Source organism: Vidua macroura, chromosome 14 (genome assembly GCF_024509145.1).
Source record: "Vidua macroura isolate BioBank_ID:100142 chromosome 14, ASM2450914v1, whole genome shotgun sequence".
NCBI lineage: Eukaryota > Metazoa > Chordata > Aves > Passeriformes > Viduidae > Vidua > Vidua macroura.
This window is the reverse complement of record NC_071584.1, coordinates 2,137,350-2,261,506: the sequence shown is the minus strand read 5'-3', so window position 1 is coordinate 2,261,506 and position 124,157 is coordinate 2,137,350. Positions and strand designations below refer to the sequence as shown.

Sequence of the window (124,157 nt, the reverse complement as noted above, 5' to 3'; positions counted from 1 at the left end):
GGCTCCAGGTCAATTTTCTGGCTGCTGATGGAAGCAGGCTGGGACAGTGTTTGGGACTGGTGAGGTTCTTTGGAGAAGCAAATGGATGGCATGAGAGGAGGATCTTTTTTCTGTGTATCTAAAGAGTCAGGACGAGTGCTTTACACAAGACACCTGGAAGGGATCCAGCTGAACCCCACCTTGGTGTGATGGGAGCAGGAAGGTGAAGACTTTAAGTGCCTTCTAACATCCCTTGGGCTTCAGAAGCAGGACTGTGCCCTTGCATGTGCCCAGCAAGGCCTAGGGTTCAATGGCCTTGACCAAAGGAGACAGGGGACACCTTAATTCTCGAGGTATTTAGCCCATCTCCTGAAAATTGCTGTCTCCAGAACCACAGAATTCTTCTGGCTGATGCCTCTGTCCCGTGTGCATGAATCTGAGCCTCTCCACAGTATCTCAGGAAATGTTAAAGCTGAGTCTTGTGTCTCACAGCTGCTCCTCACTGTGGAGTGAACAGGGCTGGGTTTTGCTGCAGCTGTTCAGATGTTCTTCATCCTCCTCCTCTGCTCCTGGCTCGAGAGCTGGTTTCTCCTGGTGCCTGCAGTGAAAGGCTGGGAGCAGCAATGTGTAGACCCCTCTTTGCTTTGTTTTGTTTCCTCTGGAACAGTTCTAGTCACTGGTGACTGTAGGTCTGAGGCCAAGCTGACAAACCCACATTTTAACAGGGAGAGGGGAGATTTTCAGGGTTTTTAAGTAGGTGGGTGGAAAGTCTTTTTCCAGCAATGCCATTGCACAGCTGCTCTGACAGGATCCCAGCTGCAGGGCCTCATGTGAGTACTACACCTGCAGAGGAAAATGGAGTTTTGGGGTCACAGACCACTGTCCATCCCTCAGGACACTGCTTAGAGAAGGTAAAATACACCAACACCTATTTTTGACCAACAGATGAGCTTCTGAGGACATGAGAATCAAACCTAGTGGATTCAGCAATGGGGTTTCAGAGGCATTGGGGTTTCAGAGTTGTTGGAGTGTGGCACAACTCTGGACAGATCACTTCTCCTCGTGCCGTGGTGTCCCAGTGCACAGAGGGCTGGTCCCAATACTTCCCTCCACCTGTAGGGTGCTTTGAGGTAAGCTGCTACAAAGAGCTTGATTTTAAAATGTATTAATTGCTCAGCAACTCTGAACATGTTACAGAAGCAAACTGGCAAGTCTCTCACAGAACTCTGGCTCTCTCAAAACTCTGCTGAAAAAATGCTTCAGTATTTCAGTCATGGGGAAAGACAGACACCTCATTTTTAGTTCCCCATCGAAACCATGGGGGAACCAGCAACATCCCTGGGAGGAAGGAGATACCCTCATCCAGCAGCCCATTTCTCTCCTGTCTGAATACAGCCCTCACTGCCCCTCTTTTTTTTTATTAGATGTACATGCACATATCAAGGGCAATTCGTGCTAGTAATCAAAATATGGGCCTTGTGTTTACAAACAGTGAGTAAGTCTAATTATTTCAGTGGCTTACTACCAAGAAAACAGTGGGCCAGGTGTTGAAAACTTTCTGGTTTAGAAAGTGTTCGTGGCCAGATGTCAACATGGGAGAGAGCAGTGTCCTTGCTTAGTGCACCTGAACCACCCCTTGTGACTCTTGCTCTTTATCTCCCTGAACTCAGGACTCTGGAGCCACTTTGGAGGCTCCCTAGGTCTGACAGTTTATCACTCAAACTGAAGAAAAAGGAGGATGCCCAAAGGGAATTAACAAATCTTGGCAGTAATTAATCTGTCAGCTGAAAAAGAGAAAGTTGGCATCACTGGGGAAAGATGCCATGATGGAAAACACAGGGAATGAAGGGAAAAGCCTGTTCCTTAGAGGAGTGGTGGGGGATGTTTGTTAGGAGGTATGTACTGAGTCATGAAATGAGCTGGGACTTCAGAGAAAATCCAATGGCAGGGAGAGCACAAGGCACAGCACTCGACATGCCAGTGCCACTGATGTGTGGGAATAATGAAAGACAAAAGCCAGGACATTCTGGGGACAAACAAAGAAGGAGGCTGGGGCTAACTGAGGATGTGTGCCTTGGTTTGGACAGAAGAGCAGCAGCAGCTCCTGGCTGTTTGTTGAGAGTCATGTCCCTGCAGGTACCTAGGCCAGGGGGTGGTGTCTGTCTCTGTCCCCTTTGGCACAAATAAGTGACACAGCAGTGTCTGTCCCTCTCCCCTTGGCACAAATAAGTGACACAGCAGTGTCTGTCCCTCTCCCCTTGGCACAAATAAGTGACACAGCAGTGTCTGTCCCTCTCCCCTTGGCACAAATAAGTGACACAGCAGTGTCTGTCCCTCTCCCCTTGGCACAAATAAGTGACACAGCAGTGTCTGTCCCTCTCCCCTTGGCACAAATAAGTGACACAGCAGTGTCTGTCCCTCTCCCCTTGGCACAAATAAGTGACACAGCAGTGTCTGTCCCTCTCCCCTTGGCACAAATAAGGCCAAACCTGGCCGCAGGCAGGAGAACTTGGTGTGAAGCTCCTTCCCTGCTGCTGTTAAACTCTCCTGCCAGCATGTGCCATCCCTCAGAGGGAGAAGGAAGATCCAGCCCTGTGCTGAAGGCCAGCACCAAGCTGTGGGTTGGGTTTATTTACACTCCTCCCTGTGTCAGATCAGAATTAGCAATCACTGATCAGCACACCTTGGCCTGAGGAGGACAGACCTGGCACTCTGGGGAATGTAAGGGAAAAATGAGGGCACCTCAGAGCCTCCCATCCCCTCCCACAGAGCTCAGCAAACTCTGGAAAAGTGGCAAGCAGGGTGAAAGGCAGGACAGACTCCTCGGGGAGGCTTCCTGGGTTTGCTGTGTGGGCACAGAGGTGATGCTGATCTTGCCCAGGAAATGCCCAGCCCCTGTGTGAGAGCTGCTGCAGCCACCACAGCAGTGGGACTGAACAAGGGCACCTGTGTTTAGCCCTGGTTTTCTCATCAGATCTTTGTCCTAAATTCATTTGGGTTATAGTGCTTGTGAATTTAATCCTAAACCACTAAATAACTGACTTATCCAAACACTTTTTTGCTGTACAGCCTCAGATTTTTTTTTTTTTGATGCATAAAGATTGCATCCCTTTTATTTCCATAAGATCTCAGACACTCAATATAATGCAAATGGAACCCAATACACCTAATCTGCTGCTGCTTTAACCAGGCAGAAGCTCCTCTGTAATTAATTTATTAATCTATTTCGTCCAAGGTTGGTGTCCTATTTCAAACATTGATAACTGCTGATAATTCTTGTGTGGTTGATTACTTGAGTGCAGAATTGAGTTTCCTGGGTGACAGCTGCAGCCTTGCAGAGAAAACCTCACTGACCCCAGTTACAAAGTGATCTCTTGTATGGACCTCGAATAGCAAGTTATAGATGGGAGATACTGTGTATTGGTTAGAGTTACTGATAAAGCTGAAATAGTTTGCTGAAATACCTTAAAAGTTTCAGAATTGAAAATTAAACAAGGAACCTCAGAAAATCAGGGCCTCCTCCATATTTTTTGCTTCTAAAGAGTGTTGATTTCATCTCACTTCACTCTCACTCAGTCTACCAACAGACAATGCCCTGAGCCCAGCAGGTTTATGGAACTAGAAGTAGTATTTCTATTTCTACCAATATTTTTCTACTCTAGTCACACCTAGTACCAGGCAGAATAGAGATTTATGGTTGGCTTGGTTTTTAGAGAAAAGCATTGCCAAATGTCTCTGAAATAAAAAGGAAGGTCTGGTTCATTTTAGGTGACTCATCTAAACTCAAGGCTGCTTTTGAGTTTTATCCAAGCTGGTTCTTCCATCTCTCTTTGCAAGAGTTATGTGTAGGAAATGGAGCTAAACTGGAGTCACATTTGCACAGGGGGTTGTTGCAGAGCACAGGGACTCACCTGGCATGTGCAGTCAGGATGGAACCTGGTCAGGGAGAGCCAGAACCAAACCCTGTCTGAATCCCTGAGTTCTGGGAAAGCCATGCACAGGCTCAGACTTGGGAAATACCTGTAAGGGACCTAAGGGACCAAATGGATCCCAACCTTGGGTCCAGGCCCAGTTCTTAACAAATTTTATTTTCAGAGAATCCCTGAGAAACATTTTGTGGGGTCTATTTTTGCTGTTGTTTGGGTTTTTGGGGTTATGTTGGGGAGTATTTAGTCTTTTTTTTTTTTTTTTTTTTTTAATTACAGCATGGCTGCTTTTCTCTATCTGCTTCCAGCCACTTCAGAGCAGGTATGGATGGAGTTGTAATTCACTTTCCTTAGCAGGTGGCAGGTAAAATCCTATGATATTCTGTTTCCCTCTCATGCTGACCATACAGTCACAGGGGGGTTGCAGAATATACAGAAAACATTTTTTACCTTTCTTTCCCTCTCTTTAAGACAGAGGAGCTTTTTCCAGATTTAGTGTGATGTCTAATGATGCATCTGCCTAAAAAGAAGAATGTCTAGGGGATTAATTGCACTGCTAATTGGTGTTCTTAGATATGGTGAAGCAGGAGTATTGAATGTAAGAACAAGGAAGCCTGTGAGTTATAATTACATGCTGAATTCTGACACGTGAAATTGTTGTTAGTTTGCTTCTTATTTAAATGATGGGTGATCCAAGCAGCTTTAGCACCGTGGCAGTGCTAGTACAGCTGTGATTAACAATTAGAAGACACCCAGGGTCTTTTGGAAAGAGGAAACCTGTCTAGCCAAATCTCTTCTGTTCTCTGAAATGACACATTCCCCTCCGTAATTCTCTGGATTTTGTGACACTGTCTAGTCTGGAAGCACGGGAAAGGAGGATCAGCCTGCTGGCTTTGCTGTCACTAGCCTTTGTCTGCTTTCTCAGTTCCAAATCCTGTCCCAAGCTGATGTGAGCAGCTGCCACCCCTCAGCCTGAGCTCCTCACGCTGCTCTTGTCTGGAGAGCAGGAGCTGCCTTTGCTCAGGACCCTGTGGCTCCCAGAGCTGCAGAGCCAGCACCCAGCAGTGCTGAGGGAGGGAGATGTGCAGCTGAACTGGAACCTGATGGTGGATTACTGTCTTAGGTCATTCATTGAGTTGCTATGATTTCCTCATTAACGACAAAGCTGCAATATAATATAACAGAACTGAGAGGCCACGATGTATTTTCTCCTGTCGTTCAGAGGGTGGGGTTGGAGGGGCAGCTGGGTTTAAAGTTTAGCTGGTATACTTTAAACTCTGTGTACATAACCTTGGAGGACACAGGGGTGGGAAGGGGTCCGTGGTTATTTTGGTGGGATTGGTAAACTTCAGGATGTTTTTGTTTAAAGAGTAAGGTATTTAATTAATGACATTGTACAAAGAGCTATTAATTTAAATGGTGCTTTTGTTCTCCTACCCCAGACCTGTCTAACTTTTCTTTTTGGCAAGCCTGCAGCAATGCTGATCATGTTGACTTTTGTACCTTGGGGGAGTGTGTAGAAGGGGAGGGGAAATGCTTTTCTCTTCAGATAAATAATGTTGCCCATAGTTAACTTCCTGCTTGGATACATACCTTGAATTCCCCTTGTGCTGAATTTTTATGTGAAGGTCTCTTCAAAGGGACAGAACAAGCAGAGGTTATTCCAAAAGATCTCAACTGTATCATCTTGTAATATATTGCAGCTTTATGCCAATGATTCCTTGCTTACCTGTACACAGTCCATGCATGTTTTGAACTAATTTTGCATTCTCCATTTGTGGTGAGTTATTTAGCATTTTAACCACCTTTTGTGCCATTCAACTTGTACAGAAAACATTTTTATTGACGTTTTAAAGGGAAGGGGAAGAAAATAAAAAGACCCCTTCTGCTCTCTAGTTGTAGGTAGAACTCAGTTACTTAGCAAACAGATGTAGATGAGTGGTTGTAGTGTTAGAAACGTTGGCTTGCTCGTGAACAAGCTCTTGAGAGTAAATGCATGGTCCTGTACCTCTCTTTTCTTAATTAGCTCTTCCTTTCCTCCTGGAAAGATTCTCTCTCTCTCCCTCTCTCTTACTCTTTGTCTCTCTCTCTCTCGTGGTTGTAAAGTACAGATTTGGGCATAAATAAAATGATAAATGACCAGGTTTGAAAAGCAGTTCTCAACAGGTTCTCTCGGGGAACGTATTTCTCGCAGTGCCTTGCCTTGGCACGTTGATCAGATCCAACTTGCAGGATACAGCAGGTGGAGATCAGTCCCCAGTGCCTCTGCTCGAGCTGGGGAGCGAGTCCAGCCCTTGGAAGTTTGGCTCTGGTGGAGGGTGAGGTGCTGCTGGGCCACTGCAGCTGAGGCAAGAGGCACGAGCGGCGTCGGCCGTGGCCCCCACTCCTGGTGCTGGTGGTGATGTCCTGGGACTCATCCCACGGCCCCTGATTTGCGGAGTTTGCACACACTTTTGATTTTCCTGGATACACAGCGAGGGGGTGGGGATGGGATATGGGAATTATGTTGTTGGGGGGGTCTGTAGACAATTCCTTCTCCACGCTCCCAGGCTCTGAGTTGAGTACAAGGGGCTTCTTGTTTGTTAGCTGTGGTTCTGTTGGCAGTGGAAGACAGAAAACGGGCAAAGTCTTGGAAAAGATGGGGTCACTCACAAAGACGCATTTTGTAAGAAATGGACTTAAAGAAACCCCAAAAAGCCGTGCCACAAAATCACAAAGTGTACCTAGATCCACACCTCTATTCCCTATGGCTCTTCTCCCTTAACAGAATTTCCTTTTGTCAGATTTGACTAGGAAAAAATTCCATTTTTGTGAGGTGTTGTGAACTGTTTTTACTACTTGTAATAACCATCCCGGGTCTGAGTATTCTTGTAATGCAATGCCATGCAGCAGAGAACCTGTCCACTTTATAGCTTTGCTCTCAATATTTGTTACTCATTGTTTTCTCATCTAAATGTACATTTGCAAGATGTGTGTAATGTCATTTTCAAAAAATAAAATTTGGTTTCAATATTTAGGCCGATAAAAACCTTTCTGAGGCTTTTATTTGTCGGGTGTGTGTTGACTGTGACTTGTGAATTATAGAAGAGTCGTGCATTTTGATACCTCAGCTTTCCCAACTCTGCCCCACTTGTATAAATGCAGAAATAAAGAAAAAAAAAGAGGCTGGGGAGGAAATTTGATGTCCCTGAATTAATTAAGACACAAATCTGCCTGACTGAAGCAGCCCAACCTGTGCAGGATCCTTTTGCCTAAAGGAATGGGATCCTTGTGGGTCCCGCTCTGGGAGAAAAGGGGAAAATAAGGGCAGCTCTGTCCCTGTGTGAGCACTGCAGATAAAACTGTGGATTCAGAGCAGCAAATGTGGCCCCCATCTGAACTCTGCCCTGGCATCCAGGGCCTGGGCAAAGCCTGTGCAGTCCCACATCAGTTTGGGGAAGTTTGGTGAGACTTGAGAGCTGCACTGTGTTTGTCCTGCCTTCCCACAAAGGCCTGAAAAAACTCCCAAGTTTTCCCTTCCCAGCCTCTCTGTCAGAACCACAGTGAGGACAAAAGCTTTCTTCCCTGTGAGCCCTGAGAAATGACAATAAAGCTTAGGCTACCAACCCATCACCTCCCTTGGCAAAGCGCTGGCACCCACTTGTGCCTGGACAGGCCAGAGCAGCACAGACAGTGCAGTTCTGTTTGCAGGGAAAGGCCACATGGAAAAAATGCAGTTCCCATCATGAAACCAGGAGAAAACCACACTCAGGGCAGCCTTTATGGGCTGAAACTGAAGGAAATGTTACCAGAAAAGCAGAACGAGTGCTTTAGAAAACTCTCTGCTTGTGTCCCTGCACACTCGAGGAGCCAACAACAAAGCACCCTGGTGTCTCTTTCAGGGGCTGTGTGTTGGATCAGGTCAATAAAATCCTGCAGGAAGTGCTCCTGCCCATGCAGAATGTTCTGGAAATGGCAGATTTAAAACCTGCTGTGCGCATCTATCACAGCTATTCCGGGGACTCCGGAGAGAGTTAAAAGGAAATGTAAATGCTGGTAGTGTGGCACCCCCAGCCAGCACTGCAAGCCATTGGAAATGATGCTGCTGTCTTAGCAGGAATTCCTCTGGCACATATGGAATCACTCCAAATTTACTGTTGTGTCAGTGAGAGTAGAATTCAGCTTCCACAGCCCAGCCTTTCTGCTGCATCTAGACAGAAATGAACTTCAGGGATCCTGGAATATGCTGGCACATCTGAGCAGCAAAAGTGTTTGCTCCTGAAAAGTCTCAGTCCAAGTGTGCCAGCCCTGTGTGCTATCAGTTGCTTGGACTGAAGTAACTTCTGGCCTGGTTCAAAACCCCTCGGCTGCTGTCTTCTGCTTTTCCTGGTTTGTGAAGACAACAGGGGAGGATTTTAGATCCCTGGAAATTGTGCTCAGCATCTGTGTTCAGATTTTGGGCTTCTTGAGCCTGGGTTATCAAATCTGGAGTTTGACCCTGCTCTCTGCTGCTCCCTTTCACCATCTGCCATCAAATCTTGTGATTTAAAAAGCTTTTTTCAGCTTGTCACCCCGGGCTGGCTCTGTGCTGTGCTCCAGACAACACACCAGGCAATGCTGGTCCACGTTCTAAAGCAGAGGTGTCCCGAAGGATGGGAGTGACCAAAACCATGGGGAGATTCTCCAGGGAGCTGTGAAAACCCCTGAGTGGGATGAACACCCCAGTGGCACTGCTTTAATTGTATCAGTGCTTTGTCAGCCTCCTCGGGCTGACCTGCATCTTTAGCTGCCTTAAAAGCTTATTCAGAAGCTTTTACTATTCATATATTCTGAACATAAGAGACCTGACTAAGAGCTCCCTGGCCTGGTTTTGGCTGGGAGAGAGTTAATTTTCTTCCCAGGAGCACCAACTCCAGGTTTGGGGTCAGTGTGAGGATAATGTTGATAACACACTTGTTTTCAGTCATGGCTAAGCAGTGTCTGTGCTCAGACTTCTCAGCTTCTCATGCCCTGCCAGTGAGGAGATTTGGGGTGTGAGGAGCTGGGAGGGGTCACAGTCAGGACAGCTGACCCAAACTGACCCAAGGATATTGCAGACCATCTGGAGTCATGCTTATCAAATAAACTGAGGGAAAGCCATCCATGAGCTGGACAACTGCATTGTGCATCACTTGCTTTGTAATTCTCTTTTGTTATCATCATCATGATTAGTTTCTTCCTGTCTTTATCTTGACCCACGAGTTCTCTCACCCCTTCCGACCCTCTCCCCATCCCCTGGGAAGGCAGTGAGCGAGTGGCTGTGTGGGGCTGGGGTTAAACCAGGCCACCTGAGATCATCCCCTGTGTGACAGGGGGCAGGGGCTGAGCTGGGCAGCACTGCTGGGGTCCTGGAGGCAGCACAGCTCCCTCGCTCTCTGATGTGGCCTCGGTGTCTTTGGGGACAGGGCAGGGTCCCTGTGAGTGCCACAGCCCGTGGAAGAGAACACCGGAGGAAGCAGAAAGACCTTCCAGAGGCACTGGGGGCTGCTCCGGTCTCCAGGGTTGGTGGAACAGGAGAACTCAATTACTCTTCTTGGGGACAGGAGGGGGACAAAGATGCCACTCTGACATGGCCTCAGTTTTGCAGATAAATAAGGCACCAATGCCAACATAAGGTTGAATTAGCACAGGACAGAAGCCTGGCTGGCCAATGCAGCCAAATCTGTCATCAGCCTGTAAATGGTGTTTCTTCTGGTGCTGTCTAGAAAGGTGAGCAGCACCTAGAGCAAGGTGGAGCAATAAAACCTTCATTTTAAATTAACACATGACCAGCCTGGCCTCTGGAGAGTGACACATTTGTGCAAGCCGGAAAGAGAATCTTTGCAAAATGCCATTCTGTCACAAATTGTCCATGCTTTAATTAAGAATTCCTCATCAGGGAGGAAGATAATGATGAGGGGAGGAACACAGTTGATCTGTAATGAAATCAACTCTCAAATGAGGTCGCCCACCCATGCACTGCTTGTGCACATGCAGCAGGAGCAGGAGCCAAGTGCGGGGAGATGAGGCCAAGCTTTTGTAGCTCTGCAAATGAATGGGTCATGCTTTGGGTGGGGAGGGGACACGGGGGGGGTAATGCAGTTACGTGCTGGAGAACTTGAGGACAAGGGCAAATGTGTCCTCCCGTGCTCTCCTCTTAAAGGACAATTCCCTTATTCCTGTGTCTCGTGACAAAGTACCCTGGAACAGGCTCCAGGCACACACAGGCCAATGCAGCATCCCCACAAGGCTTACCCCATTAAAACAGAAACTAAATTACACCTTTCTGTCCCCTTGACACAGATTTAGTACATAAAACCAAGCCTACCCTTAATATCCTTACATCTTTAAATGACTCACCATATTCTGCTTTTCTGGTCAGAAAAGTAGAACGGTTGTGACTCCAAATGCCAGGCCCAGAACTAGGAAAAGAGTATTTAGAGCAGTAGGCCACAACTCAGGAGACTTTCAGCTCTTGATGTGGCCACAGGTTTCTGTGTCACCTGGGGAATCACCTGGGACCACACTAAAAACACAGCAAGTGCCCAAAGTGAGCTTAGAATTTCTTTGGTCTCCAGGTGCCAGCAGGATGGGGATAATCACACCTTCAAACTCCACGTGAAGAGATTCACCTGGGAAACTACAACAGCTGCTAAGAGTTACCAGTGCAGGAAATCACCAGCACTGTGAGAGCAGAGCTGGCATCTGAAACTGCAAGACAAACCTTCACTAAATTAAAAAATGGCACTGCATGATCAAGTGTCCAAAGTGAAACATCCTGGGCCCCAAAGCAGATGTGAACTGCAGTGAGCATGGCCTGGGCACTGCAAAAAAAAACCTAAAGCTTGGTGCAGTGGGTTCTGTCTGGGAGTGCAGAGCTGCTCCTATGCTGCGGGAGGCTTGGACAATGTTCCTGCAGCAGCAGCAGCATCCCACAGAGCAGGAGTGACAGGGCAAACGTGAGCCAAACCCCGTCCAACTCCTGCCAGCATTAAACAAAGCTCTGATTTCAGGCTGTGTGAGAGGGGCAGCGCTCCTGGAGGCCTTGGAATCGCTGATGGAGAAGGGGAATGTGCTAAGCCTGAGCACATTCTCATGACCCTGAGACAGGAATGGCTTTATCCAAATCCCACCGAGAAACAAGAGTGCTACAGGCAGTTTTAAATATTTAATGTTTACACAACACTCGGAATACAAATGGCAATTCAAAGAGAAGGGAACTCCTGTCTCTGTGAGCCCCTCAGGGAGTTTTCTCTTCATGTGTGTTTTTCAGCTTGATTGACGCCTGCCCACACAGACGGCAAATGGCAGCAGGGGATGTGTCCTGTGTGCCCCAAAAACACCCGTCCTGCTGCACTGCACAGGGCCCTCCCTGCCAGAGAAGTGGGGAAGAACTGGTGATTTCAGCTCCTTTAGTCCCTATGCCAGCCCAAGCTTTATTTCACTGCCAGCTCTGCCCATTCAGCTCGTTCCACCTTCTTCCCACTGCCGTCAAGTGAAGCTGCTCCAGGTTCTCGCAGCAGGATCTTTGCTATAACTCCAGCTCAGCCCCACAAGGAGTTCTACCACTACAGCTGCTCTCCCACCCCAAACCCACAGTTATTTCAGCTCCAGTTCCACAAGCTTCATTTCACTGCCAGCTCACTTTCCACTCCAGCTCTACATCTCCCCACTGCTGATAGGTGAAGCTGCTCCAGGTTCTCAGCAGGATCTTCATTTTGTCTCCAGCCCTTCAGTCCCTACCCTGTCCCTGTCCCACAGGGGTTTCACCCCCAGCCGTACCACATTTATGTCTTGCCAGCTGTGCTGCCTCAGCTCCAGCTCCTCAGTTTCCCTCTGCCCCCGGCTAAAGGCTGCTCCTGGTTCTCACTGCAGCCCAGGGCTGTTGACAAGGACACAAATCAGCCACTGCCATCACTTCGGTATCTCCATGAGCTGTCACACCCATCCCAAACGGGCACTGCTGATGAGACCTGACCCCTAACACGCACCTTCCACAATCCCACCCCAGCCGGCAATAGGGGCGAGGAACAGCCACTGAGCCCCGGGCTCCCCATCCCAAAACGTGCCCTTGGGCCGGTTCTGAGCTGCGGGAACCCCTCTGAGAATCCACCCCTGGCTGGCCTGGAAGCCCCTGGGCTCCATCCCTTCCTTCAGCTCCATCCCCTTCTCTGTGGGATTTATTTCAGCTCCACGTGGGTTTGGCTCTGCCTCCAGTCCCAGGGCTTTATGTTCTCTGTGGCCCCAATCCTACAGCCTTCATTTAATAAACACTACTTATCTAGTAAGAGAATAAAAAAATAGAATAAAAATAATGCAAAACATTAGTGGAACAAGAGAGCAACATAATAATGGAATCAAGCAACTTTATTGCCTATACTTTTAAGATTACTTCCAGCTCCACGGGGCCGCATCCCGCCCACCCCTCATTCGGGGACAACTCTGCTCCCACAGGCTCCGCACCAGCCTCCAGCGGCGCCGCTGCCCGACCCGCACGGGGCATGGCGGGCACTGACGGGGCCGGGCCGAGCACCAACACCGCCCTGGGACGCCGCCCGCTCGAGGGGGTGGGATGGGGTCCGGTCCCCGGCCCGAGGGGTAGTGAGGGGCTGTGAGGGGCCCTGACCCGGCCCCTCAGCGCTCCCCAGCTCCCGTACAGCACTGCCGCCCGCGCTTCCCGCGCACGCTATTTATAGCCCCGCCCCGGCCCCCCAGCCAATCCCAGCCCGCCCGTTCCCGCCCCGCTCGTCCCCGCGCTCCCCGCTGTGCCCTCAGGCCCCGCTCCCGCCGCCGCTCCGGGGTCGATCCCGCCCGCTCCCCGCCGTCCCCCCGGGCACACTCCCGGCCGGAACGTGACCGGAGAGCCCCCGCCGGCCCTTCCCGGGCCCCAACAGCACCTGCTGGGGTTGCGGTGCCGGGCCGCGGCTCCGCCGAGTCCCGAAGCGGCGGCCGTGTAGATTGCGCCTCACGACAGCCGGGCTGAGGGGCCGGGCCGGACTGCCCGGGCAGAGCTTGGCGGGACCGCGGCCGCGTTGAAAGGGCGGCTGGGATTGGAGGGGCTTGGAGTCCCCATGGCATCCCGACAGTCCCCATGGCATCCCGACAGTCCCAATCACATCCTGACAGTCCCAATCACATCCCGACACATCCATCACAGCCGGACAGTCCCCATGGCATCCCGACAGTCCCAATCACATCCCGACAGTCCCCGTCACAGCCCAACACATCTATCACAGCCCGACAGTCCCCATGGCATCCCGACAGTCCCAATCACATCCTGACAGTCCCTGTCACAGCCCGACAGTCCCCATGGCATCCCGACAGTCCCAATCAGATCCTGACAGTCCCTGTCACAGCCCGACAGTCCCCATGGCATCCTGACAGTCCCAATCACATCCCAACAGTCCCTATGGCACCCGACAATCCCTATCGCATACCAACAGGCCCTATCCCATCCCGACAGTCCCTATCCCATCCCAAATGCCACTATCACATCCCAACAGTCGCTCTGCCATCCCAACGGTGATTTCAGCTCCAGCCCCACAAGCTTTATTGCACTGCCAGTTCTGCCGTTTCAGCTCCAACTCCACATCTCCACTTCCCCCACCGCCAGGTGAAACTGCTTCTGGTGCTCACGGCAGGACCTTTTTGGTTGCAGCTCTCTGAGGTTTCATCTCCAGCTCTAGAACGCACATTCCAACCGCAGCCTCACAGTTTTACTCCAGTTCAGCCATTTGCTGCCAGCCCTAGAGTGATCTCAGCTCCATTCCTATCGCAGCCCTACAGTCGCTATCCCGGCACCGCAGTGACTCCACCCGCTCCTCGCCACCCCTTCCCTGCCCCGGGAACCCCTGGTGACCCTGCCCGGGCCCCAAGGCCCCTCGGGGAGCTCCCACTGGCCCACAGGGCGTGGGAGGGCCAGGCAACGTGGGTGTTGGGGTCGGGTTGGCAAGACCCCAACAGTGTGAAAGTCCTTTTTCCCTAGCCCGGCAGCCAAAGAAGAGGTCTTGAAGGCGTGAAGCTGAGTTTTCAAGGTTGTTTATTTCTTCTTATCTAAAAGATTTTCTCTGTGACCTGCCGAGGTCCACCTAGTACAGAAGCCATGGCAGTCTGCTGCGAGCCCCGGGCATCTCCCACATTATATACTCAAAATGACGTGTACCATGTTTACAGTTCCCGTACCAATACCTAAAATCTGTGTTGGACAGTGTGTCCCTATCCTAGACCAACAGAAAAGTGTCACCATCACACCGAGACATGGAGGACAAGAAGAAGGAGGAAAAGGCTAGGGCACGGCCAGATTCCTCCATCTTGTATCCCTGAATTACATTCTAAAAAAACCCCAAAATTCTACTTTTTCACCCTGTGTCAATTCCCTTATTACACTACTCGAACCCTTTTGGCTTGTAATTCCTCATACAAAGTTGGCAGCCTCTCCCATGGGCTAAAATCGAAGCCACAGGTGTTTTTAACCTGTTGCCAAGATCCCTGAGCCCCCTGCCAGGGTCTGGAGACATCCAGAGCAGCCAAAGGGATGCTCTGGACTCCGACACAAGGGAGGGGTGGCAAGGCAAGGCGAGGCGAGGCGAGGCAAGGCAATGAAGGGCTAGAAAAGGCAAGGGAAGGGCAAGGCAAGGGAGGGCTTGGCAAAGAAAGGTGAGAGGGGAAGGGAAGGGAAGGGAAGGGAAGGGAAGGGAAGGGAAGGGAAGGGAAGGGAAGGGAAGGGAAGGGAAGGGAAGGGAAGGGAAGGGAAGGGAAGGGAAGGGAAGGGAAGGGAAGGGAAGGGAAGGGAAGGGAAGGGAAGGGAAGGGAAGGGAAGGGAAGGGAAGGGAAGGGAAGGGAAGGGAAGGGAAGGGAAGGGAAGGGAAGGGAAGGGAGCAGTAGGCAAAGCAAGACAGAGGGTATGAAGGCAAGGGAAGAGTAGGCAGGGCAAGGCAAGGGAACTCAAAGCAAGGGAGGAATATGCAGGGCAAGGCAAGGGAGCTGTCACACCTTAGCTACTTCTCCCTTCCCTTGCCTTTCTAAACCTTCCCTAGTCTTGCCTTGCCTACCACTCCTTTGCCTTGCCTTATTTTTTCTACCCCATCCTTGCCTTTCCCACCTTTTCCTTGCCTTTCCCACCCATCCCTTGCCTTTCCCAGCTCTCCCTTGCCTTTCCCACCCTCGCATCCCTGGGCGATGCCGCCACCTCGCGGCCAGCGGGCCCGTCCCCCCTGCCCGGGCTCGCAGGAGGGAGGCAGGGTGGATTCAGTGTGTGTCCTGCAGGGAAATAAATCCTGGGGCCCTTCCCTCGCAGGGCTGTTCCCCTGCTCCTCCTTCCCCCGTGACCAGCCTGCCTGAAAAATAACTCCAAACGCCCACTTCAAATCCTGGCTTGTCTTTTTAGAAATTTTTCTTCTGATTGTAGTTAAGGTAGCTGGGGGATAAAGCCGGCTCTGAACACTTCAGCTGCTGTGACAGCTGTAGACAGGGGCAAAGCACAGCCCCTTCTGTGCCTTCTGTTTTAGGGATTGTCTTCCTTTAACTCAGGGCTGTGCAGAAGGTTCAGTGCTAGCAAGCCATCAGTCTGGGACTGATCCTTTACTCCAACCCCTCCTGTCATTTATGCTTTGGGAGAAAGTAGGAAGGAACCTGATATCAAAATTCCACAATACGAAGGATGAGTGATCCAGGTTCAAAATGGTGTTGTTGAGCAAAATCAGGCACAACTGGATACACAACTCTGAAAATTTTCAGTGAATCTTGCTTAGTTTTCAGATTTCTTGGGCTCTTCTTTGTTCAAACTGCTTAAATTAGAAAGAATAGAGTAAACATGTAGGATTTAAGTTGAATCTCTGCTGGAAACTATCTCATGGTTTATTAATAAATTGCCCCATGAAATTAAGTGAATAATAGGTGAACATATCTCTGGTGGGACACAAGAACCTGGCAGTGGAGTGTGCGTGCATGTGATGGGCAGGAATTCCTGAAGGTATGACCAGGCTCTGAGCTCAAGGTGCTGAACATACAGATGTGGGGTATAGAAGACCTTGTGAAGGCAAAAGTTCTGGTGGTTCCTTGTGCTGTGGTGTCTCTTTACACAACAGGCTGGCTCTGGGCTCTGCTTTGCTGCTGAGGCTGCAGGAGGAGTCAGCCTTGGAAGGCAGCATCTGGAGCAGGGGAGAGCGTGGTGGAGCACTGTTCAGGGGGTGCCTGCAGGCTGTGCAGGAGAGCAGTGAGGAAATTCGGGACACCGGGAGATGCAGCACAGTCATGGATGGAAACCAGTTCATCCAGAGGAGGGGACACATCCACCAAGGAAGCTAAAGGCTGCGGGGCTCATTCAAGGATTTCAGGTACGACGTTGTAAGGTTAAATGGTTCACAATAAGTGAAACCTCTTTTCCAGGTTGTTTTTTTTTTCCGTTACTTGTCATCCATGTAGCTCATCTTGCTGCCTGTCCAAAGGAATTTCTGTTTCTGACAAGATTTCCAGCAAGAGCTCCTCCTCAGCCCAGACAAATCCCATCCAATTCTTGGATTATGCCACTCACATGAAAAAGTTCTCATGCTTTGGTTCTGCACTGGATCAAAGCAAAGGCAGCTACTGTGAGAACACGTCTTATAAGCTGTGAATATTATTATCAGCTCACAGAGTGGAATTTTGTTGTGCTCTTGTGGGAGTTTTCATGTTCTTCCCTCAGCTGTGCAAATGAATCACAGTGTGCGTGTAATATACAGGCATCAGCTTTTTATTATGATTTAAACTCTGGGCTACTTACTCAATCAGGAATTGGAAACACATGGCTTTAGTATGTAAGGCTTTTTAACTCATGAAATAGTAAAACTGTAGTGGCAGCTTCCAGGACTTTCAGTCCAAATTTCAGCGTGCATTCAAAAGGAATTGGGGTAAAAGAGCAAATAGTCCTGTGGTGAACCTTGCAGTACAGAAATTTGTGATACTTTTTAATAGTCTTCAGAGCATTTTGTGAGTATAACTCACCCCCTGAGATCCAATCTCCTCTAGGATACTTGATCAGTAATAATGTTGAGGAGAAGGAATGAACCTATTTGTAAACTTAGACCAGTTATGCTAAAATGAGGATTAAATGGAGGAAGAAAACTGGGGAGAATATATAAAACTATAGTACAGATGAAATTTTGTAATGCATTTTGAAATGGCACTTGTTCAAAAATGGGACTACATTTACTAAAATACAAATAAAAGCCACATAGTGGCAAAATAAAGGTGTTATCATCCTTAAATCAGAAAAAAAAAAATTCAAGTCAAATTAAAATCAAAATTGTTCAGGATTTGCCCAAAGGAAATTAAAACTGAGCAAAGTATGGAGAGGGGCTTGTTTTTCCAAAACCACTTCTTGTCAAGAATTTGTGTCCTACTTTTTATTTTGTTACAGCACAGAGAAATGTATTATTTTCTGGGTTCTAAACTTTGTTACCCCCATAAAGTGATACCAATTCCTTTACTAGGACAGGGAGAAAAGGATGAGTGCTGTGCAGCCTAATAAGGAATGTAAGTTTGTTTTTTTTTGTTTCACGGTGCACATTAATCCTTAAAAAAAAAAAAATGCAAATAAACTCTGCAACTCTTGCCAAACAGCCTGGCCTTATCTCCTTCAAGAGTTCGTTCACGGTTGGCGCCACAGCCGCAGCTGATGGTTTGTGAGTCAGGAGCACACGAGGCTCTGCACTCTTGGTCAGCTCGGTGTCCCTGGGACATCCCTGGAAGAGTTCTCCCACCACACACCCCCCTGGAGATGTGACCGTGGTACAGCCCAGAGAACTGCTCCTTAAGAAGCCGAGGGATCCGTGTTTGCAGGAGCCACTCTGGAGTTCCATGTGCCCCAGCAGCGGCTGAGCCCAGCCAGGTGAGTGCCTGACTGGTGTTTCCTGATTAACACCTTTGTCACCAGGAAAGAAAACTCTGTGTGAACCCTAACGAGCCAAGGGAGAAAATGCTTTGGATTACTTGAATTGTTTAACATATAGTTGTTTCAGAAAGTCATAGCTCTGTGCTAACTCTGAGCCAAACTTTATTGCAGGATTTATTACCAAAGCATGGGTGCTTTCCTTTCTTCTCAGATAACCAGTTCCACTCTTCTCTCTACAGGCATCCTTTACAGTTATTCCAAAGAAAGGGTCCAGACTGAGAAAGTGTGATTTGATCTCTGCTCATATAATTCCATTTGCCATGCTGTCTCTGATCTTCCAAAATATTGTCAGTTCTCACTGTGGATTCTTTCACTGTGAAATTCAAGGGTTTTTTTGGTGTTTTTTTTTTTACTTTATTTCATTGTTCTTGGGAAGGAGAGGTTTTTGTACTGTATCTAAAATAACTGATAAGTGGGTATATAAAATAATGGAGTGGCCTGATAAGGAGTTACTGATTAATTTGCAATCCCTTTATTTAAACTAACTTTTATGAAAAGGCAGAATGGAGAGGAATTCTGGAATTCTGAAGAAAGCTGTTTCCTGTGGTTTCAGCACAAAGCCTTGGCTTGCATGAAAGTGACAATGCTGTTTGCATTTTCTTCAGAGTTTTTAATAGATCATTTGACTGGATTAATGTTAACCTCTCTGATGTTAACTGAAAATGTGTCTGATTTTGAGGCTATACTGGAAGCCACTGAAGGACAAGGTTTCTTGAAGCATGAGGACACCTGTGCACTTTGGAAAATCCTGAAAGGAGCCAATGGTTTTGTCTCTGCAATGATCTTAAAGAACTTCAGGATTTTGTTGAAGGCTTCACCTGGAAATCAGGTGGAGGCAAAAATCTGGTCTGCTGCTAATGCCATTGCTTTTTAAATCTTTGCCCTTGCCCGAGGGGAGAGAACAGTTAAAAGTGTTTCACAGGCAACTACTGGGGATAAACTCCCATGGGAAAGGCAAGGAGGGGAGAGAGGGAGTCCAGCCAGAGCTTATCCTCTCTGAGTGTGTTCTGCCAGGACTTTGAGTGGTTTTGCCTATGAAATCAGCATTGTAGTGCTGAACAATCACAGGTGTGTATTGATTTCACTCAGTTCTCAAGCTGAAAAGATCCCACACACCCCTGACCCTCAGCCAGCCCTACAAATGTGGGGTGTTTCTGCTCATGCCAGATGCAGCTGTTCCCCCTTGGGCACAGTCACCTGCAAGGGCAGCTTTTCTCAGCAGCTGTTTGCTTCTGTACTCCCATCCTGAAGGGTCAGAATGAGTTTGCACTTTATCTCTCCAGGAACTGGTGAGATAGAGAGATGGAGAGAGAACAAGCTGTGAAATTCAGTGACAGGTTCTTGGCAGAGCTCCTGCTCCACTCCTGGGCTGAGGAAATGTCAGGCTTGGTCCTGATCCAGCACCCTCTCTCTGCAGTGCAATTTGAATTCTGACTCCCAGCTGGAGTACCACAGAACCTCTCCTATCCCAGTGAGACCTGAAAGAAAAACCAGGTTAAGCACTGTGCTGTTGCAGTCCTAGTGTTGTAATTAATTTTATGGAAAAAAAAAAAACAAAACTTTGTTTTATAGCCTGTTGATTCTGCCAGGCCATGATGCTGTCTGTGAAAGCAAACAGCTTGTGGGCTCCTGATGTCCAGTTACTCTCCCCCACATTCCTGCCTAGAAGTGACAGGATATGGGCAGATACTCCCAGATGAAAATATGTGCTTTCCTTTCTCGATTTGAAGTGTGGCAAAAGTGCACAGTATAACAAGTTTGGCACAGTCCTGTTTCTGCAAGAAGGCAAATGCTGTGTCACCTTCCCGTAGCTCATTCTTCAGCTGAGCTAACAGAGAAACCTTCTTTAAATGCCTGTAAAAGTCCTGAGTTTTTTTATTATCCTGAGGCCATAAAACAGTCAAATTAACCTTATTTTGTTGGAAAATCCAAATACTGGATGAAAGAAGGGTTAATGCTACACACTCATGGCATCCCCAGAGCACACAATAACTTGGTGCTTCACCCAGTCAGGAAGAGCACTGCCATCCAAAACTACTGAGAACCCTGGATCACAGGCATTAATACTGGACAGGGTGCTATTAAATTATCCTGTGCAGCAAATTTGATCAGAATTTATCAGATTCTTACTAATGCAATTGCACATCCACACAGCATGGATTTAACACTGACTTTATACATTTTTATTGGCTTATGCAGAGGAAGAGAGGAGATCCAGTCCGGCATAAAGCCTCCCAGTTAATGTCTTGAGCTGTTTAAAGAATTGGAATGAGTAAATTTCTCCAGAAGAGATGCTTCTACTGCAGCAGTAGCAGTGGAACAGCCAAGATCATGAAACCACAGTGTTTATGAAGTGGAAGATTTTCAACTGCTTTAAGTTCCCCTGCACTTAATACAGATTTGCAAAGTCATTGTGTTGTAAGGACCTGTGATCACTCTGCACAGCAAGAAAGAGCAATAACCTTTTCCAGCTGGAGATCTGGAAGTTCCTTTAATTAGTTTTACAGAAAACCAGTTCAGAGTAATTTAAAGCTTTTGGCTATGGGCCTGCTGTTTTGGAGACACTCACTGGTTTGATTGTTCTGAAGCAAACTGTGGAGAGAGAGATGTTTGAGAAAATACAGAGCTATGTTTGCAAACAGTGAAATACTTGAGTCGCTGTTTTGCTCTCCTAGTCCAAACAGTGGCCTTGAGGTTTGGTGAGGAGTCGGTGTTGAAGGAGCAGAGTTTGGAGCTGGGAGGTTTTTGTGTGCTGTTAAGACAGGCACACAACTGCAGGTACAAAAGAGAAACCCGAGAACCAGGTGTGGCTGTTACTCCTGCTAAGGTGACAACTTGGTATCTGCAGATGGATAATAATCTTCAGACTGGGTTCATACAATAACAGAATGGTTTGGGTTGGAAAGCTCATCTCATTCCACCACCCTGGGCAGGGATATCTTCCAGGCTGCTCTAAGTCCAATCCAACCTGGCCTTGAACATTTCCTGTGATGGGGAGTCCACAGCTTCTCTGGGCAACCTGTGCCAGTTCTCAGGAAAGAATTTCTTCCTGGTATCCTAATCTAAACCTCCCCTCTTTCAATTTAAAACCACTTCCCCTTGTCCTATCACTCTCTGCCCATGTAAAAAGTTGCTCTCCCTCTTTTTTATAAACTCCCATTAGAAACTGAAAGGCTGCTCTAAGGTTTCCCTGGAGCCTTCTCTTCTCTAGACTGAGGCAGCCCAGCTCTCTCAGCCTGGGAGGCTACCCCAGAGCATGGAATATGGCTGTGTGCATCATTTCTGGCACCCCTCCATGGCCTTCCCAGAGAGGGGCTCCTGAACCAGCAGGAATGTGGGCCTGAACTCAGGATTCACTTCTGGAAGACACAGTTTCATTTTCAAAGCTGTGTCCAACTGCGGCCTTAAATCCTGCCTGAAATGCACTTTGCCCTTTTAGTCCTGGTGCTGTGCATGGAAATTCCTTGGAGTCCTACAGCTGGAACAGCAAAGTGGGGTGTGTGATAGAATTTATGTGTTACAACACATCAGGCCTCCTCCTTGCAGAGGAGTTTCATCTGGCACCGAGGACCCTCTGCAGCTGCTTGGCCTCTGGGGCTGAAAGTGCTGGGTTTGGTTAGGAAAGACCCAGCCCTGCTGTCCCTGCACCCCTCGGGCTGGGATGGGAGTGGGAGGGATGGCTGGGCTTAGCAGCTGCAATAACTGCTCTGCCTGAGTTTTTACCCTGCATGTCACTTGGTCACACAGAGTAACAAAGCTGGGATGAGAACAGGTGAATTCTGTTCAGGTTGGTGTATTTATTGCATGAATTCAAGGATAAGGAGGGTGTAGTTATCCCTCACACACCTGTCTGGACAGTCAGTGCTGTTTGTTGTGGATCTCCTGTGTAGCAGCTGAGGGGGAGAAAGGTTAAGACAGGGAAATGTGAGCTTAAAGAGACACTGTTGGGTAGTTTAACACTCAAAGCTTACCTTAACGCTCTGGTGAATACCTGGATTTCAAGTGAATGTCCCTTTAATTTATGGCTGCTCCTAAGGCCAGGAGCTGGTATTTGCCCAGTGCTGAATGTGATTTAGCTGTGCTCTGGCTGGCTCCGGCAGAGGAATCACCTCTGAGAGTAAACTGTAAGTAAAACTGAGATTGTTCTGTGGTCAGGCTGAAGAGGGGATTCTGCACCAGCTCCACTTCACTCTTCTGCTGAAACCCTTTTTCTAATCAGAATGGGAAACTCTGGAAAAACAGAGGGGCAGAGAAAAACTTAAAAGCTGAGAGGCCGAAAGCTCAGTGACGTGAGACCTCCTGTACTTCTGCTGATACCACGGGGGATTGGGTGACCTGTAGAGCTCTTCAGCATTTTCACCCCCTTCTTTTCTCCTCTGTCCCTCCCCTGGAGTGGTCCCTTCTCTCTGCAGAATGACAGAGTGTCTCTGAGCTGGGCTGCAGTATTTTTAGGACTGCATTTCTTAGTCCACTGTGCACAGCTGATTCTGTATCACATGGCAGAGCAGGGAGCCCTGGCAGAGCAGCTGCCAAGCCCTGCAGTGTTTCCTCAGCACTGCAAGGCTGGAGTGCCAGCTGAGCCAGGGTAAAGCTGTGAGTGTGGAGCAGGGGATGCTCTACTACCATGTGCCCCAGCTGGAGGAGGGAGGAAGGAGTGTGCTTCTTAGTTTGGGAGCTTCAGTCATCAACTGAGGGTCAAAACCTGGGAGCTGCTTCAAAAATAAACCTTGGAATGGGAGCCAGGTCTGCCTCAGGCCATGTCCTGGTAGGTGAACACTCCAGGAGATGTGGGCTCAGCTCTGCTCTTCCATCCTCAGCACTCAAACCACCAGGCTGTTGTATAGAAACTGCACTGACATTCTTGATGGAGGGCTTTCCAACGAGAAAGAGATATTTTTATTGAGTTTAAAATGGGCAGCTCTGGGTTCCTGTGAAAGTGGGTTCTTCCTGGTTCTCCAGGTGGTGGTGGGTGCCTCTTGGGAGGGGGTGAAACATTCAGGGGCCAGCATGAGCAGCCCCGGGAGCCTGAGCCCCTAAAACACACTACAGATGTCACAGGGAGTCTGGAGAGGGGCAGGGTAAGAGACTGGCAGGAGAGGCCTCCTCCTTGTTGGTGTTTCCCGTGTTGTGCAGCCCAGGGCGAGGCAGGCAGTGCTTTATCACCACCTTCTGTGATTGCCACAGAACATTCCAGGCTGGTGTGGAATGGAGTACTCATCCTGGAAGGACTCACGATCCTGTCTGGCAGATAGGTGGGGAGAAAGGGCAGGGGAATGAGGTCATGCAAACCCTGTCTCAATGAATTAGGCAGTGACAGAAACCTCATCACCCAGGGGCTATTTTAAAAACAAATAGACTCGGTTTAGAATGTTAGATAGCTCATGGGGGATTTTAATGATCAAGAATGCCACTTATCATGAAATAATCTATATCCCACCCAAATTAGTCAGACTATTTGGTTGTGATCCCTGAGGTACCTCTGTAAAATTGAGAAGTTGTTTGACACTTGAATTTGAAGAACTGGTTTCTGGGCGGAGCAAATCTATTTGCCGTGTCTTGGGAGGCCACCTGGCAAGTGAGAGGCCTTGAGACCTTTTTTTTTTTTTTTTTTGAGGGAGATAAGTAACCAGAAAGTAATAGAATCACAAAATGGCTTTGGTGAGGAGGGATTTAAAGCCCATCCTGTCCCCATGGGCTGGGACACCTTCCACTATCCCAGGTTGCTCCAGGCTCCATCCAACCTGACCTTGGACACTTCCAGGGATCCAGGGGCAGCCACAAACAGCTTTCACTCACAAGAACAAAGACCACGATAAATTTGACATTTCCAAGTGTTCCTCGTTACTATTCTGTATTTCTCTTGCTGTGCTCACTTGCACACCTGCAAAAGCTTGGTTTAGTTCCCTGCATATTTGTGGAATCTCATCCCATTTGTGCTGCAGATGGCTCAAGGAGCACCAGCTGAGCTCCCTGCAGCTGGACACAGCCAGTGGCTGCCAGGACCATGTGGTGCCATGCTCCAGAGCAGGATGTTGGTAAATTCAACCTGCATTTGTCTTTATTGCTGTAGGCAAGGAAGGGGAGATACATCTCTAATTCCAACCTGTGTCCAGAAGGAAGAGGGAAGGACCTGACACACAGGACCTTTCCAAACAGGGTAAGTTCAGATGCTCTCACCACTCCCTCTCTTGAAGCAGAGGTAGCGTCCCTCATGTCTTCCAAATTTCAAACTACCCTGAGTGATTTCTGTAATTGATGTCTCATTTGTAAAATATTTTAAAGCAATTTATTTGAGCTCTGTGGGTGTGACCATAAACCTGCCAAGTCTGATAATCAGGATTCTGGGAATTAAGGTCTGAGAACACATTGTTTGGGTTTTTTGCCATTGTTGTGCTTTTTAAAAATACTTTTAGTTCTCATCAATTATTTGCAAATATTTTCCTCTTCTGGGAATTCAGTTCCCTGAAATGTAACATAAAGTTCAAAGACAATAGTACAAGCCAAGGTATTGCCACTTAAATTAAGATGGAGATATGTGGAAATCTGGTTTTGGTTTTTTTAGGCATAAGATTTGGAGTAGATAATTTGAGCTCTAGTGGCCAGAAGAAGAATGTAGGACAGAAAGATGGCCCAGCCCTTCTCACATGGTACAGACTGAGAGCCAAGCCTCACTCTGCTACCTTTCCAATCAATTAGACAAAGCAAAATGTTGGGTTTGTGCCTGGCCTGGGCTCTTTCCTGATAAGACTTCTGTTCAGACAAAAGTATGATCCTTATCTATAAGATCTTCTTGGGTTTATACTTTCCTAGTCTTTAACATAATCTGATTTATAATCTGGGGTTTTTTATATTATTTTAAATAAATCAGTGACCTCATTTAGAGCAAGTTACATGCTCTTTTGTTAAAGGCCAGGGAGTGGTATCAGCTATGGACTTTCACGAGCCTTCATGGTTTGTCCAATATTGATCTTATGTAGACAGGAAGATGTCTTCATCAGTGCAGCTCTTCCGAGATCAGAGGTACCACGAGCTGAAGGGGCAGTGCCTCCAGCAGGGCCGGCTCTTTGAGGATCCCGAGTTTCCAGCCTCGGATGAATCCCTTTACTACGACTCAGCAGCAAAAGGGAAAGTGGAATGGAAGCGGCCAAAGGTAATGGATGGATGTGTTTTCAGTCCTGCTGTCTCCTCCAGCACAGACACTTCCACCAAGAGGTGTCTGAGCAAAGCTGTGTTCTGTTGTGAATTGCCACCCTCTCCCTCAGCTGTTTCAGTCTGGTTCTGGTGAAGGCTTAGCAGCAAGTTCTACCCAGAGAGAGTTTTCCTTTATTGGTTGATGCCAGCTCTGGTCTCTGCATGGCTGTGCTGAATTCACAGTAGATTTTGTCTTTGACTTGTGTAAAACCTTAATTACCCACCAGTGATTTTCTGTGCCAAATGATCAGCTATTATCTGTAATCAACCAAGAATGCTTGTGTCTATTTGCCACTTTTAGTGGCATCTTAACAGGAAAACAAATATGTCATTTGCTTTGAATTGTAACTAATGTAGCAGGCATTTCAAATCATTAATACCACCTACATTCGGGGTCTGTTAGTTGCTTTGCTCTGAGGTTTTATGCTTCACATGTATTTTTAAATCAGTTCACAGCCATAAGCGAACAATTCAGAAGAACACAAACCCATTCCCAGTCTGGCTTTCCATCAGTGTCATCTGTTCTCTTACAGTGACAAGTGTAATGGAGAGGACAGTGGAAGCCTCCAGCCAGATGCACGCAGTATTTTTGCCCTTAAGCATGATGAATCACTCCTTTACTTCACCCATGTCCACTTTTGAGATTAGAGTTAATCTTCTGGAAGCACAGACTTGGGTGTCTTTCCTTAGAAAACACAATGCCAATGTGATGTCCTTCATATGCAGCTGGTGCTGTTCTGTGACAGGGGACAACAGACGAGGCTGAGCAAGGCTGGGCTCTCTTTGCCAGGATGGCCTGAGGCTGCTTCTCCTTTCCTGGTGGTGCTCATTCCTCACAGCAGCTTCTCTACTGGAATTTTAGTGAGCAGTCCAAGGGTTGCTTTCCTGCTTCTCATTTCAGTTTTCCAAGTAAGACATGAGAGTGAAGAATGGGGAGAATAAATTTGGGAAAGAAAAACAAGACATTCCAAAGTCTGGGGGTTTATTTTTATTTCTGAGCACTCTCCTGTTTATTGGAGTCTTTCATCCCCTCCTAGAAGAGGAAATACTGCGCAACCATTCTCAGTGAGGTCAGGAAGAGTGTTTGTTCTTCATAAAAGATGTGAAGCAAGAGCTAAACTCTAGCCAAGGATGCCATTTTGGGCCATTCTTGTGGGTATGAGTTTGTTCAAGGTGGTGGTCAGTGGTTTGAAGTCTGATTGTAGGTCAGTGATCAGCTTTGCATTCAATTATTACCCATGAAACATGATGTTATTGTAGGAAACCTCACATATTAATTAATGTTTTGTTTATGAAAATTTTATTATCATTTATCATAAAACCATGCACAGATTGACCTGACACTCCTGAGATGTTGAACCATATCCCACCAGTCCCTGGCTTCTGCCAGCCAGAAGTTCAGAGGGTGAATTCTGGTGCTGATGTCAAAAACACAGAACCATGGAATCTTCTAGGTTGCAAAAGACTTCTAAGATCATTGAGTCCAACACTTACCTTGACACTACTGAGTCCATTACTAAGCTATGTCCTTAGCACCAGGTCTCTAAAAAACCACTTCCAACTGAAGTGACAACCCTTTTGGTACAGAAATTCCTCCTTGTATCTAATCTAAACCTCTCCTGGTACGTGAATCCTTTGCTGGTGTTTCAGAACATTGGGCTCTGTTGATACCCCAGTTCCTCTGAGAATAAACCTGTGAAATAACAACTGAGCTGAACATGACCGTTTTAAAGGTGCAGCATCTTCCAGAGCCCTTCAGTTCATGCAGGAAGCCTACCTGGGAAGATTCTCTGTGGGGAAAACCTGCTGGTCTGTTGGAAAAAGAGTAAGAAACATTCCCTCTGGTTAGTGGACGTTCTTTCTGCCCACTGATATTAGCATCACCCTGCCCTTTTCCTGTGATTTCTCTGGAGTGTCCCCCCTCTGCCAGGCTGAAGTGGGGCTGGGGGCAGCTGTGTCCTGCCAAGAGGGGACGTCCTTGGCCACCTGTCATGGTTAACACGGCCTCCTGCTCAGCATGGGCTGAAAATACCCAGGAGTTCCTGTCACTGCTGAATGGATGCTTTGTCTTATTTTTAACTAAACCTCGGGTTTGTGTGAACTTTTTCACTGACCCCACAGAAAGGATGGAATCTCAAGGACATCTTTGTCAGTGTTAAACAAACAGCAGTGATCTCCCAAGCAGGGCAGGCAGGCATGTGAGGAAAGAGTGGGTAAGCTTGCTTCAGAGATAAACTGTGTTCTTTAGTTATTCACAAAGGAAAATAGTCTGATCCTACAGAATGAGACTCTTATCATGTGCTTTCCTGGTTTCCCCGCCTGACCCCGTGTTTTTTAAGCCCTGATTCTGCTTTCATCTGCATCTTCTCTTTATGAGAGGGCTATGATTGCACCCTGATGTTCTGGGAAGACAGAGCTGGTCTGTGTCCAGGAAAACAGCACAGAAAGACACCATGAGACAGGGCTGCTGACCTGCTTCCCCAAAAACCCCTCCTGTGTCCCAGCCCACAGAGGGACACTGCTCTGTTTGACTAAATTCCCATTAACTCCAAAGGTCAGATACCTGGCAGAAGGTGGAGCGTTGCATCTGCACAGCCCAGTGCCCTTTTTCCTGGAAACACTGCATGCCATGGGCCCCATTCTCCACTCTTCTCACCAGTTTGCCAGCCTTTTCAGGGGTGGTTATCACCATGCAAGTGAAAAGTCCAGGAAATAAGGCAGTACTATGTTCTGGAATGATACAGTGATAAGAATAGATGGAACAAGTGTCTCCCCACTTCCCAAATTGGGGTGTGTGGGATGAGCAGGTTGGTGATTTATCCAACCTTTATTTGGTGCCAGAGAATTCAGGGACTCTGACTTCTGCACCTTCACATGTTTATGGGAGGCAGCATCAGCTTTTGTTTGCTTCTAACTGGTGGGAAATGATCCGTTGTCTCAGGAGCTGAAACATCTTTCATATTTACAACCCTAAACCTTCCCCTACCTTGTTACCTGTTTACGATTTTGCTCTCATTTGGAAGGCAGAGGAAGCCTGGGGCAAATCCCTGTGTGGGCACTTAGTCTGGGTGAACTTTACAGATTTTGCATTAATGTTCTTTATTCCACAGTGACAGGATTCGTGGTCTCAGTGTCCTCCAGAATATTCAACAGTAACCCAGTTGTCATAAATTTCATGGAATGAGGGTCATGAAAGATTTGGCTGTCAGGTGTGAGCAGGCCTGGGTTAAATGTCCCTCAGATGTAATGCTCCTCATCATTTAATTCCTCTGTCTCCTCTGTAGCTGTGTCACTGTAGTCTGACCCTGTTTCCAGTTTGAACAAGACCAGAGACATCTGCTTATGTCTGGGACTCGTGTGCAGCCCAGTGGTGCCTGCAGGAGAGGGAGGTGTCCTGGCACTGCCTCAGGCTTTGAGCAGTTGCATGACCACTGCACGAGCAGTTTCAGGGCATGGAGTGGAGTGACAGCTCATCACACCCTGGGATATCTGCCAGGATGGGGCCTGGGGGAATCCAGAGCTGGAGGAGAGAGGATATTAAAGGGGAATGCCATCAGCTGGCATGGCAGTGATGTGCACTCCTCTCAGTGATGTGCCTCCTGTGAGACAAAGTGATGGGCTTGTAACAGCCCCCCTGAGCAGTGACACTTACCTGGTCTGCCAGATCCCCTCTCCATGCCCCAGAACCTTCTGGAGTGTGGCTCGTGGTTAAATTATCACTTTCCACATCTGAATGTGCCTTTTAAATTCCTTCAGGCCTTTTTTTTTTTTTCCTCTTAAAAATATGGAGCAACAGCAATCATCTTGCTTAATTAGAATAGGGGTCCCTCCCCACTTCTCCTCCTCACCCCTAAAGATTTGCATGATATAGTTACTATTTTCCTGAAAAAATTACTTATTCTGCAAAGGCTACATGTACTGAAACAACTGAAGTTTAGGCTTCTGTTTCCCTGCCTATCCCAGGATTGTCCACATTTCTCTGCTGTTGGTGGTTATTGGCTCTTGTTCAAGTGTGGGTAAACACAAGTTGCAAAGCTCTGTGTGCTGACATTCGTGTTTGCACTGGAAATAATGGCACATGTGGCATCTGGGAGGTGAGGAAATGTGTTTCAAAAGGTGCTGAGCTTCTGCTGAGCTTTGAGGGAGCTCACAAATCCTGTCGTGTGCCTCAAGCACAGCTGGGGACGCAAAGGTGGTCTCAGGTTGGAGGCTGTGTGAGCCAGTGTCTTGTGGTTTGCTTGTTTGCTGGGCTTCTCTGGGACCTGTTTGTAGCAGAAAAGGGCTGTGAAAGACTCAGCTTTGCACTAAGATGAAATCAATCCTGAACTGGCTTCTTTTCCTCATGTGTCTGTCACATCCTGGATCTCAACACCATGGATGTTGTCCTCCACAGACAGTCCAGCACCCTTCAGTGGGTGACTTTCAGACTTTCACTCCATGAGTGCAGCTGCACAGGGCTACTGGAGGATTTTAGGACTTTCTAGATGACACTGGTGATCATTTCAACAGGCATCTTGTATGCTGTAATTAGTTGTGAGTGCACTAGCAAGGAGGCTGTTTGCCACTGTTGCAAATAGCTTTCCTTGCCATTACAAGCAGATTTAGCTTGTGATCTGCAGCTATAGCTCATTATCTGTGGAAAAGTTTAAAGTCAGATATTTCTTTGTTAACTGCATGTATGTGTATATAAAGAGAATGATTGCAGTGCACCTTAATTTTTATAGAAGGGCTTAAGCCTTGCAGACTCAAAAGTGGTATAAAAGTTCACAGGCTCTGACCTAAGTTTAAACTCTTCATCTTAAAGAAATAGGAAAGCTATTAAGAGCTGAGCTCTGGGAAGCAGTCTGCCCTGGAAGACAATCACAGACTGAGGGGGAGGTTTCTGTACACATTAATCATGGTTTTTAGGTTAAAATTGTGGAGGCAGGGACCATGAAGTCCTGCAGACATGGTGCAGTTTTCTGTTAGCGTAGAGGGGGTGGGTGAGGGGACAACAACAGGCAGAAGGGAAACCACCAGAAGAAAATAATTCCTAAATGATGGTGGAGTATCTTTTCTTTCCTCATTAAGTACAAACCGTGTACCCCAAAGCTCCTGCAGACGGAGCCTGGCACTGCTGCACGTTTGAGGGGAGCTCTTCCAGCAGCCTGGGTGCTCGGAGCTGTCGAGCTGAGCTGCAGCCATCTGTCCCTGTCGCGCAGGTGTCGCTCTGCAGAGCGGGAGGAGCTGCTTGCCGAGGGCTGCCCATGGCAGGAAGGACAGGCGGCTCCCGGCGAGGAAGGCGTTAACCCCATCCCAGCTGCGGCAGCTCCGAGGTTGGCACGGCTCCCGAGGATGCAAGTGGCAGCACAAAAGCATCCTCTTCGCAGCCGTTGCCCTGGCAACCGCACATTCAAACGGCAGGATTGGCAGCGGGATCCTGCAGGAGATGGTGCAGTTGCAATTAAGTCGAATTGTCTTCACGTTGTTAGAATTAATTTGGAGCTGCGAGGGAAGGGGAGGGGTGGTGGGTGCGTGTTGGGGGTAGAACAATGAGCTGCCACCCCTCTGAGATGCCGGGGTGGGCAGGGCTTCATCGTGTTCTGGATTTCTTTAAGGGTAAAATTAGTGCTGGCACTTGGCTTCTGAACATTGGGGTTTTTTTGTTGAAGCGACTAAAAATCTGCCTGGGGAGCTTTATTTGTTTAATGAGGGTGGATTTGGTGGAGTGAGTGATCTTCTGTGAGCTGTAGATGTTCTTGCATCCTGGTGATCCACAGACTGGAGATGCAGGGTTTACTAAGGTCCCAGGGAACTGGGCTCCTGGGAGGAGGTGTCCAAAAGTGGAGGGCAGGCTCTTTCAAATCCAGGTCAAAACAAGTCTTACCCTTCCTGTGTGGCTGAAATTCTGGATCAGCTGTGTTCAGAATCTGCTTTCTTGTTTTATTTGGTGAAATCAGTTGGTTTGGATCATTTTCACCAGCAGCTGGAAATGTGAGGTCATTTTCAAGAGAAGTGTGGCCACCTGGTTTTGCCATGGGGTGATTTCACCAAATTGTCATTTGGTGTTTGAGATCCATGGGAATTCACTGAAATTCAAAACTTTCTAAAGCATTTAGCAGCCAGGATTTTGGAGGGGATGTTGAAATCGAAATGTAATTTAAATACAAGTTCTAATAACTCAAATACATATAGGATGCACTGATCTACAGAGATCAAAAAAGTAACTGGAATTCTCATTTTACCAACTAAGAATGGAAGTTCTCATAGAGCACATCATGACAGAATACCATTGTCATTATTTGTGCTACCCTAATACAATCCTGTAATCATTCTGAAGTTAAGAACAGTCTCAGCTGTTCCAAGTAATTGATCTTTTTGAGGAGCACACACATTTTGTAAAAATGGAAGGGACAAATAATGACTTTTTTTGTGGGGGGGAAATACTGGGTTAAAATACTTTTTGGTTTTAATTTTAATGTTGTAACTTTTCCCCAAATGTGCTGATAGAGCTGAAATATTTATTGGATTTTTTTTGTCTTGGAGACAAAGAAACATTTTTCAGCCCTGAAGGGCTTTCCCTTGTTGGTCTTTTAAGGTACTTAGAACAGCATGTTCTGATGGTGTCCAGCCAAACAATTCACTGAAAACACTGTGGGCTTTGTTTTGTTTTTTCCCTTCTCCCATTATTATTTTCTCCTAAGGTTTTGTGGTTGGGTTGTTTTATTTTTTTTCACTGAACATGTTCTGAAGAGAAAATGTGGCACCTACTACACCCTGGCAGGTGAAGGTAGGGAGCTCCAGGCAGCTGTTTCCTACAGTCCATTGCCCTTTCTTGGATGAGAACTAGCAAAGGTGGATTTTTTTTTTTTTTTTGGGAGTGTGTTTGTGTGTTTCACAGCTGGGAGGTTCATTCAGGATTTTTTTTTTTTTTTTCATAACTGGATGGAAAAGGAAGAACAAAACAGGAGGATTTTTGTTACATCAGGCATGTAAAATGTGCTTGACAGCTCACAACATGTGAGAGCAGCCTCCTGAGGAACCAGGAAAACTCCAAAGGAGTCTCCTGTGTTCCAGGCTAATATTATTATTCATTAATTTCTTAGCTAATCTTTTCTGGAGCCAACCTGTGGTGCAAAGGGAAGGGCCTTTATTGCCACAGCAGAAGAGCTGCCACAAAATATACCTTGTTGAATATAGTAGAAGTACTTAATAGTTGAGGAAATGTTATGTTGACCCCAGGAAAAGAGGATGGGAGGGTTGAAATGCCCACACCATGGCCACTGTGCTAATTCATGTTCAACGTGACACTGATCCTTTCTCAATGGCCATGACATCTCTGCTGCAAGCCCTGCCTCAGCCTCTGCAGGTGTTCTGCTATCACCAGGCAAACTGAAAAATGCGTGTTGACTTTGTCTGCAGGTTTGGCCTTTTGTTATTCTAAAGTAACCTTTGTCACCAAAGCCTCAAAGTAATAATTAACAGGCTTGTCTCTGGAAATCTGACAGGCATTGGACTCTGAGAAAATCATGTTAACAGCAAATATTTAATATTGGATTGCATTTTGCTAAAGAGAATTTTAAATTAAATAATATAAACTTCACATACAATTATCAATTACACAATGTAACCCCCCCAGCAAGCTGAAATCTTGATTCATTTGCAACAGCATTTCTGTCTGTGATGAGACCAGCCCAATTTCTAACACAAAAATAAAGCCTGGATGGTGTGCTGTGAGGGCATGAACCCCGAGCAGGCAGGCAGGGGTGTGTTTAAATGGATATGTGCACATGGATGTGTGTACATGAATGGGGAAGCATGATGCTGAAGGGTGAAGCAGTGCTTTGGACTTGCTTTGCCACCCCAGGGCAAACCTGAGGCATTTGGAAGGGAGACAGAGCCCCAGAATCTGTGCTGTAGAGTTTGAATGGTGGCAGTTTTATAAGGGAATTTTTTTTTTTTTTTTTTTTTTTTTTTTTGTACTAAGAGTAGTGATGGGAAGAGGATGGGTCCAAGGAGAAGTGCCTGGGCTGAGCAGTCACCTGACACAAAGGGTTGTTGCAGATATGTTGTTAAGCACTTTCTTTCCCAGCTGTTTGGTTCCTGGAGGCAGAAAGTGGAGCAGAGCTGCGTGTGGTGCTCCTCTCACACAACCAAACAAACAGGGAGGGATCTCTTCATTGCCTGAGTCCCTCCCAGCAATTTTTGCTGGCAGGGGCTGGGATTCCACTCTTGGGGGTCGTGTCCAGCTGTGTGAGCCTTGTTCAGGTCCCATTTCCCCAGGCCAGGGTCTGCAGGCCACATCCAGGCTGAGGTGAGTGCAGTGTGCTGTGGCTCTAGACCAGAAACCCTCAGAACCTGATAAAATTTCATTTCTGTGTCTGTGAAGGTCCACCAGAAACAGGATCAGGAATTCCACACTCTTTTAGGATTTTGTGTCTCTCCTCAGCTTTCTGCAGCAGGCTGGTGATGCCCAGGTCTGGCAGAGTGCTTCACCCTGAAGAGATCTTGTGTGTTAATTTGTAAAATGAAAATATGGGTGCACACAGTGCTCCAGAACTTGGGAGGGCCTCACTTCTTTTGAGATGAGTGTTTAATTTAAGAAGCTCTATTGAGACTGAAAGAGATACTGTTTTGTTCTCTAGGGAATGTTATTTTAAGAAAGTGTCCTTTTCTAAACAATAGAAACTTATAAACATAGTTTAATTCACTTTTAGTCCCACCAGTGATTTATGCTGGCACACCTCGACATTACTATCAGGGTTTTTGGTCCCTGGCTTCTTTCAGAGTTTTGGGAATCCCGCTGTGTTCTGTTTGTCACCTTGTCTGTCCCCCAACAGGCTGAGAATGGGAGGCATCATGGAAACACTGTTTGGCATATTTCCATCTTGGTTTCTGCCTGGATAAAACATTCCTCCCATAATATTTTGTCCTTAATGTTTTCAGCTGGGGAAGTTGTGACACGTTTCTTCTTGAAATTGCCAGAATGTTCCCAGAATCGAGCTGTTGCTCACACTTATTCTATGAAATCCATAATTTTATTTTTATTTTGCCTGGAAAATCTTGTTAAGGTGGGGCTTGCCCGGAAGAAGAGATGAGCAAGGCACCATAAAGCCTCCAGGTCTGACCTCTTCAGTACAGCCTGGTGACTGAGTGAACCCCATATGACATCAGTTTGATGGCCCAATCCCATTGCTGATGTCACATCAGAAAATTCTTTGGTTTTAGTTGTGCCCTTCGTTGCTGGCTGCATCCTGACAGGAAGCAAAAACCCCACAGTGGCCACCCTTTATTTCCATAGGATGAAGTGGCAACGGCTGGAAAGTGGCAGCTTGCTCAGTGGTATTATTCACCCAAGTCTTCCAGGACTATAATTAAAGGCAAACATTTGTAGATGACATTGTTCTGGCTTGTAAGATAAGCATATATTCTATTTGCCATCTGTCGGAGGTGGGGCAGGTATCTTCTGTTGGGCAGTTTTCTGATCTCTTCCAAGCACAATGTCTCCCTCCGGGGAGATATCTGCTGTTAATGGGCCATTGAATGGCTCACGGCATGACTGAGGAAGTTACATCATCCCATTGTGAGATGCTCCACCCAGAGGGAGGAGCCAAGCATCCCTACCTGCATAAAATCAGCATTTTTTGGGACAGCAACTCAGCCTCTTTGCTGGATTCCCAGAGGAAGACCAGGCCCATCCACTCTATCACCAGACCTTCAGAGAAAACTACACCCTTCTACGGGATCATCGCTTCAGCAGCATTTCACCTGCCACTCCAGGAGGAGCAGCCGCCATTTAACTGGACTATCACCAACACCCTGACTCCTCAGGGTGGCAGGTTTCTGACTCTATCAGTAGTTTTGTATGTACTAATTACATTTTTAATTTTTTTTTCCGAGTAAAGAACTGTTATTCCATATCTTTGCCTGAGAGCCTTTTTATCTTGAAATTGTGGTAATTTAGAGGGAGGGGATTTACCTTTTCCATTTCACGGGAGGCCCTTGCCTTCCTTCTCAGACTCCTGTCTTTTCAAACCAAAACAGATATGCATGCTTACCAAGCAGACAGCTCTCCAGATGCCAGTATTCTGTTATCTTCTCTCTTGGCACTTTTTCCAGTTTGTATTTCCCTCTCTCAAATTGAATGAAGTCTTTCTTATGTTGTGGTTGTTTCCTCTATAGGAAAAAAACATTAAACGACCTCAATGTCATTTCTAGAGAACAAACAGTACAACTCCAAGGCTCTGAACGTTTCTTTAAAATGTCATGTTTTATTTAGTTGGTTCAGTTGTCATTAGATGAAAATTGGTTTCGCAAACAGTTTCTGTTTGTCCTGAGGCGATGTGGCGATGGTAAGAATGACATGGTAAAATTTGTTTTGAGACTGTAAAACAAAAAGCCTGAGGATCATATCCCCTGCTAGCATAAGTCTTCTTACAGTAATTGTCAGTTCATTGATTTAGTCTTCCAAAAGAATTAAATGTCTGACTTCTCTGAAGCGAAAATTACAGCCCAAACATGCCAGTTGCAAAGGAAATTGAGGTATTGTTCTGTCAACACTCTTCAGTAAGAGTGGAAAGCATCCACATCCAAAAAATGCTTTCTGTGTGACGTGCTTCATGTTTTTGTCATATTATTTCCATATTTAAAAGGGTATTTGGGATGAGCTGGAATTTGAGGTTTAGTAAGCCATTCTGCCTCCGATTTGCAGAGTAATTTGTTTGAATTTCATGCTGTGTTCCTGTGATCCAAATGTGTGTTTCCTTCAAGATTAATTCTATTTAAAGTTTAAATAAATATGTATGTTTTCTTGGCTAAAACGAAGCTTTTAAAACTCCTGCACAGCTGAAAGGACCTTTTAGAACTGCTTTCTTGCCTGTATGTGGCAATTTTTCTACCTTAATCACAAAGGCTAAACCCTTTTGAATTTACATTTCTTCCCAGCTTTCAGGAAATAAAATGTTGTTCCTCGGGAAAAATACATTTTTGTTAAGAGCAAATGCTATCTTACAATTATCTTACAATTATTCAATTACTACACTGAATTTTGGCCAGCCTTGGAGGTGGCAGAGGCCACCTTGAGCTCCTCGTGTGCATCAGGAAATGGAATCTGTGTCTGGAGCTGTCCAGGAGCCATCTGGGCACTCCTGCTCCAGGTGACCCTTCCTAAGCTTGGGAGGTGGACAAGTGGCTCCCCAAGATCTGCTTAATAAAGAGTGTCTGTGCTGTGTAAAGCACACTGAGGTCTGATTTTTGTCTGGGGACAGCACTTTCTAGTCTGACACAGTGAATAATTAGCAAAATAGGGTTGGTTTTTTTGCCTAAGACTGTACTAAATCTTCAGTCCTGTGATGGTGAATAAAAAATTAAATCTCATTTAGCTGTGATCCACCTGTGGGCTGAGCTTTGGTGTGCACGTTTGGAGTTTTCTTGCTGCTGCAAGTTTACCACAGGAATTTTAAGGAAGCACTTGTGGGACTGATAAAAGACAAAAATTCAGGAATTTTCTCGCCCTGGGTCAGTAGGATAACCCCATAGATAATCCATTTTTGTAGAGCTGCATTTGCTGTGCATGACCACTGCTATCTGTTTGCTCCTCCCTTCAGATAAGGGCATTTAAGCCTTGGACATCTGATTTTCCTCCCTAAATGGAGATGTGAATGCAGCACTGCCCTCCTCCCTCACTGTCTGACTCTGCTCTCCACAAATAAAACTCCTCAGAAGTGACAGATGCCTAAAAGCTGCTTTTCACATTTGGGCACATGATCTAACTGGTCAAAGAGCTGGTGTCTGCACTGTAAGAGGAATAACTCCAATTTAATCCAAATATTTCAGATGTATTCCAACCACGGCATTTCTCCTTTCTGGTCTTAACGAGCACATTTATTTCCTAAAATGATCAATGTCTCATGAACCAAACCAAAGCTGTATCTGCCTGTGGACAGAGGTGGAAGCACCTCAAGCTGCAAGCACCATCAGCCCTTTAGCTGAAGTGATGATGATTTACAGCTGAGAATCTGCCCTGCAGCTCTGCATTTGGGTGGACTGAAAACTGCATACCCTGAGGGGGAGGCTGTGCTTGGAAGACACAGGGACACCAGGTTAAGCTACTTGTGCAGACATTCCAAAATCTGCAAAAAATTAAAAACCAGCGTCGTCCCCAGTGAACATAATGGCTGAACCATAAATACTTATGTTGTAAGACGAGGGAAAAGCAACACTGTCAAACCTCAACATTATTAGAAACAGGCCCTTCTCCTGCCTTTTGAAAGTTAAGAAATGTTTCCTTAGTTTTTTCACTGACTTCTCACAGCAATTCCTAGATATTCTGAGAGAATCTTCATCTTTAGAGGAAATTTTGTGGTGCTTTGAACACACAAGAGGAACTGGAGGTCTGGACCCCTTTAGTTTTACCCAGAATGTGGCTGCAACTCCATAATTCCAAATCAAACACTTTATGTTCTCTGGAAACTGCTGTGTGGTTGAGCACTGTGAATATTCCTATGGCTGCCAGTAGTCATTGCAAAAGATAGGAGGGAAATTATTGGGATTCCAAAGATTTCTAAGCTGGTAAATCAGGAGGGTGATTTCTCAGTGATGGCACTCATGTTAGTGTTTAACAGAGAAATTTGTCTGAAATTAAGTGGTGAATTCAACTCAGTGTATTTATATCACAATGGGAAAATCAAAAATTAGCTCAAGCAGTGAAAGAGCCATGGAAAGAAACAGCTTGATATAAATCAGGAAAAAGGTTTAGTACTCTGTCTTTGCAAGCAAGAAGTCTCTTCAATGTCTGAACAATTTCATCACAAAGATGAAACTCACTGTGCTTCAACTGGGATAAAATCATGACCAAGTAAATATTCTGACTACACCCTGAGAGGCTGAGTCCTCCCAGGCAGCCAAAGGCTCTTGTCCATGGATCTGTCTGACTGAATCTGCTCTACTCTTTGTTTTGGGTTGAAGCAGAAGAGAATCCAAAATTAATGATCATTAATGGTGCTAGGAAACTTACTGACTGTTCAAACAGTGATAGAGCTCCACGTTTTCACAAATCCTTAAGTGATTAAAGCAGCCAGGTTCCTCTGGCTTTTCAATGGTTTGGGCATTTACGCTGCACAATAATAATATCCAAAGTGACATGCAGAGTTTGTAAAAACATTAAAGCACATTCAGACTGGTTTAGCCTGGAAATTCTCTTGAGGCTGGAATGAAGAAATCCTCAAGATCACTTTTTATAAGAGCATGTTATCCAAACATATTTTATTCATTTTAGTACTCTAATAGCCATCTGTGCAAGACAAAATCATCTACATAGAGGGAAAAGCATGGGCTTGATTGCCTGGCAGATACAGCAACTGTGATTTTGCTTAATCTTTGGAAGTCACTGATGTGGGTTTTTCAGTGTCATCACTCAAAACTGAAGAAACTTATCTCACATGCTGATAACTTTATTGCTAAATGAAAATCTTTCCAAGACAAAGTTTAAAAAAATGTTTTAGAGATAGAAGCTGCTGTTTGTTTTCAAGATGTGTAAATAAAAGCCTTCCTGGTAGTTACTGTGAATTTATGATTCTGTGACACACTGATTTGGCTGAGACATAAAAGTGCTTCCAGTATTCAGGAGTAAAATGAATGCTGCTGTGTCACTTTTGAGGCAATATTTTTATAGCTTAGAATTTGAACTTTCTATATTCCTAAAAGAAAAATACTCTGGCTTACATGTTCTAAAGCTGATCTTTGCCAAAAAGGATGTCCAGACTAGAATTTAAATCTGATCTGTGTCATGCTGGGACAGCAACCCTCCACAGACTCTGACCTTCATAGGCTCAGCAAAGTTGTGTTGTGCTGGCTAGAACAAAATTTCTATAAAAAAACGCTTCAAAATCCAAAATTTGATACAGCTCATAGTCTAAGAAGCTTGTGCCTTATGCCCAGGGCTTTATGTTGTTTTACAGTTCCTCTTTTTATGTTATGAAGCAAGCATCTAGTCCAGAATGGTGTGGGGTGGATCACAATTCCAAAGGTTTCTGTGCAAGGTTTCACTGGATATGCCTTGAGCTCTTATCCCAGGCATATTTTTGCTTGAAGAAAATAAGTGGGAGAACAGCTCAAGGTGCAGTCTGAAAAAGATGAGGAGCCTGGGAGAAGAGGATGAAGGATTTTTTATCCTTAAGGAAGTGTCTGAGATAAATGCCATGATTGGTAGATAGTGGAATCTAGGCTGAAGGCAAGCCCTGCTGGAAAAATGAGGTGGAAAGGAGGAATTTGTTACTAAAGGGGTTTATGCTCTTTAAGGTGGTGTTTACACTTATGCTTTTTAATCTTTGTAGTCTATGCATTGCCACTGGCAAGGGAGAAGTATCTCCTTTCAGGAAAAACAAATCATCTCCCAGACTAATCTGAATTTTCACTCCAGACAATGTTTAGATGACTTTAGTTTTGCCACAAAATACTCAACATAATAAAAAAAATAAAAGTGACTTTGCTGAAATCTGCCTGATACTCTTTTGTAAACAGCAAATTGCCTTCCTCAGAAAAGGCAGTGATGGAGAATTCCATCTGCATCAGTTGCCAGCCCCCTGAGACACAGCAGAAGGTCAGACTGGACAAGATCATGGCCCCTGAGCCAAAATGATGCTCATTATCAGGCAAACAAATATTTTCCTCCCCAGTCAGAGCTGGACAGTCAGGAATACTGACCTGGGAATAGTTTATTCCACACTGGTCCAGTGCTGAATATGTCAGTGCTGTGAAAAAATGTGTGTGACTTTTTCCAGCCTCCTTTTCTTATTGTTTTTATTCCCCATCTGAGGAAACTTGTCCAAGAATTTGACAGACAAACATGTTTTGAGGAAGCAATAAAAAGCTGGAGCTGAACAGTGAGTGGCCTTACAGCCCATGTCTGAGCTCAGCCACGTTAGGGTGTTTCTGGAAGTGATGTCAGGGAGTTGCTCTAAGGCCTGGCTTTGTCCCTGGCCATCCTCTTTTATTGCATTTAATGCAAAAACATTTCCCCTGCTTTGGTGCATGGCTATATTCAGATTTTCTTTCAAATGCTGCTACTACATCTACCTGTTTTTCGTGGAGCATTACCACCTCAAAATAACAGCAAATCCTTGTAAAAGCATTTTGCAAGAAAACTTCAGATTAGTGACCCCAAAATGGTCCCTTTAGGATGGAAAACTATCACTTTTCCCCAGGAAGCTTAAACATACACATTTTTAATCAGTTAAATTGGGACTTTGATTAAATTTTTCCCCCCCCATTATGTCACAGTTGCTGTAGCTTTGGAATAGCTGAAAATCAAGTTTCATGGGGGTTGGAATTGCTGTGAACTCTTGGTTTATCTGATCAGTAGAGACACAGGGCTCTCTCCAGTGTCACAGCACCATGGCAGTGGCAGGGTAATGTCTGTGCACTGCCCTTTGAAAGGACCTGAGCTCTGCTTCCAGGGGAGTTTGGACATCTGGCTGAGGGAATTTGATGTTGCCTGAGGTGAATCCTGTCCTAAGAATGGCATCTCTGATTGCTGCTGCTGAGGAAAAGTCACACAAATTGTGGTACTGAGTTCAGGGAAGGGAATAGGTCCAAGGGGAAGAAGGCAAGAGGCAAAGGCTGTGTTCTGGTAAATTCAGAGAGAAACAAAGTGTTCTTCTCAAACAAGACAGCTTTTCTCTAGAGGTGTTATGGATGTGCTGCAGTTGTGTAGCATCACCAACTCAGATAGTGCAGCAAGAGGTGATTTGAGGTGGTTTGTCCTTGTCTGAGGGTTCTGGGAGAACAGCAAATCTTTCATTGTAGTCTGGGGTGATTTCTGGGCCGCCGTGGCAGAGGACTGGCAGAGCTTCAGCAAACACTTTGTTAGGAGGTTCAGGAAAAGGTCAGCCCTAGGGCCCATCACTGAGCCCTGCCCAGCCCTGTCAGCATTCTGGAGAGAGCAGCTGCACTGCTCCAGGGCTCAGGTGAAACCCACAGACAGCCAAGACACACACCATGTTGCCCAATTCCGTTTTTTGGGACTTTTTCTTCCAAAACATTGATTCAGATCCTCCCCAAACATATGTGTCCCATAGGCAGGGCAAGGCTGAAACCCATGGACTGAATATTAGTCACCACTAGCCCCAAGCTGAAAAAGGAAAAAAAGAACACTATAAAAATGTCTGTGATGCATTTGGTTTTGTAACAGGATTTAGCGGAGAGGGAGGAGGGGGAAGAAGCATTTCTCAATCCCAAATAGCTGAGTTTTCTTTTACACAAGGCTGGAGCTCTGGCATGCCCTTCCCCTTGCTCCTGTGCTGCTCAGTTTCTGTTGAGGCAGCACTGGGCATTATTTCACTTTCAGGAGCTGATCCTGCTGGATGCTGGGCACAGAGTTTGCAGAGGAATTGCACATCCTGAGCTCAGGGTGTACAGACAGAAAGCTGAGCTAAACCTGCCTTTTGTGGCTTTACAGGGTGTAACAGCACTGCCCAAAGCCCCCTCCTGATCCCAGCAAGGGCTGTTTCAGTCAGGTCACATCTGACCCCGGGTTTTTTTGATGGAGATTTCTCTGAGAACCTCCCCCTGTGGGGTCAATTCTCTTTTTTTCACTCCACAGGCAGATTTTTTCAGCCACGACAAGGTTGTAAAGGTCTTTTTGCATGCACTGGAGTATCCAGTGCAGTTGGGCTTGGTCCTTTTGCTTCTTGGGGCTAACTGCAAATGCCTTGGCACACAGCCTGCTCTGGGGAGGGCTTCTGTGGCCATGCCAGCACAGCTGGGATTTATTATAGGATGGACAACCCCATTTACCTCTTCAGCTCCACGAGCACAGGGTGCTGTCTTTGCTGCCTTCCTTTGGATGAGGTTGGTTCAATGTGGTTCTGAGTGTTGGTTCAGGTTTGGCTGCAGCCAAAGCTGAATTTTTCCATCCATGTTCAGAAAGAATTGCCTTTCCCCCTGCTTCCCTACACTGCCTCCACAGGAGTTGTCTCAGGATGATGTGAGGGTGGGAGAAGGGAAGAAAATGGAAACAATCCTGAGCCCTGACAGAAATCAACCTGCTTTAAAGAATTTAAGGGAATGGTGACTGGGCTTAAGTAGATCAGTCTGATAGTGCCTGCCTCTGTAGGTCTCGTGTGCAAGCAAAGGTGGATTATTTGTCATGCTAGGGCTGGGTTCTTTAAAGGGTGCAGGAGAAAGTAAGCTCTAAATGCCACAGAAACCTTTGCAAATCTTAGTGGCAAACAATTACTGCTCTTCTTTCTTCTTCCCTTGACTGAATCTCTGTTTTTCTCTGAGACAGTTGACAGACCTTAAATCTGTTAAAAAATCATCTTTCCCTTTTCTTGGACATCTGAGGTCCCTTTTAATGTTTTACAGTGAATGTTTTTTTACACTGCAGCTTCAGCTAACGCCTGTGAAGACACACAGCTAATTAATAAACCCTCTGAATATCTTTCTCCCTGTTTATAACCAATACTGCATAACTTCTAGTTCATGAATATTGGCCCTACTCACACCAGGAGATGCATGTTCAGAGCTAAGGGGATTTTCTCCTTTAGCTAAATTACTCCAAGAGTCACTGCATGTATCAGTGCACAGCCTGCTGTACTTTCAGAAGTGCATCCGGTCTCAAATAAAACCCATCCTTTCTTTTTTAATATTTTTTGTTTCATTTTATGGAATTGTGGCAGAACAACACACAAACCATTTCATGGCTCCAGTGAAATGGGCGTCTGTTGTGTCCCATGGTTCACACTGTTTTGCAAAACTTCTGTCATGGGGATGCACAGCTGGTGCAATAATTACTTGGAGTAGTCTCAAGCTGTGTTGCTGGAGTCCTACAGGACTGACCCATCCGAATTTTCCTTGCTGATTGGATGAGGGGCTAGGAAGGCACCTATGGGAATTCTGTAGGATCCAGCCTGGGGTAGGATTGCAAACCAGTGACCAGGTTGCTCTGTTACAAATAAAGGGACCGCTTAAAATCAGGAAAAAGGGGGTTTGTGAGCCACTTTATTCAGTGTCTGAATGTCAGATATTTCAAGCCTGCACAGCAAGGATGGGAGGTGACACAACCAGACTTCTGTCATGTAAATGAAAGCCTGGTAGGACAGTGAGGGCATCAGGGCTTTCAGCAGAACCATGAGGCCCTGAAACCTCCACCCTCACTTCCAGGCTGTGCCCAGCCCAATTAGAGCTCTGCAGATGGTGTTTATTTCGTTGTGTGCATGTGTGAGGGGAGAACTGGGGAGAGCTCTGCCTCTGGGATGCTCCCTGCAGGCACAAATACTGCAGCAACTGCTTTGATTGTGGTGGGATCAGAAACGGGGTGGCTGTCAGGCGTTAATGGTGTGTAGTAGGATCCTGGAACTGCCTTTAAACGTTTCCTTGGAAATGGGAAGATGTTTCTCTCCTTCACAGCACATCTGATGCAATATGATCCTGAGAAAAAGCATTGGGGTTAAACCATTGTGTTTGCAAAGAAGGAGGTTCTGGTGGAAGTCACAGCCCCGGTGCTTGGTGCTTAGGCAGCAAGAGAGAGAAGGGACTGGGGCTCCTGAAGTGCCTGGATCACATCTCATGTGATGTGTGTGATGTCTCCTCCTTGTAATTGCTCTGATAGTAACCGGCTTGGTCCTCAACTACCCTAAATTGGGAACATTATATATCCTAACTGCTGGGAGCATTATAGAAAAATACATTTTTTAAATTATATATATATATATATATTCTTTTTAATTTCTATTTTTTACATGCTTGGGGCAACCAAAAACGCTTAAAGATCCTCACAAGGACTGCAGAATAATATATTGAAATAGCACATTTCTAACTTGTGTTGGGGGAATTATGGCTTAGCTAGATAAAAGTATTCCTAAGAATTTACTATATGGCATAAGTGGTGAAAATCACAAAGCCCAGAAGAGAGCAAAGAGCTGAACTGAGCTCTAGGCTGTGCCTCAGTGTTATTGTGTCTCATCTGAGCCACACAGTGACAGTCACCATAGAAGCTGTTACAGTGACAAGAGAATGAATGACAAAAGAAACAGAATTGTGGCACTTTCTTACACTAGTCTTTAGCCCTGAACTCCAGAGCTCTTAGGTGGTTTAATCAGAAAGGATCTGGAGAATTTGGTGACTCTGGTGGAAGCAGGGAGGTGCTGTTTATGAGCTCTGCTGTTCCATGTTTGCTTTGGACCCCAGCTCTCAGCAAATGCTGATCTCATCCATAAATTTTGGCAGTTGGCACATGCTGCTCTGTTTTTCCTCTGAGGACTTTGTGAGATGCAAGACACACTTCAATTAAAAAATGGCAGTTTAATGTGGTTATTTTTATCAAAACAAGCCAAATAAGGTCTTTGTAATACACAACAGTGCTTAATTTCTTTCTAAAACTAATTAAAGTTTTGGATTCCACTAGTGACAGAAAAGTTTGGACAGTTTTAACCCCAATGGCTCCATTTATCCCTCATTTATTATTCTAACAAAATAACATTTTGAAAGGAAAAACAAACTAGAAATTATTAATGCCAGAGATGCCAGGAAATGAGATATAAAACTGAATCTAGCCCACGTGGGTGTGGGATTTGTGCTACCACCATGAAAGCCAAGTGGCCAACTGATGTCCACCCCTGCAGCTAGGTGGATTTATATCTCTGAAGTGCCAGCCTGGAGCTGCTGCTGCCATTCCACGTCAGGGCATCCAGGGAGGCTGAATGAATCTGTCCTTGATGCTGATGAGCATCTTGTACGTGCTCAGTGTTCCTCGTCAGCACCATTTTGTTACTCAGATTTTTGTTAAGGTCTCTTAATATGCTTTGAATTTTCTCTAAGTGCAGACAGGTGAGAATTCCTGACAGGACAGCAGTGTCATGCAATGATCAGTTCCATGTTTCCCAAAAGGCATTTAAAATGTCAGCTGTTATTGAATGAGAAAAGTCTCATGCCAAAAGTAGAATTTCCTTAAGGAGAACGGCTGAAGCTCTGTGAATTCCGTGCTGTGAGCTGATTTCAGGTGCCATTGGCTAAACCAGCCCAGGTTTTAAAACCATCAGCTGGGCACTGAGGTGGTTCTTTTCTCTGGAAATGAGTTCATCTGGCACTGATTTGTCAGAGTCACATCAGAGAGCTGTCTGTGGTCTGTAGCCACGCTTGGGTTGCAGTCCTGCTATTTTGGGATCATCATCTTTAATTACCAAAGGGCAGAGAGAATCCATAGGTAAGGAGCACAGCTCCTTCCTCTGCTGCTGACGGCAGACAGGACAGACTGCAGGAAATCTGGGGTCTCCTGCTGTTTTGAGATGAGATGGAGTTATTTATTCTGCATTTCTAATGCTTGGATATAGGATCATCTCCACAGTGTTGAAATGTAGGGTTATTAAACTCTGAAGGAGCAGAATTTCCTGCCACTGCCTGCTCTGCCATCTTCTCAGCCAGTCAGGAGGAGCAGTCACTCAGGAGGAGAGTGTCAGGAGCAGTCACTGGGTTGAACCCTGCAGTTAGGAATGGTCCCGTTCCTTTTTGCTGAAGTGCTGGTGGGAGGTTCCCTCTCCATTCAGCAGGACACCTCTGCCAAGGACTTTGTGGGGACAAACACATCACTGTTGCAAAATGCACCCCTGTGGCTTTCCCACGGTCCATGAACAGAGAGGTTCTCCCTGCAGTGCCAGGGGAAATCCAGGGAGGAGCAGGGAGACGTCCCAGGAAGATCCAGCCATGCTCTGGTGGGAATCTGCTTGTGGAGAGAGGTGGAGCCAGGAAAGGAGGGACAAATAGTTCTAACAGGAGCCAGAGCCACGAGAGTTATGAGACCCAGAGAATAAAAGGTGTGCTTCACAAAGAGCTGTTCTCCTCCTGCTGGGGTGCTGAGGGGTTGGGGTCCCTGCAGTGACCCAGGCTCTTGGTGAAGGAGGGTTTCCAGTGTGTCAGCCAAAAGAGTGGCAGTGAAGATGATGCCTGGATTGGCTACCCAGAGCAGAGGCCAGACAGAGGTAAAAAAATAAAGTGGGTATTTATTAAAGGCCTTTAGCAGATTCACCTTGGGCAGTGCAGGAGCCTGGCAGAGGCTACACCCAAGATGCACGGTGGTCAGGAGATTTTTGGGCAGATATAAGTTTGGTCTATTTGCACATCAGAGGTTCATTTTCCAATTACAGCTTCAGGTAATGAAGTCACATTGCCTCAGTTTGCTTCCCCCCAATTTACTTTTGTTGCTGCTTCTCAGGCCTGAGGCTGTGATGGTGGCCTTGAGTTCCAGGCCCAGAGGAATTGCTTTGTCTCACCCAAGTGTGAAGACAGTAGTTAACACTTTATATGAAGTGTAGAGTTATGCACTATTGCAGCACAGGATTTGAAAAATATAAAGGCTAAAATCTTAAGGCAGCATCCCCCCTTTTAGAGGCTTGACATGGAGAAGCTCAGAGCTCAGGTGTCAGCAGCATCAATTCCTGCTGCTCTTCTTGACTGGAAGGATGCTGGGATCATTTGGGGAGTGGAATCCAGCAATCTCCAGCAATCTCTGGTTTGCTTTGCCAGGACCTCTGTGAAGACCCCCACCTGCTTGTGGATGGAATGAGCTCCCACGACTTCCACCAGGGCAAGCTGGGGAACTGCTGGTTTGTGGCTGCGTGCTCCTGCCTGGCTTTGAGGAAAAGCCTCTGGCAGCAGGTGGGTGATGGGTGTGTGCAGGAAATAAAGCTAATAAACCAAGCTAACCTTGGTTGTTTTCTCCCTAGGACTAACAAGGGGTGAATTTTGGTGGATCCAAATCTTCCCTTTCTTTAACATGTCCTGGGGCAGTCTGCCCTGCGAATAAGTGCAAGTGCACTTGCTGAACTTCCCTTCCATGGTTTCTCAGGTGATTCCAGACTCTAAGGAGCAGGAATGGGACCCCAAAAACCCAAGGAAATACGCTGGGATTTTCCGTTTCCGTTTCTGGCGCTTTGGAGAGTGGACAGAGGTGGTGGTGGATGATCTGCTGCCAACAGAGGATGGGGAGCTCATCTACTGCCATTCCAACGTGAGAAATGAATTCTGGAGTGCTTTGCTGGAGAAAGCTTATGCGAAGTATGAGCTGGTTCAATGTCCTTGCAGTCCTCAGTGTTGTCCCTTTGTCTGTTTTGTCTTTCAATTCTATCAGACTTTCCATAGGTTTTAGTTTTGCTGCTGGTAGAGAACCTAAAAAAGACTGAGAACTCCTTCTTTAATCTCTGTTAAGGATGTAAATCATAAAGGAGTGCAATGCAGTCTACTCCAGCAGCCCAAATCCTTAAGGATCCTAGAAACCAGGGAAGATTTATCTGCAGTCTGCTCAGGCTTTTTTGTTCTGTTCTGTTTTGTCCTTAGTGAGACACAAACATGTTCCCTACATTCAAGCCAAATTAGAGCACTTGTTCCAGGCCCCTGTAAACTGGGAATGTTCTCTGTTGCTCCCAGGCTGGCTGGATCCTACCAAGCCCTGGATGGAGGCTGTGCTGCAGAAGCCCTGGTGGATTTCACTGGAGCAGTGGCAGAATCCATTAATTTGGAAGAGGGCAAATATGGTGAGGTTATTTCTGAGCAGATGAAGCTGTTTGAAGACTTGATGAAAGTGCATAAAAGAGGAGGGTTCATCAGCTGCTCCATTTCGGTGAGTACAGAGAGCTGGATTTTAAGGATTTATTTCAATGAAAATATTCTGGAAGAAATACCATTATTAGGATATTGAGTATGTCCTTCCTTTGCATGTTTGGAAAAGCTTTCTATGGAGAAATCTAGCAAGTGCTTCCAGCTCCAGGAGCCACTAAACACAATCACAACTTCTTGTGCTGCCACTTCACTTTGTGCCTGAAATTCTTTTTTCTGAATGGTCACAGTTGTGAATTGACCTGAGGTAAATCCACCCTAATTTACAGAGCAGATAGCAGCATTCAACTGCTTTATTTCTTAGAGAAATCTCTTCGGAGAAAACAGTTCTGGCACAGAGCTGCTGAGGCTTCTTGACTGTGGTTGTGCCAGTGCAGCCAGGGTAGCAGTGGAGCTGAGTGAAAGGCTGAGCTCACCTGGTTATTCAGGTAATGCTGTTTGATATTGAATATACTGAATAATCTCCCCACTGGAATTAACCTGCAGAACTCCTGTGCTGGCTGATGTGAGGCTCAGGTATCTCAGTGCCCACATTAGGAGGCCGTGGCCCTGAAGTTCCCTTAGTCAGTAGAGAGGGGATGGTTTCTGAGGAAGATTTACCCCTCTCCAGTCCTGTGCTAGAGGATGGATGAATAACAGCTCCCAAAGGATGCTCTGTGCTTCACGAAGCACCTATGGCCCTGCCCCTGGCCACAGGAGGCAAACATTGACAGCAGGACTGAGCTCCCCTTCGGTGTGAGTCTGCAGTGTCAGGCCCTGGCTGGGTGGTGCTGAAACCCTCACCTTGTCCACAGCTGTTATCACAACTGAAGGGCTAACAAACTGCAGTGGCACCTGAACATTTCCTAAAAAATTGCTTTTAAATGATTTTTTAAATCATTTATCGTGAACCATTAATCCAGCAGCCCTCAGAAAAGGGATCATTTTCTAGGAGCTGCAGGGTTGGCGTCTAAGTGCACTTCAGCATCTTCCTCCCGTGGCCCCTGCTTCAGTTTAAGGCCTTAATCTTAGTTAAATCACTTAAAAATTCTGCTTTAATTTCCCTATCTGTGAATGAAGATGATTCACTCAGAAATTCTTGTGAGTATGAAGAGAGTTGTGGAATTATCACGAACAGCAGAAAATCAGCTGCTTTTGGAGGTTCCTGAGAATGTTACCAGGGCCTGGCACCAAAGAGGAACACCTGGTACCTTCTGGGACACAAACTTTAACCTGAGATACAACAGGGACTGTCCCTTCCAGCAACGTCAGGAAACAGCTCAGAAACAAAAGCTTCAAGGTCTTTGGGTTTTGTTTTACCTTTTTTTATAAGGCCTGAATTTTTACTTGCAAGAATTCCATCTGATTTGCTCAGAGCAGGCTGGCAGAGCAGACTGCCTGGTGTGAACTGGTACTGCAGACATTGTTTCCAGAATGATAGGTTGCTCCCAAACTCTAGAGCAGTTCTGTTTCTTAACAAGAATCTGGTGAGCTGAATGACTCAGTACAGGGAGCTGTATTTTTAAAAGCAATTAATTAGGAAGTTGTAATGCTTTCACTGATTCCTGGCATTTTGTTTCGGCCTTCCAAATTAAACACAAATGCTTCTAAACATTGATTACAGAGAGGCCATTCCTAAGTTTGCCTTCCTTTGTCACTTTTTGATGTAATATACACGCAGTGGAGCTTGCTAGGTGTAGAATATTTAATACTCAAGTGGCTTCATTGCTGCCTTACAAACATGTCATCATTTGCCTTGGATTACAGAATGGCCCTGAGCATCACCATGTGGAAATCTGAACCGACAGGAGATGCTTCAATCTCTCATTTGAATAAGGAAATAAATAAGTATCTTCAGAATGAGGTGGGAAAGGCCAGCAGTGAGCAAAGCCTGGGGGGTAGTAAAGGCAGCAGGAGAAGTTACAGACTCCCGTGCTGTCAAGGACTCCTTGTTTGCTTTTAGTTGTGAAAAATGCCAGTGGAAGTGTTACCCTGGAGGGAGCCCAGAGCCGCGGGGATGTCAGCCAGGCTGGGGAACACTCGGGCTGAGTCTCTGGGAGCTGTTGTTGGCGAGAGGCACAGAGGGCTTGGTGACACTCTCACAGTTGCCAGCCCATCTGTCAGTTCCAATTTGATAGGAATTTCTCCACTCCCTTTTTTTTTTTTTTTTTTTTTTTTTTAATGTGATTTCTTACCTTTGGGGACTGAGCACTGTTTTATCAGTGCAACATTTGCCTTAGGACAAGGACCTTGTCTGTTTAGACCAGTTACATTTTGAAATGGGTAAAAATATCTAAGGAAATACTATGTACATTTCATACCTGTGGAAAGTCCTTATTTTTATTGAACTATTCTTATATTTATACTAATATATTAATGTGTAATGATTAAAATATATTTAAATATTTGCATTAGTAGCACCAAGAGGCCATACCTCTTGCTCTCTCCACCACAGCCAAGGCTTGATTGAGCATTAATTAGGTAATTACAGGGTTACACACTGCACTGAGTCAAATCTTCCTTCTTTGATGTCCAAGAGAATGTGATTCCAGGCCCTGTGGGTGATGGGTGAGAGAGACTCAAGGGTGGCTTAGCTGGATTCAGGGAGGGTGTGGAGAATCTGGACCAGCAAAACAACTCCAACATTTTTGTATGGTGCTGCTTTTCTGGGTTTAGATCAGGATTTGGGTGCAGTAAATGAAATTGTGCTCTTTTTCAGAGCTGGACTACTTTTCTGTATTCTTAGATCAGCATCTGATCAGGCCCAGGTCATCAAACAGGACAGTTTAGGGACAGTTTAGGGACAGTTTAGGGACAGGATGATCACTGCTGGAAACTGAGACTCTTATGTGGAGTTTCTGATGAGCAAACCCAATTCCTAAAGCACCCTACAGATCTTCCTTTTGCCACGGAAGAGAGCCCTGCCAGGAGTGAGTGAGGTACAGGACACAAATGGCTTGCAAGTTTTTTCACTTGTGCCTGTTCTTTCCCATTTTTACCCACTGCCAGTAGTTCTCCCTGGGTATGATATTTATTCTGACACAAGAACAACCATTGGATCACCAGCTAAATTCATGAGTGCCCAGGTAAGGACACCAGTCTGGGCACATCCACAGCCATCAGAAGAGCCATTTGGTAGAGATGCCAAGATTTTGGAAGGGCTGATTTTCCATCTCTAACTCTGAGGCCAGGAGGAGACAGACTGGCTGCAGCAGGCAGGATTCCCCTGTGCCCTGGCACTGGAATTGTCTGGCACTACCAACACCACACTAGTGAGCCCCTAGTTCTGACTGCCAGGGCTGTTCTTATTATGCATAGTGAAATCACTCAGGGAAGAGAATGAAAAACAGATTTTTTTCTTGCACTTGGAGCTGTCAGGCTCCTCAGAGATGTGAGTTCTTTTTGTTTCACTGTCATTCTTCATGCCCAAGGAGTCCCCTGGCCGGCCCAGTGAAGCAGAGACAGGCATGGGGCTGATCGTGGGCCATGCCTACTCCGTGACTGCCATCAGGAAGCTGCGCCTCGGGGAGAGCCTCGTGTTCTCCTTCAAGGCAGAAAAGCTGTTCATGATCAGGCTGAGGAATCCCTGGGGCAAAAAAGAATGGCACGGTGCTTGGAGCGACAGGTAAGAGCTGCAGACCCAGTGTCAAAGGGGGGAAGCTGTGCTGGGCACTGGAATTTGTGGGTAAACACTGGTGGGACAGCCATACTCAGAGATGGCTGGAGCTCTGTGCATCTCTGCCCATTTTCCTCTGAGAAAATGAACATGTCCTGGAGGAGTCTATGGCCCCCTGGACCTTATTTACTGTTTACATCATTCTTCTGGCCCACTGGAACATGGGGGGAAAAACAGCTCATGAGCCAAGAACATGAGGCTCGTTCCCAGCTTCACCACCCAGTGTGTCTGGGACTCAGTTTCTCTTCTGTCATTTCCAGCTGCTGGGGATGGTAAAAGTCTTGTAGATAATTTAAGTGGCTGGTGAAAAATGCTGTAAAAGTGCCATATTTGTGATGTCTTTCTGATTAACTTTCTAATGAATTTTCTTCTGGGCCACGGGCTTAGCAGGTACCTCCACAGCAAGAGAAATGATTGCTGGAGGGGATGTCTCCCATCATGGGTGATTTATACATGAAAAATATGTGACAGCTCAGCACTGGGCTCACCAGCTAGCATTTAGTATTTAGCAATGCAGTGTCCTTATCGTCAGCATATTAATTTCTTATAATCCATGCTTTAGCTAGCAAAAATCTACTACTTTCAGAGAGATTGGTCTGGGTGAAATGCAGAGAATGCACAAAAGAGCTGCTGTGTCTTGCCCAGCTGAAGCCCTCAGGGCTCTCCAGTAGCCTGGGTCTGGCACAGCTCCACTCGTGCCAGCACTGAGGACTCTGACGCTGGCCCATGGCTTTTGGTCTAGCAGAATTAAATTGACAATTTCCAAATAGGTTAAGCAAATGTCTGTTAGGGTGAGCAGCCTCCCTTCCCTCCTTCCAGCCACCTTCAGCTTTAGCCTCCAGGTGCTTTTGGAGGGGCAGCGAGGAGCTGTGGCTGTTTGCCTGGTGTGACCCAGCAGGAGCAGGGTCTGGTTCGGGTTTCTGCAGGAGGCTGCTGGAATTTAGGGTCTGTGCTGCCCTGCAGCAGCAGGTGCCTGCAGGGGCTGTGTGCCTGGAGGCTCTGGGCACTGGAATATTCCTCTGCAAACTGGACACCGTGCTCGGGCTCCAGCAGATTCTCCTCAAAGCCCCCCCGGGGAAATCTCAGACCTCAGGCCTGTTTTATTAAGGTGATTAAAAGACAAAGAGAATACTCCGGTCTAAGTGAAGTGTTCAATAATCTCCCGAGGAGGAAAACCAGGTTTCATTTGAGGGGCCTTCAGGGAATGGAGTCAATCTCCTGTGACCTTGGAAACCAGCTGTTTAAGTGTTTAAGAGTCCTAATGGAGGGTGTGACAAAGGAAATCAATAAAGTTCTGCTCTAGCTGAGCCTATTTCCTATTAATCTCTTTCTTTTTTAGTAGCTTTTAAATCAATTAATGTTTTAAAACTCCTCCTGAAAGCCTCACACTTTCATCAATATCATCTGCCCTTTCAGTACTCTGGTATTCTTTTTAAAACCATGGACCAGGAGAGATTTTTACTTATTTTTTTTTTCTAGGTCACAGTTTTTACTTTAAGTTATTAATCATCTTTATTGTCTTGATATTTTTTTCTCTTTTTAAAAACATTATTTCCTTTTAGTTCTGAAGAGTGGAAGAAAGTCAGCGACTCTGAGCGCAAGAATTTGGGGCTCACCGTTAAGAACGATGGAGAGTTCTGGTGAGTGGGAGGGATGGGAGGATTTGGAGACACTGGCTACTCTGAGTAACTGTCATTAATCTGCCATTTAACAGCTTCAAAAACAGATGGATAAAGTTATCCCAAAGTCTGTTTCTTACAAACTCCCAAGGGATGACAGGGAAGAATAATAAAAATGGATTTAAAAGTAGTAGAAGAAAATTAGCAGCTCTCAGAATCTATTGTCTGTATTTAGGATAATCTCTCAGAAACCAGGAGAGCACGTGCTGGTTTACATGACACAGTGCCCAGTGTTGAACACTGTTTAGACCAGTTAAATTTGGAAATGGGTAAAAATGTCTGAGGAAGTCCCATGTGCATTTCACACCCTGTTTGCTGAGGTCTGTGCCTGTCTGTAGGTCAGCCATGGCTGAGGCATCTAAAAATAGAGCTGCATCCAGTGAATTTTGATATTTGTTGGTATTTTCCAGCATGGGAATGAGAAGTGTTCATTCTCTATACAATGTCCAGAGCTCTATTAATTTTGACCTTGCTTAAAGCTTAGATCCTGAGCCCAGCAGGTCCTTCAGGAGATGATCAATATTGCATCACGCGAGCTGGCAGGGCTCAGTGTGAAAATAATTCTGTTGGCTTTGTCAGGACTGGCAGCTGCAGGGTTTGGCTCTGGGCCATGAATAAGCCAGGCCATGATGGTAATTCAAAGAGCCAGGCTGTTTTTCTGTTGCTCTGCAGTCCAGCCCGTTCCTTTTGCAGGCACAGGTGAGATGGGGTTAAACAAAAGCTCTGTCCAGAGTGCAGAGGTTGGAGTCGTGCTCAGGGACAGATGTGACAATAAGGGCTGCAATAATGAGGAGTGGATCCTGCTTTAATTGCAGGTGATGTCTTTGGCCTTTGTAAAATGTGTTATCAAATCCAGCCTGGGAGCTCCAACCAGTCCTTTAGGCTTGGGAGATGCAACAGGACAGATCCTGATCTGACCAAACACACTGAGTGATGCTGCTCTGAATTAAGCTCTAAAACTCTGTGATTGTGGCTTCACAAGTATTTCCACATGGAAAGCTTTCCAGTGAATCAGTTTGTCCCCTGGACAGCTGAGCAATGCTTCCTCTTCAAATTACTGGAAGATTTTGTGTTTTGTTTTTGCTCTTTGCGTGAATATCACTGTTTATTTTTAAACAAACCATTACTTCCCTGGTGTTCTGTGGAGCAGGATGACGTTTGAGGACTGGTGTAAGAATTTCACAGATTTGGACATCTGCAGGACTGTGAACACCTCCTGCTTCAGCCTCCACAAGACCTGGGAGAAGGAAATGATGTATGGGGCTTGGGCAAAGCATCCAGAGCCTCTGCTGAACCGATCTGGGGGCTGCTTTGATAACAGAGAGACCTTCCTGCAGAACCCCCAGGTGGGAACCCCTGTGTTTTGTGAGGTATTTGATAACAGAGAGACCTTCCTGCAGAACCCCCAGGTGGGAACCCCTGTGTTTTGTGAGGTATTTGATAACAGAGAGACCTTCCTGCAGAACCCCCAGGTGGGAACCCCTGTGTTTTGTGAGGTATTTGATAACAGAGAGACCTTCCTGCAGAACCCCCAGGTGGGAACCCCTGTGTTTTGTGAGGTATTTGATAACAGAGACCTTCCTGCAGAACCCCCAGGTGGGAAGTTTGGTGAGATATGGAAGTGAACCCACTTTAGCTGGGGCTCCTGAAGTATCCACCCTGTTTAGGAGTCGGCAGTGACTACTAGACAAAAATCTCATTGCCCTGGGAGTGTGCTGTTACTGCATGTTTCATTATTTTGGTTCAATTTCTCAGAAGAATATGGATATTTGTTTAGGACTGATCATGCTTGGGGCTGGTGAGTCACACACACAACAAAATTACTGACGTCCTGCCTGGACTTCTTTCATTCTCCCAGTCATAGAAAGGCAGCAAGTCTGATTTTGTAATGACAGAACTCACTTAACCCCCTTCAACAGCTCAGGGATTTGATCCACTGTATTAAGTTAGCATGCCTTGGCATTAATGTAAGATTCTGATCTCTACCCCAAGCTCACCCTCTCATCAGCATTACAGAATTTCCCTTGTCTCATCCTACCTGGTCATTTCAAGCTATTCAGTTTATCTGTACATCCATTCCTACTCCCTTTCCCACCTTCCTGCCCTTCTCTCTCCCAGCACATGCAAATTCAGACATGGACTTCTGTTACTGCCTGTGGGGTCTGGGCACTTATTCTGTTAGTTACTACTCTGAAAATTGATCTTTCTGTCCAGATTAATTAAAGATATTTTTGGATCTGCTTCTCTGCACTTGCAAGGGAGGTTTCTGCCTGCAGCCTGTGTTTGCAGAGCAGGATGGAGCACTGGAGCAGTGCAGCCTCTGCTGCTCACATCAGATCTCAGATTCCCAGCTCACCCTGCAGTTCTTCACTGCTCTGTCTTCTGTCAGTGCCTCATTTCCAGGGGGTGATGTAAGTCAGGTATTGCCCTGTGAGATTCTGGATGTGTTCCCAGAGCTTGTCTGGTCTCATTTGTAAGTGTTTAGCTGTCACAGAGAACAAAATGCACACGTTCCAGCTGAGTGCCATGCCTGATGCCGTGGAAGGCCTCTGTATTCCAGTGTTTCCTCTGGGCCAGTTGATTAAAAGGCTCTTGGCAGCACTGCTGGAACACATTTGTGTTATTTTAGGGCCATTACAGGTTACTGTGGCACAGCCCACCATAATCTAGAGATAATCTCTGTTCTCCTGGCACTGAGGCCTCCTGTGAGGTTTGTCTGTGCAGAGAGGGATTGTGACGCTTCCAGTTCCTTTGATAAGGCAGTTTCAGCCAAGTATTTGTGTATTCTGCAGTCACCTGCTGACTTCTAGATCACTGCCCATTGAGAGAGCCGAAGTGCCATCAGTTGCAGAGCTGTCACCAGACCAGGAGAACTTTCCTGGTTCCCCTTGTTGCCCTTCCACCCCTCCATGGCCTTGGAGCACCCTGGGCTGCCTGAGGGGGTAACCTGTGTATGCTTCAGCAGGGACAGGAATTAAAATGTGCCTTACTGGGTGTTGCTGCATCTTTATATCTCACTTTTTAGGTTCCCTTACAGCCCCTGGGACTCTCCCAGGGCCCTGTGCTTTCTCTGCTGCAGTAAGTGATATAAAACACAAATCAGAGCTTGGGATGGGGCCTTGTTCAGCAGAGCTCCAAGGCAGAGGGATGTGGATGGTTCTGGAGCCAAGGCAATCTCAATATCCACCTCAGAGCAAAGCTCAATAATTTGTTTTTTAGCAGCAGTCGAAGGAAAAGGGAGGAGGGAATTGAGCCAATGATGATATTCCTCTCCATGGTGCCAGGGAATTTCTGCTTAAATCAGAACATGTGGTGCACGTGGTACCCAGCTGTGCACTGCTGCAGGTTTATGCTTCTATTTATTTTCTTCACATTTAAATGTCTTTGAGGATGGGAGAGTACAGCATCTGTCCAAACGTGGGGTAAATAATGTCCCCTTCCCTCCTCTGGTCCTGACAGCTCAGGTTTGCCCTCTCCATGCACAGTGCAAAATTTAAAGGACTCTCTAATAATAAACAAATTAATTAAATTCCTTGTCATATAAAGAAACACCTGTCTGACTTTCTTTTGTTCATACTTATGAACTGGTCTGGTAGTGATTTTTAGTGATGTAACTGTTCAAGTCGGATTTAGTAAGATGGGAACGGCTGCTTAAACTTGAGATAAATTCCTTTGATTTGTCTTAAACCCAAGTTGACTCAAGTTTACTGTAAACAGTTGGGATAAAATATTTGTATGTTAGAGGTGCAGGAGTCTTTCTTAGCTGTTTTTTACTGGGTATTCAGGAAAACTGAGAAGTCCAAAATTAGCATTCCTGTCATTCTCACATTAAATAGGAACTGTAGATGCAGAACAAAGTGCCTTTTAAATAAGATTTCAAAGATTCCTTCATGTACAGGCCCTATATAAAGATGTTTGAAATTTACAGGCACTGTTTAGTTAAAAGGAGAATCAAAAATTATCTAAGACCCCATGTGGAGTCTGTTGGTTTGTTTTTCTAATCTCATTCCTGGTTTACAGCTAAATAAAACTTAATCTTTTGTCTTTTGCTTTCAAGTGAGGTGTCCTCCTGCTGACTCCAGTTATTTTGTAGCTTTGTCCCAGGCTGTCTTTTATGTGAGTTCATAGAATCAGAGAGTCATGGAATGGTTTGGGTTGGCAGGGACCTTAAAGCCCATCCCATCCCATCCCATCCCATCCCATCCCATCCCATCCCATCCCATCCCATCCCATCCCACCCCCTGCCATGGCAGGGACACCTTCCACTGTCCCAGGCTGCTCCAAGCCCCATCCAGCCTGGCCTTGGGCACTTCAGGGATCCAGGGGCAGCCACAGCTGCTCTGGCACCCTGTGCCAGGGTCTCCCCACCCTCACAGGGGAGAATTTTTTCCTAACATCCAGTCTAAACCTACCTTGCTTCACCTTAAGGTCATTCCCTATGTCCTATCACTAAGATTACCATGTTCATCAATACCTTTTATTTACCTGCTACTTTTGATTGTAAGATCCTTTTTATTAGCATTCATTTTCCAGCTGTGAATTGCTGGGAATGTCTGTTCCATGGAGAACTCTCCTTCCTCCCCCAGATGTATTCCCATTTGCCTCCTTTGTATGCACACATGTCTTGGTTTGAAAAGACAGGTGTGTGCTAAGGAAGGCAGGACCTCCCCTGAAATGGAAAATGCAAATCCCCTCCTCTGAATCGTTATAATTTTGAAATTAAAGGGGGCTCTCAGGCAAAGATATGGGAGCAAGAATAACAGTTCTTTACTAGGGAAAAAAAAAAAAATGCAGTAATATAAAATAGCACTGCCAGAGTCAGAGCAGGCCCTGGCAGCCTGTGGGTCAGGGTGGTGGCAGCAGTGCCATTCCATGGTGGCTCAGCCCTCCTGCAGTGCCAGCTGTGCTTCTGCTGGAGCAGGATCCTGGACAAGGCTGGAGTTTTCCTCTGGAGCTCCAGGGCTGGTGTGGATGGGCCTGGGCTCCCTCTGGGAATGCAGTGGGGCAGAAAGCTGCTCCTCTGGGAATGCAGTGGGGCAGAAAGCTGCTCCTCTGGGAATGCAGTGGGCAAAGGCTGCTGTGGTGTTCCCCAGGTCAGATTGTATCCAGGTAGGAATGCTTGGCTCCTCTCCAGCAGAGCCTCTCCCCATGGGATGATGGAATTTTCTCAGCCATGCAGGGACACTCAGTGGCCATGAACAGGAGATAATTAATAATTAATGGCCCATGAAGAGAAGAGATCTCCTGAAGGGAGGATTGGCTGTGGGAGAGATAAAGAAAACTGCCCAAGGAACAGCAGAGAACTGCCCCAGCTCTGACAGATGGGGATAGAATACACACCCCCATTTCCAACCTAAGACAACATATTTCCTTGGTGATGGCTTTACCCTCAGCCTCCTGAGGTAATTCCAGCATCTCTTCTCTCCCCTCTCTCCTCCCAGTACCTCTTTGATGTTAAGAAGGCCCAGGACAAAGTGTTGGTGTCATTACAGCAGGAGGATCGCCGCAAGTACAGGAAAGAAGGGAGAGGAGACAACATCACAATCGGCTTTGAAATCCTCAAGGTAGGCAGCAGCTGTGCTCCTGGTGCAAGTGTGTTCAGTTTGCTCAGGCCTGCTTCACCCTGACAGTGAGGTCTTTGGCAGATAGAGATCCATCTCTGGATAGATAAATCTAGATAATCAGTTTATCTGTTCATCCATTCCTACTCCCTTTCCCACCTTCCTGCCCTTCTCTCTCCCAGCACACACAAATTCAGGCACAGACTTTTCTTACTGCCTGTGGGGTCTGGGCACTTACTCTGTGAGTTACTACTTTGAAACTGGATCTTTCAGATAATATACCAGGATTATCCTGGGCTCTGGCTCTGTGCTCAGACTTCGTGTGGGCACTGCGCTCAGGCTGTGGGAACTCAGCTGAATTTAGTTCAGCTCAAACACTGTTTGAATACATTTAATTTATTTGAAATAAATAATTTTCGCCCCTTGCAAAATAATTTAAGTGCTTTTCCTATCCCCAAACTTTCAAGAGAAAGGCAAAATTAATACTTAAAACATGGAGGGTTTTTTCTCCTTCTTCTGCCTCCATTTCACCGGCAAATACAACGAGGAGAATGAGGTTGAAAAGTCTTCAGTTTTTCTGTTGCCACTTAGAAAAAAAGTGTTGTCAAAAGCTGGACTGGTGAGCAGGAAATGAATATATGGGAAAAGGAACCACAGGGATCCCAAAAGGTAATTTAATTGCACTCTCAAGGCAAATTGAGTAAAATGAAAACACTCAAACTCAGAGGAGGAGGGAAGCAAAGAAACAGCAAATTTTCTGCTCTTTCACTGAGGATTGGGGTAATCCTGGCATCTGTTGCTACAGCTCCTGGGACTACATTAAATCTATGGCCCTATCCTAAAAAAAGTCAATTTTTAACAGTTGGTTAGATCTGCTGACATCTGCATCACACCTACTCATTTGCCAATCACCTGTTAACCACATATATTGAAAACTGTTGTTGCAGAAAGCACAATAATTTCCCTTGTTCATGCCTGTAATTTGGAAAGGCTTGAAAAAGAAAATCACACCTTCCTAAAAGCTTCAGTGCTCTATTTTTATTTCTGACCAATAATTTTTCTATTTTAGATAAATTCTAACACACCAGGCTCATTAGCATGACTAAAGGCCTTGGGAAGAGAGCTGCCAGAAAAGAATGAAGGGCTGCCTTTGCCCCAAGAGCTGCTTGAGAGAGGTTCAGATTTAAACTGTGCTCTGGCAATACCAGTCCCCTGGAGAGGATGTTAAGAGTTAAGCACAACTGCAGGGCTTAGAACAAAACATGCATGGTTATTCTGTGGCTTTTGTGTTCAGGAAAGGGCAAGGAAAATCCAGCTGTGTGCATCTGGATTGGGAGCCTGCTGTGAAAGGCAAGAGAAGGGAGGCAGAGGGATCTTCTTGTAGTTGAGATGGTCACAATGCAATGCAACACACTCCATTTTCAGAAGGCTTCAAACTGTTTTTATGATAGCATGCATGCTTTTTATGCATTCTTACAAAACTCATCAGTTTGCACTTTACTCATTGGTCATGAGAGACAAACAAAGTGCTCATTGGAATTGACAGTTGTAGGTTTCTCTACTTTCTTTCCTGGTTTCTATGTCAACGACCTTGGTAGGAAATTCTTTCAGGGGTAAACATGGATCCTCTTATCAAACTTCTCTCTGGTTCACAGAAATTGCTGTAAAACCTCTTCCACAGGATCTCAGCCTTGTCTGAGCAGGTGCAGTCCTTGGAGTGTGTGTGTCCATCTCTGGAAGTGTTCCAAGCTCTGCAGTGGCATCACATCATCTCTTTCAGTGGCTTCCTGTCTTTGCCAGCCCCAAACTTTTACCTGCCACAGCTGAAGTGGATGAGAAAACAGTTGCCAAACGATTTGCCTTTATTGCACGTTGTGTGAAAAGCTGTGTGGAGCTCAGGGAGAGCCCTGCCCGTTTGCCCTGCTGTCCCTGCTGGCACTAACCCCTCTCCTGCTGCAGGTGGAGGACAACAGAAGGTACAGGCTGCACAAGCTCACGGTGCAGGAGAGAGTGGCCACGTCTCCCTACTCCAACACACGCAGCGTGTTCCTGAGGAGGACCCTCCAGCAAGGCCGCTACGTCCTCATCCCAACCACCTACATCCCAGGTGTCCCCACAAAATTTATCCTCAGGCTCTACACAGATGTGCCCTCAAAACTCAGGTGAGTGCCGCTCACAGCTGCAGGAGATCCTCCTTAGCCCACAGGCTGCAGCTCTGTGGAAGGGGTTGCTGGGCTGTCCTCCAACTCACTGGCTCATGTGGCTCCAGAACTGGGCCCTGGAGACATCAGGAGCACCTCTGAGAATCTCCAGGTTTGTGCATGGTGAGGAAATGTTTAGTGAGGGTCATCTTGGATGATGCACTCTGAGTCTTTTGGCTTTTTTAGTTCAGTTCTTGTGGCCCCCAGTTCTGGGTCAGGACACTGAGCACTGCAGCTGGTGCTTGTTTCTGTGACCGTGTCCTCTGAAAGCAGTGGTTGCTCCAAGAGTAGAACCAGTGCTTCATGAATGAGGCCCATGCATTTATTTCTTGATTTGACAGTATTTTCCACTATTTAAAATTGTTTTTTTTTTTTTTTCACCACTTTTACTTCCACGCAAAAGATAACACAAATTTGTTTTACTTTGCTTTGCTCTATTTTTATCTCTTACATCTGTCATTTCTGCGCCACAGAATTCAAAAACTGCAGATGAGGAAAAACTACAAATCTCATGTTCTAAAAATGCCAGATTTCCACAACCATTGATTGTTTGCTTGACATTCTTTGCTTAGGTTGCTTTTTCCATGATTTTTCAGGGAGCTGAAGGCAGATAGGCCTAAAATGACGTGTTGGAGTCTTCTTTGTGGCTACCCACGCAGAGTCACCCAAATCAAAGTCCACTCTGCAGAGGGTTTGCAGAAACAAGACAGATCAGGAGGTAAGTGGAAAGAGAGTCTGGAGAAGTGGAATTGGCTTTTCAGTCCTCTAAAGATGATTAGGGTTGATATGTAAGCAATCAGAAATTATCCAAACAGAGGATTTATGGGATTTGTTTTTCCACCTTGCTGTAAAACCTGCTCCAGTGGAGAGATCAGATGAATATGGGGATGCACAACAGCAAGTTATGGGCTGGTCCATGAGTGGGCAGGATGGGCAGGAGTAGGCAGACCCTCCTGAGGAGCTAATTGTGGAGATCAGTAAGGTTCTTCTGTCAGGGTTGTGTATTTTCTAAAATATCCAGGAGGCAGCTGAATGGCACAGACTCATGTAGTGTGTTACATTTACCTCATTAGAGCACTTCAGGGAGGACTTCATGGTTTTCCAACAATCATTTTCAGCTGGGTAAAGTAGAACATGGGTTAAATGCTTTGTACGTGACTGTGTGTCTGTCAGAAGAAGTGTCCTGAAGGACACCAAAATGACTTCATAGCATCTGATGTTGAGTTAATTAGGAAACTTGACCAGTTTTCATTTGCTTTTTCATTTTCTGCTCCTGCTCTCTCATAGTCTTCATTTTTCACAGCTCAGTGCTGGTTATTATCAGAGCCCTGTTCCTGGCCAGAGGAAATTTATTTAATTTTTATTTTAAATGTTTATTGAAAAGCTCCTCCTTGGTGCTGTCTTTGATCCATTGCTCTGTCTGGACAAAGCAATGGATGGTTTGCTGTTGTTAGGAGTAGTGGATGAATGTACTGGCCCAGCCTCAGTCCTGGATGTTCCTTGTGGAAGTGCCTCTCTCCAAGTCAGTGTGCTCTGAAGTGGATCCAGCTGTCCGTGAGCCAAGCACAGTGGCAGGTCTGCAGGATGATGAGGAAACTCTGTGCTAGAGGATTTTCTGTCCCTCATTCCCAAGCCTGTTTTAAAAATGGCTCTCACTACTGTCTGTCAGGCCTTTTCCCCGAGTTTCTCTTTGAGAACAAATCACCTTTTGCACCTTTAAGTCTTCCTGCTGACATTCCATGTTGGATTTGCACACTGGATTGTTTTTTACCACTCTAGAATATAAACTGAGTGTTGAGGTCCGTGGTGTGTGATGGCCCTGGAAGCAGAGAATCTTTAGTGGAAGCTGCCTTGGGAGCAGCCTGAGAAAGGAGAAGGAAGGAGAAGCAGAGATTCACCTGCAAAAAGAGGCAAAACAACCTGCTGTGGTTGCCAGGGCAGTGCTTGTGTCTCAGCACTGTGCCTGCTGATTGTGCCATGCCCTTTTCCAGGGGCTGAGGCTGTCCGAGCTCTCCAGGTTCTGGGAAGAGCAGTAGGGAGGAGTGGGAATGCAGCTGGCAACATTCCCTCAGGAATGTTCTCCAGAGAGCCTTTTGCTTTGGTACAGTGCTGCAGGATGTGGGTGTTAGATCCTCGGAGCAGTTCTCAAAAACCCAAAAATTAAGCCTTAGACTACTGAATACAGATTTCTTTAAGCCTTAGAAATGCCATTACTCTTCAGGTGTTTCTGGCTTTTACAGATTCCAACTTTTTCCTTTGCACTGTTCTTTTGTACAGCTTCCCAAAGCAGCAGCATGGCCAGGACTGAGGGAAGAGAGCTGTTATGGGGTTCAGGGCAGAGCTGGAGCCATCTGTGTGCCCCAGAGCTGAACCCAGCCCTCTTTCCACTGCCAGAGCTCCAGTTTCATTCCCAGCCCATGGCCAATACCAGGACATTGCTTTTCCACTCTAGCAGACCTTGGTGTTTTTCCTTTGTCCTGTAAATAAACCAGGCACAGAACTGGGCCATCCATAGCTGAGAACATCTGATCCCCCGTGTGCTCTCCACTGCTTGCTTTTGTTGTGGGATTGGAGCCAGTTTTCCTAAAACAACTGACCCATCCAGCACTGCCATCACGGGGTCAGAACACTTTGGAGCATCATGGGTACAGGAACATTTTGTGTCCCCCTTCTACCTCCCTCTGTGAGGTCTTGTTGAGAATTTGAATGTTTCCTTCAAATATTTTCTTTCCTTTTCCCTTCACTTAGCCAGTCCCCTCATTAACTGCTCCCTCATCCATCCAGCAGATGTGCCTGTCACCTCTTTAGCTCTGTGCCCTTTCCCAACCCCTCCTTATGCTCTTTATCTCTTAATTACTGTTAATAATCAGGTGTTGCTCTGCTCTTTGCCCTCGGACAAAGCTGTTAACACCATTGGGGTGAGGAGCAAGACCCCGTTTTATCCAGATCCAAATTGCTTTGCAAAGAGGGCAGCTTTTCCAGCCCTGGTGCCACAGCCTGGTGCCACCCCCTGCCCCAGAGCTGAATTCACAGTTCAGTGACACGGGAGGCAATTGCCCAGCAGAAAAGCCAACATCCTGCTACCTGCCATGGAACTGTGAGGGGTTGTCAGGGAAACAGCTCTGGCCAGGTGTAACCACAGAGCAACACATGGAAAAATCTGTGTCTGCCTCGTACATGGAAGTGGCTGTGTCTGCCTTGGATGCAGCTCTTGTGTGGTTTGTTCGTGTGAGGTGTTGTACCTGATCTTGTAAATGAGTGATGTGTCTAAGAAAAATCATCTGGGTATGGTTTGTTAAAAAGCTAAAGTTGCCTAAAATTGTGCTGCCTTCTGGCTGTGCTGGTATTTTCAAGTAGATGGTGAAAAAAAGTGTGTTAGAAACACTCATGAGCCTGACTTACAGATACCCTGGGTTTATTTAAAATCTGTACCTAAGAAGTAGCAAGGTGAGGGGAAAAAAAAAGGTATTCTGTCATTAACAACAGAAATGGACAATGGAATTGTGTTGAAATATAAAACATGATATTGCATTTGTATAATTAAAAGTAAATTAGAAAATGGAATGGCCCATTCTATTTGAATGTGTTTGGTGTTTCCAAAATGGTTCTTGCTTCTTATTGTAAAGGAAAGAGAAGATCAACTTTAATAAGAACTAAAAATGCTCAGTGTAAAAACAAAGCATTTCTAGAATGATGAACAATTGCAGGGGGTCACATATGAGGGTTAGATTGGATATTAGGGAAAAATTGTTGCCTGTGAGGGTGGGCAGGCCCTGGCACAGGGTGCCCAGAGCAGCTGTGGCTGCCCCTGGATCCCTGGAAGTGTCCAAGGCCAGGCTGGACAGGGCTTGGAGCAGCCTGGGACAGTGGAAGGTGTCCCTGCCATGGCAGGGGGTGGGATGGGATGGGCTTTAAGGTCCCTGCCAACCCAAACCATTCCATGATTCCGTGTTTTCACCTGGACAGGGAGCAGTGGCTGTGACATGCCCTGGTGCCCTGTCCTGTGGTGCTGCCAGGCACAGGAGGGGATTGTCTCTGCTGGGTTTCTGGGCAGCTCTCAGCTGCCATTCTGTGTGCCCAGAGCTGTGCTGCTGACTGTGTTCCAGGAGCAGATCCCTACGTGCTCATCAAGTGTGAGAACCAAAGCCGGCGCTCCCCGGTGCAGCACGGCACCACCAGCCCCGTCTTCAACACCCAGGTGATCTTCTACAGGAAGGACATCGACAGTCCTGTCACCATCCAGGTGAGACAGCCACAGGGCAGCTGCTCAGGGCAGGGAGGGCAGCACAGCAGCAGCCCTGGCCTTCACTGGGCCAGCTGTTCCTTTGTGTGACTGATATCCAGGAGAGAAGAGGGAGAACCTCTGCTCCCCTTGCTGGGCTCTGCCTGGAGCTCTGCTGCTGCTTCTCCTCCACAAACACCAGCTGATGGCACTTTGGGATCACAGGGCATATTTCATTCCAAGGAATGTTTCATTCCAAGGCACATTTCATTCCAAGGCTTTGATGGAATTTACAGAATTCCTTTTGCCCCATGTGGTACCTGATGCAACAGAGACAAAGAAAAGCCAAGTGTTGTTCAGAGTCAGTGTTTGAAACAAAACCAAAGCTAAGGCTGTTATTAAGAAGTTTTCGACCCTGAATTCTAGTCCCGTGGGGATTAGACCTCACTGTTTACCTCAGCACTAGCTGGAGAAATAGAGCTCGGCATTGAGATGATGCAGTCGAGGAAAACTTCGTCTTCAGTCTAGTCTGTGGGCCAGGCTCTAAAACTCCAGCACTGAGGAGGTGCAGAGGTGGGCACAGGCAGGCAGAGCAGCAGACAGGCTACTGTGGGTAGGTTTTACTGCCGATGAGCTAAAAAAGGTAATTTTTATTCTTCTTCTAGGCAGGCTGTGACCTAGAAAGCAAAAGGCTGCATTTCTCTCCTTATTTGCATAGTCTATGTAAATGAGCATGCAAATGCAGACTCTCCCTCACGCTCTCTAGACAATTAGCTAAATTTAGACGCACACCCCCTCCTCGCTGCTTCTCCAAGGGGTTATCGGGGATGACCCTTCCCGGCGGAGTGTGACAGCGGCGCTGCCTCAGCCGGGTCATTTGTGTCCTCTCGTCGCCAGGTCTGGAGCAGCAGCCTCCTGAGCGACCGGTTCCTGGGGCAGGCGGTGCTGGCAGCGTCCCCCGGGGAGCCCCGCGAGCAGCGGAGGCTGCGGCTGCGGGGCAGAGGCGGCGGGGAAGCAGCCGAGCTGCCGGGTCACATCAGCGTCACGGTGCTGTGCAGCGATGACCTCGCCGAGCTCTGAGCGCCGCGGCCGCGCAGAGCCACACGGAGCTGTCACCTCTCGGCAGCGCAGGGCGCGCATCAGCATAATCGCTTTAAAGGGGAAAAAAAAAGCCCTCCGACTCTCCGCGTTACCACTGGTAATGGGCGGAGAGGCGCTGGGAGGGGGGAAATGCGTATTTATACATATCTATGCTCGTGATACGGCTCATGCAGTAGGAGAGGGGCAAATGGGATGCTGGCAGGTAAGTTCGTGAGGATGGGAGCATCTTCCCAGCAGCATCGTTGAGGATGCAGGCAGGAATGGCTGCAGCTGCATCGGGCACCCACCAGCAGCTTGGGGACTGGCAAATACAAAGGGGATTCATGGGGATTTTTTTTTCCATATCCTTGCCATAGAAGGATATAAATTTCTTGATGAATTTCACTCCAGATTAGGTGTTTCTGTTCCTTGGTGAAAATGTCACTACTCGAGGGGCTCAGTCATAGCTCGTGGCCTTAAGACCAGTCTTGCCAGGACAACATTAAAATAGAGGGGCAGATCTTGCAGTGCCTGTTTGAACACCACAGCAAACAAGAGCTTTGTCCACCCAAAGGCTCTCGGATTGACTTTCTGATTGTTCTCTTCTCCACCTCGAGCTGGTGACTCTCAGGTTTGGTATCTCTGTCCAAGGGCACCTCACAGTTCAGCTGTGGCTTTGCTCAGGGCACAGATTCAGTAATGGGAGCGTCCTTGCTTTGTTTAAGCCACATAATGCTAAAAATGGGACAACAGCCCTCTTGTTTTGGTAGATGTAGCACCAGCCCGAAAGAGGAGAGAATGAGCTCATGAGAAGGGTGGGTTTGCAAAAGCAGGGTGCTGTTCCCTGGCAGTTGCCAGGTCTCACTCTCAATTTTTTGCCATCATTTATTGCTGGCACGGCTGATGTTTGATGGAGTTTCACTTGGGTACCACGGAGGACGGGTGTTATTTCACATTTCCCTCACAGCAAGGGTCTGGTGCCAGCTCTTCCCTTCCCCTGCAGCCTCGGCAGGGTTCCCTCAGCAGCTGTCTGGGGTGGGCACGCTGGGCAGTGACCCTGGCAGTGCACGGGGCTCTGTGCCAGACACTCGGATTTTACACAGCTGCAGATTCTGGGTGGGAAAATGAAGCTGAAGGACCGTTCTGCCTTTTTTTACAGCCAGGAAATTTGGATTTCTATGTGCCTTTTAGGCACTTCAGCCACGCTGTGCGATTTTTACAGTTTATGAAATGGCCCTTGACAGAGCTAGTGTTTTCCCAAAAGGTTTTGAAGTCTCCTCGGGGCTCCAAAAGGATCATTGCTGTGGGAGGAAAATGCTTTCTCTGACATGCCAGGGATGGTCTGTGGGGCTGTGAATGATGCTGCAGTGCCATCAGCTTGCACGTACCGAGGACCTAAATCCAGCTCTTTTCAGGCAGTTTGGGCTCAGGCCCTTTGGCACAGCAGAGATCTTGACAGAGGTGTGAACTACAGGCCCCACAGGCAAGTGACATTCTCTGTAGGATCATGGCTTCAGGGCTGCTTACTCTCACAAATGTTTGTAAACTGAGATTTCTCTTTTTAAAAGCATAAACTGTCTCATGCAGAGCAGAGCTGGGACGAGGGGAACTGCAAATGTCAGGGCTGCCCGAGACCTGCACCGAGAGCTGTTTGCTTTGCTTTTCCTCACACTCTGGTCCAGGCTGTGGGAGCTGCTTCCCGCAGTGTTCCCATGGGATGGGGCCATTCCCAGGGCTTGGCTTGGCCAAGGGTCAGTGTTTAGCCTGAAAAAAGATCCACACCGAGCTGGCACCAGAGGTTTGTGCCTCCCTGCCCCACGATTTGGCTGAGGAAGCTCCTGAGCTCCTGAACTCTCTGGTGGCTGAGGAAGCTCCTGAGCCCACTGAGGGCACAAAGCCACCTCAGCCCCAAGCTCGGGGGGAGTCCCTTGGCTCTTTCCCTGCAGCCCCACAGCCCTGGCCCCCAATCCCAGCACCACCACCCGGTTCCAGCCTCTGTACAGGGTTGTCCCCAGCTTCAGTGGGACACAGGGAGTGTGACCAGCAGTTCTTGGGCATGTACAGCCTGGAAAAGTGGGGAGTCAGGGTGGGGAGCACAGACATGTGACTTTCAGGCCTTGAGCATTGTGCCAGCTCCAGACAATCCCCCAGTCTGCCCCCATGGCATGGGGACAGGCACTGCTGGCCAGTGCTGCCCTGAGGGACTGGCAGTGCTGGGAGGCTCAGCAGGATGCCTGGACCTCTGCATTGATTATTTTTGGGAGCTATTTGGTTTTCCCATCAGGAGGAGCTGATCCAGCCTGGGAACACAGCTGGCTCTGCTGGCTTACAGAGGCTTCTGCCTTCCCAGGTGAAGCCAGGCAAGGGAGGCTGACAGGGGCTTGTGCTGCTGTCTGCTCCTAACATTGGTAGTAAAATTTGTTAATTTTTTAACAATACTGACATGTGGGAAAACATCTTGGGGTTGGTTTTTTGGGAGGGGGGAAGGGCTGCATTTATGTACACGCTCGAGCCACCTCAGAAATGAAAACAGGTGGAAATGGGTGTAAAACGTTTCATTGCAACCTTTTGTAGCTTTTCAATACGAAGTGAGCTAAATAAAGTTTTACAAAAAAATTCCGTTTTAGCGATTTCTGCGCCGGCGGCGGCCGCGGGAGGGCGCTCGGTGTCCACCCGCACAGGTGTGAGCACGGCCAGGTACCGACACCTGAGCGCGGCCGGTGCAACACACCCGCATAAAAACGGCCTTTGATTTATAGAGGGTGCCACGCGTTATCCTCTACACGCTATTTTGTAACAGTTACAGAAGCGCCTCTGAGTGTATATAAAAATATTATATATTTTACATATAAAATATTTTTATAAAAATTATATATTATATATTTTATTTTATATATAAAATATATAAAATATTTATATATTTATATATTTTTATATTTATAGTATATAAAATATTATATATTATATATGCACACTGTGTATACATACTATATATACATACCCCATATATATATGCATATACAGATATATATTATAGATATAAGGAGCTACAATGCAGGAGAGTTATGGGGTGGGGTGTGAATAGGGGACAATATAAGTTACAAGGTAAATGTATGTCCACAGCTCTGTAACACACTATCTGTACATATAATGATATAAAAACATTCTATATATAGTACTATAATAATAATATATATTCTATAAATATTTATACATGTAATAATTATCCAGTACATTATGTGTCTATGTACATTTGCACACCCCTATTTATCCATCTATGTTATATACATATCTTTCTCTGTAATCTCTATATATTATATATTTTTTGTGTCCACATGTTCTGCCAGGTGGAGGGAGGACAGGGAATTCTCCAAGCACTCCACAGTCCCAGCTGACTGTGTGTATCCAACAGGATGTTTTGGCTGCCCCATTCTTCACCCGTTTTTGTCTGGAAGTGCAATTGCACTTTCTTCCTCATCCAGAAGTGCCACAAGTGGGCAAAACCCAGCCCATGGGCATTCCAGGGAGCTGATGAATGAAGGAGACCTTTCCCCATTTCCAAACCATACCAAAACCCCCATAATTGCGACTTTCCATCTTTAAGAAGCAACCAGTAATTCAGAAGAAAATGTAACCATTGGGTGAGAAGGGAGCAAATCTCCCAAAGGAGTGAAAATTTTATTCCTTCTTTTCCTCTAGGTTGGCACTGCTGGTATGAAGTGCTTCCATGGCCCGACAGATTTTCCTGGCTATATGGATCACGTCAGGCAGGACAGAGAGACTCGTGGCTGTTTGTAAAAATGGATGCTGCCCAAAGGGAAAAAAAAAGAAAAACGAAAGGAACTGTTACTTTCCAAACCCAGTTTCTCACAAGAGGAAGCATGATTCCTCTGCTTACCAGAAATACACATAAATTGGACTGAGGGGACCATCTCCACCTCATCTTAATATTCAGGACCTTGCTGTCAGAGGCAAACATGGCCCAGTAATCCCATTAATCAATTTATCAAGGTGTCTTCAGCTTGCTGGGATTTTGGCCCTGCCAGCACTCTGGGAATGCCACTTGCTGCCTCGGGGCTTTTTTCATTTCAGGAAACTCAAAGGACTCACTTAGGTTCCTTTTTTCTGAAGGTAGGGGCTGCTTTAGTTGTCAGAAAAGATGAGTGCAAGCTGTTCCACTGGGAACACAGCAAGCTGTTCCACTCCAAGGGAACTCCAGCACCTCCAAGAAATGTTGGTCCCATTAGGATTTAGGCCTGTGCTGTTGTGGAGAACACTGAGGTGCAGGTTTTCAGCACCAAGACAAGAACAGCCAAATCTCCCAGACTGCTGGGCTGGCACTGGCTTCCTTTTCCACCAACACCATTTTGGGCCTCTGTACGTGGCACCATTCTACTGCAGTTCTCTTGCCACCAGCTAAAACTGAATGCACTCCCAAAATACAACAAATGGTTAGAGGGTAGATGGAACGCCTTTCCTCTGAGGAAAGGCCAAGACAACTGGGACTGTTCAGCCTGGAGAAGAGAAGGCCCCAGGGAAACCTCATTGCAGCCTTTCAAACCTCAAGGCAACCCATTTTTAGTAGGGCCTGTTGTAAAGAGACAAAGGATAATGGTTTTAAATGAAAAGAGAGATTCAGGTCTAAGGAAGAAATTGTTTATGCTAGGGGTGGTGAAACACTGGCACAGGTTGCCCAGAGGGGTGTTGGATGCCCCATCCCTGAAAACATCCAAAGTCAGGTCGGACAGAGCTCTGAGCAACCTGATCAAGTTGAAGATGTCCCCACTCATGGCAGGGAGGTTGGACCAGATGGACTTCAAAGGTCCCTTCCAGGCCAAATTCTTCTATGATTCTACTTTGCAAAGCACCCAGACTGGGGATTAACAGGAGAGGAGGGCACCTGGTGAGGGGAATTTCCCCTGCAGCCACTGGGCCTTTACCTGCAGGAGCTCGCTGGCTGTCCAGCGGACGCTGGGGTCGGTGTCCAGGCAGGAGTGCAGGAAGGCGTGGAACAGAACTGAAATCTTGCTGGGCATCTTCAGAGGGGGGTACCTGTTCCGGGCGATCAGGCGCTGAGCCTGGGGACACAGGAAGCACAGGACAGCCACTGACCATCCCTGGGGTGACAGCTCCACTGCAGGCCCCTCCTGGCTTTCTGAGAGCTCCTGGTGCTTCTCAAGGGGCTCAAGGGCTTCTCAGCGTTTGAGGGTAAGGAAGCAGGGAACTGTCACTCCAGAGCAGTGGTGATAATGACCCTGAGTGCAGCTTGGCTGGTCAGAGCGTGGCACTGGTAACATCAATCCCCAGAGGGCCATTCCCTCAGGAGCTGGACTTGGTGATCCCTCCCAACTCCGAGTATTTTGGGATCTGGAAATAATTCTCTTCATCTGTGTTTGCTGCCTTATACAAGGCAAAAGCAATCCAAAAGTGGTCTTCCAAGAAAAGTCAGGGAACTTTTTCAAAAAGAGTGGAAGACTGAAATCTTCAGAACTGTTGTCTTCCTCAGGAATTAACTGTGCAGCATTTAACCTGGTTTCAGCTAGTCATGAGATTTTGTCCTTGTGTACATTCCTCCACTATTCCTTCATCATTTGATATGAGAACTCATCATTTAATTTTAAAGAATTAGGATCTAAAACTGAAAACTTCAAAATATGTTTATTACAAGTAGCTTTGCTAAAACATACTTTTAGACTTTTTTTTGGGTAATACATAATTATGGCATCACTAGAACCAGTGACCCTCCCTGAAAGGCACTGGTCAGAATTTGAAAAGACTTCTGGGCCTGCAGATACACTTGTAATGCTTTTCATAATAATTTCCCAATTGAAGAAACTCGCTGCTGTCATTCCCAGCTCCAGCTCAGGGAGAGATCAAACACAGCAGGAGGAACTCAAGCAGTGCTGGAGGCCAAAAAGGCACATTTTTGCACTTGCACAGGTCACTTCTCCTCTGATGAGATGTTCTGCAGGGACATTTCTAGAAGTGGGTCTTGGTAGAACTATTTCAGGCTGATTTGAGTGGGATTTGGGTTCATGGGAGACAAAACATGGCACTGATTGGCAAGACAGTGGTAAATGACAGAGTTTGCACCTTACCTGGACAGGGCTTTCTTTAAAGTACGGAGGTTCCCCCTCCAGCATTTCAATGGCCACGATCCCAAGGGCCCAGATGTCCACTTGGGTGTCATATTCCTTTCTTTTCAGGATTTCTGGTGCTACCCAGTAAGGAGAGCCAAGCACTGTGCACCGTGTGCTCCGCTCCAGGGTCAGCTGAGCACACAGGCCAAAATCAGCTGAGGAGGAAAACAAAAATACTGTCAAAACCAGCTTGAACCATGAAACCGAGCACAAGAATTCCCCACTCTACGTCTGAGAACACGGGGATGCTGTGCTGACCAAGAATACCTACTCAGTTTCACAGATCCGTCCATCCCAAGAAGAATATTGTCACTTTTGACATCTCTATGGATCACGTTCTTTGAATGAAGGAAATCCAGGGCTTTGAGGCACTGAGACAAAACCCATGAGGGTAAAAGTTAATGAACCTCATTTCATCACACAAGAGAAGGGAATGGCTCTAAAAGATTGAATTTCTAGGTGAAACACCAATTCTTGACATAGACTTCCATTCCTAACCCAGCCAGAATGGCTGCAGTGGTTCTGCTCTCTCCATCCAGGTGACAAGGAGGGTTTGTCAAAAAGGAAAACATCTCTCCCTCCATTATGAAGTGGATCACTTTTGTGTGGGAGGCTGCATGACAGAGGTTTTATGTTGGCCTCAAGAGCAGAGTTGGGAGTAGCACATTAGTCATTTTTCAGAAGCAAACACCATTTGGGGTGCAATGCTCTCCTTTTAAGCTGAGGGCTGTGACAAATGAAGCTCTATTTTTATTTGCCATTTTAAAATTCTGCCATGAGCATGTTTGCTTTTACAGGCCAAGAATGCAGTGCAGACATGCTCCAGTTTAATGAGGCAAAGTTTAGAATGTTAAATAAATTAAAAAAGAGACTATGACAAAAGTGTATAACAGAGTATAAGAAATGCAGTTGTATTGGTAGGAAGCTCACTTAGATGCCCTTTGTCTTAGGCTGACGCACATCTTGCAAATGTACATTTAGATGAGAAAACAATGAGTAACAAATATTGAGAGCAAAGCTATAAAGTGGACAGGTTCTCTGCTGCATGGCATTGCATTACAAGAATACTCAGACCCGGGATGGTTATTACAGGTAGTAAAAACAGTTCACAACACCTCACAAAAATGGAATTTTTTCCTAGTCAAATCTGACAAAAGGAAATTCTGTTAAGGGAGAAGAGCCATAGGGAATAGAGGTGTGGATCTAGGTACACTTTGTGATTTTGTGGCACGGCTTTTTGGGGTTTCTTTAAGTCCATTTCTTACAAAATGCGTCTTTGTGAGTGACCCCATCTTTTCCAAGACTTTGCCTGTCCTCCACTGCCTGTGGTTCTGTTGGCAGTGTACTATTGCATTTGTATTTTTAATTGTCCTTGTAAAGAACTGTTATTCCTATTCCCATATCTTTACCCGAGAGCCTCTTAATTTCAAAATTATAATAATTCAGAGAGAGGGGGTTTACATTTTCCATTTCAAGAGAATCTCCTGCCTTCCTTAATAGACACCTGTCTTTTCAAACCAAGACACCCTTTTATTTTACATTTCGTAACAGCAGCACTGAAACAAAGCTCTGAACATGAGGTCACTCCTGTCCCACCCTGTCCAAGCCATTGGAAGCACAAGCAGGGTCCCTCACCTCCCTGCTGATAGCAGCTATCATTCTTTCCTCCATAAAGACTCGGACAATAACGCTGGTTAAAGTGCCTCCATCCACATATTCCATCACGAGCCACAGGTCTTCATTCACCAGGTAGCTGAGAGAAGAAAACAAAGGCATGGAGGTGAATGTGCACAGCTAAATTTCCTCGTGGAAAAGACTGCAGGGGAGTTTTGTTTCCAGGTCACTTGTAAAAGGAGGCAGAATGAAATGGAGAGACATTCCTTGCAGGCTACAGAGTATTTGGAATCTGTGCAGTCTAAATGAGAAAGGCAAATCCATGAAAAAGGAGATGCCTTAGATGGCAAACGAGAATAATGCAATTTAGTAACAGCAGAGATCAATCTGGAACCAGGACACTTGCCATCAACTGAGCCATTATCTTAATTTATAACTTCCACCATTCACTCCAGGAACAAGGCAACTCAACTCCTGAGTTACCCGTGGGAGGAGGCTCTGCACCACTGAGGACAGGTGTTGGCCAACCATTTGGAAAACACTGCATAAAATACAGTCAGAAAGAGGAAAAACTGGCAAATTATGTGGTTCTGCAAATGAGAATTTAGTCTTCCACAGCAACGGAAAATGGTGGCAACAGCCCAAGGGAGATCATTTCTATGATGGTTTATCAGCACTTATCGTTAAGGCATAGAAAATATGATCAACCTGAAAAAACCAAACCCCAGAAACAACACAGAGGTAATGAACTGACAGGCTGTTGTTTTAGTAAGACATGGCACATCCAGGTTTTTGAAAAGAGGTTTCCAACTACAAACACCAGAAAAGATTAATGGAGACCCAAGGCCATCTCCTCCCATCCACTGGAGATGAATAGAGAATTAAGAAAGATCTCCATGTTCTGCCAGTGCCCAGAGGGGTTTTTTAACCTTTGTCTTGCCGTTAACATTCCAGTGCTAACACCAGAACCACTCACCTGTCTATATAATTGACAATATTGGGATGCCTGTTTTCCTTCATGACCTGAATCTCGTTGACAACGAGTTCCTTTCTGCTCCGTTTGCGGAGAGGCATCTTCTTTAGGGCCACCTGAAATGAAATTGGAGACCATGGGCTCCAGAAGTTCTGCTGCAGGAGAGCACAATGACCAAGGAGAGAGTGTTTTTGGAATGATGGGGCTGGGCTGTGCCAACTGCCCTGTGACTTTGTGATCAGACTCCAGGGCTCAGGAAGTGACAGGACAACAGTTGATTTCTCCACTTGCTTTGGTGCCACTTACAGGACACTTGCCAGAGACATTTTGCCTTCTAAATTCTGCAAAAATTTCCCTGAGCTATCACCCACAGATCTCTGACAACACCCTGCACGCACATTCTTCCCTGATTGCCTCAGTTTATCACCTCTCTTATTATTCACACAGGTTTTGCAAGCAGGATTTTGTGACTGTGAAAATATATCAAAACAGCTGGGAATCCTTCAGCAATTCTATGGAGTTTGGCCATTATTTCAGCAGCTGCTGCTGGTCTTGGTTGCATAAAAAAGCAAACACATGCGTACATGATGGGTAAATTCCCACCCTAAAAGATCATAGCAGTTATGCACACACAAAAAATTACAATCCCACAACGTTTCTCGCTTCTTGAACTTTGATTTTGCTACTCCATGAGCAATCTGAACTCCACAGTTCAGATTTGCAATTATTTTCTGGCTTTCTAAAGAAATAACTCATTCTATGGTATTTTAAGCCTTAATGATGTCCTTCTCTGAAAGATACCACTGCCCCTCTTGCATTCTTTCTGGAACTGAGTAGGAACAAAGTCTGCAGGCTGCCACTGCTCTGTGCTTGAGGAACAGCCTGCCCAGGAAAGCTCTGCCGGCCACCCAAAGCTCCAGCAGAGCTCACAGCAGAGGGGAAAGCCCTGAAGAGCTGCACAATGTGCTGGGGGTGTTGACACTCACCACATCTCCTGTGGCTGGGTCGATGGCTTTGTAAACAGTCCCGAAACCCCTGGAAACAAAAGAGCAGTGAAGAAAGGAGAAGCAATTCAGGTGCTGGGAGTGAAAGCCACCCCAGACAGGAGATCTCTGCTGCATGAAGTGTTTTAAAACACCTTGGTTCATCTATTCTTCAGACAGCAGCACAGCAGCCCTCTGCCATGCAGGGTGTCCAAGGGAAAACTGAGAAGAAAACTGAAGAGCTGGAGCACAGATCTTCAAAACCTAAGAGCAGGGGGAGAGTGTGCCTACAAAAACTGAGAAATATTTAATTTTTTTTTCCATTTTGCCTTGTTATGTTGGGCTTTTTTCCTTCTTTTTTGTGTCTGTGTGTGTATTTTTTCCAGGGAATGTATGCTGCAGACTACACAGGGTGGGATTTCATATGACAGTGTGAGAGCTTAGTATTTCACCTCTGGTTTTAATTGCTAAACTACGTGGTTATATTCTGGATTACTGAATATTTTTTAAGCAAAATATTTGAAATAAATGTTATTGAGAAATTTTATCTGACAGCTGTGGGGTGGTAAGGTGCTCTTTTAGGCAAAAAGGTTTGAGGGATGGGAGATTTTTCAGGTCCTGATCCTTGTTGCAGGCAAGGCAGTGCCAGTGTCAAGTTTTCTTTGACAACACCTTTTGACCAAAATTATTAATTCTGACCTGTACTGAGATGGGAGGATCTAAACCCACATCATGTTTGGAGCTTGCCTGGATTCACAGCAGCAAAATGCCCAGCCCGTGGCTTTGTAGGAGTAACTAAGATTGGACTTACCCTTGGCCAATGTGAACAAATTCAGTGTATTTGGTCTTGGGGTCCCCCTCGTTCACAATGCCCCCTGAAAGAAATGAAATGCAGGATGCTCACTTCAAACAGACACCACCCTCCAGCAGACTGAAAATGCAGCCCCACTGTCTGGCTGTGAGCCCTCTGTGGGCAACAACAGCAACAGAGGCAGCTCCAAAGCACAGATGGCTCCACAGATTTTCTGATTTTCTACAGTGCTTTGAAGAGTTACCTTGACAGGAAAACAAAGCACCAGGAGAAATATCCACAGGAGACAGAAATCAGGAAAGGCCAGGTACCAAAGCAAGAGTTTGTTTTCTACAAATATTTAGGAGAGCTAAAACAACACAGCCTTTATTTTCCTGGGAATAAACCCTTTGTGTGATTCAACAACAGGTTTATTATTTCTGAAGATTAAATACACTTTGGGTTCTGGGATTAATTTTTAAGAAACGGTGCAAAGTGTTTCCAGGAGAGAAGGGGACCTTCCCAACTTTCAGCAGTTTGCCAAAAGATTGTCTTTATGATTTTAAAGAACAGCATCTCATGTTATAATCAATAATGATGGGGCTTTAGGATCCAGGACCTTCATCATGGGTTACCAGGCTAAATTCTGATGATAACCCTGCCTGTGCCATTTGAAGGACCACACTGCTTGTCTTCAATCTAATAGATTGCTATGAAGTACTTTTGCTCCAGTGACTTGTCAGGGGACTAAAGAGAATTTAGGAACCCAAATATCCTGCTTGATTTGGCCATCAGCACTCAGGAGTTCAGTAGTTCATTCACTAGGTCAAAGCACCTTCTGCTGAATCAGAAACCATCCCTGCTTTTGCCTTCAGCGCAGAGAAACTGAACCCAGTCTGAGCTGCCCTGAGGAATGCCCAGGGAGAATTCCTGCTTCCTCTGTCCCTTTGGTGCAGCTGAAGTCAGGACACACATGCCAGACACCAGGCACACCACACATACTCAGTTGCTCCAGCACTTCCTCTGTCAGCTGGCATTTCTTCTGCAGCCCGGCCCTGGGTTTGTCCAGAGCGCCTGCGCTTTGGCTGAGGGTGTCAGACATGAGAAATGTCTCATCATCTGCTTCTTCAGCTCCCAGCAGAGAGCTCGTGTGGATCTGTGATGAGAAATTAATGTCAGGAAGGGAGCTTGCAGGGATCTCCTGAGCTCGTATTCCAAATGCAAACCCTCGGGAAGATGCCTGTCAGCCACATCCAGTGCTTAATCGGTTTTTTGCTGTCCACATCACAAACTGAATGAACGAAAACAAAACAAGTTCATGGCCAGTTTCATGTTCAATTTTCACGGATTTTCTTAAATAATCTGTGCAGAGGTGCAGGTACATCCAGGAGACAGTTTCTCCTGTATCCTGCAAGAGAAACTGCTGACTAAAAGGGAAGTTCAAAACCAATTTTCCAGGTGCCAGTGGCTGGGGTGAAGCACAATGTCATGGCAGGACTCCAGCCCTCAGCACCTCCAGCTGTGAGAGGCAGCTGCTGTCTGACCAGAAACTCTGAATTGCACCAATGGTAACCAAAGCTGGCACTTACTGCTTCTGCTGAGGCAAAAGCTGCAGGCTCCTTGTCCACCTCCTTCTCATTATCCTCTTGTCCAGGAAGGGAAGGAGCCAGCTGACGTCCTGGTGGCAGTGCTGTGGCCTGGGGACAGTCAGTAACACGAGTGAGAATCTCCCTTCTGCCACTTGGGAGGTTTGTAGTTACACACAGCTTTCAGCTGCTTTGACATCAGAAACTGATCTAGACATGCACGTGGCTCTAGAGCTTCCGTTCTCTGTTGCACGTGTCACAGTACAATTTAAATATCTATAAATTATGGGGGGTTGAAACAGCCCCAGCTGCTGCTCTGCAGGGGCACAGCATTGCATCAAGTTGCCCCAAATTTGCTGTTTCCCAACTGCTTTAAAGCTGTCACAAAGGCCACTTAGAGAACTGAAGCAAATCAAAGGCACCATTCTACACTTCACATCTCACTGGTGCTCTCTTTAAAATGTTTAATATTAACCCTAATAAATTTGGCCAATATTAATGTGGATGTCATGCCCCTCCCTAGGATTGTTATTGCAACCCAACTATTTGTAAGTGTGGATTGTAATTTAAAACTTTCTTTCAGTGGCTCCAGTGAGTTACATTACCAATTTTAACCTTATTTATGCTCAGCTATATATCCAGCTGTACTAAAGATAAATCATGAAACTCGATAGAAAGGGAATTCTAAGTTGTTAAAACTAAACTAAAATGAGGCAATTATACAGTATTGAAAATTGTTGTGAATTAGATATTCCACCATGGCTAAACCCACAATCTTCTCCCTGCAACTTTCATCTGTTTAAAAACTTTGAACAGAAATTGAGGAAACAGCCAGAGATCCCCCTGCTGCTGCTGCAAAACCAGACATGGACATTTTTTCAGGCTGGCACACTGCTGAAGCAGGCAAAGCTCACTCACAGCTTGCTCCACAGTTCTTAAACTCTGGGAATGTCCAAGGTTCCTTTCCCACTCACCAAAGGATGGGCTGCCATGTATCCACCTCTGGATAACTGGGTGATCAGATCTGCAGCGGGCAAGAGAAGATGAACCAGATGCTGTTAGAAAACTGCCTCTGGTAGGGCATCCCCCATGGAACAAGTCAGCCCAAATAAGAGAGCATTTTTATTTCATAACATCCCTCTAGGAGCAACAGTTCTTTTCCACAGTGAGCAACAGGACAGGACAAAATACCAGATTTTTTTTTCTACATTTTTCTATTTTTTGTGCTGTTTCAACAATAAATAAATAGAAACTCAGTCAAGAAAATGTAAATTGCTCTTTAATAGTCAATGATTCTGCTCTGCCCAAGAGCTAAAGAAGTTTTCCTTTTTTTTTTTTTTCCTATTATTAAATTGCATATGTTGGTTCTTTTTAGCTTGCTGAAAATGCTTCCCTAGAAAAGCTTTCCCAAAATCCCCTTAGCAGTGTGAATTCTATTCTGACACTGCACAGAAACAGCTCCTGGGTTCAGGAGCACACACTGTTGGGAAGTTACATTTCCTCATGAAGGTTATCTCTATTTTAGCACAGGTTATTAGTCAAATCCTTTAATTATGGGAAAATGATGTTTTCTGTCAGTTCTGAAGATAATTGCAGTTTTTAGAAGCACTTCTGACAAGCTCTTCCAGTCTGCATTTTGGAAGTTGGCTGAAGCAGCAAAGTGAGGGAATTACAGACTCCCCAGACTGGTGTGCGTGGGGAATGGAATCCCCACGGGGCTCCCCACATTCCAGATGCTGTCCCCATTGAGACACCCCTTTTAGCAGAAGCTGTTGACAGGAGCTCTACCAAACCAAAGGCATCTCACTGGCATTTCTGTTCCAGAATCAGCTCAGCTCCTAAGGAAGAGCAGAAAGAGCACAGCGATCCCAAAGCCAGATATGCTGCACCTAGGGAAAAGCACTACTTACTCCCCAGATGAGCTGTCACCAGCCAGGGTTTATCTGGATAAAAATACATTGCAGATGTGGCAGACAGAAAATCACACGCTGCGGCAGCGATTTGCCGGATCATTTCTGCAGACCTGCGCTAGAACTTGCAGAACAGCATAGCCCAAAAGCTATAAAACCCTGGCTGGTTTGCAGGCAGCTGACTGAGAACTCCTGGAGAAGGATCCTGCTGGAATGCCAGCAGGAGGAGGCATCGAGGAGGTCTGGATTGCAGGAACGGCAGTGTCCTGTTGGCACTGCGGGGACTTGCCAACCTTTCAGCGACACCCCAAGCAGCCTCTGACATCACAGTGGCAGCAGCTGTAGGTTCACACTCTGTGGAATGGTTCCAGGCTGCTTCTTGAGCAGCTGGACGCTCACTTTTGTTCATTCTGGAGCCTGACATCCCTTTAAGGCAGTGAGATGTCAACCTTCCTCCTGATGCAAAGCTCCTGCATGGAGCCCACCTGGAAATCAACTCTGAACTTCCAGGGAGTAAAGATTTAAGGCTGAACTCATTTTCCTGGTGGTTCTTTGATTCCATTACAAAACTCCTTTCTATTGGTAGACAAAACCGTGCCTTCAGGAGTTTTGCACTGGACTTTTGATGCTCAGGAACAAAAACATCTTGCTGAAATTGATTTATTAAAGAAATATGGATATTGATCTAGTACCGATATCCAACTGTGACGGACAAAAACTCTCTAACAGTTTAAAGTTAGAAAGTGTATGTTCATTGCGGCGCCGGGCAGCGTGCGGGACAGCTCCCAAATACACACTGCACCTTTCCAATGATTACAGAGTCCTTTTATCCACACCAGAATTGAATACCCAAAATACAAATACATATTCATCATTTAGTACATCCCATTCCTCGCTTCCTATGCTAATCATTCCCAAAGCTATTAAGCATGCGCAGTTTGTTCCTTGAAATGGGCCGGTGGTCCCTTTCATGGGGAGGGGTCCCAAAATGAGGAAGTAAATGAAGTCTTCCTCATTCTGACCTTTCTACCTTTTCAATGCAAATATGACAAATGAACCTTGGTAGAACTCCCATTCCCTGTCTTCAATTGGTTTCAGAACAGAGGAGGCCCACAATTGTCTTATGTTCCTAAAAGCTACTTGTCAGTTTCTATATTCCTCATTATAAACCCAGCTAACTAAACATGGTGTTGACAAGCAATCAATTATTAGTTAACTACTAATTCTTAACTTCATCAAGGCCTACTCATTTATTTTAATTAACTCTAGTAAGGCTTATCTCTAACTAAAATCTTAGCTCCTCTAAAATCTCTAAATCCCTTAAAGTTTATGTTTCAAAATGGTCTCTGCTGTCTGATTAGACAGTAAACCCCACCCTGATGGAATTAATTTTCAGCACACCAGGGAACACTGTGGGGAAAGACTCTGCCTCTCACAATCCTACACTGAGGTGCTAAGGACTCTCCTGGTCGAGCTCCTGGAGCTCTGCTGTCAATGTACAGAAAACAGAGCTTGGGAGACTCCTGATGCCCCTACAAGAACATATTCCTTTAGATGTGAGGGAACCCTACAGGATCAGCTCCTTTCAATCCTTCTCCTCTCCAATTTCTGTGTGCACAGAAGATGTGCTCAGGCTCTGAATAGCTTTTCTCTCTGCAACAATGGAATATCAGGGCCCTTTCAGAGCATAATTTCATCCATTTCTCTCCCTTCCACCCTCTCATGAATTACTAATTTGAAGTGACTTAATATCTATTCTCTATTCCCCTTCGGCTTTGCATATTTTAATTATGCCTCTTCCTAATCCTCATTTTCCCAGGACAGACTTAAATAACCCAAATTATCCCATCAGTAACTGTCTTTGATACTTCAGTTATTGCAGCTAATTTGTCACTTTTGCCAAACATGCTATTTTTGAGGGTTTTTTTCTAACACCAAGTGATCACACACTCTGTTCCACTAGCTTTTACCTACAAACCAGAGTGATCTGCTGCATGAAATGCCATCTCCATTAAAATTTGCTTTTTTAAAAATTATTATTGCTACTAAATCACTTCCTGGAAGATTTTAGTGACATTTTACAGCCTTGTCTTGGACTGGCAATGACAGGTGAGGACAGTGGGGTTGTTGGAGAAATCCTGCTCGTCTCTGCTCAGCCTGAGGATTGCTCCAGTTCAAAACACAACAATCAATGTCCTTTGCAAAGGCATTTTTCTGCAAAACACTGAGGCTTTTGTCAGAATACAACGTTTGCCAAGAGAGGAGCATTCACACAGCTATTTCTGCACTGAGAGGGCATCTTTAGCCAAGACAGTAAATAACCACTGGTCCCAGAGAGCTGCTGCCCACAGGCTCAGGAGTGGCTGCAGCCATGTGCTTGTGCAGCACAAGACCCCAGGTAAATCAGAAAGCCCCTAAAAAGAAAACAAGCTCACACTCATAATTAATAATACAGATACTGGATCTGTCGTATTATTTTAGGAGGCAAAGAAATGTGACCTTGGCATTTTTATTAAGCTTTTCCTCTGTCACTTTGAAGCAGACTTTTGAAGGGTGAAATTCCGTTTATTTTTGGAAAATAGAGATCCCAGGGGCAGGAGACAGGCAGAGGAGGGGCTGCAGGAGCAGACTGTGCCCCTGGAGCTGTGACAAAGGCAGACTGCCAGGCACTGGGCACAGTCTCAGTGCCTGTCTCATCAGGGCCCTTGTGTGTTCCCAGTTTGGAAGGAAGCTCCTTGCAATCCCATCCCTCTCTGCTCCAAGCAGGGCCCAGCCCCAACCCACTGAGTGTCCTCAGCAAGAGCAGGAGTAAGGAATGCCATTTGAGCACAAGGCATCAAGCAAACCCAAACTGTCCAGACAAGAAATGCCAGCAATGAATGTGGAGCAGGATTCTGAGCTGCCCCAGGGCACTTGGACCTGAGCAGGATCCTGAACTGCCCCAGGGCTCTTTTACATTTCAGAATAAAACATGGTACTGAGATCACCAAAACCAAGAGAGCAAAGCCCAGAAGTGCCAGGAGTTTCTGAGGAGTGGGGAGCACCATCTGGGGATTAACCACAGAAACCACCAGAATTGCTCCAGGCCTGGGTTTCACTTTCCACCTGCTGAGGCAGGGAGATTTATCCAGCTTCAAGCATGAAAGAGCACGTCATGTTTGCAGCGTGCCCTGCTTCAACAGTGATCTTCTCATCCCTGGCAATTTCCCTTCTCCACGAGCATCCATCTGTTGGGAAATATGTTTGGAAAAAAAAGTGACTTAAATAGCTAGCACTCAGGAACGATTCCTTTTCCCAGAATTTCATTTGGTGTTATGTGAAGAGCTCTTTCTGTGCATGTTATCAAGAAATTAGCTCATTTGGGCTTTCCCACTAGCAGAGTGATCTGTATGGGGTGGCTTTACTTCACCCTGCTTGCGCGGCTGTCCGAGGTTTACTTTTACCATCGCACATCCCTCTCATCCTCCCGGGACAGCTTCACTGCAAGGGATCCCACACTCTGCAGGTCCAGCCCCACCTCAGCTCCGATTCCCCCGAGCGCCAGCTCAGGAGCTCCCCTCCCGCTGCACACCCTGCTGCGGGCACAGCTTCCAGTCCCCTCCCCACCCACGAGAAGGGAGCCCCCAGCCGCTCCGGAGCCCGTCCCGCTGCCTGCAGGGAGAGCCCCCAAAGGCGGAGCCCCCGCTGTCCCCACGGCCCTCACACAGCGGGGCCCGGAGCTGCCGCTCCCGTGTCACCCCCGCAGCCCTCCCCTGCCACCACAGGGCTCACCGCCTCCGCTGCCTCCCCTCACGGCCCCCGCGCCGCCCGTCCCCGGCGGCCCCGTCACGGCCGGAGCCCCCTCACCTGCTGCCGCGCTGTCGCTGCTGGGGACGTCGCGCAGCTGCACCCCGGTGAGGCGGAGGATGCCGGAGCTGCCCGCCTCCTCCAGGGCTGAGCGGGCGAGGTGCGCGGGACCGTCAGCCCCGCCGCTCCGGGGCCGGGCCGGCTCCCTGTCCCCCGCCCGGCCGCCATCTTGGCGCGACCCCCACCAGCCCCTCAATAACCAGGGGGCGTGGCCTCTACCCGCCCCTCGGCCGCTCCCGCCAATCGGCGGCGGGGGCGGAGTTAGGGGGCGTGGCTCACTGGGCGGGGCTGTGAGCCGGCCGCCAGGGGGCGCTGCCGGGCCGGGACGGAGGGGCCAGAGGCGGGAGAGGCCGGGAATGGGGAAACGAACTGGAATGGGGAAACTGGGAATGGGAGAACTGGGAATGGGGAAACGAATTGGGAGTGGGGAAACGAATTGGGAATGGGAGAATGAACTGGGAATGGGAAAACGAACTGGGAATGGGAGAATGAACTGGGAATGGGAAAACGAACTGGAATGGGAAAACGAACTGGGAATGAGAGAACTGGGAATGGGGAAACGACCTGGGAATGGGAGAATGAACTGGGAATGAGAGAACTGGGAATGGGGAAATGACCTGGGAATGGGAGAATGAACTGGGAATGAGAGAACTGGGAATGGGGAAACGAACTGGGAATGGGAGAATGAACTGGGAATGGGAGAACTGGGAATGGGGGAATGAACTGGGAATGGGAGAACTGGGAATGGGGAAACGAACTGGGAATGGGGAAACTGGGAATGGAGAAACGAACTGGGAATGGGAGAATGCACTGGGAATGGGGAAACGAACTGGGAATGGGAGAACTGGGAATGGGGAAACTGGGAATGGGGAAATGAACTGGGAATGGGAGAACTGGGAATGGGGAAACTAACTGGAAATGAGAGAACTGGGAATGGGGAAATGAACTGGGAATGGGGGAACGAACTGGGAGCGGGGAAACGACCTGGGAATGGGGGAACGAACTGGGAATGGGTGAACTGGGAATGGGGGAACTGGGAATGGGAGAACTGGGAATGGGGGAACGAACTGGGAATGGGAGAACTGGGAATGGGGGAACGAACTGGGAATGGGGAAACAAACTGGGAACAGGGAAATGAACTGGGAATGGGTAAACAAACTGGGAATGGGAGAACAAACTGGGAATGGGAGAACTGGGAATGGGGGAACGAACTGGGAATAGGGAAACGACCTGGGAATGGGGGAACGAACTGGGAATGGGGAGAACGAACTGGGAATGGGATAACTGGGAATGGGGAAGCGAACTGGGAATGAGAGAACTGGGAATGGGGAAACAAACTGGGAATGGGGAAATGAACTGGGAATGGGTAAATGAACTGGTAACGGGGGAATGAACTGGGAATCGGGGAAAAGAACTGGGAATTGGGGAAACGAACTGGGAACGGGGAAACGAACTGGGAATGGGGAAACAAACTGGTAATGGGGGAACTGGGAATGGGGAGACTGGGAAGGTGGGTAACTGGGAATTGGGAGAGACTGGGAATGGGAAAACAAACTGGGATAGGGAGGATACTGGGATAGGGGGGAGACTGGGATGGGGGGAGACTGGGACTGGGGGGAAACTGGGAATGGGGAGATTGGGAATGGGGAGACTCTGGGATAGGGGGAGACTGGACTGGGGAGACTGGGATTGGGGCAAGACTGGGAATGGGGGGAGATTGGGAATGGGGGGAGATTGGGATAGGGAGGAGACCTGGCAGACTCCTCGGGCCCAAAGGTCACCTGCACCAGGTGCTTCAGAGCATCTCTAGTCTGGCAAACAGGAAAAATCCCAAGCGAAGAATCTTCATGGCAGAGCAAAGGGAAGAGAGCCTGGAAGAGCAGTTTTGTTCTCTTCCATTTTCCCAAGAAGGCAATTTCCAAGTGCTGTTCCTGGGACATATTCACATTTAACAATAAATCATGGGCTCCTGGTGGTGGAGTAGCACTGAGGAGCTGTCCTGCTCCCAGCGAGGAGCCGGGTTCCCTTCATCAATTAAAGGCACAAACATTGTGTGCAAAATGCAGAGCGCCACGGAAATCGTGGGATTTGTGGCACTTGAGCAATTGTGTAGGGTGGAGATGCTCCGTACCCTCAGGTGCAAATGCGTGCATGCAGGTACTGAACATTTCCTGGCACGTATTCCCACAGCTACCCTGCCTTGGTCGCCAAGAAAAAAACATTTACTTCCAGTTGAATCAGGTAGTTTTGGGTCCATTTCACTGAAAGTGAACGGTCATGTATATATTTTGTAATTACATATTTTAAAACTGTGATATGAGGTTCTTTATTTTTTGCTATTATTGAAAACAAACCCGAAATGCGGTTCTTTATTTTTTGCTATTATTTAAAACAAAACAGAAACTGCTGAGGAAAACAGAATTACAGAATCATTAAGGTTGGAAAAGACCTCTAGGATCACCAACCATCAGCACTGTCACCATGCTCACCACTGAACCGTGTCCTCTGCTGCCACAAAAACCATCTCCAAAAATCATATCCACACGATTTTTGAACACTTCCAGGGATGGAGACTTCACCACCTTCCTGGAAGCCTGTTCCAGGGCATGACAACTCTTTCCATGGAGAAGTGTGTGAGAGGATCCTGCTACGTTTAAAGACAGGGAAAGGAAATAATTCCAAAATTATTGTTATTACTCAAAACTCTTTTTGGTTTTGATAGGAACGTTAGATTAAATGGTTTTTATGAATGCACCTTTCCCATCCCAGTGACTGCAGTTTGATTTGTTCCCTCGCTGCCGTTGGTTGTGAGAGTACAAGGGCTTAATGCAATCCTAACTTGCCACCTCGTGGCATTTCTGTGAATTAGCACAGCTCAGTTTCCTGCAGTCAGGTTAGGATTATGTTCGTCTCCTGAGGAGAGGGTTCCTGTTTGCCCATTCACCCTCCCAGCCAGGGAAAAGCAGCTGGGGGCTGTTCTGCAGCCTGGAGGGGCACAGAGGTCACAGGTGGTTGAACCAGGTGCTGTGCAGCTGCTGAAATTGTGGTGGGCCAGAGGAAACGTGACACATGCCAAGAGATAAAACAGGGATACCAGACACAACAGCATCTATGCATTTTTAATTAATTATTTTCACAATTTTATTGAATATTCCTTTGCTTTCAGAGCAACGCCTGTGTTTTCATGCTGGGAAATGTTGGATTGCTATATCTTTATAGGCAGCAGGAACATGAAATTGCAGGGAGGAAAAACCCCACAGGATCCCCTACAGTTTTCCTTGTTCCTGCTTAGCATAAAAGTGCAAATTTAAATCTTCTTTGCAAATATGTGTAGCTCAACAGAATTTTGCTTTCTCGGTAATATTCCAATTGCTGTTATCGAGATGGAGGGGGCTTCTGCTCTGTTTATTTTTCTCAGTAACAATTAGAACTGTGCTGCTTTCTTTCAGCTGTTTATTAACATGTTTGGGTTTGGTTTTCTTTGTGAGACAATAGGCCAGGCTGAGTTTCTGAACATTTTTTTTTCACTTGAATATAGAGATTGAATTTTTTTCAGATAATCTTTCACTAGCACAGAAAGTTAAGAGCTTGTGGAGCTTCCAGAGGGAATGATTGTTTAGAACAGCTTCCTTCCTGTGGAATGGCCTAAATTTTGATTTACCAGTGCTGAAAGTAATCTGGATCTTCATTCTTTTATTTCTCATCTTCCTCCTCTCCTCTTTCCTTTCCAAAACAAAGCCCTGACCCTCACAAGCTTTGTTCCAAGAGATGAACACATTGAAACACAATATTAATACCAGTGACAAGTAAATAATGAATGGTCTGTGTTTCCTGGCTGCTGGGGTGATGAGTGCCGTGTCAAGAAGTTGCCCCAGCAGAACTCCAGCCAGGCTGCTGGAAGCAGAGCACCAGTCCCTGTTGGACTCACTGCTCTCCCGATGAGACCTGGGGCACAGTAATTACACAGCACATCACTGATTGCCTTTTCTCCTGCTGCTAATTGTTACTTCTTGGTTAGCTGAATACTTAATAGAGAAGAACATCGTGTTGTATTGTATCCTTTTTTTTTTTTTTTTTTTTAATAAATTTTGTTCTTTTCCATTTTGGGAAAGAAAGAGCTGGCTGCTAGCAGTGAGTCTTTTTTCTTATTTAGTATTGAATGAATTTAAATGCAATTCTTAAGAATTGATAATTGATAAATTTATAATATATATATTTATAATATATATTATATAATTTATATATAGATTAATTGATAATTAATAATTGCTAAATCAGCATTTAGGCCGCTCCACAGGAAAGAAGCAGTTCTAAACAATAATTTGATTTCTATTCCAGTCTTATGATGCAGAAATGATATTGGGTTTGTTCTTTTTAAGGTTTAGGGGAGAATTCCGGGGATTTCCTGGCTATCAGAGAATTACAGAATCATAGAATATCCTGAGTTGGAAGGGACCCACAAGGAGCATCGATGTCCAACTCCTGGCTGGCCTTAGAGTTTTTCTGTAACCACAGAATGGGACCACAAGAGGTCAACAGCGACCTGTAATGGCTAATAGCCCTTCTTTCCATATAGGAAATACATTATAAAAAAACACCTAATCAGACTAGATTTTCTAGTTATTTTAGAGAAGATCTTCTATTGTTTATAGAAATAATCATAAGATTGTTACCAAGACATTTGAAGGGTGATGATATAGCACTCATTAATTAATGTTAGCGTTTATACAGAAAGGAAGTTATCAAAAACTGAGTAAATTACCTAGAATTGTATGTTTTCCAGAGATCATCAGTGGTTTTGTTCACATAATAATAAAATAGGCCTACATTCACTGTGTGAGATTTGTCACCATGGCCATTAATTGTAAATTAATTTCTGTACCTATAGGCATTAAAAAAATCTATTTCACTGAGATGTTAATGTGGCACGTTGCCTTCCTTCTTAAAACTTGAATATGTCGTGTAGGGCTAAGACTCACCAGCTGATCACCCTCTGACAGCTTGTATTGTAGCTGTTTGCGTTGATAGAAAGGAAGCATTTACACATCCCCAGCGTTCATTAGCACCTAAACCTCCGTCTGTGCAGCTGGAAACTGCATTATTTACTCACACCCCCCTTTTTCATCCTTCTGTCTCCTAATGGCTTTCTCCCTTATCAATCAGATGAAGACCTCAGAATTAGCTGTTCTCCAGGGTGAAAAAGCTGAATGAGGGTAACACCCCAATGGTTTGGGAAGGGACACCAAAGCTCATCCAGTTCCACCTTCCACTGTCTCAGGTGGCTCCAAGCTCCATCCAACCCAGCCTTGGACAATTCCAGGGATGGGGCAGCCACTGCTTCTCTGGAAAACATTATAATAGCAAATACAAAATTAAAAAATATCTTGTAATACTTTCCACCTGAATAACACAAGTATGATATAATAATGATAATGAATAACTGATGTAACAAGGAATTGTTGTTGTATATTTGCTCCCTTTGCATCCACAGGTAATTCAGCAAGTTCCCCTTAAGTTTTGAAAAGGAAAACATTTTCATGTACACACTTCCAGAAGCTTTAAAAACAGGGGCTGCCTTGAATAGAGAGAGTTCAATTAAAGGAAGTAATTTCAGAATATAATTGATAATTTTTAAGTAAATGTGGCCTTGTAACAGAATGCAGATGGCAAACCCACTCTGCAGCCGACCCCGGGCTGTGATGGAGAAACAAGCAGGAGGTGCAATACATTCTATTAATTATTTTCACTGCTACAGTTGTTTGCTATACAATACAGGTCAACAGGGGTTAGCATGAAGCTTCTCCTAATATATTAGTAAATAAATTTGAACAGATTTTAATTTGCTAATGGAAAGGTCTGAGCCAGTTGCAAATAGGAGTGGAGCCACTTTGTCTTGCTCATTGCTATGCAACATGGCTGCTGCCAGCCATTCATACAAAATGTTACATTTCCATAAAGCACAATGTAATTTGTCACAGAGAAAAGGGGAAAAAACCCCACAAAAAATAACAACAACAACAATAAAACCCCCAACTCTGTAAACTATCTTAAAGATAAATGTGTATCATGGAGCAATCATCCTTATGGAGCCCACAGAATGTTCAACACCTGCGCCTGCACGCGTGCCAAAACATCCAGCATGGAATCTTTGTAATACTTACATGTTTCAGGCAGAAATAAAAATAAGAGATGCTATTTCCAAGGGGTATAAACAAGAGTGAGCCTTTTCCCATATCTCCTAATGATTTCTCACCCCTGTTCCAACTCACACAGCTTCCAGTGCTGCACATCCACACAAAAGTAACACCACATGAGATGCATCAACTGCTTGTTTCTCACTCTCTTTCTGCTCATAACAACAATCCCGAGGATGGGTTTTTTTCCTTTGTAAATATTTATAAACATTCTCATTTTACAGATACAGGAAGAGAGGCATCCAGATCTGTGTCCTGCCCGGATCTAGAGTGGAATTGGGAAGAGAGGCTGTTTCCAAGCCCTGTAGCACTGCGAGGTGTTCCTGCCTCCTTTTCTACGCTGCTTAGCCCAGGAGTGCTGCAAGCAGAGACCTCGAGCACCTTTAAGCAATGGCAGCTGATGCCCAGGTACAGCCAGTGCACTGCTGGCAGGGGTTTTAGCCCAGCAATGCCACCCCATGGCTTCCTTTTGCTGATTGTGCACTGTCTTCAGCCTCAACATTCCTTAGATTAGACCATGAAGCTTCCCTCATGTGCATCAAGAATTTAATTACTTTAGCATTTTGCCCAATTCACTCTTTCCATGATAAACAATAAATATAGATCCTGGGGTGATTAGAAAAACGGCTGTCACTGATGTGTTCTTCAAACAGGCTTCTGCTGGGGAGAAGGGGAGTGTTGGAACCCTGGCTGCTGAGAATTTTAAACTTTCTGTGCTGAAAGGCACAGACCCCCAGGAGAACACTGCATTTGACCTGAGGCCGTGGAGAAGGCTTCCAGAATTGAAAGGCAGAACTAGAATTAGGGATGTGTAGTTTGAATAGAAGTGTGTAATATCACATGGTAGAAAACTTAAGAGTTTAAGGGTTTAGAACATAGCAATATATATAAGGCAAGATTGAGGTTTTAGGACGGTGGCTGGTCCTTCGTCTTCATGGTTTGGGTGGTTTTGTGTAACTGGACAGAAAAATCCGCATTGAGGACTTCGGGTGATTAGTTATTAGGTTAAAAGTAAAAATAATTTAGGTGTCATTCCTTAATTGGACAATTTAAAAGACCTTGTAGAGAAAGATAGTTAGCCATTTTTGTAGCTTGTTAGTAGAATGCTGTAGAACTCACGACTTCTGTAATATAGATAAGAAATGATAAATGTTTGAGCCTGAAACACCGTCTCCAGCGCTTTCATCCCGATCCTGACAAGGAAAAGAAACGTAGATTAAAAAACGCCGTAGGGAAGGGTTGATGCAAACAAGCATTTGAGGGTTTACAAGTTGAAGTGTCTGTCCTTAAACTGTATTTGCCTCATCTGCACACAGAATAGTTTTCACCATCAACCCATCTCCAGGTTTAAAATCTCTCTTGGTTTTCAGTCGTGCTTTTTTTGTGGGGTGGGGTTCCGTGCTCGGTTTGGTTTTAATGACCTCCTGGTTTGAAATATTCTACCTGTTTGTGTGGCTCAGATGCATGAGGTGACAGGAAAGGCTGTTAATGTTTAAACCTTTGTGAGTTTCACCTCTTCTTCTCTCTTTTGTGATGAAAGAAGTGGCACTCCATTTTAAAACGGACACAAATTAAGAAGCATCTAAGGATTAGTCCCTTAATTACAATAATCCTTAAAGGATTATTCAGAGATTGGCCCTTACTAAAGTTTTAAACTTAGCCATGCATTTTAAATCAGGAGCAGACTGATCTGTGGCCCAGCAACAAAAGAGAGGGTTCCGCTTTGAGCATGTTTGCATAAATATATTTAGGCTGAGAAATAGTCTACAATACTGCTGATGCAGGTCCTGTTTGTTACTGCTCCGCTGCTTGCCCAGTGAATCTCACTTGAATTTTACCACTCAGTGAATTTTACCACTTTTCAGTAATTCAGTGTTCTGTTGCTGCAGAGAAGCAACCAGAAAGGGGAGCTCCCTGACTGGTGTATTTTCAGGTAAATTCCTGTCTACCATCCCTCAGCCTTGAGTGAGAGCAGTGGGTGAAATCCTGGGGTTTTTCTGGTCATGTGGATTCCTGCATCCAGAGGTTTCGGCTGCTTCTTTTTGTGAACCAAAAGTTAAAATATCTCGAAAACCTTCTAAATGGCAGTGATAATTTCACTGGCTGTCCCTGGAAGAAACATTTACAGAACTTTCATAAACAATGTACTTGATTAATTAAGATTCCAGACGCTCAACTCACTATGAATATTTTCATATTTTGACCTGATATCGTAAACAACTCTAATTTAACTGTTTCAGGAAGGGTAGAAGGTAAATTATCTTCTACTTTTTTCCTAAATTGTTATGTAACCCTCAGGCTTCACCTTGGCTCCTTCCAGAAGCAGCCAGAACTATTGCCAGGTGGCTGAGAGGATAAGCCAAATGAAGAATGTTTATACAAAATTCCACCCATTTCATCCCCATGAAGGAATAGTAAAATAATTTACAGCAGAGAATTTTCCTGCACTCATTTCCACCCAGGAATGTCTTTGCCTCCAAAAAAAAAATTATGCTGTGCCTTTGTAGCTGCTGAATACATATCCTGATATTATGGAGCAGCTTAACCTGGGGGCTGTGGATCTACAATTTTAATAACTTCATTGCATTGGAGCAGTTTGTATTTTAGAGAACTTCCTATTTCCATTTCTCTGCAGCATTTATGGGCAAACCAGTGCAGAGAAAGTCACCTTAAAGTTCCTCAAGTGTCATTGTCATGACTCAGCTCAATAAAACCATCCTGTGACAATTGAACACCAACAGGTATTGAGGGGAGAAAAATTAACTTCAAAACGATGTGAAGTATTATAAATTATGGTGTTAAAAACTATCCTGAGATAATATAATGTATCTCCCATGGAAGAAATCATTGTATGATCAGAAGTTTTTAATCACTGGGCTCATTAAATTCTAAACACTGTGCCCCTGCTCTTGTTCTTTTCCAACCTTGCTTTGGTTTGCTCCTTTGAAAGCTCACATGGAGATGTTAGAAGCCAAAGACAGCAATAAAAATTAAAACACACAAAATCTACACAGCCAAAAGAATGTAGGTTTTAAACTATGTTAATATTTTATTGCATCTTAGACAGTGGCTGAATATTTTGAGAATAGAAACAGTACATTTGAATATGTTCTAATGGCAAATGCAACACACTGAAAGCTTTTTCCTGCATTATTCCACGATAAATACTGACTGGAAATAAAGTGATAAATATATGTATCACTTATGTGATAAATTCTTGTGAATTAATTTTCATGACTATATCAGAATTTACTCATTTTTTGGCTAGTACACAGCATAATAAAGGATTTTATGTAGGGTGATAAAGGAATTACCTTTATTTATATTGCCCAAATCCTAAGAATGAAAGCAGTTGCTTTGGTAATAAGCTTAAAGAAAGTTCTTTTGAAAATTAGTTACACATGTCAGCTCCTTATTTAGGTTCAGATTCCAGTCATTGATACTTGAGATTAAGGAAGAATAATCCACACATCCACCAGGAAATCTGCATTCTAGTGAGCATTTCCCGAACATGCTGTAGGAATTTGGAGGAAGTCTGTGGGAAAGGCAACAAGCTCTCAAAAGCAAAACTAATTTTAGATGTCTTTGAAAGCAAAACAATGCAATTCCAGTGGCTTTTAATACATTTTTGTATGCATGTAAAAAAATAGTTGCATTTATCTTTTCCTTATATACTTGAAGAGAAAAACAATCTTGAGGTAACCTCACATTGTTTTCAAAATCAGGTCATGATAATGTCTCTCACTGTGGAAATGCTCTGCTTTCTAAAACCAACGCACAGATATTCAAATCAAGTTAAAATATATTTACTATAATTATTTTTTGAAAAAAAAATATATTACTTGAAACACATTTTTTTCCTTTTTTTTTACATGTTTACCTAAAATATCTTCATTTTAAGGAAATTACTTCATTTTAAGGAAAATATGTTGTGGGGTCAACATTTAAAACAATTAAAATTAGCAGATGTTGTTTTGTTTCTTTTTTTCCATCAAGCCTTTTCATATAAGAGGTGTTTTTGCACTAAAAATATATTTATGGGTACAATTTTTTAACAGCAGGTTTTGGGTTTGTCTGTCCATCCATTTTCTGCATAAAGGTTTCCAGAAGCAGAGCAGAGGCAGCAGTGCTCTGGGAGCTCATCCCTCAGTGAGCAGCGTGGAAGGGCAGCAGTGATTTTAGGATTTGCCCAGCCCTCTACATCAGTATGGAAGAATATTGGTAACTGCAGCTGATTCTCCCCAGCCACCTCCTCCTGGCTTAAATGGAGAATTGCATTAAAGGCTTATTTATGAGCTGTAAATCAGCTGTTTCTGTGCACAGGTTGCAATAATTATTGGAGCAAGGAGTTCCAATAGAGGTAGAAACATTCCCAGTGTGAAAGGTGGGAAATGCTGGATGTCTGTAAAAGATGGAAGTGATGGTGGGAGATGGAAATGATGGCTGGGCTCTTGGAGAGGAAGAAGGTGTGGGCTTTTTACATTGATGCCTCAGGTTTCAGCTTTTCTATTTTTCACATTCTGTGCTGCTTTAGTGTGGGGGTCTGGGCTTCATATTATGGGATGGTGAGCTCTCTGCACAGAGTAGGGAGACAAAACAATTCCTCCTCCAGCTGGGGACCAAGGACAAATGATCCAAACCTCAGGCCCAAGAGCACAAACAACGTGGGCTGGAGAGAGAAAAACAAGCAGGATGGGACTGCATGGGCTGGAGCTGGAATTGGGCAATGAACTCCAACGTGCAAATGGAGCAGAGCTGATCCCAGTGAGAGCCCCCGGGAGCGCTCGTGCATTTTGGGACCATTTTGGTTCATCTTGGGTGCAGCCCTGGCTGGGCTCTGGTGCTGCCCAAGGTGGATCCATGGAGGAGATCCTTTGAATAAATCCCTGCTTTATTCTTTAGCTCCGTCCAGCCTCTGCTCTAGGTCAGCCTTCTCAAGGCATGAACATGGGTTGTCCTCCTCAATGAAAGTCTGAAAAGGTGGAACATCTGAGAATTCTGTCACTGTGGAAGGCTTGTCTGGGTTTTGGGGGTAGGAGTGACCTGAGTGCTTTTCCCTGGCTCTCTCCACCTCCCCAGGCAGCCCAGAACCCCAGAACAGCTGGGCTGGAAGGAACCTCTGGAGATGTCCAGACTGACCCCCCACCAGGGCAGGGTCACCCAGAGCAGGTGACACAGGGCCACATCCAGGTGGGATTTGGATGAATCCGGAGATGCCACGACTCCCTGGGCAGCTGTTCCAGTGCTCTGCCACCCTCCATGGAGAGAAACTCATCCTCGTGCTGAGGTGCAACTCCTTGTGTTTTATTTATAACCTTACACCTCCTTCTGTTGCTGGGCACTGCTGAAAAGAGTCTGGCACCATCCCTGACACTCCTTGGAGATATTTACGTGTATTAATGGGATCCTTTCTCAATCCTCTCTTCTCTAGACTAAACAGTTCCCTCAGTGCACTTTAGATTTATTTCTTTAGGAATGGAGGCTAAACCCAAACAGCAGGAAGGGAATAAAATAATGAATTACCAATTTCCAAACAACTGAAGAAATGTCTGTTATGAGACAACCATTTTGACAGCGCAGGGGAGCAATATTTAGTGGCTCTGTTAAATGCCTGTGTCTTTCCTGGGTATGGCACTGCTTTGGGAAATGGAGAAAAGCTTTATTTCCTGCTTTGCCACATGGCTCCTGACAAACCACATCCCCTCCTCCTGCCACTGCTCCTACTTTGTGTTTGTGTCCCACAGTGTTCACAAGAGAAACTTTTCTCCCACTGCTTGGTTGTGCAGCATTCATCACCAGAGGATTTTGATTTTGGCAGGAAAATCTTTTTAAAGCGTAATGTAGTACTAGTAATAAAAAGAAATAATATGGAATACATCACTCCCCAGGACTAGAATAAGAGGTTACTACAAATTCGCTGCATTCAGTTCTGCATGTCCTTTGCAAATTGACAGAATACAAATAACATTTTCCCTGCACTCCCTGACCTATTTTCTAATCTGCTTCTGCTTTCAGAAAAGACATAATAACTGTCTTATTTTTACTCACCTTTCTGACCTTGATTCATCTGTGCTATTCCTTTTGTCCTCATCAAATCAGCTTTAGCATTGAGAATGACTCTTTAAAGAGACAACTTATCCTGCATGTGTTGCTTTTTCATTCCAGGCTCTGTGTGTGCGTGTCTTCATCACCTTATTTACTACAGCAATTAATTACTTTGTTGTTGTCAGCTGAGAGCAGAAATATCCATGTCAGTGTTCATAGGACTGATATCCTTTAATGCCTCTCTTAATTTTCGTTATGGCTCTTAATTGTCACCAGGCTACTCAGCTCTGTGTTGGAGGATCATTTACTCTGATGAACACTTCATTATTTCCCAGCACCATCCTAAAAGTTCTGTGTCAGTTTATTCTAAAATTTAACCCATGATCCAGGAATGTCCATAGAATGCCCAGGGCATTATGGGGGGGAAATGCCATGAGATGATTCCTAGGATGAGCACCAGAGATAAGAGCTGGACTGGTTCTGTGCAATGGGAAGATGAATATTTTATTTCAGTATTCAAATCCTGAGTTTTACATTCTGGAAAATACTGATGTTTTCTTGGCTTTCTGTCCCACCATTTGTTGGGATTTTTTTGGGGGGGGTCTTTTTGTTTGTTTGTTTTTGTGTTGTTTTTTTAATTTAAATATTTTAAGATTTGCTCAATGAAAATAAACAAACACCTGGAATGATGCCCCAGCATGACCTTAATATAAAAGACTGAAGAGAAACAAGAGTTAATACTCATTCTTGTGGCATTCTGAGCAGGCTGGGCATATTTTAAAACAATTTTTATGTGGCTGTCACAGTTTTAAAGGGATTCCTAACTCACACCCATCTTTTGAAATCAGCTAAGAGAGCAAGTGGACCTAGTGCAGGATTTTCACTATTTGAAGTGAAATGTTTAGGTACAGGAGTTGTTGTGGATTGAAAACACTGGGGAGTAACCGAGAGGAGATTTCCCAGTTGTCAAAGCAGAGTTGAGAAAAATTGAAGAAATATCACCAGGCACCCGCCCCATCAGATGTGATGCCATATATCACACTTAGGCGAGGCACTTTAATGCAGGGAACACTTGAAATTATTTCTGTGAGCAAAAATGTCAGGGTTTTGGTGCTGGCTTGCCTCTCTCTGCTCAGTCTTTATTAGACCTGCTGCTGCCCGTGTTATCTTCAAGCGGGAAGTTAAATGGGACTAATGCATAATCCATGAAACCTCTGCACACCATTTCAGAAGGTAGGGCCATCCAAAAGTTCATGCTAAGTAGACTGCTCCATTCAGCAACAAAGTGACACAAAGCACCCACTATTCATTCAATAGAACACTCAAGACAGGGGGCAAAAGTGCTCCAGAAAAGCAGGTTTTGCTGCAAGCAGCTATAGACACATTTTTCATTTCATCTTTCACCCAAACCTTTATCACCAGGGCGAGTACTATTCAGCTCTTATAGGAGATTGGCTCTCTCCTGATAATGTTTTTTCAGCCTGTTTGCTGATGTCAAGAACACTGAGCTGCTGTATCTCTATTGCACCTTTACAGAGGAGAAAAAGAATAAAGGCTTGGAGTCAGCCCTTTGGAGTCAGCCCTTTCTGATAAAAAAAAAACTCAACCCAAAACATACACATTTAAAGAATCTTTTATTTCAAAGTGAACTCTGCTATATTAGTCAGTGTAGATTCATCAACTCAGCTCTTCACTTATTTAAGGGGGGATTTTTGTTTGACTTGTTTCAGCTATATCAAGTAAAGGCAAGAATTTACAAAAGGCTCAGGGTTTCAGGGAGATTTTGCTTCTCGACTGATAGTGGTTATCATCACCAGGGAATAGAAGCTGCATCAAAGTAGAATTAAAAGAAATTATCTGACATGTCACTACGTGCATCCAATCATCCAAAAACTTAGGGGCTGTGAGTGGTTCTGGCAAAACCAGTATTGTAAGCTCTGCCCTCAAACACCCCATAAAACAAGGAGAAGTCGGCTTTGGTTCTTTGGAATGTTTTATTGAACAGCAGCCCCTTCCCACTGCTCAAATGGACACGGACACCCTTTCTCTGTGGCAGAGGAAGTGGGGGCTGTGCCAGCACTCTCATTCTCCAGGTTTATATCAGCCTCAGGCAGCACCAGTTGCTTTGCTGGAATAGTGATTGCCTTTCTCTGGTTCTGTCCTGAGCCTTCCGTGTCCTCTTAGAATGGAACAACAGCCATGAAAGGATTCCCCTTTCAGCAGCAGAAGTCAAGAAGAAGAGTTCTGGAAAAGGAGTCATCAAGGCAGCTGGGTGGACACCATATATTTTTTTTAATTTTCCCATTTACTCCCTTAAAAACAAATTTGGTTGAGACCCAGACCTTGAGCTGCCTTTCCTGTCCCTATTGCCTCCACCCTGGGTCAGCAGCGCTGGAAAATCCCCTCCCTCCTTATCCCCTCCCTCAGCATCTTTCCGCTTTCTTCTCTCTTCAGTTCATCCTACTGGGTAAAAGCACCATGATATAAAGAAAAAAATTTAAAGACTAAAAATAAATTAAAATAGATATAAAATTAGTATATATATTTAATATTGCTATAGATACATTATATATGTGTGTGTGTATGTGTATGTGTATGTGTATGGGTATATAAAAAGAAAATTTTGCTCTGGTTTTAACTGGTTAGAAAAGCCGGTTCGGTTCCTAATGGACAGGTGTCCGGGCACAAAACCCCGGCTGCCAATCGGCCCTAATTAGCAGGTTCATCAGCGGGGAGGGGAGAAGGAGCGCTGGGAGCAGCCCGGCCGGCTCCGCGCTGGAGGTGAGCCCTGCGGGTCAAGGCTGGGGGCAGCTCCGCCCGGGCTCTGCCTGCCCCTGAATAGAGGACTCCAGTCCCGCCATTGTCAATCTGGCACCTTTCAAAAGCACTAAATTCACTTAATTAACAGGCAGGGAAAAAAAAAAAAAAAAAAAAATAAAATAGCCTTCCCTAGCAACTCTTGCATCAAATGGCACTTATGTTACCTTATATTCTGAGCACCTAACCCTATTAGCATGGCATTGTGCGCTCCTCTTGGAGTGCCTTTATGGACACACCAATCTTAACATGCACACTAATGCAATACGGGGAGACTTAGCAGCATTTTCAATTAAATTGACATTACCAAGTAGAATTTATGGCTTTAAAAAAAAAATCTGTTGTCTGTTAGATACCCTCAATTTCACAGAAGAGCTTTTTTTTTTCCCCCCATATTAATATTTCTTTCCTTTTCTGTGCAATTAAATCATTTTCTCCATTGAATTTCATGCTTTCCCTGGTCATTTTGTTCTTTTCCTTCTTCTTTTTTCTTCCTTTTTTCTTTTTCTTTTCCTGTTGACACAAGACAACACTTTGCATTGCTGTGTTCTCATGTGTCTGCTGGGTCTACAACACAGCACAAAAACATACGCCTCATTTTCCTTCCAAAGAGATGCTGGATATACTAATTCGTACAACAACACAATATGGAGATAGTAATTACCCATTTTTGCCCTGTTCTGAGTGTGATTATTCACAGTTGTAATTCTTAAGGCTACAAGCACGAAGGAGCCTGCGCTCCACAAATTTGTTTTAACAGTAGATAAGTGGAGTTTTCCTGGTATAAAACTCAGATTTCTCAGAACTCTCTTAATAGAGTCTCTTAATGCTGTTGTAAATACCTGCATTTATTCCAGTAGGTAATGTTTGTGCAAATGTGTTTACTCTCCAGGTTGGAGCAGATGATTATGCTCTGAATTAGCTATCGGTGAATAACCAAGTTATACTTGGCAACTTTGATTTTTTTTTCCCCTTTGGTCCTAAAACATCCTTTTGCATCTCCATTTTTCTTCTCCTTCCTACAGCTCTCCCTGTTCTATGGCTCTCTCTGTAGATGAAAATCTGGAAAGAACATTCCCAGCTCTGAAAGTTTTAGGTGAAAACTATTCTGAATATAAAAAGTATCATCAGATGGTACTTTCTGAGCAATGGCAGCTGTGAGAGGTTTTCCCTCAAGAAAACAAGGTTATCTTCCAGATATCTGATGAATGATCTTAAAGATGACAGGGCAGTGCTTTTCTTGGTGGAACTGCTTGCTTTTGTGGCCAAAAAAGAAACTAATTTTTTGTATTACCCTTATTAATAAGGCTTTAAGTTGTTGTTCAGAGTAGGCACTACCTCACAGTAGCTAACACACATCAGATAAAATCACAATCAATATAAAATACATTGATTTTACTGTATAATAAACCTAAGTATGGCAGCATTGACCCTCAGTGAGTCAGCCTGGGGACTGACTGGACTTTTTCTCTTTTATTAACTGTCTTTCTTTTTATTTCTCCTCCTTTGGTTTTTTTTTTTTTTTTTTTTTTTTTTTTTTTTTGTGGGTTTGGTTTTTTTTTGTTTGTTTGTTTGGTTTTTTTGGGTTTTTTTTTTGGTTTTTTTTTTGTTGATTTTTTTCTTTGTCCTAAAACATCCCTTTGCATCTTCATTTTTCTTCTCCTTCCTAGAGCTCTCTGTTCTATGTCTCTCTCTGCAGATGGAAATCTGGAAAGGACATTCCCAGCTCTGAAAGTTTCAGGTGAAACCTATTCGGAATACAACAACTATTCTCAGATGGTGCAGGACTGAGCCGTTCAGGGTCACACCCAGGTCCCCACTCCTGCCTTCTCGGTTTTGCGGGCTGTGTTTTCCTCCATGCCAGCATCTCCCTGGGGAGGGGATGGGCAGTGAGGCCGGAGCAGGTCTCCAGCCTTGCCCGGAGTCCGCAGCCCTGCCCAGCTCAAGGCAGGCATGCATGGCCCGGGGCAGGAGCGCATTTCCTGCTCGCAGCCCCCCAGGCACAGCAGGCTGGCAAAGTCAATCCTTCTCTTTTGAGATCGGTCTTTTTCCAACAAGCCCTTTTTACCTTATCTTCAGTTTCTCAGAGACTTTTCCTCCCAGTCCTCCTCTTTTCTGTTATTCATTGTCCATTCAAAGTTGACCTGGTCCAAACCTCCCCTCTTACTTCCAGCTACCTTCGGCATCCCTCTGCTTTCTTCTCTCTTCAGTTCATCCTACTGGGTAAAAGCACCATGATTAAAAATAATAATAAAAATATATATCAAGTATATAAATATTTTTTTATATATATAATTTTGCTCTGGTTAAAAATAACCGTATTCTTTAAGGTACTGGAGTGATATTTTTGACTAAACACTATATAATATACATATAATAAAAAATAAAACATATATAACAATATATATTGAAATATATTGAAATATATATAATATAATATAATATAATATAATATAATATAATATAATATAATATAATATTATATTATATTATATTATATTATATTATATTATATTATATTATATTATATTATATTATATTATATTATATTGTATTGTATTATATCATATCATATCATACTGTATTATATCATATCATATCATATTATATCATACTGTATTATATCATATCATATCATATTATATCATACTATATTATATCATATTATATCATATTATATTATATCATATATCATATCATATTTATTATATAATATTATATAATATTATATAATATTTGTAACATTATATATAATATATAATTTTTATCTATAATAAAATATAAATATATAACTTTTATATCTATATAGGATAAAAAATATAGTGTTCAGTGAAAAATGTCACTCTGATTACCTTAAAGAATATGGTTATTTGTTATTTTAAACCAGAGCAAAATTCACTGTGCACCTGATGGAATGTCACCAAAAGTCTCAAAATATGTAATTAGGCAAAGAATAAGGACGAAAAAAAAAAAAAGATAAAAGCACTTTGATGAGATGTATGGAGGAAAATTAAGGAATAAAACCAAGCAAAGTGGGTAGAGATGAAATTTTATGTCCAAGAGCTGGGCTAAAAATGTGTTGGTAGAAAAACTGGGGTTTTTGGGTAGATATTTCCAAACACGTCCCCCACTGCCTAAGGAGCTGCAAAAAACCAAGACATGAGGTACAAGTGCATCAGAGATCTTCTGTAGCTCTTGTTTTAGGCTGTTTTCTAAATTGTGTTTCTGTGAGACCGAGAGCAACCTGAACTCAATACCATCAATTATTTTAAGCACTTCAATTTTGGTTAATATTTTCCTTTGTTAATTTTGCACTTTATATTTGTGCTTGCTGTAATCCCGGGACTCCAAAAGATAAATAATGTCATCATTAAACAACGATGCACAGATAATTCTCTTATCCCTATGCATGAAACTCATGTGACAGGATTTTAGGAGATTGATCTCTTGGGTGAAAGTGGATATTGTGAGAAAACTCTTCTAGGGAGGAGCAATGCAGGGCTGTTTTATCTTCCCCCACTGCCAAGGCCAGGCTTCCCCACTTCTCCCTTGGTCTGTTGCTATTGGACACAAAATGAGTACGCAGAGGCTTGGGAAGTTCAAAAGAGAAAAAGAGCCAGTTTTATTCAAGCATCTGGTATTTATAGAATTCTAAAGGTGACTGTGGATTGGAGGATGGAATTACCACCTCTCCAAGCACACTGATCTAAAGATCAATCAATCATTTCTCTCTACCTACAGAGAAATATGTAAACTATTCTATTTATACATGAAATCGTGGGGGAACTCTGACTCTCAAATATGTAAACATGATCAGAAGGCTGAAGAAGTTTTGTGAGAACTTTAAAACTTTCAAAAGAACTATAAAAGAAAACTTAACACTTTTAAAAATCAGGGCAACATTGGGCCATTCATTCCACCACTGCAACTTGGAGTAAATTTGGAAAAAATTGGATATGTACCTTTTAAATCACATCTATGCACTGCAGCTGCTGGAAGCTGCTGCTCCTGGTTTGTCTCCAGGAGAAGGATTAGCAGAACTCGACTGGTGCACGTGGCTTTCAAATGGGATTTCCTTTTTCTTTATGGCAGAGCACTAAGTGAATGCACTAACTGAATTTTATAACTCTGGGAGTTATTAGAACTTTTCTTTAAAGCAGGAAAGTCTAAGGGCAGCCAATAAAAGATTTTGGGAAGGGTCTGATCACCTGAAATTGCAAACAAGGTTGGTACTGTAGATTCCCAAGAAATGAGATTTTTCTGCCTACTGTGGGCTTCTCCTGGGCTGAAATTGGATGCATTCTTTGATAAATGGGGCCCCATGTACATAGCTGTGATAAACCAGCTTATTTTTAAGTCAGATTTATGAATCTGAATCCACAACTGAAAACAAGGCCATGCTGTGGGAATGAAGAGGAATATTTAGCACGAAATCAGAAATGGGTTTCTGAAAATAAGAGATTGTTAAAGTTACGGTGAACACGTACAAATTGCAAAATATCAGCAAGTCTTCTCTGCTGCAAGCTGATCTAAAGCAGCTTTCCTGTTTCCCCAGCAACCTTGAGCAATGCTAGCTTGTCTCTTTGGAAGTAAATTAAATGTGACTTTCAAGTAGTTCATTATTTCAGTGGCCACAATGCCTTTTGGAAGCAAGGACTTTCGATAAATCATATTAGGATTTGCTGCACTTCTGAAGGGAGGCAGATAAAGGATTTCTGCAGAAATAGTTTTCAGATCTAGTACTTTTTTTTTAAGAAATAACAAAAAATTTGTTTCTATTGATACAGAAAAAAAAAAAACAAACATATTTGCCGCGTGTAAAGAAAGGTTAAATATTATTTGGTGCTGCAGGTAGATGTGCACAACCCTCAGCTCCACCTGAGCTGTGGGGCTGAAATGCTGGAAATGCTGTCACAGAATATCCACACTCAGCCCAGCCCCTCCAGTGCTCAGGACTTGGCACCTGAGAAATCCTCCAGGCTCTTCCACGACCCACCTGTGTGTGTGTCCCAACCATGACATCTCCAGAGGGTCTGTAGGATACACAAAATGGGTTGGGCAAGGTTTTTGTCCTGATTTTTGGCCTGCTTTTGGTGGCAGTGCCAGAAGAACAGCGCACAGGAGGTGCGCAGGTGGAGCCACCCCTCCCTGGTGCCTCTACACCAGGCAGGCATTTTCCTCTTGGAGAAAAAGACAAAAACCTTCCAATTCAGTGACCACACATGTTTTGGTCTGGCTTTCAGGCTGACACTGTGAGAATCCATTGCTTTACCTGCCCGTGTGAGTTACCTCATGAATCTCCATCCATTTGGACCTGCTTGAACACAAATCCTTTCAGGTTTGGTGGTGACTGAAGTTGTTCTGATGAAGGCTGGTAGGAGTTCAGCAGAACTGCAGGTCAGACAGTTCAGATTTAGTTTTATGTTGGGATGAAATCCTCTCAGTTTTGGTATTTTCCACGCTGGGAGAAAAGCATTCAGCTTTGGTGCTTTATTTTTGTGGAATAGGATTAGAAAGGGAAGCGTTTTTGGGAGGTCACTGTTTGGTTGGTTGGCTGGTTTTGGGTTTTTCCACCTCAAATATATGTGTTTGCTGGGAAGGGTTTATAGTAAATACTTTTTTTAATGAAAGCAAAAATCTATCATAGAAAAAAAAAGTTTTGTTTTTTTTTTTTTTACCAACAGAAGTCAGTGTAGTAAGAAACCCATTTTTCACTTAAAAGCAGTGTGAAGGAAGTGAGATTATTGTCAGAGCAATGTGAATCATGGCTGCTCCTGGCTGAGCTGATCACATTACACAAGTTATTTCAGTGCATAATATTGCCATTCAAAAGGACTTTGAATGGAAGCAACCACAGCAGAGAGTGGAGGAGCCATTACCCATGACATGGAATATCACATCTCCCATCACTACTTTTTTGAAAAGTTTACTGGGCTGGAGTCTTGTTCTGTGTGGTCAGAAGAGCTGCTTTAGTAAGAATCATGATCATCAGTTTATTTTCCAAAGTGCCTTCCAAAGAAGACATAAATTTATAAAATCAGAAAGTGAGAGTGCCTCACATGTATGGATTTAGTGAAGAAATTTCACAGTTATCAGCATGACACTTTCTTTCCATAATAACTTACTTCTCCTTAAGAAATACATTTTCTAAAATATTGAGAGATGCTAACAAGAAAAAAATTAAATAGCACATCTCAAAATCATCAGAACATCTGACTTGCAAATTGCGTATTTTTCAGATTATTGATGTGGGAATTTTTACAAATGTCAGTGCTTCCATCTCATTTGGGAAAAAAATGTAGAAATAGGATGAAAAATGAGAGTAATGTCATTCCCCTCTTGAAAACCTTGGCCTAAAGTTTCTCTGATTGTCTGATAGAGTGCAGCCATCCCTTCTGGTGTGGGGATAATTCTTCTCCCCGAGAAAGCCACTGCAGCACACCTGGACCTCCACAATGCCTGAGCTTTGCCTTGCTTGCACACATTTGGGGCTGGAATTCCTGGTGGGGGTAAATCTCTGCCACAGGGCAGCTGAAATTGTCATGGGATCATGGAATGGTTTGGGTTGGAGGGGACCTCAGAGATGCCCTCCAGGGGAAGGTGGCAGGGCCACCTTCCAGCAGAAGGACGTGGTGCCCTCACGGGTAAAGCCCAGCCCTGGGCTCAGCCCTGTCCCAAATGCTAGCCATGGGTCTGTCCTGCTGCCACCCTCACCCAGAACCCCCAAGCCTGGCTCAGTGTCCCCCAGCATGGATATTTCTTTCCTGGTGTTCTCATAAGTCATTGCTTGTGGCATCTCCCGTCCTTATCTCTGCTGGTGCAGCCCCCTCATGAATATTCTGCCCATATGGAGGACTTTGCTCTATCATTGCCCATTAACAAGGGGGATAATCACTCATCCACTTATCAGGAAGTCAGGGAAGGCCTTTCCTTGAGCCCTCAGTGCTGAGAACCATGGGACACCAAGGAGGTGAAATGTGCCTGACATTATCACCGGCACTTTTTTTTTTTTTTTTCCCTGTGTAATTACTGTATTATAATAAAGTTGATCTCAGATAAAGAAACGGGGTATTAAAGTCTGTTTGGGCTAAAAGATCACATTAGTGACTATTTTACCTTTTTTTAGTCGGGACAAAATGCATTTTGGGGCTGATTACATACAAATGAGCATTCTGTCACCGAAGCCTCCAGGAGGTCACCACTGTACACAGAAATGATGTTTCAGCACACAATTGCTCTGAGGAGAAGTCGCTCCAGTGTAAACACAAAAGGGGAGGGGAAGGTGTAGGGATGCACCATTCCTAACGGCAGCAACACTGAGTTTCAGGTTCAGGCTGAAAAGTCTTCACCTGCAGAGAATTTAAACCTTTAATGAGATTAATGAACTTTACCTGCCTTTTCTCAACTGCTGCATCACAACTGAGGCGAGCTTTGAAAAGCCAATGCACTAAATGCATTCTTGTACAGTAATAGAACTCAGGATTTTTGCAGAAGTGACTCATCCTGTGCAATTGCAATAAATGTAACTCAAACCTCGCTCTGCTGCAGTGCTGGCAAGGTCCAGAACAGCCAGGAGAAGAGCAGCTGAGCCAGTGAAACCAGCTGGCTGCTTCCACTTAGGGTTTTAACACAAAATCAGCTTTTCTTTAAATTCCATTGCTCAACTCAAAAAAAAAAAAATCCCCAAAACCCAAAAAACCAACTAAAAACTCAAAAAAAACCTCAACAACAGCAACAAGCCCCCAACAAACAAATTAAAAGGCAAACAAAAAAACCAAAACCAAACCAAACCAAACAAACAAAAAAATCCCCCCAATAGTAGTCAGTTGCACAAACATCATTATTGCTGTAGCTTTTCCTGCTGGAAATTTGGGAAAGGGCCATCCAAAAAATGAGAAACAAACTGAACAAACTGTTTCTGACACAAGGCAGTATCCTTTAGCTAAAATGAGAAATACTTCTTGCTCTGGAACCTGCAGTTTTCAGTGGTTCACTCTGGGGCCTTTCCAAGTTATCCTGTTTTGTAGCTGCATGAAACGTTTCAGTCTTGTACCTGTATTTCAATTTTATTTTCTTGCAAGTGGTTATTTGGGCAGGAACTCATGTTTTGATACACAAAATTTGATTTCACTGTGCAATATTTCCCTATTTTGCAGGCTTTAGGAAACTGTCACAGGATTTTATTTCTTATTTGTCTCTTACAACTAACATTTTTCAGCTCAGTTTAGGAAATAATAGGCTGCTGATTTCTTGAGTCACCTGATGCAGTTGTCCATGCAGAGTGTTGCTTCCTTTAAGAGCATTTTGCAGGGCACAGAGGTGACACCTAATTACTGACACACAGCTCCTGCCAGCAGCAATTTTCAGCGTGTAAAATCTGTTCATAATTGAGGGAGAGAAATATGTGAGGTGTTGTTAAAGTCATACTCGAGTAGGAAAGCTTTCAGGAGGAACAGAGTGGAAAAAATGGATATAATTCCTGGTAAATACAATATTCTGTCTCAAGGATCAATGGGATATGGGAACTCAGGTGCCATGGAATCAGAAACAACACTGAATTTAAAGTCTGAGAAAATGACAGTGTGAGGCCAATGAGAAAAGACAGAGACAGTCTGAAGTTGCTCAGGTTGACTTCTAGGTCCTTTCCAACCCTAAATATTCTGTGATTTTATGAGTGCTTATCTTGTAGTAACATGGGACAATATCCATATTAATTGACCCCACCTCTAGACGTAAAGAAGCCTCATCTGAGAGAGATTACATTTTTTACAGGTCATCTTCATCTGCAGAAAAAAATTGGAAATATCAGTTAGGTAACTATGAAGTGGTTAAGACTGCAGACTGGAAAAACAAATACACTTGACCACCCAGTTCCAGGTAATGCCATTATGAGTAAAAACTTTCCCAAGCAGTACCACTGTAATAACAAGCAAAACAATCCAGCTGTTCACTTGGCTCTACATGTCTTACAAGACCTCCACCACAGCACTACCATCATCCAAGGTGACACACAGGAGCTGCATTCATTTTCTTTCAGATTGCCTCTTTCCTGCACTTTGTCCTTTTTTAAATTCAGAGTTCAGGGTTAAACTACATCTCCCATGGAGCAGTGCAGGCTCCTCCCTGCCTTCCCGAAGGGTGCGGGACAGCAGTCACAGCAGAGGCTTCTGCAGTTCATCTTTTGTCGGTGTTTGGAATTTGTCTCACAGACTCTTTTGGGGGTTGGAAATGTATTTTTCAAATTCCCCTCTCTTCTGTGGATTTTCTGTAGCATGTCTGAGGCAGCTACACGTGAGCATCTGTTAAATTAGGTGAGCTGGGCAAGGAAACAAAATTATATGTGGCTAATTAACCCTGCCTTAAGTGTTAATGCTGAGACTCTTGGGGTGTTTTGTGGGAAGATGGGCTGGGAAGCATAATGAAAAAATGGATTAAAGGCCTTTTGTGTGCTGGGAGATGTTTAGGAACTCTCCTTCCCTGTGAATTATACTCAAATATGTTCTTGCCACGTGTTGGAAACTCAACGCAGCTTCACACAGTCAAGCAAAAATTCTGATGCCAAGACAGTCCCAGACATTTGGGCAGCTGGAAAAGTTCAGAAATCCTTATTCCTGCAGTTTTATGCCTCATAATCATCTCTAGAAAACAAGAAAAGGAAATGAAGGTGTTGGTGATGTAATAATTTCTTGAGAACCCCTTTAATTATTTCCATGAGCCCTTTCTGCAGCACCAACCCCTGCATTGCTGTTTAGCAGCTCCTTGGAGCATTTATGTAAATAATCCCAGTCAGGGGTGGGGTTTTGGTTTTGCTTTGGTTTCTATTCCTTTTGTACTTCTGATGGGGACCTTTTGTCTCTGACTTTTCAACCTGCAAGCTGAGGAATACATCCAGCATTGTGCTGCTCTTCATGCCTCAGCACACATATTCACCCTCTGGAGCTGGCATCAACTTGGGGGACAGTTCCACTTCTGAAGCCAAAAGTCAGTGGGACTGTACTCATAAGTATTCCATGGAAGCAAGACAATCTGATGGAGTGGCCTTCAAATTCTACTTTTGAAATGCTGAAAGTTAAGAAATATAATTAAACTGCAAGTGCATTAACATTTATATAAAATATAAACCAAATGCTTATCCCGATTCACCAAACAAATTACAGTTTGAACATTATTACAAAAAAAAAAAAAAAAAATCCCAGCTACTTATCAACAGCACCATTTGAAATTATTGCCAGTAGTACAACTCTAAATGCATAAGATGCCTTAAATACAAACCCTGAACATTTACATACTGATTCCATGAGCAAAGCAAAAGGTATTTGCCAGTAACAGTACAGGACTCAGCATTTTTATTGTCTGAGTAATCCTGGTTCGCTCTGATATGAAAATTCAATTATTTTAGAACTGGTCGTCTCATTAAATTTTGACAAGGAGCACAAGCTCAGTACCAGCTCCAGCTCTAAGAGGCTGTGGGAGCCTGACAGCTCCACGCTGAATTTTAAAATGTAGTATTTTTACAGGACAAGATTATCTGACAATTTTATATTAAAAAAGAAAAAAATTAATCAAATACATTGTAATATCCAACACTGCTAACTTGGCCTTTTTGTAGATATTTTTATGAAAATTTATTGTAAAAAAAAAAAAAAAAGGAGTCCACTGTTTATTGCATCTTTTCCCCCAAGCCCACCTCCATGTCTTATGCTAGGGAAAAAAAGCGTCTTTATGTGAGCAGCAAGTATTTAGCCACTCATTGTTAGCACTTTTTCCTTTCCTCAGTGGAAACGTGTGTTTGCAACCATTTTTAGAAATATTATTTCCAGCACCGGCAAATCTTTTATTTCACCCCCATATTTACCATCAGTGCTACCAAGGGATGTTTAGACAAAGGGGTTTTTTGGTCAGAAAATGTCAGTTCACTGAAATGAAAACTTTCTGACGGGATCAGAGCACTTTGGAAAGACTTTCAGTGGAAAAGGCTTCTCAGGTTTAAGGTGACTTTCCATGAGCACCAGACTCTTGGAATATTTTGATTTACACCCTGACCCTCTTGTAGCACTGCCCTTCCACCACCTGGACCATCACAACCTGACCATGAAGCTGCTGCTGGCTGTGTCATAAATTTCCTTTATCCAGCCCTGCTGAGGGTGTGAAACTTTTACAATCCACATAAATTAGATAACTGTGGATGGACAATGTGGAAAGAGCCCAGCTGAGGATGAGATTGGGAGAGTACAAAGAGCTCTGTGGCCTCCTGCCATGCTTGGATCATTCTCTTGAGCTGTAGCAGACCTAGGTGTGTTTTAGTTCCTGTGGAAACAATATGGAATTAATTTGCAACCTAGAACAGCTCCAAAAAAAAAAAAAATTGGACAGCATTCCATCTCTTAAACTGCTTGGTCCAGGTGGCAAAAAAGGTGTTCTCAGAGTAGGAGAACAAAGGCTTGGATTAGATCTGCTGTACCATAGGTAAGAGCTTTGCCATGGGATTCACAGTTCTGGGATTGGGGGGTGGAGGAAAAAACTGAGGTTTGTTCCACCCCAACCCAGAATGCAAATCTGGGGCAGTCCTGGAAACACTTTGTGGAACACAGAACGTTATTTCCCTGTTCAGGTCTCACCAGTCCTTGTATCACTGAGGTCTGGGCATTTTCAAGTAACTCATTGCAGCTGTTGAGCAGTCAGTGAGCAGTGAGTGTACAAAACTTAATTTGCTTCAAATTTGAAAAGCCACTGTAAGCAAACATTGATTTTTAAGCTTCTTCATGACTGTTGCTTAAATATTACTTGAAGACACTCATTGAATTTTCAGACTGATATTTCATCAAGCAAATAATTTTTTAAAATTTGTATTACATTATTTCTAACTACAAACTACACTTTTTTCTTACTGCTGTAAAAGAACTCAGTAAATCAGAAAGTCTGTACACTTATCACTGCAATATCTTTATTACTGCAAATTTAGGGTAATTATATTAAGGAAAGAAATCACTAGATAGTAACAACAATTAGACTCAATTTTCTTAAAGGTCTTTTCCAACCTAAACATTTCTATGATTCTATTGCAAGGTCAACACAAATGTTCCATTTAAGGTCTACCTCAGGATTTCTTGAGAACAGAGTGAATGTTCAAAGCCTAAATGTCAAATGTAGGCCAGCAAAAGAGGATTTCTGTTAAGCATGTAAATATCAGTGACAGAGACTCTCTCCCTGTGACAATCTCTAGAGGGAAGTTATTCAAGGGGACCTTGTATGGCAAATAGAAGACAGGCTGGACTACCCCATATATTGCTTAGGGCCAGGGACATTTGAAATACACACTTCCTAGGGGAAAAAAAAAAGCAGTTGGAATTTTTTTTCTCCATATTTTAATTAACTTCTGTGAAGGTCACACATATCTCTATCTCTGCAATGCACAGCGTGTCAGTCATTCTAAAAATCTGGATATTTAGCATTATCTTGCCATTATAGTCCAGCTTTTTTTTTAATCCAAAATTCCACTTTAGTGATCAAATTAAAGAGATGACAAGCTCCCTATCCTTCCAAGCTAAGCATTTTATGTTTTATACTCAGATATACTCTGTGTGATATAAGATGAGACTTCACAATGGGATTCAGTGCAGTTGAGTGCTAAATTATAGCAGGCTTATATCACAGAACATTCTAACAATGAGAGGAGAATTCATATCGTGGCTTTAGCAAGAGAGGAAAATTCAGACTTTGCAATTAAAGTAGTAACCTAAAACTTTAAAATAATTTAAACAGTTTCTGAATGCATGTAATGTTCTGTACTTATCTGGAAGCAGGATTGGCAGCTGTTTGAAAGGACCCAAGTGAAATGTGGACAAGGTGTATGTTATGTCCTCAGAACACAGATCTGTCATTTTCTGCATTGTTCAGGGATACATTGGGATTGAATATCGCTTTCCCACAAATTCACAGGCTCCATGCACGGCTGCAGAGAAAACCAGTGTAATGTTATCGTTAAATTGATGTTGCATACAACTTTATGATGGTCCTGACAACTGCAGTTTGTGAATTTGCCAAGGGCAGCCTGATAAGTGATTTTCAGAGATGAACGCTGAGCTGTGTGGTAAAATAATCCTCTCCTTCAGAGGGGCAGAACTGCAATTTTCTTGTAGACATAATTTACAGAATTATTACTGACAATTTTAGAATTCCACTGGGTGAAACACTGGGGGCTTGAGAACAGAATTTCTCATCCTTTTAAGAAGAGGCAAATTTTAAACAGACAGTGTGTCTATAGCATCTGTGTAATAACACAGGAGGAACCTGACCCAGAAAACCAGTGGTGGAATCCTTTCCTTATTTAAATCTTCTGCCTGTTTGAAAGCTGAGGTGCTCTGTGACTCACAGCTTTGGGTAAGATGTAAAAAGAGCTCAGGTTCACATTCTGATTTCTTCTCACGTAGCTTTGGAGTACAGTCAATAATGCATTTAGAACCAGGTTTTTCCTATGAGCACTGCTGCACAAAAAGATCTTGCACAGCTATTTAGGAGATTTCCTGCCCTGATGAAACCCAGAAGTTTATGTAATTGTTTAGATTGCAAATCATAGTGAAAATGATTCAGTCTAAGTCAAGAAGGAAGAAAGACATAAAAAGGTATAGCAAATTACACAGATATTTGATGTTTAGATTTCTTGTGGAAAGTTGTTTTATAATGTCATAGGAACGAGAGAAAAGGGCCCAATGTAGATGTCATGTCTCTAGCTGGTTTACACCCAATCCTCTGGCACATGAAAATGTTCACCAACATCAGTGAACTGATTGAAAATCAATGCAAATAATTTCAGTGAATGAGCTGGAGGTGTGGTGTGAATTAGACTCAAAGGCCTCTTCAAAGCAAAATGCCCTGTGCTTGATTGATTTCTTCCTGATATCAATGGAGGCATCAAACCTGCTTCTCTTTTAGCTTGGAGAATGTATTTCACAATGGGCTGGACAATTTACAGGCTTTGACTCTGGTAAGAGTCAGTTTTATAAATATGAGTGCAACTCTACCTGTTCTGTGTAAATTCCAACATCCAAGGACATGGACGAGCTGCTGTGAGACACTTCCAGCTGCAGTGATGGAAGGACCAGGAGTTTTCCTTCCAGCTCTCCTGGCTTGAGTGATTTGACCACTTCTGTTCACAGCTTCTGCTCCCAAGGTCAGAGAAAATCAAGTTTGTGGTGATGCCTCGTAACGGACCCCGACCAAAGTGGCTTCAGCTCAATTTCCACTCTGCTGTCTGAGGGTGACTTCTAGCCAAAGTCAGGATTGGCAAATACAACTAAAATGGGCAATGGCTCCTAGGGCTGTCCTAGAGGGGCCTCTGAACATGGAAATGGAAATGAAAGCGGAAATGGAAATGGAAATGGAAATGGAAATAGAAATGGAAGTGGAAATGGAAATGGAAGTGGAAATGGAAGTGGAAATGGAAATGGAAATGGAAATGGAAATGGAAATGGAAGTGGAAATGGAAATGGAATGGAAATGGAAATGGAAGTGGAAATGGAAGTGGAAATGAAAAAAGTGGAAATGGAAATGGAAGAAGTGGAAATGGAAATGGAAATGGAAATGAAAATGGAAATGGAAATGGAAATGGAAATGGAAATCATGCTTTGCAGCAGTGCAAAGGATCCTCAGCTGGTTTCAGTCCTTGCCTTTAGGGGAAATATTTTTTAGGGGGACTCAGGTAACAGCCATTTAGGAGGATATAATCAAGGCCACCCTTCCCTGCTCAGAATTCCTTCCCTGACACTCTGCTTGGAGTCATCTGCTGATCAATTCTTGCATTCATCACATCAGTGGAAAATCTGGTTTTGACAAAAATGAGTGTTCTCTGTGGCAAGCTTTGGACACACCTGGACTTCCAGATATTTACTGGGAGAGCAGCACACACAGAGCAAGCACTGTCCTTTCTTCAAGGAAGACTAAAAAATGTAGGTGATGTCTAAATTCGAGTCACATATCTAAAAGGACTGAAAATAAGAGGGGAAAATGCACTGTGAAATGCAGTTACATTCCACATCCTGAACTCAGGAGCAGAATTAGTGGATGATACAACAGGGTTTAAAAACAAACAAAAATCCTTCCATGCTAAATTACTCTACCAACATTCATCATATACTGCTTGGTCTAGCTTGAAATAACCTGTTCTCTTGTAAAAGAAATTAAAAATTAAAAATTGGAGAGAGCAATACTGAATTTATACTGCATGGGTGAAGCAGCACACCAAGGCAGAGCTGGAGAAATAACACAGTTCTGAGTAAGGGTAAAGTAGAAAGCTTTGCTGCCATATCTAAATTGTCAAGAAATAAAATTTAAACTCATCTTTGCTGGTTTTACTGTGGTCTACACAAGGCTTTTCAGGTGTGCCAGTGGCAAAAATAAGATATGTTTGTGCTGATGCAGTTTTTCAGAGTTGGACAGGGTGGGGTTTTCCTCTGTTGGCACTGAAATCTTAGGCAAAACAAACTAAATACAATGTTAAAATATGCCATTATCTGCCGTGTGCGAGATCTCTGAAATGTTATGAACTCCTTCAAAGACTGGATACAGTGCTCTGATATCTTTTTATTGAGGAAATCAGGAGTTCAGACACAGTAACAGGAACTATAAATAGTGGATTTTTCACAGTTTAAAAAAGTATTTCACAGGAATTCTTTTTCTGCTATAGGGACTGAAATGTGTGATCTCCTCAGCCTGGCAGGTGGGTCTGGCAATTAATGGGAGGATCTTTCAGTGATTTTGCAAAGTGCTTAATTTACATTAGTTGGTATGTGAACCACAGAAACATTTGTCTGTCTCAGTGTCAGTATTTCCAACTGCACCTAGACTTATATAGATGAAATTAAAAAATTATGGTTTATATTTTATTCTCCCTCTAAAACCGGTGGAATTTCAGCACAGTAAAGATCAGTTAATTGATGCATTCAGGGCAAAAAATGAGAATCACGTATTTATTGTTCATTTTTAATGCTTTTTTTTCCCTTTCTGAACTCTGAGTCCAGGCCAGCCTCCTATCCAAGTTTTCCTTCATGCCTTATTGTCTATTCTGTTCAGCTATTTAAAAAATGTTGAATATCAACAATGGCTTTCACTAGTGTATTGTCAACTTTTGTATGAAGCAATCTTGGTTGAATGAGAAGATCCCAGAGCTTATAGTTCTATCTACTGTGCTGCACTGCCTTTCTGCTTGAATGTGTGTGACTGATAACAGGACAAATTTCTACCTTCGTTATTACATTTCAGCTACATAATTCATTTGCCAAAATCTTTTAGGAAATATCTTTATAGCACATTGCACAAGACAGCAGGTAAGTGCTTGTAACGTAAAAATAAGTACAGATCCAGCAACTGCCTTGTCAAATTTTGTTTGTTAATTGTAGATCTGCTTCTGCCATGTTGTTTTTCACAATTTTGTGGGGAGCTATGTGCTGTGGCACATCTCTAGCAGAACACCTTTGCTCACACAAAGGAATTTCTACTGGATCTGCTCTGCTGTTGAAGTCTGAAGGCAATATTTAGAAATATCTTGCGGGGGGCGGGGGGAATGTTGCAAACGTGTGCACAGCTTATGGGTTTTTCAGACAGGTTTTGCTAATGTTATTGTCAGTGTTCAAGCTTGTTCTGTCTAGAATTTGGGGTACTACCACTGCTTAAAGCTTTTTTATTTTTTAAACTGCTTCCTAGCCTTCACAGTCTGATATATTTTTATTTTGCATAGAATATAATTGTAATTTAACTTATAAAAATCAGTCACCAATGTGTCTTGGAATGGGAGCTGATTTTCTGGACACTCTTCAGGAAATCCAAGGATTCCCCAGCAGTGCTCAGTTTATTCATTCATTTCAGTTAACAGGTGGCTGAACAGGTAAAACACAAGCAGCTCTTTTCCTTTCCTTCTCCACCTCTTTTGCTGACAGTTAATGTCACTTTGGAAGGAAATCATTTGAGGGGTCGTTTTTCTAAATGATTTGATTGCTACAGTGACATAAAGGGATCCTGCTGTACAGGACTTGATCCTGTTAATTAAATGAAGCAGAATTTCCTTTGCCGTTTGTGTTTTGCTTAGGTTAGAAGAGCAGAGTCCAGCTCATCCTCTTGTGTATAAAAAAATAATTAATGAATTCACCACGTAGCATATTTAATAGCATTTACTTACATCTTTTCAGGTTTTACACTAAAGAAAACGAAAAGACAAATTCCCAAAGGCAACAAATACCAGTAAGGGCTCCACCAGTTCTGACTCGGATGGGTCATGAATAAACTGATGCCCCTGAATTTGAGAAAAGCCCTTGAATATCTCCCTGCAGGGACCGTGTGCTGCAGCAGGGCTGGAGTTACGTCCCAAACCACCTAAAGCTTGGCTGGGGAGATCCCTGCTGGGTGGAATTTGTAGGTATTGAGCAGGGTCCTGTTTGACACCCTGTTATCAGTTTCCCATTAATTCATCTGCTTGTCCCTTTGTGCCAGAGCCCCGGCTCCTTTCAGGGCTGGCTCTGCTTTGTCTGTGTCCTGTCTGCAGGCAAACAATCACCCTCCCGTACCTTGCGCTCTGTGTTTGTGTGCCTCACCAAAAAAAGCAGCAGCAGACGTATAAATCGCTCCTCATTTAGGGATATTTACTCAATTATATCCTTGTCAAACGCATGGAAGGTTCCTGTGTTTTGAAAAGTGCATCGCAAACAGCTTAAAAGGCAATTTATTTCAGTGGAAATTCAAACTTCAGGGGAAAATTGCTATTCTTATACAGGTACTCTGCCACAAACAGTGGCAACAGATTATTTGGGGACAGAACATTAATAATAAAGTTTTGCTTGCTTAATCGCTTATTGATTCCTCATATATTTGTAGTTTTACTAGATTTGAAACATTGTACACGTGTTAATCCATGCTGTTGTTACACTGATTACAGACGAAGTAAGGGGATTTGGTGACAAATTTAATAATAAAATGTTACTTTTGCCTGAAGGAGTTAAGGGTTTTTGTGTAGGCAGCATTACACAGGTAGCACAAGGATTCAGGCAGGGTAAAATGTAGGACTATTTTACATCATAAATTAGGAACTGATGTCATGCAGAGGCTGCAGAGAAAAAGAACAAAACTTTATTTGGTTTTGTCTTTGAATTACTCAAAGAAAGCTTTCTTTAAAAGCAAACAAAATTCCATTACTCTTTAAAATCAGTCTTTCTTTATATTTCAGTCCTCATCTTTAATGAGAGGAGATTCACGACTGGAAAAGCCTGAGAGAAAAGTTTTATGAACCTCTGGAGGAAGATGGGGAAGCAGCAGCAAGCACAAAGGTACTTTGTGTTTTATATTTGGACATTTGTGCCCAGTGCAGCTGGGATGTTTTACACGCCCAAAATAGAGCACATCCCATGTCCCCAGAAGTGCCCAGCTGATCAGCCAATTGTTATCTTTATTGCAAAATCATCTTTCTGGATTTAATTAAGAGATTTTACCAGGTACTGAGTCAATACCTGAACACTTCCTTAGCCCTTTGGAATTGTTCACATACCCCTTGTGAACTACAGGTATTTATTAGGTGTCAGGGTGACAACTCTGGTTTGAAACCCCAGAGCACCCTGCCAGTGATGATTGTGGTGAACTTTTCTGGTTTTAAGAATTTATTACTTTTCCATAGTGAAATAATAGGCTGCTCAGTGATCTTTTTATGTCAGTGGATTCCTGAACTCATAGAGCTTTATCAGGAGGATAAAATGGGTGTTCCTTTGTGGAATCTGCTTTACTCTGTGCAATGCAAACCGTGGCAGGTTTCTAGTCTGGCTTTTTAATTTTTAAAAATCTTTTTGGTTGTACAGCAACAAGTTAATTCCCTTGCAAAAGCAGAAAGCTCTCTGTGAAAATGGATGTTTAGGAGGCACACAGGTTTTAATTACAAATTGATTCTCCTGTTCTCTTCACCCAGAACCCTCCATGTGAGCAGTGCTGGTTGTCCAGAGGATGTCCTGGAACCTTTTCCTTGTTAGGCACTGTCTGTGTGTGGCAGGGATGGTGTTTGGGCTGGCTCTGTGACACTTGGTGGCTGCTGATCTCAGGCAAGGGTGGCTCTCACGGCAGCCGTGAGGCTGCCTCTGGTTTTTAGAGCTCTCAGGTCAATATTTTGCATTGTTCTGTAGAGTTATCCCTCACAGGCATCAGGCAGGACTCATAATTATGAAGGAGTAAAGATGTTCCTTTTAATTTTACAAGAGTTGAAGTGTGATGTTTGTTTGCCTGAGATCAGCCAGGCAGCCTGGGAGAAGAGGAAGATTTAAATCTTGCCAGTGGAGGTGGGGTGTCAGAACCCAGTCACAGAGTCCATCCCTGGAGTGCCACAGATGAAATTTTGGGGATAGCATTGTTTCACATTTTACATTTTGTTTCAATGACCAGCACTTCTGGAATAGAGAGGAAAATGCTCTTTGCCCCTCAGAATTCCTTCACTGCCTCACTCCACATACAAACGCACATTTCTCACCTTTCCAATTCTCTTTCCCCCTGGATATTTCACTTATATTCTGTGGCAGTTCTAGGCAGGGGATGATGCTTCACTCCTGCAATATTTCCCTCATCCTGAAAGATCAGGGAAGCACTTTGCCAGCCCAGCTGCTCCAGTCCCACTGTCTTTATCCATCCATAACCATGGAGCTGGCTCAGCCTCCTGCACGCAGAGGAATTTTTAGCTGTTCACTCCATCACTGTCCCTTTGTTGGGGGGAAGAGAAGAAGGGTTGGAACTTTGTGGGGGTGTGTTGGACAATACACATCCAGAATTTTGGATGTGCATCTGCCTTGTGCTGGAGAAGTCCAACTGCTTGGTAAGGCAAAGACCTCCACCAAGATTTGGACTGAGGTCAGGGATGACCCCTCACGTGCTGTGACAGTTCACACAGGTTGAAGGTATGAGCCCAAACCTTTCCCTCTCTGGATTCTGCACACTCTGGGACACCCCAAGCACAGCCCTCGTGCTCCTGCCCAGGTGTCCTGCTCCCCAAAATGTCCTTCCCATGCAGCTGGTCAAGGTTACTGTTTTGCTCTTCTGACACATTATCAATTATCCTGCCAACAGACTGATACTGGACCTGTAGTTTTCTTATAAAATAAAAAACTGAGTTTAATTAAATCATCAGTAACTTGGACCTAATTATTTCAGACAGTATTTAATTAATGTTTCATGGACACCTAATGTAATTAGGGTTCCTTTAATAAGACCTTCTATGACATTAAAATATATGACCTTTATCTTTCTTATCATCCGTAGTCTGACAACTCAGATTTGTCATTTTCACTATAGGATAGTTTGATTAAATAGAACAGAACATAAAATTAATCTGCCAAATTATACTTGTTTGTTTCTCTCTTTTTTTGCTACTTAAAGACTAATAAGTTAAGTCTTTTAATTAGCAGTGTCGCTACAAATGTTCATGCTGGCGCTTTACCTTTGTGTTTTTTCAGACTGTTTCTTTTGTATATCATTTTTTATGACAAAAGTAGATAACAACCAGACTTTATTAATCATTGTGAAGGGTTCAATCTTTAAGATATGAAAAATAAGGAGCTATTCTTTACAGTAACAATGACTGGTCTTCTTTTTTTTTTTTTTTTTTTTTTTTTTTTTTTTTTTTTTTATTTAAGACAATCTTGCAAAGCACTCCTGGTTTTCTGGTCGCAAACTTTCCAAACAAAAAACTGCAGTTTAAATATGAATGAACATAAGTGAGATTATTAGGTTGGCCTATGCTTGTTTTCAGGAGCTACAGGTTCTCTTTTCTCACTCTTTTTGGGGCCAGTTATCAAGATGCAGTGAAAGAGCATTTGTCATATACAAAATGTAGAGAAGGAGAGTGATTGAAGGGATTTTATAGCCTTCCTTGGAACAGCACTCAGCTGATCTTGTTTCCTCACTCACCACAGAGCTTTTCTATCTCGCTTTAAGCAGTAGAACTGCTCCAGTGCCTTCACTCCTGTTTGAGTTCCACTCAGTGAGGTGAATTTGTATTTGGAAAGACAACACAAAGCTTGAGAAGTACAAGTGAAGCACGGTGCACTTTTTGTTGTTACACTAAAGAAGAAATTGAGGAGTGATCCTCTAGAAGAGGGAAACAATTTCTGTTGGTTTCTGTTCTCCCACTCAATAAAAACGAGCAGGACAAAGGAAGCTCTTGGCTCAGAAGCAGTGCAGATGCTGAGGTGGAATATCTTTGCTTTGCTCCCAGTGGAGAATGAGGAGAAGGGAGCAGTTCACTGACTCATGCTTTTAGTCTCTTCATAAGGGTTCTAACACCAGAGATATTGTCATGAGAAAGAACATATTAAACAAATTGCTGAACACTCCAGAGTAAATTTCAGGCACAATCTTCAAGGAAGAAGGAACTTTCCTCTGCTCCCCTTCAGAAAGGAGCAGAAACTCATGGAATTTAAGCCTCTGAAGAATCCTATTTAAGCCTCTGAAGATATTCCCACAGCTAAAATTAAACATGAGCTGAAGGGTTTTGTTCCACAGGCAGGAACAGGCTTAGGGAACTAGCTGGTCTACAGAGGATTTGTTGATGTGATAAGGAAAAACGAGCAAGGAGCTGAAGTTGTGGTAATAAAGGGTGGGAGAAGAGCAGCCCAAAGCAACAAAGTGCCAGGTGAACCCCTTTGATTTATTCTAATATTCTGCCATAGTTACATCAAGCAGTTGGCAGTTTTTTCTGTGTGTAACCCAAAATTTAACCTGAGGATTTTCAGCACAATCACCTGGGTGATACCACCAACAGTTCACCTTCCTTTCCTCCTGTAACCCTGAGCCTTGTCCTGCTGACAGAACCAGGCACTGCTTCAGATCTGTTAAAGCTCCAGAGATGACCTGGAACCTTCTCCCCTAAATCCTCTTCTCTGCAGAACTGTGGATTTCCAGCAGGCCTGTCACACTGTGAAATACATGATGCCCAAAAGAGGAAAAAAAAAAAATCCAAACAAAAAACCCCCGTCAGATATCAGAAAGAAACAGAGAAACTGTATCTGAAAAAACGACACCAGCATCTTATAAAAAATGACAGAAATCCTTGCCTGGAGCCCAAATCTTCTTTCTTTTGCCATTAAAGAAATGGCAATTTTTTTGCCATTAAAGCAACCACACCCAGCACACAGCAACCCCTGACTTCATATATTGGATAAAATTGTCATTTTAACTTAATAAGTCTTAATTAGTAGCTCTATGTTGTTTGCTGATTGCAGACTGTGATTAGTGTTGAGAATGCAGCCACTCATCAGCACTGGGGGTATTCAATTAAGATTTCAAGATGTAATTCAGGCAGTGCCCAAGATTCATCCCACTTGCACCAATTCCCAGGAGGGGAAGAGGATGTGAAGGGGTTAAGCCCAGGAAATTTATCACTGCACAAACAGGCAGCTGCACAATTCCAGTCCTGGTGCTGCCCTGAGTCTGTGCTGAGCAAAGGCTGCCACTGAAGAAAATGTAGGGGATAGGATTGTTTCACATTTCACATTTGGTTTCAATGACCTGCTCGTGGTCTCCTTGCAGATAGTTTGAGATATTTTACATCACACATCTTTATAGTCACCACAGTGAGATTTCATTAACAGGGTGAAAATTGAATTATAGCCAGCCTCTGTCTGAATGGAAAACACCTAATCTATCCATGGATATTCAAGCAATATGATTAATATAGAAAAATCTATGGGATAAAAGAATCTTGATCCAACCATGTAAAAACAGATTAATCTGATTACACAGATTACTGAAAACTGGTCACCTTGGCTACATTAGGACCTTTAAAAGCAAACACAAATCAGTGAATCATTTTAATCAAATTTAATTTAGATTATACACTTTCACATAAAATCTAATTTAGTTGGAATTACTCGGTCATGACTTGTCTGCTCCCCACAGGACAAGGTTAAAGAGATTACATTTGGGTTCATGTCAGCAGCATCTGCTAGTTAGCTCCCTGAATGCTGATTTAATGAGAGAGGTTGTGCTTAGTCTCTTGGAAAGACTTCTGGTTTAGGCAGGTGCTTGAGAGATGTTATTAATTTAGTGTGATACAAAGAGTGATGTTATCATGCTTGGAAAACTCTTGTATCATTATTTTCTTGCGTCTGATAACCCTGGTGGGTTTGTTTACATCTGATGAGCAGCTTTTGAGGGTTTCCCTTTAATCTCTCCCTAAATATACTGCTTTAGAGAGAGAGGAGATTCCTGCTAAAGAAAGAACAGCTTTTTTAATATAAACAATTATCCTGGGGCTTGTCTAGAGGGGCAGCAAGAGAGCATTAAGCTGCAATATGAATCCAGGAGGTACCAAATCCACAAGTAGGCAATGCCTTATTGTCTCCTGGAAAATCTGCACCTCCAGTCAGCCCACAGAGAGCACCCTGCTTGTAGCTCACCTGCTCTGCAAAGAGACCCTGCAATTCTTTGTGTTCAGCTCTGCAGAGCCAGATCCTGTCCCCCTGATGCCTTGAGAAGGCTGCCCTAGAACAGAGGTTGGACAGAGTTACAGAATAAAGTTTAAATAAAGGATTTAATAAAGTTTCAATAGAGGATTTATTGAAAGGCCTCCATGGATGCATCTTGGGCAGCACAAGAGCCCAGCCAGGGCTGCACCCAAGATAAACCAAAATGGTCCCAAAATGCCCCATTGGTCACTGGGTCTCTCACTTTTATAAGTTCTGCTCCATTTGCATATTGGGGTTAATTGTCCAATTCCAGCTCCAGCCCATCCTGCTCGTTTTTCTCTCTCCAGCCCATGTTGTTTGTGCTCTTGGGCCTGAGATTTGGATCATTTGTCCTTGGTCCCCAGCTGGAGAAGGAATTGTTTTGTCTCTCTACTCTGTGCAGAGAGCTTACCAACCCATAATATGAAGCCCAGACCCCCACACTAAAGCAGCACAGAATGTAAAAAACATAAAAGCCAAAACCTGAGGCATCACCCCTCAGACTCATAGCACTGAGGTTTTGTTTGAAATGAATGGGATGCGTTGCAGTTAGTTACTAATGGATGGAAGAAGGGTCTCAGTGAGTTCAGCCTGTGGCAGTGAGGGCAGCGAGGGCGAGCTCTGTGCTGATGCAGCAACACCAGAGGCAGCAGTCACTGTTTCTACTCCTTCAGCCCTGTAACAGAAGATAAGAAGGTCAAAATAACACTGAAAACCTGTTGCTCAGTGCCTCCCTCTGAACCAGAAAATTCCCAGTGGCTTTATGAATCACCACTGCCAAAGATGTGTCCATGATTCCCTGGCAGGAGTCAGTGCTCAGGCACAGGGTGCACCAGGTGCCTGCTGCCTCTCGGACCTGATGCTGGGCAGAAATCAGAGGCAAAAAGGATGATCCCACAGATTCTCCCTGGGCAGGTTTCCACAAGGAGACAAAGGCTGGACTGAGAAACTCTGCACATATCCAAACTTAAGTGATTCCCTAACCCAGCAGGTGAACTTCAGGTTTAAGTGAAGTGTCCTTGTACATCCCTGCCTATGCAGGAGCCTCTCGTCCAAGTTGTTCTCTCCCACATCTAGAAGAGATTAGCCAGGAATTCATTCAGGGGAAGTCACACCCATTTCACTGAAATCAATAGGAGTTGCATCAATTTTAGATGTCCTGCATGTTTTCTGCTGCGTTTTTAAAGCTCTGTTTATGGTTGTCCAGAGGGGAAAAAAAGCAGTGCAACTATTAATCCCAGAAGTGCTGATAAAGAATTTTGAATAACAGTGGAAGCTCATTACAAAATTTTACTATTTTGATGCAGAATTTCCCTAGTAGAGGGGCTTCAAACTCTCTCAGTAATTACCATAACAGCATAAGGGTCAAGCCATTAAAATAATCTCTGGCAATTCTGTGTGATTCATATTATTTATGAAGAAAGCTGCAGACACAATGTTCTCTGCTACACCCTCTGTTTCCTGTGGGTCTTCTACCTTTTCTCCTCCCCTGTGTATAAATGGTCAATTCTTATATATGTACTAGAAGAATGTACATCTCCAAAATTAATGAATCCACCCTGAAGGAATACCATTTATATATGACATCCATAATAATATCAAAGAAAACTGGGCAAAATTGAGAAAAATGGGGACATACCTTATTACAATTACCTTCTATTCTAGCATATTTTTCTTATTAGCAGTGCAGACAAAAAGGCAGCCCTCCTATTTTATTTCAAATGAGCCTGGTAGAAGTATCTCATCCACTTCATTTTCATACGAAATTGCACTGTGGAGCCTGATCCTTCTT

At 44.5% G+C, this 124,157-nt stretch overlaps 2 protein-coding genes across 2 annotated transcripts; one reads left to right on the top strand and one right to left on the bottom strand.

Annotated features, from left to right (window-relative positions):
• The first annotated feature begins 15,680 nt into the window (after positions 1-15,680).
• CAPN6 (calpain 6) lies at positions 15,681-66,037 on the top strand. Its single transcript, XM_053989907.1, has 15 exons — positions 15,681-16,237; positions 17,502-17,769; positions 23,903-23,989; positions 24,810-24,982; positions 46,522-46,653; positions 46,844-47,052; positions 47,422-47,614; positions 51,021-51,214; positions 52,828-52,905; positions 54,095-54,290; positions 58,386-58,508; positions 60,465-60,667; positions 61,303-61,424; positions 64,813-64,949; positions 65,826-66,037. The coding sequence occupies exons 4-15, from the start codon at positions 24,818-24,820 to the stop codon at positions 66,006-66,008; spliced, it is 1,935 nt and encodes a 644-aa protein (XP_053845882.1). The 5' UTR covers positions 15,681-16,237; positions 17,502-17,769; positions 23,903-23,989; positions 24,810-24,817; the 3' UTR covers positions 66,009-66,037.
• Positions 66,038-69,645: 3,608 nt separating this feature from the next.
• LOC128814246 (serine/threonine-protein kinase PAK 3-like) lies at positions 69,646-80,311 on the bottom strand. Its single transcript, XM_053989908.1, has 12 exons — positions 80,005-80,311; positions 79,069-79,118; positions 78,098-78,205; positions 77,511-77,664; positions 76,530-76,593; positions 75,722-75,770; positions 74,739-74,851; positions 73,784-73,901; positions 72,420-72,519; positions 72,107-72,303; positions 70,949-71,086; positions 69,646-69,815 (listed from the first exon to the last, which is right to left on the bottom strand). The coding sequence occupies exons 1-12, from the start codon at positions 80,105-80,107 to the stop codon at positions 69,687-69,689; spliced, it is 1,323 nt and encodes a 440-aa protein (XP_053845883.1). The 5' UTR covers positions 80,108-80,311; the 3' UTR covers positions 69,646-69,686.
• Positions 80,312-124,157: the final 43,846 nt, after the last annotated feature.

Bases quoted from the DNA above. Each gene is read 5' to 3' on its own strand.
- LOC128814246 (XM_053989908.1), bottom strand. From the start codon at position 80,107: ATGATCCGGCAAATCGCTGCCGCAGCGTGTGATTTTCTGTCTGCCACA. The intron at 75,771-76,529 runs GTAAGTCCAATC...TTTTGTTTCCAG, and splicing joins TTTGTTCACATTGGCCAAGG to GGGTTTCGGGACTGTTTACA. The intron at 71,087-72,106 runs GTAAGGTGCAAA...CTGTGTCCCCAG, and splicing joins TTAAAGAAAGCCCTGTCCAG to GCTCAGCGCCTGATCGCCCG.
- CAPN6 (XM_053989907.1), top strand. From the start codon at position 24,818: ATGTCTTCATCAGTGCAGCTCTTCCGAGATCAGAGGTACCACGAGCTG. The intron at 51,215-52,827 runs GTAAGAGCTGCA...ATTTCCTTTTAG, and splicing joins CACGGTGCTTGGAGCGACAG to TTCTGAAGAGTGGAAGAAAG. The intron at 54,291-58,385 runs GTGGGAACCCCT...CTCTCCTCCCAG, and splicing joins CCTTCCTGCAGAACCCCCAG to TACCTCTTTGATGTTAAGAA.